Source organism: Sarcophilus harrisii, chromosome 1, assembly GCF_902635505.1.
Source record: "Sarcophilus harrisii chromosome 1, mSarHar1.11, whole genome shotgun sequence".
NCBI classification, from domain to species: Eukaryota; Metazoa; Chordata; class Mammalia; order Dasyuromorphia; family Dasyuridae; genus Sarcophilus; species Sarcophilus harrisii.
In genome coordinates, this window is record NC_045426.1 from 20,538,279 (window position 1) to 20,682,457 (window position 144,179).

A 144,179-nucleotide genomic window follows, 5' to 3' on the forward strand; every position below is an offset into this window, starting at 1 on the left:
GGACAGGTTAGAAGTCCCCTGTTCCCACCCCATCTTAGACCTTTATAAGCTGTGTAAACATGGGTACGACATTTAATCTCTCAGTGTCTCAGTTTCTCCATTTGTCAAATAGATATAGCAGCATTTCCCATATCCACATCTTAGGATTGTTGGGAGGAACGCACTTTGCCAAGTTGAAAGTGCTATAGAAATGTGAGTGATTTGTATTTTCATCAGTCAGTGTCAAGGTGTTGAATGTTTTGGCTGAATTTCTGATTATGATGCAGAAAGAACTTAGTGAGGTCACACTCTTTACCCAGGGAGAGCAGGAACTCTTCCATAACTAAAGATTTGAGAATTATTTTCGAGATTTAGAACTTATGGGATTTCTGGAGTCAAACACCTCATAGATGGTCCTGCTTAAGAAATAGAGTGGTGGATCAGTGCAATAGCTTAGATACACATGACATAATAATCAATGCCTATAGTAATCTAGTATTTGATAAATACCCAAACTTCAACTTCTGGGAAAAGAACTCACTATTTCACAAAAATTGTTGGGAAAACTGGAAAGTAATAAATCAGAGATTCAGCATAGACTTACATCTCATACCCCATACCAAAATAAGGTCCAAAAGGGTACGTGATTTGGGCATAAAAGGTTATATCATAAGAAAATTAGGAGAGCAAGTGATTATTTGTCTATCAGATCTTTGAAGAAGAAAGCAATTTATGACCAAGACAAACTAGAGAACATTATGAAATGCAAAATGGACAACTTTGAGTATATTAAATTAAAAAAGGTTTTGCACAAGCTGGAAAAAGAAGTTTTTTATAGTCAGGGTTTCTAATAAAGGTCTGATTCCTAAAATATATAAAGAACTGTGTGAAATTTATAAAAATACAAGTCATTCCCCAATTGATAAATGATCAAAGGGTGTAAACAGATACTTTTCAAATGATAAAATTAAAGCCATTAATAGTTATATGAAGAAATGCTCTAAATCACTATTGATTAGAGGAATGCAAATTAAAACAGCTCTGAGGTACCAACTCATACCTCTCAGATTGGCTAAGATGACAGGAAATGATAATGATAAATGTTGGAGGGGATGTGATAAAACTGGGATACTAATACATTGTTGGTGGAGTTGTGAAGTGATCCAACCATTCTGGAGAACATTTTGGACCTATGCCTAAAGCGCCTAAAGGGCTATAAAACTCTGCATACTCTTTGAAAATCATAAAGGAGGGAAAAGGATCTACATTTGGAAAAATGTTTTAGCAGCTCTTTTTGTAGTAGCAAATAAATGGAAAATGAGTGGCTGCCCATGAGTTGGGGAATGGCTGAAGAAGTTGTGATATATGAAGGTAATGGAAGATTATTGTTCTATAAAAATGATGAACAAGCTCATTCTAGAGAGGCCTGGAGAGATTTACATGAACTGATGATGAGTGAAACAAGCAGAACCAGGAAAGCATTGTAAACAATAACAGTAAGAATGTGCAATGATCAACTATGAAACACTTGGTTCTTCTCAGTGGTTCGGTGATGAGAAGCAATCCCAATAAACTTTGGATGTTAAATGCCATCTGCACCCAAAGAGAGAACTATGGAGAATGAATGTTAATCAATACTTGCTATATTCACTTCTTTTTTCTATTTTTTTCTCTCCCATTGTTTTTCCCTTTTGTTCTGTTTTTTTTTTTCTTCCCAATATGATTCAGGAAGAAAAGTATATTAAAAATATACAACTAAATAACTACATAATGAAATTTTATACCTAGTATATGTCAAAAGCAAGACTTGGATTCAGGAACATCCTGATATAATAATAATTATTATTATACTTGAAAATAATAATTATAATAACAGCCAGCATTTATATGATGTCTACTATAATCCAGCAGAAATATAGTAAACTAAGCTTTTTTATGCTAAGCACTTTACAAATACAGTCTCATTTGATTTTCACAACTTTGGAAGATGAGTACTATTATTCACATTCAACATATGAGGAAACTGAGGTAAACTAAGGTTAATTGGCTTGCCCAAAGTCATATAGCCAGTCAGTAGCTAAAGCTGGAATTGAACTCGAGTTTTCCTGACTACAAGTCTAGGACTATTTCTAATGTGTCATTTTTCTATATCAAAATCATGGTCAGAAAGTTCAATGCAAACTCAATAAATAATTTTTAAAAATCATCAGACACACACAGCAAGCTAATCACTAAACCTCAGTGGAGTCAAATATTTTAGTGGCCATTATTTGACTAAAATTGATCGACAATTTTCATTCATCCATCAGGTTCTGGACTCAATGATGTCCAAGTTTTCTTTCAAGTCTGAGAGTTCATGATTCTAGTCAAAAGTTCAGAAGCCATCATGGGACAAAAGTCACTTCATTGAGACAAGTAGGGAAAGTGGAAGAAAAGGAAGAGATGGAAATATATTTTAAATTTCTGAGAAGAGTTTGAAACTTTGACCTCCAATAATGATTGTATTATGTTCTGCAAAATTGACCAAAGGCTGCATCATCCTACATTGTTGTTTAATTACAAATACAAGAAAAAGAATGAAAGTAAGAGGTTCTGGACCAAGGGAAGGGGGAGGGAGGAGTTTTGTCTCTCCTATTTCAGTTGAACTAGAAAAAAAATGGAAGGAAAATCATTGTGTTGGCCAAGAGAGACAAGAAGGTTATTCCCAGCTATGGGTATTGGAAAGGAAAAGGTGATCCTGGGTACAGCTTTGCCGCTGGATATGTGTTGGAAGGAGATGGTGTAATCAAGTATAAAATGCCTAGGGATAACCCGGAGGAAGGAAGGTGAGAGTCAGAAGTCATTAGAAAAAAAAGACTCAGAAATGTCCTATGAGGGTTTCCAAACAAGTAGGAGAATTCTTCTGAACACAACCTCACTATAAAAAGGAAGACCTTAGAGTTCTTTGAATGAGAAGATAAATATGAGGAAAACCAGGGAGCATTTCTCTGGAGGCTACTAGAATATGGAAGCTTGGGGAATACACTGCCTATAAAATAAAAATAACCAATATCATCATGTATATTTTATACAGGCATGTATCAAAAAGGTGCAACGTTTAAAGCTAGCAATTTTGTGACTAATCTAACTCCTTTATTATTATCAGTTCTGTGATTCTTTCTTGGAGGAAAATGCACTGCATAAAAATTGGTATTTTCCAATATCCGGTCTCAGATACTTAGTGGCTGTGTGACTCTGGACAAGTCACTTAACCCTATATGCCTCAGTTTTCTTATCTGTCAAATGAGCTAGAGGAGGAAATGGCAAACTATCCCAGTATATTTCCCAGGAAAATCCCAAATGGAGTCACAGAGAGTGGGATATGACTGAAATGACTGAACGACAACAATAAACATGTTGGATAATCGTTTGCCTTATAGATTTATCGAGCAACTTGTAAAAACCAAATAATCATCATCTCTAGCTAATATTTGGTCAGTTATGGATGTGTTGTGTTCTAAATGTTTAAAGAAGATGTATCACTCTCTACATCTTAGAAGAAAAAATCATATCTCTTGGTATTTTTCAGTTAGAGAAACATCATGAGATAATTAAATACCTTGCTATGTTTGTTCCCCAAAGATGAGGCAATAGGTACTTAATGAAGAGCATGAAGTCATTCATATTTTTCTAAAAGGAGTTTGTCTTCAGAGAGAGACCCCCAAGAGAGCATGAGGAAGAAAAGGGGGGTCAGCTCAATTAATGGGGAATCACTGAGGTGCAAAGCAAGCCAGAAATGAATAATGCAGAGGAAGCTGCTGCAGATACATTGGGATAATACCTATTCCTTCTCCTCCAATGATCAAAGGCATGTGCCATGAATCAACAAATGACTGCCCCTTCCTGAGAGCACCTCAGACTGGGACTGTCTGTCATTTTGACAGGACGGGACGGCTCAGGATCTTAGCATGTGACTGATCTCTGAGATTTCTGATTTCAAATAAGGACAAAAAATATTATCTTCTATGACCTTTTTGTACCTTCAGAATTAGAGTCAGTTGCCAATTAGTTTTCCCAATAAGCATATGTGTTTTATATTTTGGCACAAAGTTTTCCAGTTCCCATCATAGACTGTGCTACTTTGGGGTCAGAGCAAAGTTGAGTTTGCCAGGAATGGGCAGGATGGGAGTTCCAACTAAGAAGTAAGGTCCAATGCATAATAGAGGACAGTTATGATTGCATATCAAGTTCAGAAGAATAGCAAAAGCTATAAGTAGAATGTAACATCCCTGAGGACAGGAGTTTCACTTTTGGCTTTTTTGTCAATGCATGAAAGAATACCTTATACAAAATAGTATTGTGAATTATTCCATTATTCAATTCAATTCACAAGTATTGTGAATAATTCAAGTGAAGTGAATTAAATAGAAAGATCAGGAAGATATCTTAAGCCTGTAAGACAAAAGACAAACTCCAAGGCCTTTGATCTAAGACATGGAGAACTAAGTAGTTCTGAAAGGTCTGGACAGAGTCCAGAGAGTTTAGGGGTAGTAGCAGCAGGGAGCAAGAAACAACAAAATCATAACTCTCCCTTTTGATGCTGCTGACTGTCTGTAACCTCGCCAAAACTCAGAAGTGAAGGCCTATTAGCCAGGGGGAAAATCACTACTCAACTTGGGCAGCTTGCTTCTGATTAAGGCAAGGGCAAGAGCAACTCAAATATAAAATGTGGGAGCTTCCATGATACTAAGTAAGGCAGAGCTACATACAACAGCACCTATTTAGTAATAATAATAATAACCAAATTTACACAATGGCTCCAACAATAGAATTGAAAAAATTAAGAAAAAGACACTGTAACTAAAAAAAAAAACAACATGAATTTTGGAAAATGGATAATAAAGCTTTTCCTCTCTTCGTGTCAGAGAATAAAGTGGGAGTCTTCTAGGACAAGGATATGCAATATGAGGCATCTTAGCTCTACAAGAGAGGATTTAATCTGGAGGCTTTGAGAAAAAGAATGTTTTCCTTATAAATGAATAATATAAAAACAAAAGTGAATCCAATTTTAATTTTTTCAAATTAATAAGCATTTATTTCCTCTTCATTCCACTTCATGCCATCCCTAATGAGAAGAAAAAAGAAAGCCAAACCTTTGTAATAAATATGCATAGCCAAGTTTAAAAAAAATTACCACGTTGGCCACGTCCAAAAACGTGTCTGATTCTGCATCTTGAAATAATCATCTTTCTGTCAGGAGGAGAGAAGCATGTCTCATTTTAGTAATATATCTCAGGTCAGTAAGATAAGAAGGAAAGTTCAAGAACCTCAATCGAAGACAAGGAGAACTGAGCAAATCTGAAAGATCTGAATAGAGTTCAGATAGTTAAGAGTAGCAGCATGGAATCATGATTGGTCATTTATGATTCGAGATTTTTCAGTCTTTGAACAGCTTTTATTTTTGCAAGATTTTATTGTATGAATTGCTGTCCTGGTTCCACTCACTTCACTCTGCATCATTTCTATAAGTTTTCCCATGTTTCTCTGATACCTTCCCCTCTGCTGTTTCTTGGGGCACAATAATATTCCATTACAATAGACTGTGAGCTCCTCCAAAAAAAGGAATTGTCTTTTGTTTTTCTTGTATCCCCAGTACTTAGCACAGTGCCTGGTATACAGTAGAGGTTTAATGTTTCTTCACTGACACTCATATGAATAATTTGTTCTGCTGTTCCCATTGAGGGGTTCCCCTTGAATTTCTAGTTCTTTACCACTATGTTGAAAAGCTGCTTTAAGGATTTTGTGCCCATAGGACCTTTTCTGGTTTCTTTTATTGATTTCTCCATTTAAGGAGAAAGTTCAGCTAAACATGTCCTCATCTCTCACATGGGTGCACTACTTTCAGACTTCCCTGACCAACTTCTCCACATAGTCTATGTTGGATACTTTCTCCTGTCCCTGCCTCTTTCAGCTTCCTTCTGTGTTGTAGTCTTCCTCTTTAGCTTACAGGTCCCTGGAGGACAGGGTCTATCTCTCTTTTTAAAAATTTATATCTCCATATTTAGCACATTGCCTGGCATACAGTTGGTGGTTAATAAATGTTTCTTTACTATTGATCTTTTTTGTTATAGGCTTATAAAATTTACTTTAAATAAAAATAATTTTCCAAATTATTCAAAAAATCAGTTATTTGATCCATTTATACACTTAATATAATAGAAACAATCAGGAGAGTGACTTCCCCTAGAATTTTTTTTATTTGAACCCTTTTAAAAAACAGAAGAAAAATAATAATAATAACTATTTACAGCACTTTAAGATTTGTAAGACTTTTTCCAATAAGACTGCCATAATATAAATAGTACAATTATTATCACTTCCATTTTGCTGATGAGTAAACAGGCTTTCAGAGATTGTGACTTGCTTGAGGGCTAAAAACTTATTAAGAATCCAAGGTGCAACTCTAAGACAATATTACTATAGTAATATCATTTGTCACCCAGACTTAGATGTCACAAGAGGCATAATACATGGGGCATTCAGAATGGAAGTCAATGAGAATATCAAGTCTGGAAGGGATTTCCGAAACCATGTGGCCCAACCCATCCAGAAACCAAAATGCCTTCTTTGACAATGGCAGAATTTGGTCATCCAGCTTTTCCATGATCTTCAGGAATAACCCACTACTTGAGTCAGCTCATGCCCAATTACTCAATGGGAATTTTCTCTCCATAGGGATGATTTTGGACTGACTGAAACATCATTGTATAAAGCATTCCCTCAAATGGTTGGGATCAGCATTCTGGGTTAAAACAATTAGTTTATAAACTTTGGGGTGGAAAGATAACTAATTTAGAGCTGCAAAGTCCTGTAACCCAACCGTCTCCTTTTACAGATGGGGATACTGAAGCCCAATGAGGTTAAATGGTTTGCATATATCTTGTATGTCCTTATATATGTGAATGTCATATTCCCACTGCACCCGTATGATGGAAGTTATTTAATGGGAGAGATTCTTTGTTTCATTTTTTATTTTTGTATCCCTGGCTCCCAGGCTCCCAGCACAGTATCCAGCTCCTAACAGATTTAGGAAATGCCTGTTTTTTAATAGCTTGATTGCCCAGCTCACAAAAATAGTAAGTGACTGAACCTTGGTCTTGACTCCAAATTGACAGTTTTTTCCATTGTGCAATATGTCAGATAGACAAGTAATATCACCTCCCAGGTGGCCTTCTTTTCCCAAGAACACACAGCTAGTTAGTCACAGACTGGGTCCAGGACCGCTCTGGAGGCCTGGTCTTTAGAGGAGCAAAAACAGATCTTGTTAAAACCTGCAGAAGAGCTGAGCTAGAGAGAAAAAGAAGATCAGAAGATAACCTTGGGACAAAAGCAGCTGAGGAGCAGATGCCAGTCTGAGAACAGAGCAGAAGCTGCAGCCTTGTGTGGGGCATTTGTGGCAAGGGGAACAAAGGAGGTGGGACCTTGTTACATGTAATAATTCAAGGCTCAGGCTTGGGCTTCCTCTTGTCAATATGATATTCTTGAAAGAGCAGCTTATTATTAACAATTGTGATGGTGAATGGCCATTTTAATATTTTTTTTTCTTTCTGTCTAATCCTTAAAAGAAGCCACCAGTGGTGAAGTCTCTCTCTGTGTCTCTGTCTCTGTCTCTGTCTTTGTTTCTGTCTTTATCTTTTCTCTCTCTCTCTCTCTCTCTCTCTCTTTCTTCCTCTTTCTCATCCCCCCTTCCTCCCTTCTCTCTCCTCCTCTCTCTGCTTTTCTCAGCACATTTTTGATGCTGAATAAATATTAAACAATGAGTTAGTCACAAGAGAGATACAGGTTGCACAGATTTTTAGTTGGAGTAAAAAGAGATCATCTGTGTGAAGTTGAGGGTACTCTTCCTGGTGCCTGTTGATTTCTGATTGTCACTCACAATTTTTCATGTCCTACTCTCCAAGCTTAGCTAGACCTAAAAATGAAATCATTTCTTGTTGAAGGATAGTCATGGAAGTTGTCACATGGTTACTGATGTTTTTGCATTTCTACTGCCCTCTTCAAGGAAGGCTCTCAAGATGTTTTATAAAAGAGTCAGTAAGGCATCAAGGAAAAACCTAAGTCATTTCATGGTAGAAGTGCATGGTGAAATGATTCTTTTCTTCCCTCCCTTCTCTTCCTTATTTCTTATTTCCCTTTTCTTTGTCCTAGCTAGAATCCTTCCTCTTCCTTCCTATCTTTCCTTTTCCCCTTTCTCTTTTCCTTCTTTCCTCCCTCCCTCCCTCTCTCCTTCTTTCTCCCTCCTTTCCCCCTCTTCCTCTCTCTTTCTCTTCCTCTTCCCCCCTCTCTCTCCTTCCCTCTTTCTCTTCCTTTCTCTCCCTCCCTCTTTTTCTTCCTCTCTTTCCCTCCCTCTTTCTCCTCTTTCCCTTCCTCTTTTTCTTCCTCTCTCTCTCCCTCCTTCCTTCCTTCCATCCCCCTTCCTTCCTTCTTTCTCTTCCTCCCCCTTTTCTTTCTCCTTTCTCCTTCCTTCCTTCCTTCCCTCCTTCCCTCTCTATTTCTTTCTTCCTTCCTTCCTTCCTTCCTTTTTTCTCTTCTCTTTTCCTTCCACCCTCCTTTCTTTCAGCAGATTTTGATGGATCCTCTATTGAACAATAAAAAGTATTGAGCAAGTGAAATTATCATTCAAAACTCTGCCCCTCCTCCCCACACCACAAAACCTGCAAAGGTTTTCCACTTCTGTCCTAACTCTGAGGTGAATTTAAGTAGAGAAAATATGTTTTCCTGCGCGTTGAAAATGAGATGCTGAGGTAAACAGGGATGTTCATGCTGTTCACTCTCCAGATGCTTTCTGGCTCACAGATTCTCAGAGTTGGAAGGGAACACAATGGTCATATCATCTAACTCACACAAGAAGGAATCCCCTCTATAACATCCCAAAGAAGTGATGATTGTTTACTTAAAGACATCTGGGATGAGGATGGAATGAGGTAGAAACATTCACCACTGCTCAAGGCAATCCTTTCTATTTTGGGAGAGCTTTAATTGTTAAGAGGATAGCTGAAGGCAGCATGGACTGACTAAATTCAAGAAGACCTAAGTTCAAATTCAGCCTCAAATATTTATTAGCCTCATAACTCTGGGCAAGTCACTTAATTTTATCTGCCTCAGTTTCTTCATCTATAAAATGGAGAAAGCAATGGCAAACTACTTTAGTATTTCTGCCAAGAAAACTCCAAATGTGGTCACAAAGAGCTGGAAGAGATCGAAAACCACTCCACAACAGAAACAAAATTGGTAGAAGTTTTTTTCTTGACACTCCATCTCTTGCATTCTCTCTGGCTGTTCTGTACTCTGTTCTGGCTGTTCTTTAAGTCCCATCTAAAATCCCATCTTATAGGACAACTTCCCTAACCCCCTTTTAATTCTAGTGCCTTTCTTCTGTCAGTTATTGCCTCTGTCTATTTATCTATCTATTCAATATTGCTTTGTGTATATTTCTTTGCATATTGTCTTCCCCATTATATCATAAACTCCTTTGAGGGCAGGGATTACCTTTGTCCTTTTTTGTATCCCCATTGCTTAGCACAGTGAATGGTACACAGAAATCATTTAATACATGTTTACTGGATTGGAGCTTATGCTTTCAGTCTGATTCAAATTTTGGTTTGCACAATAACCTGCACATCAGTAAGAAAACCAATTTCCCTCTGGGTTCCTGGCCCTCTCCTGAATGTGTTTTCCTCTCCCCCCAAAGCCAATTGCCCAGGTGTGTCTCACAGTCCGATGAGGAAAGTTGAATTTCTAGAAAAGGTCTTGGATCCACTGACCCTGATTATTGACCAGAAACCCAAGGGCAATTTAATTCAATTACTTTCAGTGGACTTTAACCTATAATCTCCACCCAAGCATATGGTCACCATGGTCAAAAGAGAAAAGAGCTTTTAAAAAATTGATTATGTTGCCCTAGCAAAAGAGCAAGCGGGATGTGGATGCTTTGTATATGAGGTGCCTTCAGAAGGCCAGAAATCTGTTTCTGTCAGCACCACCGTGCCTGCATACAGCAAGGGGAGAAATGAAAACCAGAGGGAAAGTGAAGTACTTTTTTTTTAGATGACCTGGTATAATGATTAAAATGCTGAATTGCTTTTTTAAAAAGGCTTTCCGTTGGCAAGAGGAATAGCAGATCACCCCTCATAACCCACCCCCCTCAAAAGCACCCATGAGACAACAATGAGAAAAGGAACATTGCTTCCCCTTTTAAGGGCAGATTGGTAAACAATTTGATCTCTTTTATCTGAAAGTCTTGCCAATGTTTTCATCAGTTTTCACCAAGATGCCAGTGATTCCACTTTTCCTTAGAACAGAGAATAAATTGGGTTTCTTTGCAGTGAAAAATGGAAAGCCTAGTAAGAGCCTGAACTTCAATATAGAACCCCCCCTTTCTCTCCCATGTTTAGAGGAAGTTTGTGAAATTGGCAAGACCTTGTGAATTTAAAAAGTGGGGATAGAGCACAGGGTCCTGTATTTTTTGACCTTTAGTAGACCACTGACATCCCCCAGATCAATGTTTGTGAATGCTCCAAGGTGGGCTAAGCTGAAACGGGAAGGAGGGACTAGAAGCTTGCTATATTATTTTGTTTTTCTTGCACTGCAAGTTTATGATTCATTCACTTGTCTCTGCATTAGCCATTCCTTTTTAATTCAGTGTTATATGGAAAAACATATTGCTGGAAAACAAGCCCTTTTTACATGCATACGTCTGACATTTTAAAAAATGAATGCAATGCACTCTGAGCTCAAAATAAACACACTGTCTTCCCCTTTCCTTACAAAGCAATATTTATGAACTGCCGGGATGAGATTACCCCTGTATTTCCCATTGACAGTATGTGAAGTCTCATTATAGAACAGTTTTGCTCCATACTTTGTAGAAGTTATGAAATGTCCTGTGCCCAGTGTCTGGAGGCATTGGTAGAGAGAAGGGCTTGCTAACCTGATCCCCAGTCATGGAAATTCCAATAATACAATACAACACAATCCAAGTTTTCTACCATGTGCCAGCTACCGTGTTAAGAGCCAGAGTAGCAAATAATAAGACAGTCCCTCTTTCAAGGAGCTTACAATCCAATTGGGGAAGATGACATACAAAAGGAAGCTGGAAAGTGTGGGGAAGGGGCACCTTCTTATATAAAAGTGATTGCATAAATTCTGAGTATCTATCATGTGCTAACTCTAATCTCTCTTTAGGGGACATACTTTTGAATAATGGAAGCCACAGTTGAGTCTTCGTTCTTTTAGATTGAACATCCCCAGTCAACTATTTCTCAAATTATATGTTCTCAGTGTCCTTCATCCTCTAGACAGTCTACATCTTAGTAATATCCTTCTTAACATGTAGCCTTCAAAACTGAGCATAGTATTTCTGATGTGGGGGGGCGGAGCCAAGATGGCGGAGAAGACACACGCGTCTTTCTAAGCTCTTCTCTTACCCTCTTTACCAATAATATATCAAGCCTCAAAAATAGTCTTGACTGCTACAATTCGTAAAGATAAGAAGTAGAACAACTCACCAGCCGAAAAAAATCTGCAGTCTCACCAAAAAAGGTCGGTTCCGGGGCCAGGGGGGAGATCGGCGCAGACTGGGAGAGAAATTAGGTTCCGAGGAGAGTCTCAAACCGAGGGTGAAGGCACAGATCTCAGCACAAGCGCGCAGCCCCAACCCGCAGTAAGGGGCTTTTCCTTGGGGCAGTTGTGATCCTGCACGGCAGGAGGACGCAGCCCGGGTTAGCCTCCAATCTGCGCAGGGGGGAGCTCGGCTTGGGGCCATAGAGCTTTTTTTTCCAGGGCCGATTTGCATCAGGCAGAGACGCTGGGCAGAGTTTGTGGCTGTCTGCATTCTGCGATCAGCTGCTAATACTCACAGTCCCACAAGAGGCTCCGGCCTGGGCGGTGACACTTTCACCACTTAGTCTCTAGCCGAGGGCAATCGATAATCCACTCAGCCCTACTAAGCAGTTTGATAGCTTGGCCAGTGCTGAATCCACCTCCTGTTGGGGGAAGGGAAAACTCTCACACAGAGCACTCCCATACCTTGGAGCCAGAAATCGGTTTACATCTCTCCCTATTCTGCAGAGGAAGCTGGTAACCCCCTTGCCTAGGAGACCTACCCTAAAGGCTTTAAAACATGAATAAAAAGATGAAAAGAACAATTGACAGCTTCTATGCAAAAAAAGAGCAGGTCAGCAAACCTGAAGAGACCTCAAACAGCAAAAATGCATCAGACTGTCCTCCTTTACAGAATGCTCCAAGAGAGGCCATTAAAAGTCTCAAAAGAGGTTAGAAGATAAATGGGGAAAGGAAAGAGAAGCCTTACAAGAGAGCAACAACTTCCTGAAATACGAATTGGAAAAAATAAAGAATTCACTCACAAAGTAGGATTTGTGATTTGGAAAAGACAAAGAACTCTGCAAGAAAGTAGGATCCATGAATTGAAAAGACAAAGAACACGAAGAAAGTAGGATCTGTGAATTGAAAAAGAAAATAATTCACTAAAAAAAAATTAGTGAAATGGAAAAAAATTCCACAGACCAAAACAATACATTCAAAAACTCAATTGGACATATACAGAAAGAAGTAAAAAAAGCTATTGAAGAAAATAATTCTTTAAAAATTAGAACTGAACAAATTGAAACTAATGATTCATTGAGACAGCAAGAATCAGTCAAGCAAAACAAAAAAATGACAAACTGGAAAAACCACGAATTATCTACTTGCAAAAACCACAGACTTGGAAAATAGATCTAGGAGAGATAATCTGAGGATTATTGGACTTTCTGAAAACTATGATGAAAAAAAGAGCCTAGATACTATTTTACAAGAAATCATCAAAGAGAACTGCCCAGATGTAATAGAATCAGAAGGTAAAATAGGCATTGAAAGAATTCATCGAACACCTTCTGAAAAGAAACCCTAAAATAAAACCCCAAGGAATATTGTGGCCAAATTTCAGAACTATAAGATTAAGGAAAAATTTTACAAGCAGCCAAAAACCATTTAAATACCTGAGGTGCCACAATAGGATCACTCCAAGATCTGGCTGCCTCTACATTAAAGGAAAGAAGGCCTGGAATATGATATTCGAAAGGCACAAGAACTTGAGATGCAGCCAAGAATAAACTACCCAGCTAAGCTGAGCATTTTCTTCCAGGGAAGAAGATGGACATTTAATGAAACAAATGAATTCCATTTGTTTCTGAAGAAAAAACCAGAACTAAACAAAAAATTTGATCTCCAAGAATAGAACTCAAGAGATGCAGAAAAGGTAAAAAATCTTGAGAATTGTATTTCTGTTGTGGATATACAAAAAGAATACATGTATAATTTGATTGTACTGATATAACATAAAAAAGGGAAGTAGATATGGAAAAGGGATGATGGCAGAATAAGGTGGGAAGGAGGGATAAAAAGAGGGGAACCATCCCACAAAGAGGCTAAGAAACTTATCATATCTGAGGGAATTTAGAGAGGGGAGGAACATTGTGTGAATCTTACCTCATCAGAGTTGAGCTCAAAGAAAAAATAATTGACATTTGTTTTAGAAAATTCTCTCGCCTCATTAAAACGGGGGAGAGGAAAAGGAAAAGAAAAAGAGTAATAAAGGGAAGGAAGGGGAAAGACTCAAAGGGGAGGGAGGGATTATAAAGAGGATAAGTATCGTGATACAAGAGGGGTACATAAGTTTAAAAGGGGGAAAGAGGGTTGGGGAGGCAAGAATAAGTAAAGCACAATCTGGGGTTATTAGGATGGCAGGAAATACAGATTTAGTAATTCTAACCTGTAAATGTAAATGGGATGAACTCCCACAAAGAGGAGGCAGATAGAGACTGGATCAAAAAGTCAGAACCCTACAATATGTTGTTTTACAAGAAACACATTTAAAGCAGGGGATGCATATAGAGTAAAAAGTAAAAAGGCTGGAGCAAAATCTATTATGCTTCAGGTGAAGTCAAAAGTAGGTAGCCATCCCTTATCTCAGATCAAAAAAGTAAAAAATTGATCTAATTAAAAAGAGATAAGGAAGGTAACTACATCCTGCTAAAGGACATAAACAACGAAGCTAATATCAATATTAAACATATATGCACCAAGTGGTATGGCACTCCAACTTCCTAAAGGAGAAGTTAAGAGAGTTGCAAGAAGAAATAGACAACAAAACTGTAATAGTAGGAGATCTCAACCTTGCACCTCAGAATTAGACAAATCAAAACCACAAAACAAATAAGAAAGAAATTAAAGAAGTAAATAGAATATTAGAAAAATTAGGTATGTTGGATCTTTGGAGAAAAATTGAATGGAGATAGAAGGGAATATACTTTCTTCTCAGCAGTTCATGGAACCTATTCAAAAAATTGACCATATATTAGGACATAAAGACCTCAAATTAAATGCAAGAAAGCAGAAATAGTAAATGCTTTCTTTTCAGATCATGATGCAATAAAACTACATTCAACAAAAAGTTAGGGGAAATAGACCAAAAGTAATTGAAACTAAAACAATCTCATCTTAAAGAATGATTGGGTGAAGCAGCAAATTATAGATACAATTAATAATTCTCACTCAAGATAATGACAATGATGAGACATCATACCAAAATTTGTGGGATGCAGCCAAAGCGGTAATAAGAGGAATTTTATATCCTTAGAGGCTTACTTGAATAAAACAGAGAAAGAAAAAGATTAATGAATTGGGCTTGCAACTAAAAAACTAAAAAGACCAAATTAAAACACCCCAATCAAATACTAAATTGGAAATTCTAAAATTGAAAAGGAGAAATTAAAAATATTGAAAGTAAAAAAACTATTGAACTAATTAATAAAACTAAGAGTTGGTTCTATGAAAAAGCCAATAAAATAGATAAGCCTTTGGTAAATCTGATTAGAAAAAGGAGGGAGGAAAATGAAATTAGTAGTCTTAAAATGAAAAGGGAGAACTTTCCACCAATGAAGAGGAAATTAGAGAAATAATAAGGAGTTATTTTGCTCAACTTTATGCCAATAAATTTGATAACCTAAGTGAAATGGATGACTACCTCCAAAAATACAGACTTCCCAGACTAACAGAGGAAGAAGTAAATTGCTTGAATAGTCCCATTTCAGAAAAAGAAATAGAACAGGCAATTAAACAACTCCCTAAGAAAAAATCCCCAGGACCAGATGGATTTACATTGAATTTTACCAAACATTTAAAGAACAATTGGCCCCAATGCTATATAAATTATTTGATAAAATAGGGAATGAAGGAGTCCTACCAAATTCCTTCTATGACACAGACATGGTACTGATACCTAAACCAGGTAGGCTGAAAACAGAAAAAGAAAATTATAGACCAATCTCCCTAATGAATATTGATGCTAAAATCTTAAATAAGATATTAGCAAAAAGACTACAGAAAATCATCTCCAAGATAATACACTATGATCAAGTAGGATTTATACCAGGAATGCAGGGCTGGTTCAATATTAGGAAAACTATCAATATAATTGGCCATGTCAATAACCAAATTAACAAAACCATATGATCATCTCAATAGATGCAGAAAAGCATTTGATAAAATCCAACATCCATTCCTATTAAAAACACTTGAGAGTATAGGAATAAATGGACTTTTCCTTAAAATAATCCAGCATCTATTTAAAACCATCAGTAAGCATCATATGTAATGGAGACAAACTGCAACCATTCCCAATAAGATCTGGAGTGAAACAAGGTTGCCCACTATCACCGTTACTATTTAATATTGTATTAGAAACGCTAGCTATAGCAATAAGAGCTGAGAAAGAGATTAAAGGAATAAGAATAGGCAATGAGGAAGCCAAATTATCACTTTTGCCGATGACATGATGGTATACTTAGAGAACCCCAGAGATTCTGCTAAAAAGTTTTAGAAATAATCCACAACTTTAGCAAAGTTGCTGGTTATAAAATAAACCCACATAAGTCATCACATTCTTATATATCACTAACAAAATCCAACAGTCAGAGTTACAAAGAGAAATTCCATTTAAAGTAACTACTGATAATATAAAATATTTAGGAATCTATCTGCCAAGGGAAAATCAGAAACTTTATGAGCAAAATTACAGACCACTTTTCACACAAATTAAGTCTGATCTAACCAATTGAAAATATTAAATGCTCTTGGATAGGGCGAGAAAATAATAAAGATGACAATATTACCTAAACTAATCTATTTATTTAGCGCTATACCAATCAGACTCCCAAAAACTATTTTAATGACCTAGAAAAAATAACAACAAAGTTCATATGGAAAAACAAAAGGTCAAGAATTTCAAGGGAATTAATGAAAAAAAAATCAAATGAAGGTGGCTTAGCTGTACCAGATCTAAAACTATACTATAGAGCAGCAGTTACCAAAACTATTTGGTATTGGCTAAGGAATAGATTAGTTGATCAGTGGAATAGATTAGGTTCAAGGGATAAAACAGTCAACAAATATAGCAACCTAGTCTTTGACAAACCCAAAGATCCCAGCTTTTGGGATAAGAACTTACTGTTTGATAAAAATTGCTGGGAAAATTGGAAACTAATAGGCAGAAACTAGGCATTGATCCATACTTAACGCCGTATACCAAGATAAGGTCAAAATGGGTTCATGACCTAGGCATAAAGAATGAAATTATTAATAAATTAGAGGAACATAGGATAGTTTACCTCTCAGACCTGTGGAAGGGGAAGGTTTTTATGACCAAAGCAGAACTAGAGATCAGTACTGATCACAAAATAGAAAATTTCGATTATACCAAACTGAAAAGTTTTTGTACAAACAAAACTAATGCAGAAAAGATTAGAAGGGAAGCAATAAACTGGGAAAATATTTTTACAGTCAAAGGTTCTGATAAAGGCCTCATTTCCAAAATATATAGAGAATTAACTCTAATTTATAAAAAATCAAGCCATTCTCCAATTGAAAAATGGTCAAAGGATATGAACAGACAATTCTCAGATGAAGAAATTGAAACTATTTCTAGTCATATGAAAAGATGCTCCAAGTCATTATTAATCAGAGAAATGCAAATTAAGACAACTCTAAGATACCACTACACACCTGTCAGATTGGCTAAGATGACAGGAAAAAATAATGATGATTGTTGGAGGGAGATGGGAAAACTGGGACATTGATTCATTGTTGGTGGAGTTGTGGAACGAATCCAACCATTTTGAGAGTAGTTTGGAACTATGCTCAAAAGTTATCAAACTGTGCATACCCTTTGATCCAGCAGTGTTACTACTGGGATTATATCCCAAAGAGATTATAAAAGAAGGGAAAGGGACCTGTATGTGCACGAATGTTTGTGGCAGCCCTTTTGTAGTGGCTAGAAACTGGAAACTGAATGGATGTCCATCAGTTGGAGAATGGCTGAATAAATTGTGGTATATGAAAATTATGGAATATTACTGTTCTGTAAGAAATGACCAACAGGATGATTTCAGAAAGGCCTGGAGAGACTTACAGCGAACTGATGCTGAGTGAAATGAGCAGGACCAGGAGATCATTATATACTTCAACAACAATACTAGATGATGACTAGTCCTGATGGATCAGGCCATCCTCAGCAACAAGATCAACCAAATCATTTCTAATGGAGCAGTAATGAACTGAACTAACTATACCCAGAAAAAGAACTCTGGGAGATGACTAAAAACCATTACATTGAATTCCCAGTCCCTATATTTATGCACACCTGCATCTTTGATTTCCTTCACAAGCTAATTGTACAATAATTCAGAGTCTGATTCTTTTTGTACAGCAAAATAATGTTTTGGTCATGTATACTTATTGTGTATCTAAGTTATATTTTAATATATTTAACATCTACTGATCATCCTGCCATTTAGGGGAGGGGGTGGGGGGGTAAGAGGTGAAAAATTGGAACAAGAGGTTTGGCAATTGTTAATGCTGTAAAGTTACCCATGTATATATCCTGTAAATTAAAGGCTATTAAATAAAAAAAAAAAATTAAAAAAAAAAAAAAAAAAAAAAAATAAATGCATCGTGGTAACCAAAAAAAAAAAAAAAAAAAAAAAAAGTATTTCTGATGTGGCCTGTGAAGATTAGATTACAACAATATCATTTTATTATAGAGTCCATACCTCTTTTAAATGCAAAGACTGCATTAATTTCTTGACTGCCACATTACACTATTGATTCATATTGGATCTGAGATCCTATTAAATCAAAGACCTTTTTCATACTGTTACATCTTCCATATACATGTGAAGATGATTTTTGAACATAAATTATATATATACATATATGTGTATATATAAGTACACACATACATATATGTATGTATACACATAAACATATATATATATATACATTTATATGTACATTTTTCTTGTTAAATTTTATCTCATTAAATTCAGTCCAGTCTTCTAGACTGGTGAGATTTTTGAAACCTAAGTATATACATATACATACATACAAAAATATATGTATATGTATATATATATAATATACATATATATGCACATTTTTCTTGTTAAATTTCATCTTATTAAATTCAGTCTAGGCTGGTGAGATTTTTTAAAATCCTGTCAACTAACATGTTAACTAGCTTTATGTCATCTATAAATATTATTATTAGCATGCCGCCTCACTATTCTGGCAAATTAGCGGCTAAATACAGTTGTTTTTAAGACTCTTGAGTTAGTGATTGAGTGTTATTGACATCATCTTAATTTTAGTGCCTTGCGGTAAAATCCCAGTTTCTCTGTCTTAGTTATGATTTGGATTTCATTCATACATACATACATACATATGTGCATTATGTTCCTATACATATACACATCTATATATCTCTGTATTTTCTGATGATATTATAAAATTTAGAAATAGCTACAACAATTATATAAATATAGCTCACCTATACGAAATATTTAGTTTACATAACACTTAATTTCATTTATAATTATATCTGATTATATAATTAGTATCATTTAAAATCATCTCCAGAGGAGGAAAAAATTTCCTGAAATTATAAAGTGAGTTTACTTTATATATTATTTGATTTATAACAAGATATCTTAATACTAAGTTGTAAAAAAAATCATAGTTTCAGTGAGGTAGGGGAATGAAATCTATATTAAATTATATTTTTGATTGAATACAAATCAAAGGTGCCTATGAAAGTTGGCCAATCTGGATCTCTCTCCCCAAATCAAAACCTTAGGAGGAGCTCACCAATGGGCAAAAAATGCTGATGCATCAGATGGATCATCTAGAATCAGGATGCCCCAGGAACTAAGAGAAATTTCATTTTAGACCTTATCGAAAGGAGAAAAAATCTAGCAGAGCTTTCAAAGAAGTCCATAATTCTTTCTTAAAATGAGAAAGGAGTATATTCCAGGCACAGAACGTAGCAAAAGCAAGATATAGAGACAACTACTGAAATGCTGGCTGTGTATGAAAAATAGAGGAAAAGCTAGTTTGGCTAGACTTTAAAATTTGTGAAATGGACTACTGCACAATGGGGCTAGACAGTAGGTTGGAGCCAGGTTGTAAAGATCTTTTGAAGTAAAAAAAAAAAATACAGGTGGTGAATTTGATCCTAGTGTTGATAGGAAGACTCTGAGATTTATTAAACATGGGAATGATATGGTCAGATGAGCCTAGGAAAATCACATTGGTAGTGATGTGGATGATAGAATGAAGAATAAAGAGATGGAAGGCAGAGACACAAACTGGGAGGTTAAGACAATAAGTACTGAAAGAAGTGTTGAGGCAGTAGCCATGTTAAGTGAAGAGAAGGACATAGGTGAGATAGATGATTTGATAAATCAACAAAACTGGCAATTAAACTAGATTGTAACTAGATGATGACCAGTCCTGATGGATCAGGCCATCCTCAGCAACGAGATCAACCAAATCATTTCTAATGGAGCAGTAATGAACTGAACTAGCTATACCCAGAAAAAGAACTCTGGGAGATGACTGAAAACCACTACATTGAATTCCCAGTCCCTATATTTATGCACACCTGCATCTTTGATTTCCTTCACAAGCTAATTGTACAATAATTCAGAGTCTGATTCTTTTTGTACAGCAAAATAATGTTGTGGTCATGTATACTTATTGTGTATCTAAGTTATATTTTAATATATTTAACATCTACTGGTCATCCTGCCATTTAGGGGAGGGGGTGGGGGGGTGGGGTAAGAGGTGAAAAATTGGAACAAGAGGTTTGGCAATTGTTAATGCTGTAAAGTTACCCATGTATATATATCCTGTAAATTAAAGGCTATTAAAATAAAAAAAAAAAAAAAAAAAAACTAGATTGTACAATGGAGATTGAAAAAGAAAAGCATGAAATCATGGTTGCAAATACTATGTGCCCACAGCAAAAAAAAAGGAAGTAATGAATGGGGGATTTAGGAGGGAAAATAACTTATCTCCTTTTGGACATATTGAGTGTGAAATGCTTGTGGACCTGGTCAGAGATAGGATTAGCTTTCATTTTCAACCAAAAACTCTTTTTTTGGAGTTTGCCCTTACATTTGATTTTGAGGATGCTTTATTAAAATGTTGGCAGCTCTGATTTAGAATTTATTTGTGTCTTTGGTCTTTTATAGTCCTTTAGACTACTGACCCTATGGTCACAAGGACCTGAAGTCAAATGTGAACTCAGATCTTTAAAACCATATTAAAACAAAGCCATTAAAATACCAAATAGGGTCACAAAGAGTCAGACATGACTAACTGACTAAATAACAACAACAACTAAGAATTACATATACAGTTTCTCCCTGATTCACTCTTTGAGTGCTGATACAGACATACTCCAAAGCAACAGATGTTGGCCAGCAGGGAAATTAAGATTCACCTGATAGTCGACGTGAACAATTTGTGTTGTAGAGCCTTGAATTAAGATAATCTAATATTCACCTTATTTTGTATTGCTGCCCAGGTCTCCAAATCAGGAATACACTAGAGTCAGTTCTCCTGATTGTTAGATTCTTATTGTGAACATTTTCACCTTGGAAATCTGCAAATATATAAATAAAAGCTTTGTTTATTGTTTTATTGATTCTAGACTTAAGACAGTGAAGGAAAAATATTAAATTATACAACTTTAACTTTAAAATGTGTCATACACATTTTTTCAGAGAGCTGATTGTTAAACATTTATAAGCACACCCACTCCAATGTGACCACACAAATAAGACATTTCAAGAACTATTTCAGACTTGGAGATTTCCCCAATGGATCAGTCCAAAGGTATTTGACATGGGAGCTTGGGTAATTAGGATGCATTGTGGAAGATATCTCAGGATTCTTTGACCATGTAAGATGCCCTTCTGCCTATATTACTGCATAGCTCAATGTTAATCAATATTAATATAAAACTGAGGAGAACATGATCTGGCTTGATAACTGCTTCTTTCCTTCCCGTTACTTCCTTTCCTAAATTCTTGCTTACATAGGACTTATCATTCTGCCTGGAAAATCAGGCCACCTAATTGTGAGAGAAGTCAGAAGTAATGGAGATAAGCAGATGTGATAAGAATAAAAGCTTAGATGAAGGAAGGCAGAAATCAGGCCAGCTAAGGATACAAAAATTTCCTTCCACTAAGAAAAAAAATTCCAGTCGTCATGTATATATCCCTTCTTTCTCTCTTTTTAGTGGCTTGTTTTGTCGGTCTCTATGAATCCCTCCTTTCATCCTCCTCGCCACCACCATTTTCTCTTCTCATCCAGCACATATCATATCTGCATATACAGGATGCCCTCCAAAAACTTGCACCAAGATTTTGGAGATATCCTTTATGTAAATTCACAAATTATGGTCAGAGTTGTTCACAATTATCCCTGCTGCTAGTACCTTCACCTCTCAGACTGTCTTCCCCCAATCTGTATATAGCTTATATGTACCTAGTTATTGACATGCCCCTTCTCCCTCACTAGAATGTTGGTAGTTCCGCATCAGCACTTAGAGAGGGATCGAATCAGGGAGAAACAGAGGTGAGCAACTGTGTAATAGCTGGTGAAAGACTATAAAAAAACAAAGGCATAAAAATAAATCCTAAACAGGAGCTGCCCACATTATAATAAAGCTCCCCATTTAAAAGCTCCCTGAAGGTAAGACCTGTTTTTGCCTTTCTTTGTATCCCCAGAGCCAAATACATGGTAAGTGCTTAATAAATGCTTGTTAACTGATTATTGATTGTCAATAATGCCCTGCTGTTCCAAATTCCAGAGTTCCCATTTTTTAACTCCAGCATTATTGTGTTACATGGCTATAAAACATTCAAAGGCCTCTGAGGAGAATCCCAGGTGACCTAAAGGAACATGGAGAGACACCTAGTGGGTTATAAGCAGACTCTAGTCTATTATCAGTGGTGACTTGGGTTAGATATCAGAATATTTCCTCAGGGATTATTTCCCTAGCTCCTTGAATGGTGCTTTTATATAGCACATACTTATTGATGTGATTGACATGAGAAATGACATCATCATCATAATTCATAATATGTTATCAAGCACATGTATAACTAGAAAGGATAATGGTAGACTCTATAGCAAATGGAGACATGATGGATAAAGAGTTTAAGTCCATCATTATCTGTGAAATGTAAAAAAAAAATCCAAACAAAATCTCCAGTGGCCCGGTTAGATTTACACCATGGGAGATTTACAGAAAGACTGGGATTAAATGGACTATATGTTACCATTAATAATAGAGAATCGCTTCCCCAACTGATAATATCTCTTCAATAGATCTGTTGATGCACTGATGGGCAGAATTATGGTCCAGCATGATGGAGTGAATATGGGATCTGGGAACAAGAAAACCTAAACTGAGTATGTAACTGAGAGAAGTCCAATGAAATTCTCCAGTTCCCCTCAGTTTATCTCTAACACGAGAAGATGGAAATGTTACTGAACTTCATTTCTTTCCATACCTGGAATTTTCTACATGAACTGAGTCACAGATTCTCTATAGTTGCTATGGTTATAATGCAATCAATTGGGTATTTGATTCTTTCTTCTCTTTGGAAATTAACTTGAGTCACTTTCCCATAGAGCTAACCATTTCTTCTCAAGAGTTTCTGAAGATGGTAGAATTCATTCACTCCACTAGCATGTAAGCTCTGTATGGGTAAATTGGTTTTTACTTTTGTAACTCAAGTTATTAAAATAGAGTTTTCACACATAGGTGTTAGTGAAATGCTTGTTCGATGCAAATGGATTAATGCTTATCATGAATAATAAAAGCCTCCCTTAAAAGGAATTTCTTCTAGTTAGGTAGTATAAAATCACAGGCAGAAACTTTGAAAAATGAAAATTTTCCTAGCAAATCCAATCCCTTCATCTGAGAAAACTGAGGTACAAGTAATTCATGCAAGTTATCATTGTGAGTTAGTGACAAAAAAGGAAGAAGAAGAACAAGAAGAAGAAGGAGGAGGAGGAGGAGAAGGAGGAGGAGGAGGAGGAGAAAGAGGAGGAGGAAAAGAAGGTTGGTGCCAAGAATGGCACCAACAGTGAGCTTCAGGGGCAGGATTTGAATGTTAGCCTTCTTGATTTCATTCCCCAAATAGTTGTGTAATATAATTGTGTTGTTAAAGTATTTCAAGCACACCAATCTCTTCATTTGTATTATTCTTGGTTAAATCTAAAAAGATAATTTTCTTTATTTACTTATGAAAACAAAGACATTATTTCATGTTTATATTAATATCTAGCTTGTCTGACCAGTGACATATTCTCCCCCCAAAAAGGCAAATATTTCTCCCAATCCCCCTCCCTCTCCTTCACCCAAAATGGGGTTGGTCTTTGTTTAGATGTTTTTCCTATTTTGTTTTCCTTAGGACTATACCCCTTTCCTTTTTCTCCCACTATAGCAGAAACTGAATATAAAATCTCAAAGAATAAAAAGAATCCTTGCAGTGAGCTCTTTGGGAATTCAATCCACATTCTCTTCTCATCTTCTTTTCTCACTGTATCTTTTGAACTTAAGTAGTGTGGAGAGAAACACATCCTTGTACTACTTGTTTCCTTTTCTCTCAACTAATAAAGGGAAAAATCCAAAGTGCTGAAATGGAGAGATTTGTAAAATTTGGCAATGATTCCCAGTAGGCTTGCTGTTTGTCACAGGTCCCAAATGGCCCCATTACTGCCTAATAGAAAGAATACTTAAGCCAATACTGAGAAAGATGGCACTGAGCATGTGGGAAATCTAGATGGTTCCAAGTGTGGAGGCCAAAAAACTTGGTCGAATGAGAGGGTAATAATATGAGCTGGAAACCCATTGCTGTGTTTTTCCCTTGGTTAAGATGAAGCCAGAATGGTTTGTGCTTCTAAGAAGCTACATCAACCTCAGTGCAACAGAAATGAAGAGCACAGTTTTCCCTGAGGTGTTTTCCCTGAGGTCCTCACCAAGACATGAAGAACAGAATGCTGGAATGAAGATCAAGCACCAGAATATTAACAACACCATATGTGAATGGCCAAAAGAGCCAGCCTCTGCTACTCCTTGCAGATTCAGGAAACAGATTCTCAAATATGATATTTTTCTTTGTTTCCTGTTAGATTTAATGGAAATTTTTTTATGTTAATGTCACTAGGACAATGTTGGTCTGATCTCTTTGTTTATCATGGAAGGATGTAAAAGAAGGAGAGCTTCTTTAGAGTGAAATCATCACATCTCCCCATTAGATTTCCCAGATGAATGAACATATAAATAGAAGTTTTAATAATATTCATAGTACTTTAAGTTTTGCTAAACACTTTGCATTCATTATCTCATTTGCTCTTTACAGTAACACTGTGAGGTAGGTGTTATTGCTGTTTCAATTCTACGGATGATGAAATTGGAGATCACAGAGGTTAGCAACATGCCCAGAGTCACACAGCTAATTAATGTTCAAGATAGGATCGTCAACAAAGACTCCACAGTTTTAAAACTAGCATTATAGCTCTCCGCAATTTCTTATTGTCTTTCTTGTTTTGTTTTGTTTTTCTCTTTGCAAGTCATCCTTTTCAAAGCTACCAAACTGATAGTCTTCAAAAACAGATATGACCATGTCATTCCACACCTCATGCACACATACACCTTAAAAATCCTCAATGGCTGCTGATAACTGCTAGTATAAAATACAAACTCTTCGGTATGGTAGCTCAAGCCTTTATCATGATAGTTCATGTCTACTCTCCCAGTCTTATTTTATCTTCTTCCATATCATCTTGCAATCTTCGTTCTGGTTGACTTGTCTTGCTCCTCATTACACATCAATCCTCTCCCACCCTTGTGTGCCTGCACGAGTAGTCCTCCAAGGCTAGAATGCTCTCCCTCTGCACTTCTGTCTTTTAGAATCCTTAGCTTGCATTAAAGCACTGCAGAATTAAGTCCTACCTCTAGGAGACCCTTCCTAATTTTTGCAAGTATTAGCTCTCCTTCCCTCTTGAAATTACCTTGCATGCTAACTTATTAATGTGGGTTTGTGATTTTAGTAATAATAGGGCAAATAGCTGCACATCCATGACTCTCCATCCTGGATCATCCTTGCCAGCCAATAAGGATATATTAAAAATGTATATGATGGGCCATCACTGGGCTAAGTTCTGGAGATGCAAAAAAAGAACAAAGAGAATCTCTGTCCTCAGGGAGTTCAAATTCAAATAAGAAAGACAACAGACAATTAAATATGGGCATAAACAAAATTTATAGAATGATAAAGGTAATCTCAGAGAAGAAGGGAAGTGGCCTTTTGAAGAAAATTCTTTTTCAAGTTGAATCATAGAGTTCCACTTAACACGTCCTGATCTTCTTCTCTCTTAACATCATGGCAATACCTGTGGAACATAGGATTATTAGTCAATCAATCACCAAACATGTGTTAAGGGTCTGCTCTATGCAAATCATTGTGTGACATACTAGAAACACAAAAATTTAACTGCTTCTTCCTTCAAGGAAGTTACATTACACTATGGAACCTATTCCCTTTTACTTAAAACATTTTATAGCATCTTTTCTTGTAATTCTTTTTTTATAATATCTCATTTTGTATTTATTACTTGGCACATGTTACCTACAAAGTAAGATGAAGTTCCTTTAATGCTTAATGACCTCAGTTCATAGCTTTAAAGTTCCAGTCTGCAAAATGGTAGTTGTATAGAATATCAACCTCTGCTATCATACATCCACATCATCTGTGCAAGAGGCTCAGCTCTAACTCGGAAACAGTTTTCACATTTTTTTCCCAATGACTTTGAATGACTCCGGTTGACAACTAGACTCTTTGCACAATCCTGCTCCCTCTGAGAAGGACGATTTACTCTTACCAATAGACATTGTTATTTGACCTTGATGGGTTGTCATTTATTCAATATGACCTCTTCCTTCATTCAGCAATTTCTTAGCACGATTGTCAGCTCTCTCATAGGATGAAAGTTAATCTACTTTTTAGCTCCTCTATAGCTCCCTTGTGGGACAGATATCATTTCAATCTGCCCTTAAGATGGGGACCAATTTCCTAGGTGGAGGTGATATTTCACAGAGCTCATTTGAGGATCCTAAACCCTAACCATCCATCGTGTCGAATTTATCCACACGCTGCCTGCATGACATAGTGTTATACTTGCTTTTTTCCTAGCCTAATCATTTCTTAATCTTAAGGAAGAGATGGATTTGAGGATGATCTTAGGCTACACTTTCACTGCCCGAATATATCAAAGTTATACACATCTTGGACAAGAACGTCATTGCCCCTACCTGACCATCAGGCGAGATTGATATCCCTGCTGGGAAGTGGATCATGAGATCACAGGATAGCAAAGCTGGAAAGCAGAGACCTTAGAAATAATTTCTTCCAATTCTCTCATTCCACAGGTGAGGAAACTAGGTCCCAGAGAGATGAAATGACTTGTAGACATCTGAGGTCACATAACTAATATGTGAGAAAGTCAAGATTTGAACCTAGATGTGCCGACTTCCTGACTAGAGCTCTCTGTACTACATCTTGTATCTTTAATCGAAACAGTAGATTAGGGTAAGGATTTTTAAAGAATACAGTTAAAAAAGGCCACTCGTTTTAAAGCTAAAATTAAATGATAAATACAATTAGTAGAGTTTTGTTTTCTTTTGTTGTTGTTTATGCTGAGGCAATTGGGATTAAGTGATTTGCCCAGGGTCACTTAGCCAGGAAATCTTAAGTTCTGAGGTCATATTTGAATTCAGATCCCCCTAACTTCAGGGCTGGTGGTCTACTCATAATACCAACTAACTTCCCCCAACTAGTAGTTTAATGTCAACCATTAAAAGTCTCTGGAAGAGAAATGTTAATCAGAAATTTATCATCATATCATTATAGCTTATGCCTACCTTTCCAATCTTATTTTATATTCATCCATGCCATCATGCATTCTTTCTTCTGGTTGATTTATTTTACTCCCCATATACATCCATCCTCTCCCACCTGCAGTGTACCTGCACAGGTAGTCCTCCAAGGCTGGAACGCTCTCTCTCTTCTGTTTTTTAGATTCCCTAACTTGCATCAAAACACTGCCTCTAGGAGGACCTTCCTTATTTCTCCAGTTATTAGGAGGTAGGTCATCTTCTCATCTTCACCTCCTGACTTCAAAAACACTGCCCTTCATTTCTATCCTTGATCCAGTAAGGAGAAGCCATTCTGTCTACTCCTAGAATTACATTAGGTTCTGTGGGGAGACACAAAGACTTTATAAAATGAAGGCCTGCTCTTTTAGCATTCCCAGGCTCCTTTGGAAGCTAATATTGGCCCACATAAAACTCACTGGTATGGGAGAGTATGCAGTCTTTTCACTTTTCACAAGCAAAATTCTGAGGCTCAGAAACTCAGAAGGAAGATTCCACAGAGGAAGCAGGGCTTGAGATGATCCTCAAAGTCAAGTTAGACTTTACCTGTGAAGAGATGAAGTGAGATTTTTCTAAGCTGAAGAGGTCACACAAATCAACATCTGGAGGCCTGAATTAGGAGGTGATGAAGGGGAAATTGAGGAAACTGATCTCACCAGGAACTAAGAAGTTATTTTAAGAAGTTCTCAGTCCAGTACAACAAATCATGCTATTGTTCTCATCTCAACTGCGTAACTCATAATGATGCATGGGTGTGTCTCACTCATTTATAGCAATTGACACTCATGGTAGTGACTATAAATATTTGGCTAATGATCACTTAGAAATCCTATATTCCAATGTTTTTGCCTCAAGTGATTTGTCATGAGACAAAGTCAAAACTTCTTGGTTTATTGAGGATTTGGGAGGCAAATCGGGGTCATGGAAAAAGTTGAATTTGAAACTGTGAGTCCTAGGTTTAAATTCTGTCTCTACTTTGTTTGTCTGTAGAGACTTGAATAGATTTCTTGATATCAATAAAACGTTATAATTTTGTAAAATGTTAATGACCTAGAAAAAATAACAACAAAGTTCATATGGAAAAACAAAAGGTCAAGAATTTCAAGGGAATTAATGAAAAAAAAATCAAATGATGGTGGCTTAGCTGTACCAGATCTAAAACTATACTATAGAGCAGCAGTTACCAAAACTATTTTGGTATTGGCTAAGGAATAGATTAGTTGATCAGTGGAATAGATTAGGTTCAAGGGATAAAACAGTCAACAAATATAGCAACCTAGTCTTTGACAAACCCAAAGATCCCAGCTTTTGGGATAAGAACTTACTGTTTGATAAAAATTGCTGGGAAAATTGGAAACTAATATGGCAGAAACTAGGCATTGATCCATACTTAACGCCGTACACCAAGATAAGGTCAAAATGGGTTCATGACCTAGGCATAAAGAATGAAATTATTAATAAATTAGAGGAACATAGGATAGTTTACCTCTCAGACCTGTGGAAGGGGAAGGTCTTTATGACCAAAGCAGAACTAGAGATCATTACTGATCACAAAATAGAAAATTTCGATTATACCAAACTGAAAAGTTTTTGTACAAACAAAACTAATGCAGACAAGATTAGAAGGGAAGCAATAAACTGGGAAAATATTTTTACAGTCAAAGGTTCTGATAAAGGCCTCATTTCCAAAATATATAGAGAATTAACTCTAATTTATAAAAAATCAAGCCATTCTCCAATTGAAAAATGGTCAAAGGATATGAACAGACAATTCTCAGATGAAGAAATTGAAACTATTTCTAGTCATATGAAAAGATGCTCCAAGTCATTATTAATCAGAGAAATGCAAATTAAGACAACTCTAAGATACCACTACACACCTGTCAGATTGGCTAAGATGACAGGAAAAAATAATGATGATTGTTGGAGGGGATGTGGGAAAACTGGGACATTGATGCATTGTTGGTGGAGTTGTGAACGAATCCAACCATTTTGGAGAGTAGTTTGGAACTATGCTCAAAAAGTTATCAAACTGTGCATACCCTTTGATCCAGCAGTGTTACTACTGGGATTATATCCCAAAGAGATTATAAAGAAGGGAAAGGGACCTGTATGTGCACGAATGTTTGTGGCAGCCCTTTTTGTAGTGGCTAGAAACTGGAAACTGAATGGATGTCCATCAGTTGGAGAATGGCTGAATAAATTGTGGTATATGAAAATTATGGAATATTACTGTTCTGTAAGAAATGACCAACAGGATGATTTCAGAAAGGCCTGGAGAGACTTACACGAACTGATGCTGAGTGAAATGAGCAGGACCAGGAGATCATTATATACTTCAACAACAATACTATATGATGACCAGTTCTGATGGACCTGGCCATCCTCAGCAACGAGATCAACCAAATCATTTCTAATGGAGCAGTAATGAACTGAACTAGCTATACCCAGAAAAAGAACTCTGGGAGATGACTAAAAACCATTACATTGAATTCCCAATCCCTATATTTATGCACACCTGCATCTTTGATTTCCTTCACAAGCTAATTGTACAATAATTCAGAGTCTGATTCTTTTTGTACAGCAAAATAATGTTTTGGTCATGTATACTTATTGTGTATCTAAGTTATATTTTAATATATTTAACATCTACTGGTCATCCTGCCATTTAGGGGAGGGGGTGGGGGGGGGTAAGAGGTGAAAAATTGGAACAAGAGGTTTGGCAATTGTTAATGCTGTAAAGTTACCCATGTATATATCCTGTAAATTAAAGGCTATTAAATAAAAAAAAAAAAAAAAATTTTGTAAAATGTATGGCTCATACTCTTGTTGTTGTCTAGTCATTTTTTCATTTGTCTTCAACTCTTAATGACCTAATTTGTGGTTTCCTTGGTGAAGACATTAGAATGGTTTTCCTTTTTTCCCTCTAACTCATTTTACAAATAAGGAAACTGAGGCAAACACAGTTAAATGACTTGTCCAGAGTCATATATCTAGTAAGTGAATAAGGTGCAATTTAAATTCAAATCTTCCTGACTCTGTTCCCAGCACTCTGTCTACTGGATTACCTACTTGTCCTAAGGGATCAGAATAAATGACCTCCAAGATCCCTTTCAATTCTCATGCTGATTCCAGGGGTCAGTCTCTCTCTCTCTCTCTTTCTCTCTCTCTCTCCTTTCTCTCTCAGGACTCCTTAGCTTGTGTCTCTCTTACTAACAAAACAAATCTCATGATGCAATACATCAAAATCAGGGAAACAGTTCAAATTCTGGTTCTATCATTCATTGCCTATGAGGTCTTGGGAAAACTCCTTTATAAGCCTCAATTTCCTCATTGTTAAATGATAAATTTGAGATAAATTATATATTTCACATTCACAGAGCATTAGAATGTGTTATAGATATTTTCCAATAGAATCCTTACAACATCCTCTGAATTAGATACCATCATCTCTCAATTTTATGTACAGGAAAATGGAGGCTAAGAGAGGTGAAGGGCCTTGTCATTATCATTTAAAATGATTTTATCATATGTCTGGCATATAATAGGTGGTACATAAATGTTTATTCCTCTTCTCTTGCCTATGTGGGATTCAAACTCAGACCTTTTTGCCTCCAAGTGCAGGGCTCTCCCTGCTATGTCACAGTGAGTTGCTAATGTTCTTAACACTTATGATCCAAAATTTGTACAAAAGAGAGTAATACCAATAGTGCTTTAATTAAATTACAAAAATCATCATTTTATCCACCTGAGCAAGAGTTCATCAAATTCTAAATACAAAAGAATGGTTAAAAAATAGTAATGGACCATCCCAAGAGTATTTCTATCTGAATTTCATTAAATATAAAGATAAAAATAATGTTTAACAAGAACTACTACTATATGTACTTAAATGTTCTCTAAATACAAAAGCAGACCTCCCAAATTAAAGCCATGTGGGAGCAGGATGATGTATACATCATCCCCATCATCCTGTTTGCATCTGAACTTGTCTCCAAGATCTTTGCAGTGAGCTTACCAAAAATCTATCATTTTGTCAATCCATGTCTGCCAAGCAATCAACGCAAAAGAATGATAGTAGGATAGAGACTTAGTCCAAGATTGTTTCTATCTGAATTCCATCAACCACAAAGACGTGAGGAACAAAACTATCAAAACAATAGCAATGGCTGCAATTTAAAGAGATGTTTTTGGAATAGATACCACTTCACTAACCAGATCACTCTTCTATCTTATTGAATAGATCAGATATTGATTTGCCTCCAAGTGAAACTGATAAAAATGGTTGATACTCAAGACTGAAAATAAAAAGCCCTCCTTGGATGACATCTATACCATTGGAAGAAATGTCTCCATAAATCAGATTATGGTTGCATTAAAGTATTAATGCATTTCTCTCTCAGATGCCCAGCTCAGTCCATTGCTTCCCCAAAAGACACAACAAAGATTCATTCAATTGTTGTTGTTTTGATATGAAAGCTCTCAGATATTCCCTAGGGAACTAACTCCATATCATCCCAAACCTAGCTCCTAGCCACCATATGGACATTTGTCTACAATTTGAAAATTCATTTGTCTTCTTGTAATCACTTTTCAAATGAGTTCTTCATGCAGATTGAAGTTTAAGTCCCAGCAGTTCAAGCTGTGATTTATCTAAGTTTTCTCTTCCTGTTGCACTGAGAGGTTGAAGAGTATAAATTTGGGGAAGATTTTTAAATAAATAAATGAACAGGCTTTGTTCTTTGCAAGTCCACCATAACTCCTGTTTTCATAGGCTATCTCTTTCTCTTAAGATAACAAATTTGGGAGCCCTTAATATAACAGAAAAAAAGAAATAATAAATTTTGGAGAAGATGTGGGAATATTGGGATGCCAATTCATTGTTGGTGAAGTTGTGAACTGACCCAATCATTCTAAAGAAAAATTTAGAACTATGTCCAAAAGGTAATCAAATCATGCATATCCTTTGGTCCAGAAATACCACTGCTAGATCTGTATCCCAAGGAGATCATAAAAAGGGGGAAAGACCTGCATGCACAAAAGTATTAATAGCAGCTCTTTTTTGTGGTGGCAAAAAATTGGAAACTGAGGGTATACCCATCAGTTGGGGAATGGCTGAACAAGTTGTGATATATGAATATAATGGAATGCTATTGTTCTATAAAAATGATGAGCAGGTGGATTTAAGAAAAACCTGGAAAGAAGTGAACAGACTCAGGACATTGTACACAATGATCAATTATTATAGATTTAGTTCTTCTCAGCAATGAAATGATCTAAGACATTTCCAAAAGACTCATGGAAAAATACCATCCACATTCAGAGAAAGAACATTTTCACTTTTTTGTGGCTTTTTACTTTTGTTCTGTTTCTTTTTTCACAACATGACTGATGTGAAAATATGTTTATATGATTACATATATATGACCTATACTAGATTGCTGGCTGTCTTGGGGAGGAGGGATGAGATGGCAGGAAAGAGAAAAAAAATGAAATTCAAAATCTTATAAAAATAAATGATGAAAACTATCTTTATATGTATTTGAAAAAGTATGGTTTACCAAATAAACAAACAAACAAAAAATAAAAACAGATAAACAAAACAAGAAAACAAGTCTTGCAGGACTCCCAGAGAGTCCTAGGAGAGTTGGTAATAGAGACTAGGGGAATGTACCAGCCCTGACTCCCCTGATGAATGCTAGGCTTGAGATCCAAGAAGTAGTCAAATATCAAATGTAACCATAGGGGACTAGATGGTATATGCATTTTAAGGATGCATTAAAGAGAAACTTTAGAGGAAAATATTCTTCCTTGGTTTGTAAGAAATGAAAACTCAGAGCAAAAAACAAGGGAAAGCCGAGACCTCTGTTCTTCCAGTTGTTTTCATGGTGAGTGAGCCTTTGGGTTCTTATTTTAAATACCTTATAACTCAGTGCAAAAAGAGCCCCAACTGTGAACACTGACAAACATTCCAGGCAGGGCAAGCAAAGTTCTTTTGTCTGGCCTCCCCATGACAGGCTTTACAAGTAGGAATGTGAATATGAAATTACAAGGGTATGAGTGAACTGTGGATACTAACAAATGATCCCTTTCTTCTTGTAATGAAACCTGGGGTTCAAACATATCTCCTCTCTCTCTCCCTCTAGGCTTACCTGTGATGTGACGCACACTTGTGTGTGACTGACATTGGCAAGAGGCTATATCCAACCATGGTGAGGATTGAAATGCCACTTCTGCTGTTTCTTGGGCTCCCTTTGGAGCACTTCAGTAGACTCTAAGGAGATGGTACCTTTTGAATTGGCTCTCTCTTGGTAAGATTCCATTAAAATTATTTTGACCCAGAGGGCATGATACTGAATATGATGTTTCTGAAATATAGCTTTGTAATTGTTGTTCAGTTGTTTCAGTCATGTCTTACTCTCCATCACCCCATTTAGGATTTTCTTGTAAAGATATTGAGTGATTTGCCATTTCTTTCTCCTGGACATTTGACAAATGAGGAAACTGAGGAAACTAGGGTTAAGTAACTTGTCCAGGGTTGTCACAATTGGTGTCGGAGCTTGTTGAACTCACAAAGATGAGTCTTCCTAACTTCAGGCCTATTACTCTATGTACGGTGCCACCTAGCTTCCCTAAGATATAGCTTTTAGTGATAAAGTGTTAAGATGATCTAGATTTTCCTTGATATGTTCTTATTTTCCATCAAAAATCATTAAACAAAGATGCCAGAGAGAAAAAGAGAAATCATAAGATCTTAGAGATAGATCAATAATTAGTCTGATATTTATGTGTATTTATTTTATGTGTAATTGATTGTATGACATGTGAGACGTTGGCGTGGTCCAGCGTGGTATGCCCTCGTCAGAGAAAGTACAGTTCTATGTGAGTAAAGCAGAATTAAATTATTCCAGAAGAAAGGTGAAATGTACTTAAAGAATCACACCAAATGTTCATAGGGACTATTTGTGTGCCACCTGTGACAGAGCATGCTGAACTCGTGTTGGTCTGAGCAGCCATAGTTAGACACACTAACTTGACTGTAACATAGAGATGTCATTTTGGGACTCTTTGAGAATAAAGGACAACAATCAACATGCACAATTACATACATACATATATGTATACATATATACCTAAACACAGAGAGAGGCACACACACACACACACACACACACACACACACAGAGATACATACAAGTTTTTTTAAGGTAAGGATTATTTCTCTCTAAACCCTAAAATGGAACCTAGCAGGCTCTTAATAAACACTTGAATAATTGATTTCTCTCAAACAAATTTTGTAGATGAGGAAAATGGAGGTCCCTTTTTTCCTCCAATGTTGTGTATAGCAGCAGAGATTGCATGCTTCTCCCATCTAAGGATGACATCAAACTAAGACAGGTAACCAACATTTTGGATTACTTTAGAATCTAAATAGGTTTTGGCAAGCTGGAACATTACACAAAATTTTTAAAAATGGATTTTATATAGGTTAATTAAAAAATTTAAAGTTGGTTTTAAAAAGTTACCTTTACAAGTATAGAAGGGACAAGATGAGGCAGCCATTTGTCTACAAATAATATGGGAGTTTTCATGAACATCAGTTACAATATGGGTCAGCAGTATGATGTGATAATAATGCTAAGCTTGCATTCATTAAGAGATTTGAGACTTACAGAGTATTTTATGAATGTTACCTATCTCATTTTATCCTTACAACTATGAGGAAACTGAGGCTGAGAGAGATTAAAGTTCCATCCGTTTCCTAATCTGAAAATAGTGATGATAATATCAATCTTATGAGACTGTTTCAATGATCAAATGGGTTAATATATTTAATGCGTTTTAAAAATCATAAGTGCTCTATAAATGGCAACTCTTATAGAATAGATTCCCTGTAGGCATGGATTAGATGAAACAATTTCTGAGCTCTCTTCCTATTCAGATTTTGGAATTCTCTAAGATGAAATGTTTTGTCCAAGATCACACAATTAGTTCTCTCCAAGGTGGGAACTATACCACAAGCCTTCTTTCTCTATATGATATTTCTCTTAAAGATGAAAAATCTGAATCAACCCAATGAATTATTTAAAAAAGTTTTGATTTCCTTGGAGTCACCAAAGAAAATGGATGCACTTGCTTGTAAATAAAATTGGCTCATTGCCATTCAGACCTATCCTTTGACTCAGCTGGTTAAGCCCCAGTGCTAGTGAGCACAAAGTTATGAATTTTCATTTTTCTCTGCATTTTCAGTACCTGACATATAGCAGATGCTATATAACTGCTTGTTAAACTGAATTGAAATAGAATTCTCCTAGGTACCACTTAACCTCTCATAAGAATTTTTCTCATGACCAAAGATGCTAGCTTCAATTTTAACCAAAAGTCTTGTAAATGCACATCAAAGTCACAAAGAGAATATGGAAGGGGAGTATGTTTTTTTTTTTTTTTGCAACTCATCCTTTGTACTAGAAAATGAACTCAAAGTACCTTGTTGAAATGTCAGTGATGCAAGCCTCACATACAAATGGGAGTAACGATGATATCCTGGACTTTCACTCATGTACCACTCTGCTGACTTTGTTTTAGAAGAGAAATGATCTTTTGTTCTTCAAGTCTATGTCTGAAGAGTCCAAGATCTAGCATGTCTTACAAGGTTTTTTTTTTAAGGTTTTAGGGGTGGAGCCAATATAGTAGAAAGTAGACAGGTCTTTGAGCTCTTTTTCCCCTCAGATCAACATGACATCAAGACACTAAATGAGCTTTGGAGTGACATAACCCACAAATAATTGAAATGTAACAAATTTCAAGCAGAAGTTATTTTGGAGGAACTTCAGGAAAAATCTATCCCAATTGGGCAGTGGGGGGTGGGGTTGCAGGGTATTGTAGGTATGTCACTTATAGAGGAAGCTTGGGACAATCTCTTCTTTGCCCTAAGAGCAGACCTCAACCTTTAAAAATGTGTTTAAAAAAAAATCTCTGACCATAGATAGCTTTTGTGGAAACAGAGAACAGACCTCAAACTCTGAGGATACTAAAGGCAAAACATCTCCAGATGAAGCCCTCTCACAAGGCTCTCTTGGAAGAATTCAAAAGGATCTTAAAAGAGAGTTAGAAGAAGAATGGGCAAAGGCAATGAGAGCACTGGAGAAGGAAACACAGAAATTATCTGAAGAAAATCACTCCTTAAAGAATAGTTTTGGTGAAATGGAAAATGAAATCAATTCCTTGAAAAACAAAATTTCTGAAATGGAAAAAAAAATTCAATGAACAAAATAATTCATTTTAAGATTTCAATTGGTCAAATGCAAAAGGAGATTAAAAAGCTAATTGAAGAAAATATTTACTAAAAATTAGAATTGAACAATTGGAAGCATGAGACATCAAGAATCAATCAATCAAAACCAAAATAAATGAAAAATAGAAGAAAATGTAAACTACCTTATCAGAAAAACAACTGACCTAGAAACTAGATCCAGGAGAGATAATCTAAGAAGTATTGGACACCCTGAAAACCATGGTGGGAAAAGAGCCTACACAACATATTTCAAGAACTCATCAAGGAAAACTGCCCTGATGTTATAGAAACAGAGGGTAAAATATCTGTTGGAAGAATCCGCTGGTCACCTTCTGAAAGAAACCTAAAAATAAAAACTCCAAGGAATATTGTAGCTAAATTCCAAAATTATAAGATCAAGGAGAAAATACTGCAAGCAACCAGAAAGAAACAATGCAAATATCTAGGAGCCACAATCAGGATGACCCAGAATCTAGCAGCTTCCACTTAAAAGGTTTGAAGGACCTGGACTGTGATATTTTGGAAGGCAAATGAACTTGTCCTACAGTGAAGAATCAACTCTCCTTCAAAATTAAGCATTATCTTTGAAGAGAAAAGATGGATATTCAATGAAATAGGGCACTTGCATTTATTTTGATGAAAGACTAGAGCTGAATAGAAAATTTTGTCTTCAAATACATAGCTCAAGAGAAGCATAAAAAGGTAAAAAGGGAAGAAAAAAAACCTATGTTTTTAAAAAGTTAAAATGTTTCCATCCCTTATGAAAAGATGATATGTTTAACTCTTGAGAATTGTATCTTTCTTAGGGGTTCACTTAGAGGATATAGATATAATTTGACTATTGTGATGAAATAAAAACTGAAGCTATGGATAGAAAAGGAATCGTATTAGAATAAGAGGGAAGGGGAAGTAAAATCGGGGTAAATTATGTCAATTTGCCACAAAAAAGACCTATTACAGTTGAAGGAAAGAAGGGAAGTACATAAGTATTGTGTGAATCTTAACCTCATCCAATTTGGCTCAAAGAGAGAATATCATACATATTTGGTTTAATATAGAAACTTGTCTCATCCCATAGGAAAGTGGGAGAAAGGGGAAAGGAAAAAGGGAGATAATGGGAGAAAAAATAGAAAGAGAAGGGAAAGGGTTAAGAAAGGGGGTAGGAACTATAAAAGGGGGGCAAATTGAGAGACAGTGGTCTGAAGCAGAACATTTGTGAGGGGGGAAAGGTAAAAAAGAAAAATATAATGGGGAAAATAAGATGGTGGGAAATAGTTATTTTTTCTGTGAATGTGAATGGGATAAACTCTCCCATAAAATAGATAGCAGACTGGATTAAAAGCTAGACCCCTACAATATATTGTTTACAAGAAACATATGTGAAGCACACTGTAAAAGTAAAAGTAAAAGACTGGAACAGAATCTCCAATGCTTCAGCTGAAGTTAAAAAAAAAAAAAAAGCAGGGATAGCAATCCTGATCTCAGGTAAAACAAAAGCGAAAAAATAGGTCTAATTGATAGATAAGGAATGAAACTACATTTTGCTAAAAGGTATCATAGATAATGAAGTAATATCTTTTTTATTTTTTTGTTTAACACACATTATTTTATGCATCATGTTGGGAGAGAAAAATCAGAGCAAAAGGGAAAAACCATGGGAGAGATTAAAAAAAAAAAAAAAAGTGAACATAGCATGTGTTGATTTACATTCAGTCTCCTTAGTTCTTTTTTCTGGGTGCAGATGGCATTTTCTATCCAAAGTCTATTGAGATTGTTTTGAATCACTGAATCCTTGAGAAGAACCAGGTCTCTAATAGTTGATCATCACACATTCTTGCTGCTATTGTGTATGATGTCTTCCTGGTTCTACTTCTTTTACTTAGCATCAGTTCATGTAAATCTTTCTAAGCCTTTCTATAATCAGCTTGTTCATCATTTTTATAGAACAATAATATTCAATGGAATATTGAATACTTTCATATACCACAACTTGTTCATCCCTTCCCCAATTGATGGGTAGCCATTCATTTTCCAATTTTTTGCTACCACAAAAAGAGCGGCTACAAATATTTTTGCACATGTGGGTCTTTTTCCCTCCTTTATGATTTTCTTGGGATACAGACCCAATAGAAATACTGCTGCATTAAAGAGTTTGCAAATTTTGATAGCCCTTTGGGCATAGTTCCAGATTGTTCTTCAGAATAGTTGGATGATTTCACAATTGTACCAACAATCCATAATTTTCTCAGTTTTCCCATATCCCCTCCAACATTTATCATTATCATTTCCTGTCATCTGACCTAATCTGAGAGGTGTGAGATGGTTCCTCAGAGTTGTTTTAATTTGCATTTCTCTAATCAATAGTGATTTAGAGCATGAATGAATTTAATGAATGTAATTTCATCATCTGAAAATTGTCTGTTAATATCATTTGACCATTTATCAATTAGAGAATGACTTGTGTTCTTATAAATCTGACACAGTTTTTCATATATTTTAGAAATGAGAAGTTTATCAGAAATACTAGATGTAAATGTTTTCCCCCCAGCTTTGTACATGCCTTTTAATCTTGTTTCTGTTGGTTTTGTCTGTGCAAAAACTTTTAAAATTTAATGTAATCAAAGTTGTCCATTTTACCTTTCATAATATTCTCTAGTTCTTTCTTCATAAATTCCTACTTTCTCCAAAAATCTGATAGGTAAATTATCCCTTTTTTAATTATGCTATCATCCTTTATGCCCAAATCATGTATCTATTTTAGCCTTATTTTGGTATGGGTTGTGAGAAAGAGATCATTGCTGAATTTCTGACATATTTTCCAGTTTCCCCAGGAATTTTTGTCAAATAATGAGTTTTTATTCCAGAAGCTGAAATTTGGGGGTTTATCAAATACTAGATTGCTATAGGCATTGTTTACCGTATCATGTGTATCTAATTTATCTCACTGATCCACCATTCTATTTTTTAGCCAGTAACTAAAGGTTTTGATGGCTGCTGCTTTATAATATAGTTTTAGGTTTCTTACTGCTAAGCCACCATCATTTGTATTTTTTTCATCAATTCCCTGACATTCTTGACCTTTTATTCTTCCAGATGAATTTTGTTATCATTTTTTCTAGTTCTATACAATAATGTTTTGACAGTTTGATTGGTATGGTGCTAAACAAGTAGACCATTTTAAGTAAAATTGTCATTTTTATTATATTAGCTTGACCTACTCATGAGCAATTGATATTTTTCCAATTGTTTAGTTCTGACTTTATTTGTGTGAGAAGTTTTTTGTAATTATGTTCACATAGTTCTTGGGTTTCTCTTGGAAAATAGATTCCCAAATATTTTATTTTGTCTACTGTAATTGTAAATGGAATTTCTATTTCTTGCTAATGGGCTTTATCAGTAATATATAGAAATGCTGGTGATGTATGTGGGCTTATTTTATATTCTGCAACTTTGTTAAAGCTGTGAGTTGTTTCCAATAGGTTTTTGGATGATTTTCTAGGATTCTCTAAGTATATCATCATGTCATCTGCAAAGAGTGATGGTTTTATTTCCTCACTGACTATTCTAATTCTTTCTTCTTTTCTTATTGCTAAAGCCAGCATTTCTAGTACAATGTTGAATAATAGTAGTGATAATGGGCATCCTTGTTTCATCCCTGATCTTATTGGGCATGCATCCAACTTCTCTCTATAATGCTTGCTATAGGTTTTAGGTAGATATTGCTTATTATTTTAAAGAAAGTTCCCTTTATCCCTATGCTGTATAGTGTTTCTAATAGAAATGGATGCTGTAGAGATTGAAATAATATCAATACTAAATATAAATGCACTGAGTGGCATAGCATCAAAGTTCCTAGAGGAGAAGTTAAGAGAATTGCAAGAAGAAATAGACAGCAAAACTATACAAGTGGGAGATCTCAATCTTTCTCTATCAGAACTAGATAAATCAAACCACAAAATAAATAAGAAAGAAATTAATGAAGTAAATAGAATCTAAGAAGAGTTAGATACGGTAGACCTTTGGAAAAATTGAATGGAAACAGAAAGAAATATACTTTTCTCTTGGTGACATGTGGAATCCACATAAAAACTGACAATTTATTAAGGCATAAAAACCTCAAAATCAAATGCAGAAAGGTAGAAATGATAAATGCATCTTTTTCAGATAGTGATGCAATAAAAATTTCCTGTACTAAAAAGACAGGGAAAATAGACTAAATATTAATTGGAAACCAAATAATCTAATCCTAAAAAATATGAGTAGATAAAATAAAAAATCATAGAAACAATCAGTAATTTCATATAAGAGAATGATAATGAGACAATAGACCAAAATTTATGGGAGGCAGCAAAAGCAGTTTTTAGAAGAAGTTTTATATCTCTAGATGCTTACTTGCATAAAATAAAAAAAGGAGAAGATCAATGTATTGGGCATGCAACTAAACAAGTTAGAAAAAAACAAAATTTAAAAAACCTAATTAAATATGAAATTTGAAGTTCTGCAAATAAAAGGATAGGTTAATAAAATTAAAAGTAAGAAAATTATTGAATTAATAAAACTAAAAGTTGGTTTTATGAAAAAACCAACAAAATAGATAATCCTTTAGTTAATTTGATTAGAAAAAGGAAAGAAGAAGATCAAATTGTTAGTATCAAAAATGAAAAGGATGAACTTTTCACCAATGAAAAGGAAATAAGTGGAACAATTAGGAGGCATTTTGCCCAACTGTATGCCAATAAATTTGATAATCTAAGTGAAATAGATGAATATTTTCAAATATATAAATTGCCCAGATTAACAGAGGAGGAAATAAATTACTTAAATTGTACCATTTAAGGAGGGGAGAATTGAACAAGCTATTAATAAACTAAGAAACCTAACTAAGAAAAACAACTAATGAAAAAAATACTCCAGGGCCAGATAGATTTACATGTGAATTTTACCAAACATTTAAGGAACAATTAATTCCAATACTATACAAACTATTTGGAAAAACAGGGAAAGAAGGACCTACCAAATTCCTTTTATGACACAGATAGGGCACCAATATCTAAACTAGGTAGGATCAAAATTGAGAAAGGAAAATATAAACCAATTTTTTTAAAAAAATATTGATGCAAAAATATTAAATAAAATATTACCAAAGAGATTAAAGCAAGTTATAACCAGGATAATACATGATGATAAGTAGGACTTATACCAGTAATACCAGATTGGTTGAATATTAGGAAAAGTATTAGCATAATTCACTATATCAATTACGAAGCTAACAGAAATCATATGATTATCTCAATTGAAACAGAAAAAGCATTTGGCAAAATCCAACACCCATTCCTATTAAAACACTAGAGAGGAATAAATGGAGTTTTCCTTAAATTTATCAGCAACATCTATTTAAAACCATCAGCAAGCATCACATGTAATGGGGATCCATACCCAATAACATCAAGGGTGAATTAAGGTTGCCCACTATCACCATTATGATTCAGTATTGTATTAGAAATATTAGCTTTAGCAATTACAAAAAAAGAAAGTAAATTAATTAGAGCAGGTAGTGAAGAAATCCAATTATCACCCTTTGTAGATGACATAATGGTATACTTTGAGAATCCTAGAGAATGAGAATCAACTAAAAACTATTAGAAAAAAATTCAAAATTTTAACAAAGTTGCAGGATTTAAAATAAATCCATATAAATCATCAGCATTTGTATATGTGACCAACAAAGTTCAGCAGCAAGAGGTACAAAAAGAAATTCCTTAAAATAATGGGATAGTATAAAATATTTGGGAGTGCCTGCCAAGCAAAGTCAGGGACTATATGAACACAATTACAAAACACTTTCAGAATAAATAAAGTCAGATCTAATCAATTGGAAGAGTATCAAGTATTCAGGAGTAGGTGAAGCTAATATAATAAAAATGACAATTCTACCTAAATTAATCTACTTATTCAGTACCATACCAATCAACCGCCCAAGAAATTATTTTATAGAGCTAGAAGCAATAATAACACATTTCAAATAGAAGGAAAAAAAGGTCAAGAACTTCTTGGGAAGTAATGAAAAAATGCAAATGAAGATAGCCTAGTTGTACCAGACCTAAAATTATATCATAAAGCTGTAGTCATCTGTATGCATTTTGTTTTCTCTTTTTTCTTTTTGATCTAATTTTTCTTGTGCAGCTTGATAATTGTGGAAATATTTATAGAAGAATTAGTCATGTTGGGGTGGAGGCAAGATGAGAGGAGGCAAGTATTTATCTGAGCTCTCCCTGATGTTCCTCAGACCAAAACCAAACAAGCCTCTGAACTGGTTTTAGAGTGACAGAACTCACAAATATTTGGAGTGTAACAAACTTCCAGCAGAAGACATTTTGGAGGAACTTAGAAAAGATCTGTTTCAATAGGGCACAGAGGAAAGCAAGTGAACACAGGCACAGTGCAGAGACGTAGGGCAATGTAAACCCTGCACACCAGGGAATCTACTGAGAGCAATCTACAGTAGTGTTGCTACTCTGTCCTAGTTGCAAACCACTAGATCAGCAGATTACCTGTAAGACATCCAACACAAATACAAAAAGCAAATAGTGAGCCCTAGAATCCTAGAATAACATGGGAGCAGGCCACACCTACCCAGCACCAAAAGTTAGCACCGGTCCAGCATAGCCACTGTCACCTGTAGAGGAAGCTTGGACAATCTCCCCTTTCCCCTAAAAGCAAACTCCAACCTTTTAAAAATGAGCAAAAAGCAAAAAGAATTCTGATCATAGATAGTTTTTTTATGGAGAAAGAAAAGAACAGATTTCAAACCCTGAGGACATTAAAAGCAGATAATCTCCAGATGAAGCCACAAAGGGTGATGTTAATTGGTTCGCATCTCACAAGGCTCTCTTGGAAGAATTCAAAAAGGATTTTAAAAGAGTTAGAAGAAAGGAAATGAGAACTGTGCAAAAGGGCTTAGAAAAGGAAACACAGAAATTATCTGACAAAAACTCCTTAAAAATTAGATTTAGTGAAATGGAAAAAGCAAATAACTCCTTACAAAATATAGATTTGCAAAAAATGGAAAAAGAAAACAAACTGAAAAAACAGAATTTATGAAATGGAAAAAAATCTATTGAACAAAATAACTCATTTAAAAATTTGATTGACCAAATACAAAAGTAACTAAAGAAGATAACTGAAGAAACTAATTCACTAAAAATTAGAACTGAACAAATGGAAATGAATGAATCAATCAAGAATCATTCAAAGAAAGCCAAAAAAAAGAAAAGAAAAAATAGAAGAAAATTTAAAATACCCTATTTCAAAAATGACTAAATCAATGTATGAGAGACAATATGAGAATTATTGGACTTCTTGAAAACCATGATGAAAAAAGAGCCTAGATATAATTTTTTCAGGAAGCCATCAAAGAAAACTGCCTGAGTGTCCTAGAACCAGAGGGCAAAATAGCCATTGAAAGAATTCACTCCTGAAAGGGATCTCAAAATGAAAACTCCATGGAATATCATAGCTAAATTTCAGCATTACAGGATCAAGGAAAAAAAAATATTGCAAGAAACCAGAAAGAAACAATTCAAATATCAAGAAGCCACAATTGGGATTATATAGGACTTGGCAGGTTCCACCTTAAAGGATCAAAGGGCCTGAAATCTGATTTTTATAAAGGCAAATTCTTGGATTGCAGCCTATCCAGCAAAACTGAGCATTATTTTTCAGAAAAGAAAATTAACACTCAATGATATAGGTGAATTTCAGTTATTTATGATGAAAAGACCAGAACTGAACAAAAAAGTTGATCTTCAAATACAGAATTCAAGAGAATCATAAAAAGTAAAAGGGAAAGAACTCTTGAGAATTATATCTCTGTTATGGGTATACTTTGAGATTGCAGATATAATTTGATTTTTTGTGATAATATAAAAAAGAAACGAGGTAGAAAGGGGATTGTACTGGAAAAAGAGGGACATGGAGAGAAAATAGGGGAAGTTACAACTTATGAAGAGTCAAAGAAGATCTCTTATAATTGAGGGCAAGAAGGGAGGGAGATTACTGTGTGAATCTTACTCTCATCAGATTTGGCTCAAAGAGAAAATATCGAACATATTTGGCTTTACAGAGAAATTTGCCTCACCCTATAGGGAAGTTGAGGAGGAAAGGGGAAAGAAAAGGGTGAGACTAATAGAAGGGAAAACAGAAGTAGTAAAGGAAAGGTATAAGAAAGGGAGAGGGGGTATAAAGGAGGAGAGTTGTTTGAGGGAGATGGTGGTCAGAAACATAATACTGGGGAGGAGGGAAAGGAGGAAAAGAAAGAGAAAAGCATAACTTAGACTAAATAAGATGGCATGAAATACAGAAGTAGTCATTTTAGCTGTGAATGTGAATAGGATGAACTCTCCCATAAAATGGAAATAGATAGCAGACTGGATTAAAATCCAGAATCCTATAATATGTTGTTTACAAGAAACACAGTTAAAGCAGAGTGATACATACAGAGCAAAGGTAAAAGGCTGGAGCAGAATCTATAATGCTTCAGGTGAAGTAAAAAAGCAGGGGTAGCAATCCTGCTCTCAGATCAAGCAAAAGTAAAAATGGATCTAATTAAAAGAGACAAGGAAGGAGACTACATCCTACCTAAAGGTACCATAGATAATGAAGTGATATTAATACTAAATATAAATACACCAAGTGGTATAGCATCCAAATTCTTAGAGAAGTTAACAGAGCTGCAAGAAGAATTAGAGAGTAAAATTATACTATTGGGATATCACAAACTTGCTCTCTCAGAACTAGATAAATCAAATTACAAAATAAATAAGAAAGAAGTTAAAGAGATAAATAGAATTTTAGAAAAGTTAGGTATGATAGATATTTGGAGAAAACTGGACAGAGGCATAAAGGAGTATACTTTTCCTCAGCAGTTGATGGAACCTATACAAAAAATATTTTTAAAAATTTGTGCCATGTAATAGGGCATAAAAACTTCAAAATCAAATGCAGAAAAGTAGAAAAGGTAAATACATATTTCTTTCAGATCATGATGCAATAAGAATCACATATAATAAAGAGCCAGGGAAAAATAGATTAAAAATTAATTGGAAACTAAATAATCTGATCCCAGAGAATGAGTGGATGAAACAATAAATCATAGACACAATCAATAATTTCTTCCAAGAGAATGACAATAATGAGACAACATACCCAAATTTATGGGATGCAGCCAAAGAAGTTCTTGGAGGAAGTTTTATATCTCTAGATACTTGCTCGAATAAAATGGAAAAAGAGAAGATTGATGAATTGGACATTCAACTAAAAAAACTAGAAAAGAACAACTAAAAAAATCCCCAAGTACATATAAATTTGAAATTTTGCAAATAAAAGGGGAGATTAATAAAAGTGAAAGTAAAAAAAAAAACTACTGAACTAATAAACAAAACTGAGTTGATTTTATGAAAAACAACAAAATAGATAAATCAAATTGTTAGTATTTGACTAAATACTAAATAAAAATAATGAACTTTCCACCAATGAAGAGGAAGTTGAAGCAATAATTAGATACTATTTTGCACAATTGTATGCCAATAAATATAATAATCTAAGTGCAATGGATTAATACTTTCAAAAATATAGATTACCCAGATTAAGAGGAAGAAATTAAGAGGAAGAAACAAATTACTTAAATACTCCAATTTTAGAAAAATAAATTGAGCAAACTATTAATCAACTCCCTCAAGAAAAAATCTCCAGGGCCAGATAGATTTACATGTGAATTTTACCAAACATTTAAAAAACAATTCATTCCAATATTATGGAAACTTTTTGGAAAAATAGGGAAAGAAGGAATTCTACTAAATTCTTTTTATGACATAGACATGGTGCTGATACTTAAACCAAGTACAATCAAAACAGGGAAAGAAAATTATAGAACAATTTCCCTAATGAATAATGATACAAAAAAATATTAAATAAAATATAGCAAAGAGATTACAGCAAGTTATCCCCAGGATAATATACCATGACCAAGTAAGATTTATATCAGTGATGCAGGGCTAGTTCAGCATTAGGAAAACCATTAGCATAATTGACATATCAATAACCAAACTAACAAAAATCATGTGATTATTTCAATAGATGCAGAAAAAGCATTTGACAAAATCCAACATTCATTCCTATTAAAAATAGTACAAAGTACAGGAATAAATGGAGTTTTCCTTAAAATGATCAATAGCATCTATTTAAAACCATCAACAAGCATCATATGTAATTGGGATAAACTAGAACAATCCCCAATAAGATCAGGGGTAAAACAAGGTTGCCCAATATCACCATTACTATTCAATACTGTATTGAAAATGCTAGTTTTGGCAATTAGAGGAGAAAAAGAGATTACAGGAATTAGAATAGGTAAGGAGGAAACCAAATTATCACTCTTTTCAGATGATATGAGAGTATATTTAGAGAATCCTAGAGAAGCAACTAAAAATTACTAGAAGCAATTCACAATTTTAGAAAAGTTGTAGGATGCAAAATAAATCCACATTTTTTTATATTTTACTAATAAAATCCAGCAGCAAGAGATACAAAGAGAAATTCCATTTAAAATAATGAGATAGTATAAAATATTTGGGAGTCTACCTGCCAAGACAAAGTCAGAAACTATATGAACTCAATCACAAAATACTTCAAATACAAATAAAGTCAGATCTAATCTCTTGGGAAAGTATCAAATGCTCATGGTTAGTCAGAACTGATATGATGAAAATGACAATACTAACTAAATTAATCAACTTAATTCAGTGCCAAACCAATCAAAGTCCCAAGAAATTACCTCACAGAGCTAGGAAAAATAATAAGAAAATTCATCTGGAGGAACAAAAGATCAAGACTTTCAAGGAAATTGATGAAACAAAATGCAAATGAAGATGGCCTAGCTGTAACACCAGATCTAAAACCATATTATAAAATGCAGTCACTAAAACCATTTGGTATTGGCTGAGAAATAGAGTAGTTAATCAGTGGAATAGATTAGGTTCACAGGACAAAAGTTAATGACTATAGTTATCTAGTCTTTGACAAACCCAAAGACCCCATCTTTTGGGATAAGAACTCTGTATTTGACAAAAACAGCTGAGATAATTGGAAATCAATTTGGCCGAAACTAGGCATCAACCCACACCTAATACTCTACACCAAACTAAGATTGAAGTGGGTTCATTATTTAAATATAAAGAGTGAGATTATAAGCAAATTAGAAGAACAAAGGATAGTTTAATTCTCTGATCTGTGGAGAAGGAAAGACCTTGTGGCCAAAGAAGAACTCAAATACATTATTGAATGCAAAATGGATAATTTTGATTATATTGAGGTAAAAAGTTTTTGCACAAATAAAACCAATGCAGACAAAACTAGAAGGGAAGCAATAATTTTTACATTCAAGGATTCTGATAAAAGTCTAATTTCTAAAATATATAGAGAAATGACTCAAATTATAATATATATATTTATTCATTTATAAGAATTCAAGCCATTCTCCAATTGATAAATGGTCAAAGAATATGAACACGCAATTTTCAGATTAAGACATTTAAAAAATTTCCAGTCATATGAAAAGATGCTCTAAATCATTATTGATCAGAGAAATGCAAATTAAGACAACTGTGAGGTATCACTACACACATCTCAGATTGCCTAAAATGACAAGAAAAGATAATGACAAATGTTGGAGGGAATGTGAGAAACCTGGGACACTAATACATTGTTGGTGGAGTTGTGAACCGATTCAACCTTTCTAGAGAGCAATTTGCAACTGTGCCCAAAGAGCTATCAAACTGTGCATACCCCTTTGATCCAGCAATGTTTCTGCTGGGCTTGTATCCTAAAGAGGACACATATAAAAGTATCATAAAGGAGAGAAAGGGAGCCACATGTGCAAAAATGTTTGTGGCAGCCCTTTTTGTAGTGACAACAAACTGGAAACTGGGTGAATACACATAAATATTATTGATATATTATTGTTCTATAAGAAATGATCAGCAGGATGATTTCAGAGAGGCCTGAAATGACATGAACTGATGCTAAGTGAAATGAGCAGAACAAGGGGATCATTATACATGGCAACAGCAAAAGTATACATCAATTCTGATGGACATGGCTCTCATCAACAATGAAGTAATGCAGAATAGTTCCAATGGTCTTGTGATGAAGAAAGCCATTTGAACCCAGGGAGAGGACAGTGGGAACTGAATGTAGATCACAACATAGTATTTTCACTCTTTTTTGTTGTTGTTTGCTTTCTCATTTTTTCCCTTTTGATTCAGATTTTTCTTGTACAGCATGACATTTGCGGAAATACGTATAGAGAATTGCACATGTTTAACACATATTGGATCACTTGCCAGCTGGGGGAGAGGGTGTGGGAAAAGAAGGAAAAAAATTAGAACATAGAGTTTTGTAGGGATGAAAGCTGAAAATTATCTATGTATATATCTTGAAAATAAAAAGCTTTAATTAAAAAAAGAATTGCACCTGTTTAACATATTTTGGATTATTTGCCTTCTAGGGAAAAGGATGGGAGAAGGAAGGAAGAAAAAAAAATTGGAGCACAAAGTTTTACAAAGGTGAATGTTGAAAACTATATGCATATGTTTTGAAAATAAAAAAAAATTAAAAATAAACTAAAATTTTATAAAATGTTTCAAGAAATTTGGTGGATTGCTGTTTATCTGCTTTTTGAGATCCAATCTAGCTAATTCAGAGTGCATCTGCCCCAGAATACTGATCATTAGATAATCCATTTTTCAGCCACAGCATCTCATGAAAACCATCTATTAAGGTAAAGTGAGATTACTATCTATATTGGGCAAAGATTACACACTGTCATTATCATAGGCCCTAGACTTATAAAGTTCCAGTAGACAAGTTATAACACAGAAATTTGTATTTCTATTTGAGCATCTCATCTAATCCATCATCCATTTAGCTGCCAATGCATTTTCCCTAAAGCATAGGTCTACTTCATTCCCCATTCAATAAATCCAATGATTCTGTATTACCTCTTAAATCAAATAAGAACCCCTTTGTTTGTCATTAAATTCTTTTCACAAGCTCACCTTTTTATATCTTTAAAGTATTTAAGGTTTTCTGAATCATTACTTCCTTTTATAAGTTCTATGGTCTAGCCATAGTGGTCTACTTCTTCCTTATGCACAAAATTCCACCTACCAGTTCCATGCCTTAGCACTAGCTATTCCTCATATCTAAAATTCTATCCCTCTTAGCCATTTATCCTTAGAATCTTTGGTTTCCTTCAAGATTCAGTTTAACCACTTCTTTTTATAGGATACTTTTCTGTCACTATCACCCTCTAAAAGTGGTCTCCCCTATAAAACTACTTATACTACTTCATCTACCCTGAACATAGATATTACCTCTATGCTGCCTCTTTCATTAAAGCAAAATTTCTTTGAAAGCAGGGACTGTGTTTTGCTTTGTCTTTGTATCACCAGCACTTAGCATAATGTTGGACAAATAGTAAGATTGAAAAAATGCTTGTCAATTTACTGATTGATTGTGATAATCCAGATATGTATAATAAAAGATTACTGATGTTAAAGTGTGTCTTTGTTTAAGGCAGAAGCTTGGGTTCATGAAACATGTTTGCAATTTCCCCAAATCAATTCAGCCTATTCTCCTTTGGCTGGTCAATTCAGTGTCCATCTGAAGTGTTTTCCAAGATAAATGTACCCATGGACTAGGTCCACGGGTTTCCCATCTAACTGAATAATAGGCATCCTTCCATCTTTTCCCTTGTGTGGATAATTAGGGCTGCAATTTTGCATGATTCTGTGTCCCATTCAGGACGTCTGCAATATTGTGGTGCTTGATGCAATTAGCACAATATCATCCATAAAGAGAAGTATTTGGCAGATCTCATCATCGTTAGAGAATTGGACTCTTTGCTTGAGTTCTCCATGAGAGTGGTAAATTTTTTTACAAGTAAATATCTATCTTTAGAAGATCAATATTCATCCAGGGACACTATATGCTTGAAAGTCAGGAATACCACAGCTTCCCAAGAACAAAAAGGAGTGCCCAGTAATAGTTTTCAGTGGGGTGGGTGCAATGCTACCAACAAGCAGTAATGGCATGAGACATTTCATTAGGAACATATGTGGGTCAGATATTTAGACTAGAGAATAATGGACCAGTGAGATCTATGGGCATCCATGTAATGGCTAGAGTTTTGCAGGATGAACCAGGTGCATTGAGAGGACATCCTATAAAGGATTTGGGGAAGGACATTCAGAAGAGGTACACAAAATATGAGGGGAAGAAAAAGCTACAATCTGCCATGCCAAAGGGCATATTCATGTGAATAAGACTTCACACTTGTGAAAGCACTGAAATGTAGCTCAAGGAAAATTATTAAGTTTTGCTTATGGAAACTTTCCCCAAGATTTAATTAAAAACTTGCTAGAGAATGTATTTTTTTCAGCTTAAAATGTTTCCCCAATAAGTGAGGCTACCTGAAGCAATGTTCTTCACAGAGTTTGTAAAGATTGAAAATATTCCACAAACAATATTTGTTGCTCTTGGAAACCTTACTCTGGAGCTCATAATGTGAGGCTCAGGGGACACACAAGATGCAGAACAGACAGCTGTGTGGGAAAGGTGGCATGAATCTGCAGCTGTCAGTTATATCTGCCAATTCGCCAGCTAGGAAGGCACTATCAACACAAACCCTTACGGGGGAGTAGTGTTTGATAATGATGGTGGGAGATCTGGCTGTCCAGTGAGAAACCTGTTGAGGGCAGAGACCTTGAAAAATGAAAAGCAAATAAAGAGTTTGTGTTGCCTTTAAATGGGGTTGGGAGGATGCAGAGATCAGTGCTATGATTCTGGAGGAGAGGGATTAAAAACACATCTATTTAGACATAAAAGGGACTATAAAGGTCAGTTAATGAAACCCACTTATTTTCAAGATGAGGAAACCAAAGCTCAGATAGGTTTAAAAAGGAACCCAAGATAGCATAGAGATGAAGTAGCAGAGCCAAGATATGTACTTGAGAGAAAGCACTAAGAGCTATGGTGAGAGTTTGGGTTAGTGCAAGTGATCCAAGGTGTGGAGACTGTGGAGACCACTAGAATGAGTTGGAGATGGAGAATATGATGGGGCAGGGAGCGAAAAGGTTCCAGGTGTGGAGAACCAACAGTTCTGATTTGTGAGCCCATTTGAGAAGTGAACAGAGGGAAAACCCAATATAATTGAAAAAGTGCTGGGTTTGGAGTCAGTGGACCCAGAATCAAAACTAAGCTCTGCCATTTATGACAACGATCTTGGAAAAGTCATTTGGAGTTTGAGGTAGAAGGCTAACAACAATAACAACATACAATAATAATAACTAGTATTGATATAGCATTTTAAGATTACAAAGCACTTTATAAACATCGCATATAAATATCTCTGGTGATTGTTTTCATTACCCTTATTTTTCAGAGGGGGAAACTGAGACAGACAGAAGTTAAGTGACTCACTCAGGATCAGACAACTATTAAGCTAAGGCAAGTTTTGCATTGAGCTTTTCTTGATTCCAAATCAGGCACTCCATTCATTATCCTTCTGGCTCTAGATGCAGGATCCTGTGTATCATTAGGTTCCAAGTGTTCTCCATATAAGAATAGGAAAAAAACATGTCCATAAATTTAAGGAGTAGCAATCCCATATATAAAAGATCCTGAAGCTTGATGAGTGACCAGGATCAGTGCGAGTTTTAAAAGTAGATTTATCACACATCTGCATGCCTGCCTGTTGGGATTCTTCATTGTTAAATGTCAATGGGGGATCATTACTGGAATAAGTGCTTGGCGGCAGGGAAGCCCACCATCTGGCCAGTGGAGACAGAACCAGAACAGGGACTGGCTAGAGGATCCCTAATGAATTTCCTCAGGCAGCCATCAAACAAACATCACTTCTGTTTACTGGTATTCAGTTTTTAAACAGGCATTGAACAAGAGAGTAAATAGTCCATTGTTTCTTTGTGAGCTAAATGTGTTTGTGTGTGTTTCTTTTAATCCCAGGGAGAATTTTCCTGTTCTTTTTTATGACTGAAACCATTAAAAAAAAGAATGTTCTTGATGGTCAAGTTCTTGGTCAAATGACATATCTCAATATCAAAAATAGAGATGATTTTATTGACTCACATTCTCAGCACTGAGCACCATGCCTAGCACATAGTGGGTGCTTTTTCATGTTTACTGATTAATTGATTTCTTTATCACCACATTCAAGGATCAGGGGGCTCTTTCATTTTACTTCAAGCTGAAACATGTTGCTAATTTCTCCCTATGAGAAAGGGAGTTCCTTGAAAGAGGAAATAAGGGATAAGGGTTATTTAGAGACTCTTATTGCCAGGTAATGTTTTAATTTAATTCAATTTGATCTCTTCTTGAGAGCATGAGCTAGCTTGCTTCTCTGTTTGCACTGAGCTTTGTATATAGTAGACACTTAATGAATGTTTTTAAATTCATTCATTTAATTGGACCATACTCTAATGACCACTATAGACAAGTGTATCTTTTCTTACTAGCCTCCTTCAATAATAATAATAAAAAAACATCGCTATGGCCACCATGCATCTTTCCTTCTTAGATAAATTCTATTTTAGATTCAGTGTTGTAGATGACCCTTTAAGGAAATCTGATCTCACAAGGGTAACAAGTCTATTCCTGTTCTTTTATCCTGTTTCAGGTAGGAGCGTCTCAGAATAGGAGGGGAAGGAGAAAGGCCTTATAATATCTAAGTCTGGCTTTTTAGAGGGCTGGAGTGATACATAGGAAATGTTTGAGTTCAAATCATGCCTTGGCTGCTAATTAGTTGTTAATTATTCTGATCCTCAGATTTTGCATCTGTAAAATGGGGATGATCTCACTTGTATCAATGTCACAGTCTAAGAGGAGCTAATAATATAATGTATACAAAGTATTCAAAGGACTCAGCAAAGAGAAAAATTCTGTATGTCAATTGATGATGATGATGATGACTATGATGATGTTGATGATGATGATGATGATATTGCAACTTCTGCTTCATATTAAAGGACTATATTGATGGGGGAGGATTAAGTGATAGACCAAAAAAGAATTAGGATCCTAGTTACAAGTGTAGGATGCCATGGTCTCATGGAAAAAATCTAAAACAGAAAATGAGCTATTCATGAGGTGGAAATCCCATGTTCACCATCCTTATGGTATGAGGAAATAACAATAACAATAATGATAATAACTAGCATTTATATAGCACTTACTATATGCCATCTACTTTACAAATATTATCTCATTTGATTTTCAAAATTGCCCTGGGAGGTAGATACTATTTTTATCCCCATTTTCTAGAGGAGGAATCTGAGGCAGATGGAAGTAAGGTGACTTGCTTAGGGTCCCAGAGCATAGTGTCTCAGGTTGCATTTGAACCTGGATACCCCTGATTCTAAGGCCAGTGCTTTAGCTACTATGCCCCTCTAAATTATTAAAGTAAACAACCCAAAATAATAGTCATAGAATACTATTAATTATGATATTAATAATAACAATATATATAGTACTTTAAACTTTGTATATCATTCATAAAATCATTTTTCAGTCACTTCAATCTTGTCTAACTCTCTGTGACCCCACTAGGACTTTTTTTGGCAAAGATACTACTGTGATTTGCCATTTTCTTCTTCAGCTCTTTTTACAGATGAGAAACTAAAGAAAGCAGGGTTAAGTGAGTTGGCCAGAGTCACAAGAGTCTATAAGTGTCTAAGGTCAGATTTGAACTCAGGAAGATGAGTTTTCCTGACTCCAAGTCTGGAACTCCATTCACTATGGTACCAGCTGGCTGCCCTTACTTTAAAATATCTTATTTTAATCTCATAATAACTCTGGGAACTAGGGACTATCACCCCCATTTTAAAGATGGGGAAACTGAAGTTAGGGGGCTTACTCAAGGTCGTACATCTAGTTAAGTGTTTGAGCCTGGAAGTCTTTCTGACTCCAAGTCTAGAACAACAGGGGCCATTAAGGTCATCTAGTCCAATTCCCTGCCTCCCACATTCTAGAACCCTTTAAGTATTAAAGGAGACCTTGGAAGCTAATTCCAACTAATTCAACCTAGATTTGAATAAGAAGTTCTACCACATCTTGAGTATGAACTCAGGAAGCAGCCTTTCAGCCTGACCTGAAGATTTCCCATGAGTTTGGACCTCATATCAAGTCTAACTGTACCTTCTTATAACTTCCATTCATTTCTCTTACTTCTACCTTTTGTGACTAAGCAGAAAAATCCTCCTCCCCCTGACATCCCTTCACATCCTAGGAAATTATTTTCTTCTTTGAACAAAATATCCCCAGAGCCTACCACTGACCATATGGTTTGAGCTTGAAGACCTTACCTCCTTTCACAGTCTGGAAGAAGTCACTTGTCTAAAGTTTCATAGTTAGTCAATGGCAGAGATGTGAGTAGAATCCAGGATTCTTGGCTCCCAAATTTAAGTTATTTCTTCTGTACTACAATGCTGTGAATGTTTCTTCATCAGATCTTTTCCCCAAATGATATAGTTTACATAGTAGGTGCTTAATAAATATAATTTATAGGAAATACAAATAAATACAAGTAAATAACTGTTGAAATACACCCAAGAAATATGAAAGAACTCTCCTAAAACCAAGGAAACATCATATAATTATGTCCAAGCTTGGTTCCTCAACAGTCAGTCAATAAACATTTATTAAGTACCTTCTATACGCTAAACACTCTATTAAGCCGTGGAAATACAAAGCAAGGCAAAAGATAGTCCCCATTCCCAAGGGGCTCACTGTCTAATGACACAAGACGAGATACTAGATACAGGGAAGTTGTTTACAAGTAGAATTGTTGATAAGCAACACTAGCTTGAAAGAGACACTAGCTTGAAAGATGATGAGGAAAGACTTCTTTGCAGAAGACATGATTTTATCTGAGTTTTGGAGGAAGTCAAGAAGAGAGAAACAGAAATGGGTGGAAGATCTAGGTAATGGAAGATGTCCAGTGAAAAGTGAAATGGCAAGGTGGAAAGTCTAATTTGAGGAACAATGAGAAACAATGTCGCTGAGTGTATGGAAGCAGAGGATGAAGGACAAAAAATGATAATATGGGGATAGATGTAAGGAGTAAGGAGACTGGAAAATGAGAAAGGGACTGGATGATGCAAGGCTTTAAAAAAGCCAAATGGAGGATTTTGTATTTAATCTGGAAGTTATGGGGACCACTGGAGTAGGGGAGTGATGTGGCCAAATGTATCCAGCTGTTCCTCACTTAAATCCAATTTACAACAAGCCAAAATGTCATTGATCTTATTTCATAACAAAGGAGGATCAACAGCAATAACAACTCCAGCAAGATCATTTTGACAGTATGGACAAAAGTGCAAAGACTTGAGGCAGAGTTACACATTTGCTGTCCATTTTGACAGGCCAGACATGAGGTGATGAGGCTATAAATGTCAGTGGAAAGAAGGGGCATGTACAAGAGATACTGTGAAAGTAGAAATGGTAAGGTTTAACAACAGATTAAGTGGGAGGAGATAGTTATTTAGACGAAAGACAAGAAAAAACATTATTGTATTTACTGTCAGATTTCATTATGTATTGGTTAGTTTTGCTGAAGTTATTATTATTATTATTTGCTATAAAAATTAGCTCTTTGAGTAAGGGGAGATGAACATATACTTGAAAATAATAATTATAGAAAAAATTATCAATTAAATAATTTCTAGAATAAATATTTAGTGAAATGAGCCAAATTTAGTACTTTCCACAATACACATAGATATGTAGACTTTTAAAAGGCATATTAAGAGCTGAAAGAAAAGATCTAAATGAATGTACTAACATAGTTAGGAGAAGGGCATTTAAACAAACCAACCAACAAGTATGTCTTCTGGATCTGCCACATACACCAAGGGTATGCTAAAATTCTGGGGCTAGAAAGACAGTGACCAAAAAGATCCTTGCTCACAAGGAGCACACAGTGAAATGGGGCAGATAAATTGAAGCTCAAACAAGTCATTAATAATTTAAGGATCACAAAATCTCCATGTGGGAGGAGACCATGAGACCCACTTAATTTATACTTCCCTTAATAAGAATTTCTTCTATAAAAGATGGTCACTTAACATTTCTTTGAGCCTATCGCAGTGAAGAGGAACCCACGGCTTCCTGAGGAGATCCGTTACTATTCTGCAGAATATTACCTGTTACAACTATTACTTGTGTACCTGAAAAAGTCGCTAACATCTTGGGTGCCCGTTTTCTCATCTCTCAAATAAGATGGGCTAAAACACCTCTATTATCCTTTTTAGCATTATGTCTAATGGCCTAATGCCACACATGGCCATTAAGTTTTAAGGTCCTGGGACTCCAAAACTTCACTTTATTGAACATCCATAAAAGAGCACCCAACTCTGAATATCAGAAATGATGCTTTGCTGAAGCCAGCATATGTATCTTGGCTAAAAAAAAATCCCTGTTGATTTCCAAGCTGATGTGCCTTTGTTTGTGTTATACAAACACCTGAAAATCAGCGTTCTGCATTCAGCATTGAGCCAGAATTGACTGCTGTCACTTTATGATAAACTGCATGTTTAGCTTTGGTTTTCTAATTGGAAGACTGAAAGACCTGGCAGACAGAAAACTGTGTTTATTGATCAAGCTTCAGCCCAGAAAGTGGACGGCACCACAGGGAGTAAGGGAGGATGAAGAACCAACTTCAAATTCCTTGCAAATAATCCCTGGCTCTTTAAATGAAGAAGTGTTGTAGGGTCTGTTAATGTGTTGTACAATACATTTATGAGGGAATTGAGGATTGTTTGGTGATCACCTGGAAATTCATAATAGTTGAAAAAAGAAGAAAGACACTTATTTCCTAAATGGACTTCCACACCTGCGACTAAGTTGAAAAATTTGATTCTTCATATTCTAATATAACTTTTAAGTCATCCCTGTAGATACACTCTCCATTTCAAAATACAATCATTCAATCAACCATTTATTAATGTTTATTTTTGCTCTAGATTAAACTTGGGGATTCAAAGTCAAAAGTGAAACAGTCTCTGCCCTGACAGAGCTGACATTCTACTGGGTCACTATAGTATCTGTGTCTCCCTCTGCCACACAACATTTATACATGTTCTTCTTTAAATCCACTTAAGAAATCCATCAAGAAGTGTTCTTTTATTGTTGCTATTGCTATTGTTGGTGAAAAAATCTATTTGTACATAAAAGTTGGGCCATGAGTCACTGCGGTATAACCAAAATGGTTCTATTTCTGAAAGATACAGAGATTCTGGGTTCAAATCCCATCTCAGATACCGCCTAGGGCAAATAACCAAGCATGCCTATGGCATCGATTCCCTCATTTGTAAAATGAGAGTTTTGAACAACATAGACTCAAAAATACCTTCAGTTTGAGATCTCTAATTTATAATGCAAACCTTCCCACTTCCTTCACCTAATAGAGATTAGTCAGCTGCCATAGCCTTTAAGAGCCCATAATCATCTCTATGCCACAAGAGGGCATCAGAGGAAAACTTGAGTGGAAGATGGATAGTTTTCAATATATTAGAGATAAGGAAACGCATAGATTTAAGGAAATGATCCCTTAAATTTCAACAGTGACTTTCTTGCTCAAGAAATGTCAGCAGCCTCTTATTACCACCAGAAGAAAATAATAATCCTCTGTTTAACATTCGATACCCTTCAAAATCTAGAACCAGCTCATCTTATCAAAATTATGTCATTACTCTCACTTATCAATCCTTGTTCCAACCCAACTGACTCAATGATGATGTATCCTGAAAAGGAGCTTTTGCCCCTCATCTTCATGCCTTTGAACAGGCTGCACCAATCTGAGAATGTTCATCCTGCTTACTTCTCCTTCCTAAAATGCCTAGGTCCCTTCAAGGTTCAAACTATACACAAAAGTTCTTTCCCACTCTGTGCATCATTTTCAGTGCAATCACCACTATATAACATTATGTTTATTTGTTAATATTCACTTATTTCACATGTGTGAAGTATTTACCTTCAAAAAGTAGCATCTTTCTGTGTTCCTGAGTTCAAATCTGACCCCAGACATTCACTAGCTAAAACTCTAGGCAAGTCATTTAACCTTGTTAAGCCTCCTTTGTAAAATGAGCTGGAGAAGGAAGTGGTCAGCCACTCCAGTTTTTTTGCCAATAAAACCCCAAGTGGGATCACAAAAACTTGAACTTGACTGAACAATGATCTCTTTGAAGGCATCCACTACATGCTAATGCAATGTCCAGCGCACAGAGAGTGCTTAATAAATGCTCAATAACTTTAAGGGGATTGAATCAATGCTTAATTCAAAACTTCAATAGATTCATAATCTTATTTTCATGGACATTCCTTCTAGCAATACATAAAGAAACTATTCTGGAATATACTAAGCCATCTTCATAAATTCCCCCAGTCAAAACAATTCACATCAAACTGGCTAAACTTCTGATGATGTCTCCCTGAACTTAGAGGACTGAACCTTGGACAGCAACTTGGATAAATTGTGCCACAAGTACAAAACAAAGAAGAGTAATGGGGGATGGCATTCACCTTAAATAACATGAAGTCCATCTACATGAGACTCAGTTCTTCTTGGAGAAAACAGAAATAGTTGAGTTCAGGAATATCTGATGCTCCCAGTTCTCCTCTGCCAACAGGAAGCTTTTAGCTACTCATCGGAGTGTGGTTTGCCACCTCCACTAATGGCGACTGTGGAGAGACAGGGATATTTTCTTTCCCCGCACTAAACCACAAGTGGATGGATGTCAGGAAGATATACCATTCCTACTTGATGCTACTGAAGAGAATTATGAGCCTTTCCCTCACCAAACAACCCTCAATATTCCCATTGTCTCCTCAGTAGGCAAAAGGTTCCCACTGACTGTTAGAAATTGACCTTTCCATTCCCACCTCAACTGAAAGTATAACTGAGTCTCATTCCATTCTAACCCTTGAACCCAGTGTGATTTTGGCCACATCACTTAACTGCTCAGAGGACTCAGTTTTCTAATTTTTTAAAATGAGGGAGCTGGGTTACATGACCTAAAGGTCCTTTTTATCACTAAAGTCTCTGATCCAGAATTCAAATCTTTTCATTTTCATAGAATCTGCTAGAATTTAGTCAACTGGCATAGCCTTCAAGAGCCCAAACTCATTTCTGTGTAACAAGGGGGGCATCAAAAGTGAACTTTAGTGAAGGATGAATAATTTTTGATATATTAAATATTGGTTGGGGACCATCTCCCCTAGTTTCACACCCTAGACCTCTAAGCCTTTCCATTTGTCCTGCTACTTTTCCTGCCTAAATTCTAGCTGACTTTTCTATCATAAGGAGAAAATAATAACATAATCTCTTAAATGTAGAATCCTTTAATGTTTACAAAACACAACATTTAAATAGCAGTGATGCAGTTGACACAAGTGATGTAGCACCAGATGATGTGCTTTAGGAGAAGCCCCAAATGTTGGAATTCAGTCACATAAGGAATTCACAATTGCCATTCTCTTTGGCAAAAGGTAGGAGAAGAGATTATAGACAATATGATGGGTTACAATAGACATCAGGACGGCTAAATATGAAATAGAAGAACATATAGTTAGCAAGAAAGGGGTTTTAACAATCCTGCCCTGATGGAAAGGGCAGATCGCCTAGTGGAATTCAAATTACCCATAAGAAAGGGATCATCCCATGATGTTAGGGCATGCCCTTACATGTCCAGCTAAATCCTAAAAGGTACTTAGCATCCTAAAAGAGTTAATTAGCTAAAAGAAGGAGAAAGTAGAGGTTGAGAGGAGAGCATAGTGGGGATATGAGGGCAAAGACACCATTAAGCAAGGTGTTGGGAGTTAAGAGACAACATGTGGGATGAGGGAGGGTGAAGGGAAAGACACCAGGAGGCAGAGTGCCATGATGGACGGAGCCAAGGAATTGAGCAAAGATGGCATGAGACATGAGCAGATTTTATAAGGAATATTGAATCTCCCATCAGTGCCCTTCACTGTTTGCCTCAGAGTAATAGTTCAGTCTTTCCCTGCTAACTGCACCCAGCCATCCAGGACCTCATCAATAGAAACACTCTGTATCTGCATCCAAGGCCATCTCCAGTTGTCCTGCCAGTGGATCCAGATGGCTCTGGAGGAGAAAATTAAGCTGGTGACTGCCCTCCACCTGAAGTCATGGTTCCCATTAAGAATGAATACCCTGGCATGGATTCTGTCAATAAAAAGTTACTATAATAAAATTTAAAAAATTAAAAAATTAATAAAAAAAAAAAAAAGAATGAAGGAGAAACAACTATCTCTGTGACTACTTGCCCCACTGGAGATCCATTGGAACTGTCTAGCTGGGAAACAATATTTTCTTTTCTTCTTTCATTTTTTGCTTTCTTTCTTTGCATTTTTCATTCCTTTTTTTCTTACTTTTCTTCTTGTCTTTCTTTCTCTCTCCCTTCCTCCCTTTCTTCCTGTCTTCCTTCCTTCCTCCCTTTTTTCCTTCTTTCCTTTCTTCCTCCCTCCTTCTTTCCCTCCTTCCCTCTCTCCCTTCCTTCCTTCCTTTGTTCTTTCCTTCCTTTTTTATTTTTCCTTTCTTTTTTCCTTCCTTCCTTTCATTTCATTTGTTTTTTCTTTCTCTTCCTTCCTCCTTTCCCTCTCTCCTTTCTTCATGTCTTTTTTCCTCCTTTCTTTATCTTCCTTCCTTCCTCCCTTGCTTTCTTACTTACTTTCCTTCTCTCTTTCTTAGCACCTTTCTGTCTATCACACTTTCCTTTCTTTTCCTTTCCCTTTGTTCACACAGAGTATCATATCCTTATCTGTGGGTTCCCTGCCCAAAGGAATGCAAATTTTGATCACCAAATCCTCCCAAGATATCTAGTGGTTTATGGGCTATGGTTTATGGGACCATGCATTGAATCCAAATCACTCTGGTTCTCATTGAATGTCCAACAATAGGCCCCAGGCCAAGCCCTATTTGGTCATTTTTGGGGACCTGGTTGTCTCAGAGTGACTATAAATAGTATTGGTTTCTGTTTTGGACAGAAACCCTGATGGTCCTCCCCTCAATTCCTGATAGGCTTTTTTTTCTTTTTGACCAGCTAAAAGAGGCCATTCTTTGCCTCAATTCTTACCTAAGCATAATAACTGAATGGGCATTGCCTCAGTCAAAATGAAACCTACTAAAGACCTTAGCATAAAATGGCCAAGGTTTCGCACTGCATCCAGGGCCACCTCCAGTTGTCCTGATTTATGTGGTCACTGGACCCAGAAGGCTCTGGAGAAGAAAGAGAGACTGGTGCTATTGTACAGCCCTCCCTCGCATAAATCCAATTCTCTTGAATGTCATGGCATCACCTCCCTGAGGTCATGGTCCCCTTCAAGAACAAAGGACAAACAACTATGATATTTGTGTCCATTGTTAATCCCATTGACTTATGTTCATCATCTTTGATTCTCTCTGAGTCAAGATTCAAGCTCTACTCTTCCTGAGTCCCAGTTCCACTCTTTCTCCACTATCTAGAACTCACTCAGCTTGGTCCCACAGTAAGTATAATGGGTGTTGTAGCCAAAGGAGCCTCATCTTCCCAGTCAGTAAGCTCATTAGGTTGGAGCTCCATTGGCCACATACCTCCTCACAAAGTGCTTAATAAATGCATTTCCATCCTATTCGGCAAGCCAGAGCTTCATGGATAGGGCTCAAACTCAGCTGCCTAATCCCGCCAGCACTCATAAAGAGCATACAGTTGTGGCCAGATGTGCCGTGAAATTGTCAGCTGGAGCCCAGTGCTCTCTAGGAGTGGGCCAACTCTGCTGCTGTTCCAGCCCCAGGAAAATGATACAAACACCTGCAGCTTGCTTGGATCAAAGCCTTGAGTGCCTGCCCACTCCTCATGTCATTTACAGATGCCTTTTTATCTTCCCTCTCAGGTCTCCATCCTCACAGATAAAAACTCCTTGGGTACTTTTGCAACCTACAGAAAAACTGGAACAGCTTCATTTTCTTCCTTGAACCTAGTTAATTGTGGATGAGTTTTTCCAACAGCAGACGACTTTGTGGACAACTGGAATGAGTCAATCAAAGATTGGATTTGCCCTATGGAGAGAAAGTTGAAACTCAAGCTGGTACAGTGGAAAGGGCATTGGGGAAGAACTCAGAGCAAGTGGGTTCAGATTTCACTTCTTTTTACTCCCTATGTAACCAATGATGCCCTCAGTTTTCTCATCAGTAAAAAGAAAGCTATACTAAAAGGCCTCTGAGTTGAATTTAAGCTCTGAGTTATAATACAACAGCTTCCAAAACAGGAGGCAATTAAAATAATCAGTCCTTCTAAGAGAAACTTTTCAGGAAATTGAGGTCAAATTAAAATCTCTCATTTATCATTTATGATAGAAATTTTTTTTTCTCCTTTGTGTCCCTACTGCTGCTTCTGCTGTTTCTAACAACAGCAGCAACAACAACAATAGCAAGGATTTATATAGTACTTGAAGGGTGCAAAGCACTTTTTGTATGTTAGCTTATTTGAGTTTCACAACAATTCTGGGAAATAATTGCAATTATTATCCTCATCTGCAGATGAGAAAACTGAGGGTTTAGGTAGTAAAATGACTTGTCCAGAGTAACAAATCTAGTGAATTTCTGAAATAAGATCCCAACTTAAGTCTTCCAGACTCCAAGATCAAAATTCTCTTCATTATGGCATCTGGTACTCAGAAAAATGCCTGGTAAACAGTAGGCACATAATAAATGCTTGTTAGACTGAATTGAATAAAAAAAAACTTAACCAAAAAGGAAGGAAGATACATATAATTGGGTCGTGTAGAGAATACAATTTACAGTATGGAAAACCTGAACTTAAATCCAGCCTCAGATGCTTTCTAGCTGTGTGACTTTGGCAGCTTATTTCAGTCTCATCCATGTTCTCATCAGTAAAATGGGAATAATAATGATAGCTACCTCACAAGATTGTAAGAAGCAAATGAAATAATAGATGTGAAATGTTTTTACAGCCTTAAAGTCCTATGTAAATGCTAGGTATCACAGATGATAGAATGCTGGAGCTGGAGATCAATCTGTCCTGAGTTCAAATCTGTCCTTAGACATTTATTAGCTGTGTGGTGCTGGGCAAGTTACTGAACTCTGTTTAACTCAGTTTCCTCATCTGTAAAAAGAGCTGGAGAAGGAAATGGCAAACTTTTCCAGTATGCTTGCCAAGAAAATCCCAAATGGGTTTATGAAGAGTCAGACTGAACAACAACTTGTGAGATATAAATGCTAAATATCATTATTATTTAAGAGTGTTATGGGAATAAAAGAGGGAAATAAAAGGAGCAAGGTTTAATTAGTTCTCTCTCAAACATTTATGGTTTCTAAGTCCTGATCTTAACTATAGGGAATCATCATTGTGCAGTATCACTCAAAGACACACAGCAGTCTATCAATACATTGATTAACTCAAAGGCAAAGCAGGGATTGATGTTGGGGGGGGGGGACAGCAAGCAATTTATCTGGCACAATGATAATCAAGGTCATCTTGAAGGGTCTCCCAATAGCCCCTGTTAGTGTTTCATAGAATCACAGAATCTCAGACTTAGAAGTGAGCTCTGAGATCATCAAGTCCAATCAAGCCTTAATAGGAACACTCTTTTTTTTATTATAGCTTTTTATTTACAAGCTATATGCATGGGTAATTTTTCAGCACGGGCAATTGCAAAATCTTTTGTTCCAATTTTTCCTCTCCTTCCACACACCCCCTTCCCCAGATGGCAGATTGACCAATACATGTTAAACATGTTAAAGCATAAGTTAAATACAATATATGTATACATGTCCAGTTATTTTGCTGTACAAAAAGAATCAGACTTTGAAATGGTGTGCAATTAACCTGTGAAGGAAATCAAAAATGCAGCCAGACAAAAATAGAGGGATTGGGAATTCTATGTAGTGTTCATAGTCATCTCCCAGAGTTCTTTTGCTGGGTGTAACTTGGTCAATTCATTACTGCTCTATTAGAGCTGATTTTTTTCATCTCATTGTTGAAGATGGCCACGTCCATCAGAATTGATCATCATATAGTATTGTTGTTGAAGTATACAATTATCTCCTGGTAATAGGAACACTTTTTACAACAATCCCAATCGTGATCATTCAGCATTTGCTCAAAGACCTTCAAGTAGAGAAAAATCCCCACTTCCTATAGCAGTTCATTCCATTTAGAGAAAATGCGCATTGTTAGGATGTCTTTCTTTTCTTCAACTTCCAACCTCTCTTCCTAGTTTTATCCTTTGGTACCAAGCAGAATAAGGCCAATTCTTCTTCCATATGAAAACCCTTCTAATACCTGAAGGCTTTTCACTGTTTCCCTTAGGTCTTCTCTTCTCCAGGAAAAACACCTCCCATTCCTTTAATCAATCTTCATATGGCATAATCTCTCATTGCTTCACATCCTAGCCTCCCTCCTTTGAACACTCTCCAGTGTAGTAATGTCCTTGCCAAAATATGGGGTCCAGAACTGCATATGGCTTCTCCACATGTGATTGGACCAGGATACAGTCCACCTATATTCTTCTCTCCTTTGCCCTGAACGTTGTACTCCTCTACATGTGGCCAGGGTACTGGGAACATCAATGTTCAGCATTGCTTAGGGTTTTACAGGTTTCTTCTGCAATCACACATTATGTTCACACTCAAACAAAATTGCTGTTTCAATAAACAGCATCTTCCACAAAAAATCCATTCGTTCAGATGTCTTTATTCTTTTGTTAGCAGAGTCTCATGACTCTTCCGCCAGGTACTAGACATGATACTAGAAATCACAAGGGAAAGTATTATGTGGTAATATAAGACACTGGTCTTAGGGTCACAAAAGGATCTGAGTTCACATCCCCTTCTTCGACACTTATTAGACGTGCAATTCTGGACAATCTATGTAACCTCTGTTTCTCATAAAAAGAGAGGGCTGAATACAGTGACTCCTAAGATCCTTCAGTTTCTAAACCTATACTTATAATTTAATAAGATGAATATGTAATAAACAGAATTGAAATGACAAAGGGATATGAGGAAATATGTCTGCAAACAAAAGGATATTTTTGATTAAATATTTCAACAGGTTGTGTAGATAGATAGATCCAAAGATAGATAGATAGATGGATGGATACATAAAATAGATATGTAAATAGATAAATAATAGATAAAAAGATAAATATGTAGATATTTATATCTATAAGATATCTATATATCAACAAGAAAAAAGATAAATATAAAAAGATAGCTATGTAAATATGTAGATTGATAGGTTGATAGTTATAGATATATATATAAAGAGATACACACATATCTATATATTTATTTATGCATGAATATTTTACATATTTATTTATTTATTTTAGACATGTATATGCATATGCACATATCTATGATGCATATTGATAACCACATATGCACATGAGGATATTTTGAGATTTAGGAGATGGATTATAGAAACCACTTACAAAAATCAGCTTTATTGTTTTCTAGGCCTGCACTGAATATTCCCTTGTATGATGCATGCCATTTCCCAAAATGGGTGGGAAGCTTTTTTCCCTCTAGAATTAGAATTAGTTTCAAACAGTAATTCTTCATTGCATTTACTTTTCAGCAGGGATCGAGTTTCAATAACCCATTTACATTAAAAATCAGCTTTTGGCAAGACTGCTAACAGGCTTTGGAGTCAGAAACTTGAATTCAGATTCTTCCTCTGTCCTTTATGATCTAGGTGACCTTGAGCAAGTCCCAATTCCCCTGAAATTCAATTTTAATATCTGTAAAATGAGGGAGTAGAACTTGATGGCCTATAAGGTCCCTTCTCACTTTAGGTCCAATATCATAAAATGTTTAGATTCAGCCTAGAACTCAACATTCTGCAAACCTCTAAAATTGATTAGAGTGTACCCTTCTGTGATTCAGAAATGCAAAGAGGAATAAGCAGAAGTGACTTAAATTAGTTAACATCCAATCTGATAGTGCCACGTGACTCTAAGACTCTCACTAAGCAATGATGGGGAAAAGGCACGTACTTTAAAGAAGACAAAGTTTTCCAAAGATTTGGGTTAACTAAAAAAAAAAAAAAAAAAAAAAAAAAAAAAAGCTCTTGGGACTTGGGAAAGTATAGTGAATATTTGGAGTATTATAAAAGGAGACTGAGGAGGTTTCTAGCCAAGTTATTCACTTATTTGAGGTTCACTTTTCTTATCTGAAATGATAAGAAGAGGGTTCCACCAGCTTTAAATCCATGAAACTATTTTCCTATTATATATTAATACCTCAGCTTTCCTTCTGCCCTTCCTTCTTGGCAGAGAGAAACCTTGGGTTGAATTCAACAAGAAACACACTAACTTTAAGGGACATTATTCAGCTATAGTACAGAGCTAGAATGAATGGACTGAAGGCTTTCTTTCAGAGAAATTTGAAAATTATGAAAGCTAACCCAAAGTCAAATGGATCATACTGAAGACATAATATTTCTCAATCATTAGAAGAGTCCACTTGGGCCCTGGATGATCACTTGTTAGGGCGATTGTGGAGGGGATTCTTGTTTAGCTGTAGATAGTATTGGATGACTCTGGTTGTTGCTCAGCCATTCAGTTGGATCGAGCTTGTCATGATCTTTTGGCCTATAGCACTGCATCCTGCCATATTTTGTATGATATTGGATAAGTTGACTTCTCTTTGCCTGGCTTCTCATCTTTAGAATGAGGAAGGTTGGGCTTGATGAAATCTAAGATCCCTTCCAAGTGTAAATCTATGATCTTGCATGATGCTTCCTAGCTGCCTCTATGGATTTCAGTCTTCTCATCCAGAAAATGAAGCAGTAGCACTAAAAGATCTCAAGATTCCTTTTTGTATATCAGTCCTCTGAAAATAGGACCCTTCAATGTTTCCTAGACTAGGTCAGTGGAACAAGTGAACAATCTCAAGGTGGAAAATTTTGTGCATGATGCCATTCCCTGTTGGACGCTTCTCAGAGCCTCTGATAGAGGAGGCATCCTGTTCTTATCTTAAGGAATATCTGTGGGGGAAAGGGAGATTTATTTTTCCTGGTTCAGAGTTGGATGCTTGTTCACACAGGCTATTCCCAGAGCAAAAGAGGTAGCTTTGAATTCAGAGGAACTATAGATAATTCCCATATCTGACATTATAAGTGTCCCTGGACATATTTCATTTCTCAGGATCTCCATTTCCTCATCTAAAAATGAAAGGATTGGATTAGAGGAGCTCTTTGCTCCTTTCCAGAGCTAAATCTATGATCTTACAGAAGAAAGCAGAGGAAGAAAAAAAAATCTTCTTATATTCCAGGTCTGAAGAATTCAGAACTGAAATTTCAAGATCAACAATAGAAATTGAATCAGAACAGAAGAGCAGGTGGGGTTATAAATTGGAACTGATTCACCTTAAACTAAAAAATATAGGAGATATATTCCTGTGTAGAAAGGCTCAGCTCAGGCATCTGGAAGGACTGTGATTGAAGGAAATTCCTGCCACAAAGACTGAGAGACCAGCTGCTGCCCACTTTTATTTAAAAGAACAGAAAATAAAAAGTAGACTAAATCTTTCCTCCCCAACCTTCCAACAACACATAGCTAGTGATATGCCGGTATAAGAAAGAGATTGTTCAAGGTAGAGGAGGTGGTGGGATGATACAGCATCGTTGGCCCTCAGCCTTCTGGCTGATTGGAGGGCAGTGCCTTTGTTTGTGGAAGGGCTTTGCCAGGACTTGCCTGTAGAACATGGTCTGACTACTGGCTGACATAGCAACATGGCAGCATATAAGCGTGACATTTTTTAAAACCTTCTTTCCCCTGCCAGATGCTGCTGAATGGAATTCTCACACCTCACATAAAGAACCAAGAATTATCCAGTCCCTTTTATCCAAAGCCAGGTGAGCCAAAAAAAAATCACTTCTGTTCCTTATGGCAAACCCTAAATAGAGAATAAGGATCTTGTATCAATACACAGTTGACCAATTGACTTATTGTTGTTGTTGTTGTTGTTGTATTTGTGTACTTTATTGTAATATTGTTGTAAACATTTATTATATACTTACTATGTGACAGGTTATGTGCTAAACATTGGTATTGAAAGAAGTGAGGATTAGAGGAGACAGAAGGATACATGGCATAAATGTATATGGTTTTTTTTTAAAGAAAGTACAAATATATTTTAAATCAATATCATTATTGGTCCCCCATTGGTCTCCCCATGGAGGGGAAACAATAAAGATAATGTTAAAAATATATGTTTTTTAATTTGCTTCCCCCCTCTCAATCCTTCCATGCAAAGAGTGAAGGAAAGATCAATGATGGATGTGAACAGGATGTAACACATTACCCACAATGAATTGGACAGTCACATGGAAAGGCATTAGACGAGTGCTTGACTCCAGATGCGGCCCAAGACAACACATAAAATTTGTAGGAAGTCCAATCCAGGTTTAGTCTAACAGAAAGAATCATAAGAGATAGAACCATCCAAAATTGGAATGAGGAAATGCAAGGCTGTAAAATCATTTTGAGAAAATGTTACCCAGGGGATTGGTGGTCTGGTATAAATTGAATTAGATGGCCTTCAAAGCCCTTCAAATCTTGAGATTCTTGCATCTGATGAAAAGTGATGAAAAGAGTGTCATTAAAAAGAGGGGTGACTAAAAATAGAGGTAGCATCATGTAGCAGGAGCAAGAAATATTTGAGAGACAACTCAGCAGCTCAGTAGATAAAACATTGAACTTGGAGTTAGGGATGACCTGAGTTTAAATACTGTCTCAGATATTTATTACCTGGAGATATCAATTAGCTTTTCTCAGACTCAGTTTCTTTATCTGTAAGATGAATATAATAATGCCTACTTCACAGGGTTCTTTTAAGGATAAAATGAATTAACATAGATAAAATACTTTGCAATGGTTAAAGCTCTATATGAATGCTTATTGTTGTTATTATTACTGTCAAACTATTGTCTCTCTTGGTAGTCATGAGACATCAAGAAATGTTGAGGATCTTTTGGGTTCCCACTCTTCCTCATGATAACTGATGGGAAGATCTAGACTAGAGCCAAAGAGTATGAGAGAGAATGAAAATGCTGAAATCTGCATCCATGAAGAAGATCTTTATATAGAGATCTTGGATTGGTCAATACATCCATCCAGCATCTTTTGACAGAAACCTCTGCCTATAAGAAAGGCTCAGTAACAATGAATAAACAAAATGTTTCTATGATTTCTCTTGAGTCATTGAACAGACCCTTGGTTCTTGAAAGTTATACCAGCAAACTATAAACTCTGAAAGGTGTTGCTGAGTAAATAAAGCTTTTCAGCATGGGGCTAGAAATATAGGTATGGCTCTCCTATATTAGCCATACTAAACTTTGAGATGCTCATAATGGCAGATGTTAAGTCCTTCACTCTACCCACATGATCTCTTTCTGTCTTTCAAAGGATCATATCTTTTGCTACTGCTATTTTTCAGAGTTCTTCATTAGTTACGTGTTCTCAGAAATCTAGATCTATAGAGATAATACAAAGATAATAAAGATCAATGTAACTGATTTCATTTGAAAATAAACTACCCACAGTTAATGGTTATTTTCTTAGGGTCATAGATCTAGCCCTACAAAGGATCACATACATCACCTGATCCAACTATCTCATTTTACAAATAGAAGCACAGAAGGTGATGTGACTTTCCCATGAACACATAGAATTGGGATTGTAGGCATTGAGAGAATTTAATCAAATCAATAAAAATATGGATATTTAACAGACAAATCTCAGTTGTGCAGAGGACACAAAGTTTTGTGCCAGGTGTTGAATATAGAAATATGTTTAGAAGAACTGCACAAGTTTAACCTATATCAGTTTGCTTATTGTCTTGGGGAAGGGAAAGATGGAGAGAGAGGGAGAAAAAATTGGAACATAAGATTTTGCAAAGGTGAATGTCGAAAGCTATCTTTGCATGTGTTTGGAAAAATAATATTCATAGTATTCTATTGAGAAGTAAAAAAAAGTTGTATATCAGGTATTTATCACTGATGCCACATCTCCGTTTCAGTTTTAGCTATTTTATAAAAAGAATAACCTGAGTTGCCCAAATGCTTCCAGTTTGATAACATAGCCTGAAATTTAAGATAGTCATGCCTTCTTCACAAAACTACTAGTGTATTTGTGCTGGATTTTTGTCAACAAGTCAATAAGTCAACAAACAGTTATTAAGTGCCTACTATGTGTTAGTCACTGTGCTAAAAAAAAAAATGAGGATATGAATAAAGGAAAAAGACAATACTTATTCTCAAGGAGCTCCTACTCCAATGGGAGAGGTAGCATATAAATGATTATGCAGAAACAAGATATATAAGTGCTAAATTGCAGATAAGCCATAGGGAAGATACTACCATTAAGGGATAAGGAGAAAGGTGAAATGCTAACTCCTGTAACTTGAAGACCAGGAAATCCAAAAGATAGAGATGAGGAAGAAGAAGGTTATAGGCATTGGCGAACAGGCAGTAAAAAATCCTTGGAGTAAAGAGATGGCATGTATTGTTCAAGAAGCAACAAGTAAGACAATGTTCCTTGATTCCAGAGCATGTGAAAGAGACATATTTGAAAAACCTGAGGGTTCATCTCCTGGTCTGTCCTAGGATCTTGTGTTTTATACCATTCATATTAGTTCATGTTTATAAACATTGTAGAAATACTCTGAACATCTTCAGTAATGCACATGCTTCTGCATTCTAGAAACAACATTGCATGCAGTTCCAATTTAGCATTATCACAAATAATTGGACTATATTCAACATGGCAGAAACTGCATATATTATGTGTCTCCTTTTTAATGATGAATTAAGTGAGTACATGTAAAGTCCATTGTCAATGTATTCAGCTAGAATACATGTTGTTTAAAAAAAACTGGATTACCATGAAAATAAATAGTTTTGCCAGCATAGACCAGCTCTCCATCCTCCTGCCAACAGAATATCTGTCCACTGATAGGGTAGCCAAGTCTATCTGCTAGATATATCAGCCTCCTACAACATCTCATTTACCCATTTTCTCAATCTCAGCAACACAAAACCTCTTCTGCCAGGATGGCAGCCAACCCTTCATTTATTTGTGAATGGAGTCTGAATGCAGAGATGTCACACTTAAACCCCCTAATTGCATAAGAGAGGCACCTGAACAAGGAGAGTTTCCAGGAAGAGTAATGTTAGCTAATGGAGCATTTCTTCTGTATTGTTCCATGGTTGGTTTTGCACGGTAAGCAAATTTCTTGATTAATTGTCAGTGAATAATGTTTTTGCCATAGATGTTAACACTCTAGCTTGGTAAGGCCTTTGCAGGGGTAAATAACTCAAGCCAGTCCTTCCTAATCTGTATTTTTTGTCATGGATACTCACATACACTTTTATTGCCATTATCTCATTGCTTATGCTTTCCAAGAGAGTGATGCAAAAATCCTATTATTTTTGATGACTTCAGTATAATAATCATTTCAAGCATTAATGTTACTTAGTCAATATAATGTTTGCACAATTGTGCTTTCAGAGTCATTAGGCTTCTGAGACCTAGTTTTGGAAGCACATCGTGCTTCCATTATCCTTGCAAAGCCCCACTAGGAGCTGATATGATATCATTACAAATCCTATATTTTAGGGAAGAAAAATGCCATTAATTCCAATGGGAGTTTACATGCTACATCTACAAGAGTGGGCCGGGGAAATCGATGCAAATGAGAAAAAAAATTTCTTCTCAGATAGGGCTGTGCAAGTTATTTTTCAAATATTCCGTCCTCAAGGGTCCCTGTGAAAATGCACCATCGAAATTCAAAACAATTGAGGAAGCAAGAATGATATAATAATCTCCCTCTGGAGCCATGAGAAAGTGTACTGATCTGTTTAGTATCTTCTCAAGCAAGCAGGTGGTGTTGGCCCAACAAAGACAAAACTATTTGCATTTTTAATAAGCATTTTAATAAATCATTTAGAGAAATCTGTGCTTCTTTCCCCTCTTTTAAAAAATGAATTTAAGTAATCAGCACCATTCTGGATGATTTTAGAGTTTTATCTGTGATCTCAGATGTCATCTAGTCCACCCTTTCTTCATTTTACAGATAAATAAATCTGAGAACCAGAGAAAGCAAATGATTTTCTCAAAGTCATACAGATAAGAAGTAGCAGAATCATAATCTAAACTCAAGTTTTTGAACTCTAAAGCTATTTCCCCTGATTATATCCCACTTTCTCCAGATTTCTGGAGAAATGGCCCAGTCGGGAAGACAAAACACATACAAACAGATCTTATCCAGGTCGTACATGTGAGGTATGAATTGTAGAATTTTTCTGATGCTCTTTCTTCCACTTAGAATAGCATCCCTACGTCCTTTGCCAATGGAATTAAAAAACCTCACTCATGATTAAATGGTAAACTTTAGCTTCATGAGAAAAATGATTTCTTAACCATTTGAACTTTCCACAAGTGAGTGGAATGGGTTGTCTTTAGAAGTAATGAGTTTCCCTTAAATAAATGCAAGTCTCCAAGCAAAGGTCACTTTTTCAGTATTGTAGGAAGGGTGTTCTTTTTACAGAGGAATCAGACTCAATGCCTTTTGAGGTTCCTTTTACCTTTGAAGCCCTGTAAAATTCTAAGTTTTCCACAAAGATTTTGCAGATTCCCTCAACTGGTAATAACCTCTCTCTTCAGAATCCAGATACCACCACTTTAATTCAGTTTTCTATGATTGGGTTTTAGATCTATACTAGACTATAAGTTCTATGGAGTAATTTCCTTATTTTCTAAATCTTATGCCTTCTCATATCACTTAGTGCTGGATTTTCCTCAGATAATCAATATATGTTTGTTCAATGATCATGATGCAGAAATCTCAATCACTCATCAAAAATGTACATTTTTTGCATGATAGTATCATACTATTCCCGATACCAATAGTACTGAAAATACTAAGCTTATGATCTTTATTAGAGGTTCCCAAAACAAAGAGAATACATCCCTTTAATTTATAGTGAGGAAAATTGGAGAAATGGACAAATAGATAAGTCAAGAGAAAGAACAACTTAATGAAATAGAGTTTATGGTGAAAGAAAATTTATAATCAACTCCAGAGGCAAAATAGATTGGAAATAGAATACATAAAAGGTAAGGTGGTGAGAAAAAACTGCTACAAACTTAGCACATCTGCTGAATCGGGAGCCTTACAACTCGGTACAAGTACTGACTTGGCCATATTCTAACAATGGGATCATGAGTTAATGATTTCCTTACCTAGAATAGCTTGATCTAGATGACTTTAAGTTACTGCATAGCACCAATATTCCTAACTCTGGAAAAGCAACTTTAAGAAAATTTAAAATGTTTATAGCAGCTTTCTTTGTTGTGGCAAAGAACTGAAAATTGGAGGGATGCCCCTCAACTGGGGAATGTTTGAACTAGTTGTGGTATATGATTGTGATGGATTCTATTGTGCTATAATAAAAAATAAGCTCAATGGTTTTAGAAAAGACCCTACCTTCCCTCCCCCAAAAAACTTACTTGCACAGAGTAATGAAGAGTGAAATGAAGAACCAAGAGAACATTGTATAGAGTAACAGCAATATTGTATTAAGAATTACTTTGGGTGAATAGATTATTTTGACAATTAGAAATATTCAAATTAACTATAAAAGATAAATGAATAGAGACTCTATATCCAGAGAAAGAACTGATAAATAGAAGTATGCATAGAATAATTTCACATATACCTATTTGTGTCTAATGGTAGCCATCTCTAAGATAGGGGGAAAGAAGGGGGAAAAAAGAAAAAGAAAGACACTTATATGATAATTTTGTTGTGTAGTTAAAAGAAATAGCAACTTGTGCATAATAGATTTGCAGTTAAATGCGCAATCATCTTTTTTACTGTATCATGTTATGGAAAAGCTTGTTTTATTCCATAAATTAAAAAGAAAAGAAATTTTAAAAAAATAAAAGAAACTCAAGACAGATAGTATAACAATGCTTCTACATTCATACAGAAAAACCAACTGAATTTATTACTCATAGGTCAGACTTCTTTTAGATGTTCCCAGTTTCTAAAATCTCCTTTCCCTACTTCTAAGACCTTGTTATACGTATGTGGAAGTGACAGATCACATCAGTGTTCATGAATCCTGCTGAGGTGACTATGTCACTTTCCTGCTCAATAATCTCCAGTGGCTCCCTATTATCTCCAGGATCAAATACAAATTTTTGATTGGTACTTTTGCTTATCCACAACATTGTCAATTTTCTTATACCTTAACCCCCAACACATCTAAGCAGCACCACTGGCCACCCATTCCACGTACAAGATCCTCCATTCCTCAATCCAGACATCTTTTCTAGTTGCCTTCCAAATCTGGTACACTCTCTCTCCTCATCTTTAGTAGCCAGTAGGCTTCCTTGACTTCCTTCAAACCCCAATTACAATCCCATTATCTATAGGAAGACTTTCCTTTCTGTTCTTGTTTACTTGTTTCTAGTCATGTCTGACTCTTTGTATCCCCTTTTGTGATTTTCTTGTCAAAGATAGTGCAAGGCTTTGTCATTTCCTTCTCCAGCTCATTTTACACCTGAAAAAAAAAAAAAATGAGGCAAGGTGATAAAGTGTCTGAAACTAGATTCAAACTCAGGTAGTCCTGATTTTCTATTTCCTGTGCTGCCCAGCTGCTCCAGAAAAGCCTTTCCTTATCCTTCTTAATTCTAGTCCTTTCCCTCCATTATTTCCCTTTTATCTTGTTAGCTTGTTTGTAAATACTTGTTTCCTTATTTCTCAAAGGCAGGCACTGTCTTTTACCACTTTTTGCATCCTCAAGTCTTATGACAGTGCTTGGAACTTAAATGGCAAGTGATAAATGCTTTAGATTTAAAAAGATTACATTCTCAGGTCCCCCAGCTTCAGACAGATCTTCCAGCTGGAAACGTTAAACTAAGGGACGTCTGACCCATGATCAAAGGAGGTGCACAAAGAAATACTAATGATGTCTGTGACAATCACTGAAGTGGTAGAAATAACAGAAATGATGACATTAATAAAAATGGCTAACCTTTACAAAGCGTTTTAAGGTTTGTAAACTGCTTTACAAATATCATTTCATTTTATCCTTAGGATTCTGGGAGATAGATGCTTTTATTATCTCCATTTTAACAATCATGAAATTGAAGCACAGAAAAGTTGTGACTTACCCAGTTTCAGACAGATTTGTTGTGGAACTTTGATAGAACCCATATATATTTCCTACTTAAGAGGATCAATTTAAAATATACACATATATATAGGCAATATGGTTTGTAACTGCAAAGCGCTATGTAAATATAAGCTATCCTCATTAGTACCACGCTCTGTGTGAGACCTGCTTGGAGGCAGAGTTCATCCTCTCTCATTAGAAGATGTGTCTTGGAGTTCACATCTTTACTTAAATTAAGTGTAGCCACAGTGCATACATTACTGCCACATTTCCGAAGCTTTGTTCTGTAGACCCCTGGTGTTCCTTGGGATGTCTAGCAGTTGTGTAAGAAAAATGTAATGCTATGGAAATTTTCTCCTCAAAAAAGATTAAATGTGAAATTATGTAAAGATCAAGAAAGTTACTGTATTCAGCAATTTTAAGTATGGAAATAGGCATGATTTTCCTTATTTTGTTTATAAAGTTTTCTTGATATTGCTGTTCTTTTTCCTAGTACTTTCTATAATCTTTAGCTTCATGTCAATACATTTTGAATTTTTTACTGTTTGAATTAAGTGGGTTTATTTTTAATTAACAAGCACTTAGTTTTATCTTTATTCAGTCCTTAGAGCCTGCTTAGAAGGGGAAAAGGATAAACAGAACCTTGTAACAAAAAGCAAACCAGAACAGCTCTTTTTGTGGCAGCAAAAAATTGGAAAATGAGTATATGGTCATCAGTTGGGGAACAGCTGGACAAGTTGTGTATATGGAGATAATGGAATATTATTGTTCTATAAAAATTATGAGCAAGCTAATTACGAAAAGCCTGGAAAGGTTTACATGAACTGGTGATAAGAGAAACAAGCAGAATGAGGAAAACATTGTGCACAATAACAGCAAGATTATGAGAGGATCAACTATGGAAGCCTTGGTTCTTCTCAGTGGTTCAATGATTCAAAGCAATCCCAATAGACTTTGGACAGAAAATGCTATCTACATCCAGGAAAAAAAATTAAGAAGACTGAATGTAAATCAACACATGCTATGTTTACTTCTTTTTTCCATTTTTTTGTCTCTCCCATGGTTTTTTTCATACTGTTCTGATTTTTCTCTCCCAATATGATTCATAAAGCAATTTGTATTAAAAATAAATATACTAGAAAAAAAGCAAACTAAATTTTAACATTTCCCACTTTCAAAAATACATCTCATTCTGCAGATATAGTCCTTCATCTTTTTGTCAAGTGAGGTAGGCAGCATCCTTCATCCTCAGCCCTTTTCAATCCTAATTGACCATTGTAATGAAAGTTCTTAAATCTTTCATTTTTCTAAACAATGTTGTTATAGTATAAATTGTTTTCCTAGTTTTTCTCACATTACTCTATAATGGTTTATATGAGACTTCTCGAGTTTCACTGAAACCATCATCTTAATAGTTTCATATAGCTGTTCAGTCAAGAAGTAGCAGTTATTAATTATATGTTAATCATTATAGCACAATAGTATTTCATTAATTAATATAATTTATTCTGCAAATCCTGTAAAAGTTGATAGGATATCTCCTTAATTTTTAGTTCTTTGAGACTACAAAAGAGTCTCTTATAAACACTACCTAAAGGAATTTTTCCCTACTTTCTTTGATCTCTTTGCATACATATTGTGCTTAGTGGAGTAACTATAACGAAAGACAGAGACTGTATGGTAACTTTGGGGGCACAGTTCCAAATTCCTTTTCAGAATGGTTGCCCCAGTTCACAGCTCCAACAACAGTGAATCAATGTGCCTATTTCCCCACAGTGCCTCCAACATTTATTATTTTCCTTTTTGGGGGGTCAACTTTGCCAATTTGTTGAGTGTGAAGGAAGGAAGAGGGGTGCTTTAATTTGTATTTTGCTAGTTTTTGCTGATTTGCAGTATTTTTTTCCTGCTTGGCTATGAATCTGGTTTCTTCTCTTGGTAACCATCTTTTAATATTCTTTGATCATTTATTAGATTTTAAACTGTTTGAAAGGAGGGACTTTCTGTTGTCCTTTTTTTATATCTCCAGCTTAGCAGAGTACCTGACAATAATAGGCACTTAAATGTTTACCGCTTGCTTCAGTAATTGATTGACTCTTATTCTTGTAAATTTGAATAAACTTAAGTTATGAAACTGCATAAATATGTATTATATTACAGATATAATATATAGGTATCTATTTGAAATGTACCTGCAAAGATTGATCCATTCGGTTAATTTGTTTTCTTCTGGTAATTTGATTAGTATGGAACTAAGTATATTAATTTAGGAAGTTTTTGATTTTCTATATTGTCTTAGATTATCAATGAAATTACTACTTCTATTATTATTTAGCTCTTTTTATTTCCTTAAACAGCATTTTCTAGTTGTATTGACATAGTAGTCATAAAAAAATTGAAATTCTAAAATCAAAGAAGAGATAGTCAATAAGTTAGGCACTAGACAAACATAGTTCCTCACTCCATGTATAAATATTCTATAGTTATTTTATAGTTATACATTCTATAGTTATTTTAAAAGAGATTTTTTTCTTCCTCTTCCTGCTGGGTTTTATTGATAATATGTAAAAATGCTGATGGTTTATATGTATTTTTTTTTTATTTCCTGAATGTACTAAATGTTTAAATTAATTTTAGTTTACTCTTTAGGGTCTCTTAAATATGTCATCATTTAATCTACAAAAGGAAGTAATTCTATTTCCTCTTTGCCTATGCTTATATGGAGGCCAAAAAATCTAGAATTTCAAGGAAATAATGCAGGGGAAAGGGGACAGAAGAGGAGTCAGTAATATTAAATATCATGCCATATTACAAAGTGGTAATTTTCTATAATTAAAATGACAATTTTATTTAAACCAATTTACATATTCAACCTATCCCAATTAAGTCACCTAGAAAATTGCTGATAAAACAATAGCAAAATTAATTTGAAGAAGAAAAAGTCAAGAATATCCAAGGAACTAATGGAAAAAATGTAAAGGAAGGAGTTTGGATAGTATTAGAAGGCTGTAATTATCAAAACTATCTGATATTGGCTAAGAAATAGAAAAGTATATCAGTTGAACACAGTAGACTACAAAAAATGTAGTAATATTATTTGACAAGGGTAAAGACAGGTTTTGGGGATAATAATTTATTATTTGGTAAGAAATTATTGGGAAAATTGGAAAACATCTGGCAGAAACTGGGCTTAGACCAATATCTTCTATCATTTCCAAGATAAGGTCAAAAATGAGCCCCGGCTTAGGTATAAAGAAAGATAATACAAGAAAATTTGAAAAACAGGGAACATATTACCCATCAGTCCTATGGATAGGTGAACATTTTATAGATAAACAATAGATAGAAAACAGTGTGAGGTATAAAATGGATAATTCTGTTTGTCTTATTTTTTTTAATTGTACAAACAAAAGAAATGTAGCAAGATCAGAAGGAAAGCAGAAATAATATATATTATGTCCAATGAAAAATGCTATTAATAAGAATTAATATCAGATAATTCCATTATATTTTATTCAACTAATATTACTTAGTGCTTATTATATGAATTCCAGTGTGCTAGGTTCTAATGATAAAAAAAAAAAACAATGGAATATATTTTATCCTCACACAGGACACACAGTATGTACAGAAGCAAGTCAGTACAGTGGGGGATTTCAGATTATCAATTAAAGGTCTCATATCATAAATCTAAAAGAAACTTAGGCAAATATATAAGAATATTAGTCATTTCCCAATTGATAAGTAGTCAAAGGATATGAACAGGTAATTTTTCAGTGAAGAAATCAAAATAATTTATAATTATATGAAAAAAAAACTCCAAGTCATTACTAATTAGAATGTCAATTAAAGCAGTTCTGAGATTCTATCTTATGCCCAACAGATTGAAAAAGATGATATAAGAAGGAAATAAATAAAAACTGTGAGAAGAAAAATGTTGATGAACTGTTCATGGACCTGTGAATGTCGTGAACCTACCAATCTGGGAAATAATTTGGAATTTGATATAAAATGTTATTAAACAGTGTAGTTTCTCTGACTCAGTTTTGTAATGGGCTGAGGTTTGAGCTGATGCACTGAGGTCCCAAGTACATGAGGCTAGATAGTAATTGGGCTATACTCTATTACATGATTGGAAAAAGAATGGTCCCTGCCCACTCTCCGTGCAAGTCCTGATGTGTTGTATAGGAAATGATGATTTTGGTGGGTGGAGGCAGAGAGAGAGAGAGGAAGAGAAGCTGGGAGAGATTGGGCTGGGTTCGAGACTCCGAGCTGCTGGTTGTGTGGCTGCTGGTCGAGCGAGCTTCTTGACTCAGCTGCACACATTGCTATCGCCGATTCTCTTCCACCTCTGATCCTTCTTCACTGAGAATAAAGACTGACGATTTTCCCCTAACCTGAATTCCTGTCTCGTGCTGATCTTAAAATACACGATCTTCACAGTTTTATCAACTACTAGGTCCATACCCAAATGATGTTAAAGTAATAGGAGAAGGCCTTATATGTACAAATGCACTTATGCACATACACACACACACATAAAACATCTCTTTAAACAACTGGAAAATATGGGAGTGCTCCACAATTGGGGACTGTTTGAATAAATTGTAATGTCTAAATATGGTGGGAAACTATTGTGCTTTAAGAAATGAGGTTATTAATTATTTCAAAGAGATATGGAAAGACATGAAATGATATGAAATGGTTTGTAGCAGAATAATTTCTATGATAAAATTCATATTATAAAAATGAGCAATTTTAAAGACATAAACTGATAAAAATATAACGAGCAAAATCAAGAGAATAACTCATACAGAATAACAATACCATAACACCATCACTTTGAAAGATGTATGAATAGATTGATATGATGACCATGTGTATTCCGATCCAACCAATGAGGGAGTTCATTTTGCTTGACTATACAGTACAAAGAATTTCTTTTTCTTTTCCTCTTTCTTCTCCCCACCCCAGTAAGGAGGTTGTAGTTCATTTCAAAATACTTTAAAATAGAGTGGTGTGCGATGCTGTAGAAATGAAGTGTTGCTGCAACATTCAGATGAGGTCACAGTGTTATTAGTTTTTCTTAATTGTTTTACTTTGTTACAAGAAAACCCTCATGGGGTGAGGGTTATCTGGAAATGTTTGTAATGTAAAAACAAATCATGTCAATAAGTTGGTTTTTTTTAAAGGAAACTTGTGACTCCAGTAGAACAAATCAATACCCTGACTACATCTGAGAATTGAGTGCTTCTAAGAGGATGGGGTCGAGATGTGGGGGAAAAGCTGAGCAATAGTAATAGATATGCAAGTTTTAAAAGAGCATCAATAAAACATGTTTTTACTGCATGGAAGAGCACAAAAAATTCAGGGACACAAAGCACTTTTGTTAGTACCTGGTGAATTATATATGTGGGCATGCACACACATATACATACATATGGATATATATGTATTCTATATGTATATATGTAGTATGTATATATTATTAATAAAATTAGTATATTATTACTATATTAAGAATGTGTCTTATATTAATATAAATCTTCATACATAATCCCTGATGTATTATTAAGAAAAATCTGTAGCCTACAGAAGTTTGCAGTTTCTTCTCAAAGCCTCTTCAATTTTTTTATACTGGAATGGTTATTTTGTTGACTACTAAGCTCTCAATAAAAAGAATTTCTTTGTTAAAAATATTTATCTGTTATACTTGCGAATCACTGCATTGCTATTGAACCTGCTTTAGAGAGGTATAAAATACTCTGTATTAGGTCCGATGGAAAAGGCTATTAATAAGAGTTAATATCATATAATTCCATTATATTCCATTCAACTGATATTATTTAGGGCTAACTATATGAACTCCAGTGTGCTAGGTTCTGAGGATACAACGAAAACAGTGGAATAGACTCTGTCCTCGGGGATCTTGGGTACACAATATGTAGAGGAGTAAGTCAGTACAGACAGATTTCAAAAGGGAGAGAATGCTATACCTAGGGGAATCAGAAAAGGACTTTTATAAGGGGTGGTACCTGATCTTCATTTATCTTGAAGGAATCAAGAAGAAAAGCTATACTACAGAGATGAAGAGAAAATGGATTTAAACAATTGTGGATGACTTGGTTAAAGCCGCATAGACCGAAGCTCCCAAGTCCTATGATTTGAGAGAAATAGATGGTTGTGAGATGTAGTTAGAAGATCAATAAAGACTTGGAAACTGATTGGCTAGGGAGGGGAAGGGAGTGAGGAAGAAGGAAGAATTGAGAAAGACTTCAAGGTTGCAATTTGGATGACTGGGATAGTTGTTCTGTCACCAGAAATAAAAGAGGAGTTTTCTTTTTAATTCTTAGGTTTAAGTCTGGGAGGAAAAAGAGAAGGAATACAGGAGGAAATCTAGATGATGTAAAAACAAAAGTTATGAGCAACCAAAACTATCTTAAAATCAACAAATTGTTTTCTTTAAAAAAATTCAGTTTATTTTTAAATTATGAGTCTTGAAAGAGGAAATAAAGGGAGAAATTTATGTGAGGTAATTTTTAAAAAGCATTACAAACAAGGAGGATAGTCTTGAAAGTTACATGTTAAATAAATTTTTTTGCAAATATTAATAGAATCAAAAAGAATTGTTTTAAAATGAAAGCCACCCATATACAATATATTTTTTGCTGAGGCAGTGAGGGTTAAGTGACTTGCCCAGGGCCACACAGCTAGGAAATGTTAAACATCTGAGGCTAGATTTGAACTCAGGTCCTCCTGACTTTAGGGCTGGTGCTCTATCCACTGAGCCACCTAACTGCCCTCATGTATAATATTTTGAATTTCATGTATAATCTTTTTCTGTTTTACTGTGTATAGAGAAATGTTCTTTTCATCTATTTTTTGTCAAATTCAGAATTAGAAATCAAAAAGATATTATATCTGAAGCACTGTTTAAATTAAGCTGTTGTAATTCTTAATGGGCAGTTAATAAATGCTTATTGAATTCAATTGATCAAAGATTCTCAAATAAGACTGGTAGAATTAACAGTTACAGAACAAGAATGGAGTGAAATAATAAGTGTTGACATTGATATATCCCTTTAAAGTATGTTATATTCATTATCTCATGTGTTTCTCAGACCAATTCTGAATGTTGTTATTATTGTCCTCATTTTACAGGCTAGGAAATTGAGAACGAGTTTAAATGACTCGTTATGACATAGCTAATACATGCCAACAACGAGATTCAAACCCAGATCCGAGTTTATCTAGTGTCATTCTTCCATACACCATTTAACCTTTTGAAAAAGTGAATGTCAAGCTTAGAAAAAAGGAGTAAATAAGAGATGTTACAAAGAACAAAGTTTCTGGAGCAGTTTGTTCTCATTGGACATATCCTCCCCTGGAAGCGTGATCATCCAATGAGAAAGAGATTTATTGTGAAAGGAGTATGGTATGGTGATAGAAGTTTTAACAGAAATCTTGCAGTCAGTCAAGTTCATAAACTTATCATTATTTTTAACTCCTCACTCTCTCTCACTACTCCTTCCTCGCTCCAATCTCATCCAAACAGTTTCCATATTATGGGAAAGTATCTAGTCATCTCCTAAGGCTTGTACAGCCTTGGAGTCACTAATGTTTCACTGAATCTGTGACCCTTTCCAGCACTTTAACTGGAGTGCTAATTTATTTAGTGAGTTTATATTCATCCTAAAGGAAATATCTACTAACTGATCACTCATTCCAGGCCTTCATGACTACATCTTCTTGGGAAGTGTTTCTATCAGATTCTATCAAGACTGTGAGTAGATCTTTATTTAGAAGTCCAAATGTAAAAGTCAATTCAAATGAAGAAGGCCAATGGGGCTGACAGGCCTTTAATTATATTGCTACTATGTTGGGGTTTTTTTCTTGATATTGAACTCATGTGATTTAACTTTTATTTCTGTCCCCTCTGGGTCATTATCTTACTGTTAGTTGGTTAACTTCTCATTTGTGCTCATTTATTACTGCAGATTGAATAGAGCGGCTAGGATGTCTGTGCTAAGTGAGAATATAAGGAGGGTGAATTTTCATTCTTATAAGAAGTGCAAGCCAAGCTTATTAAAATCCTCTAGGACTTTCATATAGTGAAATTAGAACTGACACCCTCATCCAGAGAGTTAAATCTGAAAGAAATATTAGCGCTCCTCTAAGTTGATCCCTTCATCTTACAGAAGAGGAAACTGAGGACTCAGAGGTTGTCACATAACTAGAGAAAGGCAGAGGCAGTATATTCAAACCCAAGTTTATTTATTTTGTATTATTCCATGCTTTATTATTTCATTCTATTATTTTATTATTAATTATATATTTACATATCATTCATTTTATTATTTACAGATTATTCATGTATGTTATTTTTATTATATATTTATATTAGATGTTCTATTTATTATGAATATATTATTATATTCCATTGTTATAATACATAACATTTACATTTTCTTTATTACACTATGAAGATTTTTTTGAAGCAACTTTTGCAAAGTATTCTTTTCGCTGTTAACAGAAGATTAAAACCATGTTAAATATAAAATGTTTAAATAAGATATGAGAAGCCACTGGAGTCATCATAATTTCATCTGATCCATTGCATACAGACCGTTGCATATGCCTGTAGTTGCAAAATTACAACATAGCAACAATGTCTAAATGGACTACAAAGTGTCGATGTTTCCCTCTTTGGGGAGTAATTGAGTTTCATGTTGAAGACATAATACATGTAACCAAATTTTTTCTTTGGGCATTTGGCAATAGTTGCTGCTGCCATATTTCTGTTTCTGCTGTTTGAAGAAGTCACCATCTTCCTCAAGAAACAGTAGCTACTGCATAATTCCTCTTTGCTTTAATTTTCTTACCCCAAACTTGCATCTGAAGAATCAATAGGTGATAACGTGTTTTTAGCCTTACACATATAATAAGCATATATTCAGCATTCCCAGATTTCTATTCACCATTGCAGTACCTAGGACGCAGAAACTTGGATTTTGCTCCAGAATATCAAATTTTAGAATGCACCAAAATCCCTTATTGTCCTCCTTCAGCAGGTGGAGATAAAGCTTTGTACCTAGTTACAAGGATGATTAGTTAATTGATCAGATGGGAGAATAGCTGTTGTCATCATAAACTCCATAATCTCAAGAGCAGAAAAACAAAATTGTTCCAAATTAATAGTAATTAAGTCAGAATCCATAAGAGGATAAGATCAAAGCCTTTCCATAGTGTATAAAGACTTCTGAAATAACATCATGAAAAATGAGATACCTGCTGGTCCCATCATTCCTATTCCCCCTGACTCTTGCTGGATGACAGTGATATTTAACTTCATAAACAAAATACATCCCCAAAAATCAAACAGATTTGGATTTTGAATTCTCCTATGCCCTGTCCCTTCATAGTAATGACTCAGTCTGAACCCATATGCCTCACAAAAAAGAGGAAGTATTTATCCTTTCTGCCCTATAAAGGAAATTGAACACACTCAAGATGGCACAGTGAAAGTCAGCTGAAGGGAAATGGAACTTTGAATCCAAGAGGAGGGAGACTAGGAATATATTGGCTTTCATAGCACTCCCTTGGGAGTTGACCTATTTCAGGGGCCAAGTAGGGTATCCACACACCTCTTCCCCAAACCTGAGTACATTTAGCTTGGGACTTGGAGGTCTACACAAGAAGAAAATATATGCCATAGAAGTAATGGGCAAATGGACAAAACAATAAGAAAAAAGCATGAGGAAAAACTGCCCATATTAGGAGAAAAATAAACTTAAAAATACCTAAGAAATAAAGATTGAATATAAGCTTCCAAACAGATAAACTAAAAGAGAAAAAAAATGTTAAAAGAACAGCATTCTGACACATCATTAAATTGCTATTGTGATGAAAACAGTAAGATGATATTTTAATAGAGGAGATAAAGATCAAATAAAAAAGACTAAGTATCATGAAAAAATGAATTTATTTTGGAAAAGGCTAATAAAATGTATACTTTTAGTTACCCTCATATATAGACAAAAGAGATAATTAGTAAAATAAAAATTAAACAAGCTAAATTCACAATGAATAGAAAGGAAATTAAAAAGAATTACCAGAACTTCCTAAATGTATGCTAGAAAAACTGAGAATTTAAAGGAATGTGTTTACCTACAAATATAAAATTATCACATTACAAAGTAAGGAATAAACATGAAAAATGTCTCCAATTTATCCTGTATTTAATTATACATAATTATTTGCATCTTGCCAACTCCCCTCTCCCAGTACACTATAAACTCCTTGAAAGCAAGAACTTTTTTTTTTATCTCTTGGCATTTCCTCTGTTAGGGACATAATTAAGTGTTTTATAAAAGGCTGTTGACTTGGATGGACCTGAAAAATAAAATTCTTTAGAGTACAATGAGTCAGTCACAAATGAGTTACTAAAGTATATAAAGTAGAAAGGGATAAAACAAACAAAAAAGATAACTATAGACCAATATTGATAATAGCTAGTACAAAGTACATGAAATCCTAACAAAAGATGACAACAATGGATTCAAATAATGTTTATCACAACTCAGTCAGACTTATACCAGGGATATAAGTGTGCTTCAACAGTTGGGAAAAAAAGGCACAACGAATCACATTGAAAAGAAAACCTTAAGATTATAAGAATAGATGCAGACAGAGCTTTTGTCAAAACATAGCATTCAATTATGTTTAAAAAAAATCCTTTAAAAAGCACACATCAATGGAATATTTATTAATTTGAAAATATAGCTAAATCTAAAGTAACTATTATTTGTAAAGGAGAAATCCGAGAGTTTTCCCAATAAATGCAGGGTACACTTCTTTTATCACAGGTATTTGATATAGTTCTACAATTTCTAGCCATCACAATATGACAAAAAAAGGCACAAGTACTAGAAAGATAAGACAATATCATTCCTATTTGCTGATCACATAATACGTCCAAGAATCATAAAAGGAACTAATTGAAAGGATAATTTCAGTAAAGACAAAAGGATAAAAAATACCCTCAAATCAACAATTCTTCTCCATAGTAATAACAAAAAAGGAGGAAATAATAGAAAGAAATTTCCCCACAAAATGCCTCTAAATACATAAATACCTAGGAGCCATTCCAGACTAGTACTGATAAAATTTTAAATACTTTTAACAGAGATAAAAGATTAATAAAGAAAATACAAAATCATAGTAGAATCCCAATATAATGAAGACACCACATCTTACTATTAAAACAGACAAAGCAGGCAAAATAATAATTTGGAGACAAAATTCATTTGGATGAACAAAAGGTTCAATATACCAAGGTAAATAATGGAAATAGGAATCATAGGGAATAGTACTACCAAATCTTAAAATACATTATGAAATAATAATAGTGAATTTATGTCATTTAAAAATTGGAAAGTAAATTACCATGGAGATTATATATGCTAGAATTAGAAACAACCAAACTTAGTTGTCCCAGTATTTAGTAAACCCAAGAAATTATCTGACTTTTGAAAGGATTCCTTATTTGACAAGACTGACAGGAAAATGAAATCATTTTGACAGAAAATAAGGTTATATTAGCAATTTATACCACATACTACAGAATGAGTATATAACTAAATATAAATTGATACTTTATTTTTAAAAAATAAGGGAATATAAAAATTGATAATTTTCTCTGCTTTGGGTAGGCTGAGGATTCTTATCCAAACAAGAAATAACTGTAATAATCAAAGAAATAGTAGACAATTTTGCCCAAATAAAATTTAAAACATTGACCTAAACAAAATTAATGTAGCTAGGAAATCTGCAAGTTGAGCAAAAAAAAAACTGCTTAAATATAATAGACGTCTCCAACTCCCTGAAAGTTTTTAAGCAGAGGCTAAAGAATCACTTGTTAGTAATATAGTATATATGCTTTCCTATGCAAACCTGTTTGGATTAGATAGCTTCTAAATTTCCTTCCAACACTGTCCTTATATGTTTCTTCAATATATCATGGAGAAACAGAGAGACAGAGACATCATAATCACATACCACAATTTATTGAGTCATTTCCCAATTAATGGGCTTCCCCTCAATTTCCAGTTTTTTGCCCTGAGAAGAGTGATGCTATAAATATTTTGTATATACGGGTCCTTTTGCTCTTTATAAATCTCTTTTGATATTCATACCAAGTAGTTGTATTGTTAGGTTAAAGGATATGCATGAATTTATAATCCTTTGGGAATAGATTATATCTTCTGATCATTTATCAATTGAGGCATGGCTCTTATTTTTTATAAATTTGACTCAATTCCCCCTGTGTTTGAGAAATAAGGCCTTATAGAAAGTTGTTCCAAAATTCTCTTTACAATTACAATTGCTAACTGTACTTCCCCACCATTTATTTTATTCTGTCTCTCCTTTCATCCTGTCCCTCCTTAAAAGTGTTTTGTTACTGACCATTTCCTCCCTCAATATTTCCCTTCTTTTATCATCCTTCCTTTTCATATCCTCTTCCTCTCCTGCTTTCCTGCAATGTAAGATGGATTTCCAAACTCATATTCAATGTATGTTATTTTTTCTTAGAGCTAATTCCAATGAGAATAAGGTTCACTCACTCACTCTCTCCTTCTTCCCTTTCACTATAAAAGATTTTTCTTGCCTCTTTTTATAACAGATAATCTACACCATTCTACTTTTCCCTTTCTCTTTCTTCCAATATATTCCTCTCTCACCACTTAATTTTATTTTTAAATAGATATGATTCCTTCATAGTCAACTCACACTTGTGCCTTCTGTCTATATATACTCCTAAACTGCTATTATAATGAGAAAGTTCTAATGAATTACAAGCATCATCCTCCCTTATAGGAATACAAAGAGATGACACTTATTAATTCTCATATAATATCATTTACCTGGTTACCTCTTTATGCTTTTCTTGAGTCCCTATGTTTGAAAATCAAATTTTCTATACAGCTCTGGTCTTTCCATCATGAATGCTTGAAAGTCCTCTATTTTATTTAATTCTCACCTTTTCCTCTGAAGGATTATACTCAGTTTTGCTGGGGAGATGAATCTTGGTTGTAATCCTAGCTCCATTGCTTTCTGAATATTATATTCCAAGCCTTTTAGTCCTTTCATATAGAAATTGCTAAATATCATATTATCCTCCTCTAGTTCCACTATACTTGAATTGTTTTTTTTTTTTTGGGTGCTTGAAATATTTTCTCCTTTACCTAGGAGTTCAAGAATTCAATTGTAATACTCCTGGGAGTTTTCATTTTGGAATCTCTTTCAGGAGGTGATCAATGGATTCTCTTGATATATATTTTATCCTCTAACTCTAGAATATCAGGAAAGTTTTCTTTGATAATTTCTTGAAAGATGATGTCCAGGCTCTTTTTTTATCATGACTTTCAAGCAGAGCAACAATTTTTAATTATCTCTTCTGGATCTGTTTTCCAGGTCAGTTGTTTTTTCCAATGAGATATTTCACTTTTTTGGTTTTATTTTATTGCCTCTTGAGTTCTTATAAAGTCATTAGCCTCCATTTGCTTGATTTTAATGTTTAAGGAATTATTTTCCTCACTGAGCTTTTCTATCTTTTTTCTCATTTGGTGAATTTTGTTTTCTAAATCGTTCTTCTCACTAGCTTTTTATATTTCCTTTTGCAACACTCTCAACTCTCTTCCTAAATTTTCTTCTCTCTTTCTTACTTGATTTTCAAAAATCCCTTTGGAGCTCTTGCATAACCTGAGCCCAATTCTTATTTTTCTTGGAGGGTTTAAATGCAGGAGCTTTGACTTTGTTGTCTCATTCTGAGTGTGTGCTTTGATTTTTCTTGTCACCATTGTAACTTTCCATGGTCAGAAACTTTTTCTGTTGTCTGCTCATTTTCCTAGCCTATTACTTGGCTTTAAACTCTTTGTTTCTAGGGTGCAAGGTGCACTGATTCGAGCTTAAATAGTTTAATGCAGTCATTTTCAGAGATCCTTCAAGGAATCTTACCACAAGCACTCTCTTCTGCCCTAGAATTGTTAGGAGTGTCCCCGTCCCCATATAGCCATAGATCTAGTGTGGTAAAGCAATGGACTCCTTCCTCAATGATAATAAAGTGACCTCTGGGGAGCTGCTTGGGCCACTTCCATAGTCCAAGGCCCTCTTACCATACTGACAAATTTTATCAACCTTCTAAGTCATCTTTGATGTCTCTGGGCTGAGAGATCTAGAAACCACCTGCTGCCTCTGATTCAGAAATCCTGTTTTCCTGGCACTGGGATTGAGACTGTACTGGCACTTCCTGTACTGGAACCGCATTCTTAACTTCCCCCTGTTACCATAGACCTTTTCTGTTGACCTTCCAAGTGCTCTTTGGTGTCTCTGGCCTGAGAGGTCTGAAAACCACCAGTACTGCCACTGATTCAAAGGACCTTAGATCAATTCCTGCTTTGCTGGCATGGAGTCTGGGCTGCACTGGCATTGCCTGAATCAGGACTTCATATTGGACTACCACCCTGGTGTCACAGACCTTTTCTGCTAACCTTCTAAATTGTCCTTGCCTGGAAAATGTTCTACTCCATCTTTTTGGGTGTTCAGATGCTATAAAAACTTTCTTAGAATCATTATTTAAAGAAATTTGGAACAGTTTGGGGGAGAGGTCGGGTGAGTTCTCATCTTTACTCCACCATCTTGACTCTGCCTCATAAAATAAATTTTTCAAAAAAATTATAGTTCTGTAAAAGAAAATTCACATATTGTAACTTTCTCTAGATATATTTAGATAACTGTATTTATAAGCCAGAGAGATATAGATATAATAGGAGAAAGGAAGGCAAAGTTTATCTTACCAGGGGATACTAATACAACTTCTTCTAAAGGACATTATAATATAGTATTGCAAGTAACATTCAGTTATTGTGGAACACACATAAATAACAAGCTCAGGTTTGCACATTAACAATAGAATAAGAGAGCCATGAAAACAAGAACAAAGGGGCCCAGAAAAAGCCCTGGCTGATCATATCTTGTATGTAGGTGGTACAAAGCCTTGAACCAATGTCCTTACACTCCTAGTAATGTGCAGCCACTCTTTCTCAAGGTAGAAATGAGAAATTTCAAGGACTATTGAACACTCTGGGAATTTTCACAGTGGATCAGCGCAAAGTTATTTAGCCCAGGTGTTTTCAGTAATCGTGATGCATTGGAAAAATTCACAGTGCTCAATGGGCCTCAAACTCCACCTGCTTGGTATGGTGGTTAAGTATTAGCTCATTGGATTGTAAAATCCAATATTCAGGACCACTGGCTGCTGTCTCCAGATTTTTTCTCTCCCTGTCACTGGCTATATGTGAATGTATATATATTCTTACAATCCATACATAGTGAGATGGATGGTGTAAGTTGCTGCCAGGTCTTCATTCCTCTAATATATTTTAATTATTTTAATTTTTATGCTTAATAGTGAAAATACATGTGAAGTTAGTTTTTAACATTCACTTTTATAAGATTTTTGAGTTCCAAATTTTTCTCCCTCCTTTCTTCCCCTCCTGTCTCCCCAAGACAGCAAGAAATCTGATACAGGGTATGTTTGTACAATCATAATAAACATATTTCCACATTAGTCATGTTGGGAAAGAAGAATCAGAAGAAAAGGGAAAAGCCACAAGAAAGAAAAAAAATAACAACAACAAAAGTGAAAATAGTATGTTTCAATCTGCATTCAGACTCCATCGTTCTTTCTCTGAATGTGGTGGATAGCATTTTCCATCATTGTATCTGTATTGTCCTGGACCCTCATATTTCTGAGAACTAAGTCTATTATAATTGATTATTTCACAATGTTGCTATTACTGTGTGCAATGTTCTCCTGCTTCTGCTTACTTCATTTAGCATCAACTCATTGAAAAACTTTCCAGGTTTTTCTGAAATCTACTTGCTCATCATTTCTTACAGCACAATATTATTCCATTACATTCATATACCACAACTTATTCAGCTATTTTCTCCAGTTGATGGGTATATCCCCAATTTTTGATCTGACACCACAAAAAGAGTTGCTGTAAATATTTTTGTACAAGTGGGTCCTTTTCTCTTTTTTATGATCTCTTTAGCATCTGGATCAAAGAGTATGCACAGTTTTATATCCTTTTGGCAGAGTTCCAAACTGTTTTCTAGAATCACTTCACAACTCAACCAACAAATCAAAATTTTACTTTCCCTTTCCGTCTCATTAACCAATCTGATAGATGTAAGATTCTACTCAGGGTTGTTTTAATTTTTATTTTTCTAATCAAAAATGATTTTAAGCATGTTTTCATATAACTATAGATAGCTTTAATTTCTTTACTTGAAAAATGCTTGTTTATATTCTTTCACCATTTATTAACTGGGGAATGACTTGCATTTTTATAAATTTGCCTTAGTTCTCTATATATTTGAGAAATTAGACCTTTACCAGAAACACTGACTATAAAAATTGTTTCCAAGCTTTCTTCTTTCATTCTAATTTTGCTTGTATTCATTTTGTTTGTTCAAAATCTTTTTAATTTAATATAATCAAAATTATCCTTTTTGCATTTTGTAATATTACATATCTCTTATTTTGTTATAAATTCTATTGTTGTCCATAGATCTGACAGGTATCCTGGTGATAAATTTCTATAATCTCTAATATTTTATTTAAAATATTTCCATTAATATTCATTGGAGAAATTGATCTATAATTTTCTTTCTCTGTTCCTAGATTAGGTATCAGTAGCATATTTGTGACATTAAAAATTTTTGTTGGGGCTTCTTCTTTGCTTACTTTTCCAAATAATATAGTATTGGAATTAATTCTTCTTTAAATGTTTGCTAGAATTCTTTATAAATCCATTTGACCTTCGAGATTCTTTTTCGGAGGGCATTCATTGACGATGATAAATTTCTTTTTTTCTAAAATGTTGTAATTTAAAGGTTTTATTTTCTTTTTTGTTAATCTGATTAAATTATATTTTATAAGTATATAGAGTAATATATATGTATATATATGTATATTCCATATATTCCAAAAATCTCATACTCAACTTTTATAAAATTCTATTCTTTCTTATTTATTTAGTTATTAGATATAACTAGTTCCAAGAGGGAGAGGTTGATATTTTCCATTAGTATAGTTTTGCTTTCTATTTCTTCATGTAAACTCATTTAATTTCTCTTTTAAGAATTTGGATGTTATTATCACTTGGTGCATACATGTTTAGTATTGACATTATTTCATTGTCTTTGGTAGCTTTTAGCAAGTTGTAGTTTCCTCTTATCTATTTTAATTAGATCTATTTTTGCTTTTGCTTTTTCTGGAATGAGGATCACTACTCTTGCTTTTTTTTTTAAACAGCAGCTGAAGCACAATTGATTCTGCTTCAGTGTTTTACCTTTATTCTATGTGTGTCTTTTTGCTTCAAATGTTTTTTATTTAAAAACAAATTAAAACAACACATAATAGGATTCTGGTTTTTAATCCATTCTGTTTTTTGCTTGTATTTTAAGGGAGAGTTCATCCCGTTTACATTCATAACTGTATATTTCTCTATGTCATATGTTCCCCCATTCATGCTTTTCTTTCTCTTTTCACCTTAGCCCTTATCACCAGTGTTTTTCTTTTGACAACTATCTCTTTCATCCTCTTTTCTAACAGTCACTTCCTTCTTCAGTGGACTTTTTCTCCATATTCTCAATATAATTTTAAAGGAATTGTTTTCTTCAATTTTTGCCCTTCATTTTTCAAGCTGTTGACTCTATTTTGCATACTTTTCATTTCTTTCCCCAATTTTTCTTCTATCTCTTTTGTTTGATTTTTAAAATCATTTTTGTACTCTTCTAAGAAGACTTTGTGGACTTACAACCAATAATTCATATTCCCTTTTGAAGTTTTGCGTGTAAGCATTTAGACATTGTAGTCCTCTTCTGAATTTGTGTTTTGATCTTGTCATGGTAGCTTTTTTTGGTCAGGGCTCTTTTCTGGTTTTTTGTTCATTTTGTGGCTTTTAAAGTTGAGTTCTGTGCCTGAGTCATGGAGAACACTATCCTAAGCTTTTTGTGCTTGGAGACAGAGGCCTGGTCCCTGCCTCTGAGTAGCACTGGAACAGGAATCCCCACAGCTGGCTTGATATATCACTGGCCTCCTAAACTAGGAAAATGGACATGGCCTTGGCCACTGATCTGTGTTATGGCTAAAATCTCTCACTGGCTTACCTGGACTTCTATACTGGGCTATGTTCCCCTTTTACCCAAAAAGACCCAAAAGACAGAGCTTTCCTGAAATCCTTGTAAATTAATTTAAGCTGGAATAATGTTTCACTTCATATTTTTTGTAGATTCTGTCATTAAAGAATCTTTTTAGAGGCTTGATTTAATGTAAATTCTGAGGAAATTGGGGAGAACCCAGGCAACTTCCTGGCTTTTCTCCACCATCTTGGCTCCACCTTCTATTATTTTTAATAGACAGCACATAAGTGAGAGGGACTTGGTTTAAGCACTCTATTTCAATTATTTTATTTTTATTTTCCCCCCTTATTTCTGTTTCCATTGCATAAACTATTTTTCTTTTTGTATCAGTTTGCCCAGACCTCTCCATATTTCTCTTTATTTGTCATATTCATCATTTCTTACATTGCAGTAATATTTCATTATATGTGTGTACAACATTTTGGGACCCATTTATCATTCAGTGAGAATCTACCTTATAAATACAAATATTTTTAGTATATATAGGCCTTTTTTTCATTGGCCTCAGAAGAATTTCTAATACAAAGAACAGGAATATTTTAAATACTTTGCTTTCAGAAATCTAAATTGCTTCCCAAAATGATTGAACCACTTAGCAACTAAAACAACAATAAAGTGGTTTTTCATCTTTCCACAATTCCTGTCACGTTCACTATTCTCGTCTTTTGTCATCTTTGACAATTTTAATTTGCATTTCTCATATTACTACTGATTTGGAACACTTTCATAAAGTTGTTAACATACAATTCTTCTGAGAACTGTTTTTGACCTTTTGGATGTTTTGATTGCTTATATAATGGGGAATGGCTTTTGATCTTATCCATTTCTGTCAGTCATCTATATATCTCGGTTATCAAATCCTCAGCAGAGAAATGTAATATAATCTTTAATTTCTCTTTCTCCTCTTGGTACTTACTTAGTTTCCTTGTGTTTCTGTCACTTGGTACTTAAACAAAGAGTCTGCCTCCAATCACTTTTCCTTTATTTTTGTTAAGAATAGCCTCCAAAAGCCTTTATATTGAAAATCCATCTTTTTTAGGAAAGATTAAGTTCACATTTTCAGGACACATAATTTTCAGGTCACAGTACATATTGTTTCACTATATTACACACACACACACACACACACACACACACATTTCAGTATTATTTCATTCCATTCTATGGTTTCTAATTGGTATGGTCTACTCTCATATTAGTTGAGATTCCTTTCCTTTTTATTTGAAAGTTTTTCTCCTAGACACTTTCAGGATATGTTTGCTTGTCTGGAATTTTAAAATTTAACCACCATGTGTAGTTGAGTTTGAATCAGATAGATTGTTACTGTCGTTAATTGTTGATTTTATTTTGCTTATCTTGAGGGTAGCTTTTACATATATTTCCTTTGTTGTGATGTTCAGATTGTTTTTTTCTACTTCTTCATGGAGAATTATAATTTTTAAGCTATTTTCTGCACATCATGTCTTTATGGTCAAAGATTTTTGGCTTGCATAGAGATCATGTGTGTGCTTTTAACATTTCTGCCATTTCCTTCTCATTTTAGCAGATTCCCTTCCTGCAATCCCAGCAGATTCGTATTCCAAATATGTTAAATCTTTCATTTTCTTTTGGAGAAATTTTCAATCAATGATAGATTGATTTATTTTTGCTAATCTGATAATTATGCTTTAAAATTTATTATTTATTTTTAAAACATTCTTTTATTTTAAACAGAATTCCCAGTGCTCTTCCTTCTTCCTACTCATTGAGAAAGCAAGAAAAATACTATCAATGATAAATACAAAATCATGTAAAACATATTTCAATATTAACTATGCTATAAAAAAGAAAAAAATATAAGGAAAATGATAAAATGATACTTCATTCTCTCATACAAGAATACAAGCAATTTAACTTTATTGAGTTTCTTATGATTACTCTTTCATGTTTACCTTTTTAATGTTTCTTCTGAGCCTTGTGTTTGAATGTCAGCTTTTCTATTTGGTTCTGGGCCTTTAATCAGGTATACTTGGAAATCCTTTAATTTATTAAATATCCATTTTTCTTCAGAGGAATATACCATCTACTTCTTTAACATGGAAGTTGCTAAATCTTTTGTGTCCCCAACTGTGACTCCATAATATTTAAATTGTCTCTTTCTAGCTGCTTAAAGCATTTTCTCTTAAATTATCTGTCCTTGATCAATTTTCTGACTCAGTTGTCTTTCCATGTCCTTGATTTTTTTCATTCTTTTTGACTGTTTCTTTTATTTCTTGATGTATCATGGTGTCATTAGCTTCCAGTTTTCCAATTCTAATTTTTAGGGAATTATTTTCTTCAGCATGTTTTGTACCTCTTCTTCATTTGGTCAGTTCTTTTTAAGGAGTTCTTTTCTTTAGTGAATTTTTGCATCTCCATTTGACTGATTATTAAAAGGAATTATCTTTATTGAATTATTGTGTCACTTTGATCATTGTCAGTTCAGTTTTTTAAAAGATGTTTTCTTTAGTATTTTTGTACCTCTTGTACTATTAATTCTCATTTCATATTTTTTCACACTTTCCCCAATTTATCCACTACCACTAATCTCTTTCTTTGACTTAGCAATTTTGGGGGGAGTGAGAGGTGGAAGCTTGTAACCTATTAGCATTTTTCTTTGAGGCTCTGGTTATAGCTCTTTTCACAATGTTGTCTTCATCTGAATTTATATTTTGATCTTCCCTACCACCACAGTAACTTTTTTTAGCCAAGTTCTTTTTTTGTCATTAACTCATTTTCCCAGCCTATTTTTTTCTTCTTTTAATTTGATGTGAAAATTGTGATCTGCTTACTTTGTGGTGAAAAGGTACTGTTCCATACTTTAGACTTTTTCATGCTACTGTTTACAGAAATAGTTCTGGGCATCTACTAATTTTTGATGCTTCCAAGGGGTTGTGATCTGGGAAGAGATATGATCACTGTTTTTCTGGTCTGTACTTTGATGTTTACCCAGGAAGATCCTTTACTCCCCTGCAGTCACAATTGCTAGTTCTTCTCTTAACCCATGTCTCCTGTTCCCCTGTATCAGAAAGCACTTGTGTTCCTCTTTGATTTGGAATTGTGACTGACTGTAACATCTCCTCTTTGCCCTGGAATTGTGACCCATAACTCTGTATGGACAATAGAATTGTAAATCAGTGCCACCTACACCCAGAGCCAACAAAGGATCCCTTGTTATTTCTTTCTGACCAATGGTCTGACTCCTTTCGTGGCTGAGAGCTCCCAAAGACATTGCTACTGTCACTATTATGGCTGTCTCTAAAGCCTACCACATGTGCTGTTGCTGTGCCCTGGGCTGGATTCCATAAGTATCACAAACCTCTCCTGCCAATCTCCTCAATTCTCTTAGACCAGAAAAATATCTCACTTTCACCTATTGTTGACTCTGACACTCCAGAAGTTGATTTGAAGAGTTATTTTTAAATTATTTGGAGAGGGATGTTGGGAAAGTTCATCTGGGTTGCTGCCTATACTCCTCCATCATGGTTTTATTTCTAAATTGAAAGCTTTACTTCAGTATTGGATAAGTAATTTGCATCTACTTGCTTCATGGTAGTCTATTACATGGGGCAGTGATATCACAAGATAGTGACTAAATTAAGAAAGCCCCAAGAAGTGAGTCAATGGTCTCGAGAATAAACTGAATAAGGGCATAAGCCAAAAAATTGTGTTTAATGATTTCAAGATTGAACCCAGTAAATCTATTAGCACACCATTCAAAGCAAAAACAGGGTTCAGTTAGTGTCATGTTTCTAATAATAATGCTTTTAATATTGTTAATAATAATAAATTCTTTAGGTGTCATAGATTAATTGTAAAGATATTGAATAGAAGATATACTTCTCTTCTATATTATCTCCAAAGCATACTTTCTTCTGACTTTTCTAAGATCATTCTTACCTATATGTCATTATGTTGTCTATATCTAATCAAAGCAACAGTTATCCAAAAAGTTTATATTTCTGCTGGTTTTAATTTGGATCATCCTGACTAAATGTCCATTTTTGAAGTTTCAATTTTTAGCACATTTGGCAGTCTTCATCATCAAACTTCCATGTTTGAAGGCATCAAAGATAACTAGGGGATAGAACACTGAAATTGGAATTAGTAAAATGAGTTCTGACTCAACCTGAGACTTACTAGCTCTTTGACCCTAGGCAAGTTACTTGATCTCTATTTTCTTCAGTTTCCTCAATTGGGAAATGGGAATGATAACAAGTAATAGCACCATCCTCCTAGAATTGTTTTAAGGATCAAATGAGATAATACTTGTAAAAAACAAAACAAAACAAAATAAAAACTGTTTGGCACAGGGCCTAGCAAATGGTAGTGCTTAATGAATGCTTATTTCTTCCTCGCCCATGCTAATTTTGTGGGACATCAAGGATCTCCAGGTACCAATTGGCTTGTTTTGACACTCTCAAAAATTCCACCAATGCTACATTAAATTAACTTGAAATTTAAAACAAAATCAATCTTTCAAAAGACCTATAATTTCTTCAGGAAGAACACTTCTTCCATTGATGAAAATAGAAATATGCTTTTGAGTAGACATTTTTCATGATAAGCTGTCACCAAAAGAATTCACCACCTGGGGACCAAAGTCCTGCACTAAGTAAGATTGATCCTTGGGCACCAACATCCACTGTGCTGCTGATCTTACCCTGCTGCTTGTTAGGATGAGCCAAACCTAGGTTCATTCTCTTAACACTTAAGGCACTGGAGGAAGGGGGAACAAGGAAGAGAACAAAGATTCTAAATTTGGTGATTCCATTTCTCAGGGCTCACTCCTGAGCTTCTCTGATGCTCGCCAAGTTTGTCTAGAAGCATTGTCCTGGATGGCAGACTCTCTGAGACCCTGAAGTCCTTATTCAGATTGGCTCTGAAAAAGCAGAATCCTTCCTGAGTCTAAAGGCCCTGCCTTGCCTACCATGATGTTCAGAAGCAACAGTATAATAAGTGTTGTAATCTGAGCACAGTCCTAAAAATAAAACAGATGTTGGAAGGGGGGAACTACAATGTTAACTTCTGAGAAGTTGAAAGCCCTGGAGTAGAGCTTCCAATTATCACTTTCCAAGGCCTCTTCCTATTGTATCTGCTTAGATAGGCACTTCAGGGAAAGAAATTCTCTTCTGTCTATTCATGCCCAAATGGACCGATTGAGAAACTTAGTAAAATATACTGTGTGGATACAGACAAAGATGAGTATGGGGAGGAGGGGAAGTCTTCCTTTTTTGCTAACATTCCCCTTGACAATGCAGCAGTGCTATGAGAGCCCTTGCTGAGCTAATGACAGCAAGCCTAATTAAAGAATAATTAAAATATGGAAAATCATTTTTTCCACCTCTGCCTCCCATTTTTCTTAAGCAGAGCCAGGGGACTTGTCCTGCCATAGTAGTGGTTGATCCTCCTCTGGAAGAGGTCACCAAAGGAAAAAGAAAAGCCCAGAGAGGCTATGAGAGGGAGCAGAGCTTGTCCAGCCAGCTGGAGGACAAACTGAATTGCTGAAAGTCTCAAATGACTAGTGCTGGCTCTTAACTAGAGAGCAAAAGCATGGGATTCTATTGCTCTCAACTCATCCTTTCCTAAATAAATGTATATTCCTCTATGTATTTAAAATAAATCCATCTACTGCAAGAGGACTTGTAGTAAGTACATTTAAAAAAATGTGTTGTTTCATATATATAAAAGTTCGTTAAGTTGTGCTTTAATATGCCTCTCTTTGTTAGATTTTAGTCAGAGTACCAGCGGGTGTTTTGTGTGTGTGTGTGTGTGTGTGTGAGAGAGAGAGAGAGAGAGAGAGAGAGAGAGAGAGAGAGAGAGAGAGATTTGGACAGTTCCATGTTCATACCACTATGATGTAGTGGAAAGAAGAGGGCTGAATTTTAATTCAGAAAGTTAAGGTTGGAATTCCCCCTTACCATACACTACCTGTGTGATGTTGGCAAGTCTCAGCCTCTCAGTAATCTGGCCAACTCTCTGTAACTGATACTTTCAGAGAAGGTACTGATATATAGGAATTTCTTATAGCAATGAAATCATAGGTATATTTCTGATTCTACAATGATAGCTCTAAAAATGGAGGAAACTCAAAGTCTATGCTGTTCAAAGCCATTATTTTACAAATGAGGAACCTGACAATCAGGAAAATGGGAGCTATTTACCCAAAGTGGTAGGGAACTGGACTGTCACTGTCAAAGGGCATTGAGCTGAACTAGACTACAGGAAAGGGAGAAAAAGAATTTGATTCACTTCTGCAATGGAGTATTTGTAGCATGACCGAAAGCTAGAGCTCTTCTCCCTCCCGAATTGTTAAGGAAGTGAAACGCCACTGATTAGACTTAGCTAATAGCAAATTCTGTGGAATCTTCCCTCTGGAACCATTGGTGCAACTCAATTGCGACCACTATTTCCACAAGCTAATAGAATTGTCCTTCGAATTCAGAGTACCCAATGAAATTGCCAGCAGAGATTTGGATATCTCCCAAGAGAAGGTCTGGATCCTTGGAAAGGTGACTCTCAGTGATCTCTGACCCAGAGCTTTCCTGGCCCTGCCTATCAGGCAACATCTATCACCACTAAAGACAGGGGTCTATAGTGCAACATTTAGGGCAACATTTCCCAAGAGGTAAAATCCAGACAATAGCCAGGCACCAGCTAATTTCCCAACTGAAAGTTGGTTCTTGGTTCTGTTTAAGGGTCTTTTAAGTGACCAATGCTTATCCTTTGAAATCAAATTTCTATGGATCCATTTCATTTAGACCTGACCAAGCCCAGTAGAGCAATTTCAACCAGGGAAAAATAAAACAAAACAACAGTCACAAAATCTGTAAATAAATCACTTTGTAGTTTCCAAGCTCTCTGTGGAGAGAGCTCCACAGCTCTCTGTGGCCCTGCTTTCATGGTGTCAATGTATATAGATCCAGTCTCAAAGCCAAAGGGTCCCAAGACTACTCTTTAAGACTATAAGTTGCTGTTTGTGGCAGCCCTGTTTGTAGTGGCTAGAAGCTGGAAACTGAGCGGATGCCCATCAATTGGAGAATGGTTGGGTAAATTGTGGCATATGAATGTTATGGAATATTATTGTTCTGTAAGAAACGACCAGCAAGATGAATATAGAGAAGCTTGGAGAGAATTACATGAACTGATGCTAAGTGAAATGAGCAGAACCAAGAGATCATTATATACTTCAACAACGATACTGTATGAAGATGTAATCTGATGGAAGTGGATTTCTTTGACAAAGAGACCTAATTCAGTTTCATTTGATCAATGATGGACAGAAGCAGCTACACCCAAAGAAAAAAAACACTGGGAAATGAATGTAAACTGTTTGCATTTTTGTTTTTCTTCCCGGGTTATTTCTACCTTCTGAATCCAATTCTCCCTGTGCAACAAGAAAACTGGTTTGGATCTGCACACATACATTGTATCTAGGATATACTAGGACATATTCAACATATATAGGACTGCTTGCCATCTAGGGGAGGGGGTGGAGGGTGGGAGGGAAAAATCGGAACAGAAGTGAGTGCAAGGGATAATGTTGTAAAAAAAATTACCCTGGCATGGATTCTGTCAATAAAAAGTTACTATAATAAAAAAAAAAAAGACTATAAATTGCCGAGAAGGTGGCAACCTGCATTGGTAAAGAGAGTTTGCATACCTGTGAGTTTCCTATACCAATAAATTCACAGCCCTCGTCTCTATTCCTATCTAATCTCTTGTGAGACCTTAAATGCAGACTAGAGGTTTTCCTACATGGTTCAGTGGTATTATGGGACAGAGAGAAAGAAGTTGGGGGAGAGAGGACAGATGGGAATAAAGAGCAATCAGAACACATTAGGCCTTGCTCAGGATCCCCTCAGCACTTAGGGACCCCATCTGCTCTCCTAATTGTCACTTGTTTATGCTGCTTTATAGGCATTTTTCCGGTTTAGCCACGCTTGTGTGGGTAGCATAAGGAACAACAAAGGATGATGGGGATGGCACTGACAGCAGTCAGAAAGACCTAGGGTTAAGCCCTGCCTCTGACCCATATTAGATGCCGGATGTCGTATACTGTTCAGTGCCTCCAGTACCTCTCTAAGAAATTATTTTGAGAGAGATCAGTATAATGAGCAGAGTGCCAGATTTGGACTCTAGATATCTTGGGTTCAAATCTCACCTAAGACATTTACTAGCTCCATGAACTTGGGTAACTAACTTAACCTTTGTCTGCCTCAGTTGCCTTAACTGTAAAATGAGGAGACCAGATGAGACTTAAGCTAATTCTTTATATCTGACATTCTAAGGACTTTGAATCATAAGGAATTAGTCAACACATATAGATGGTTGATTCTGAGTTTGCCTACTGCCTAAAAACTGCCATGATATCACTTAAGGAGAAAGACTGTGACATTTCTTGTGTCCTTCATGTGCAGTCTTGTTTATGTAGCTACTTCAGAAATGTTTGCTATATCAAATTGCATCAGTAGCACTTAGAATAGGGTAAAGGATACTGTTGGCCAGTGAAATGGGCTGATATAGGAACCACAACTCCCAGAATCCTCCCTGGATCTGCCCTCTGCACCACTTGGGCTGTCCCAGGTTGTAAAAATCCACTTCCCCAAGGCTGAAGAGCTAGCTTTCTTTGGAATGTGGACCCCCTCCCCAAACTCCAAACCTATAGTTGATAAGTGTTTTGTTTTATTTTGTTAAAAGGAAGATAATTGAAGGAGGATAGAAATCTTTCTTTCTTGTACCTCTTTGCTTTTGAGCCAAGGTAAGATTCCAATTATGTGCTTCCTTTCTCCTATAGTGGACCACATCACCCCCATCACTTCCACCTTAAATCCCTCCATTGTTTCTCCCTCTCTTCTCTCCCTCTCTTCTCCCAAAGTACCAAATTAAACTAAGCTATTTCTAGAAAGAAAGATCGTTAGCTCCTCTCAGAACAGATACATGCTGGAAAAGGAAGGCATTCTTAATTCTTTCTACATTGATAATAATGATAAGAAATAGTTCACAGTTCAATATTTTGAGCTTTGTAGGGCATATCACTTAAAACAAACTTATAAGGTAGGGAGAATACCATTATATCATTTGACAGATGAGAAAACTGAGCTTCAAAAAATATAAGTGAGCTTTCCACTATTTGAGAAAAGATTTAATTTGTATCTTCAGGGTTCAAATATCTAGTGCCTAGAATGGTGGCTCACACATACTAGGCGCTTAGCTGGGTTGATTCATGTTGAAGTGAATTGAATTGGTTAACACATGGGGCCCCATAAATAGAATGGAGACCCAGATGGACCCCCAGGGTCAGGATGGAGGGATAGGATTCATCATATAGTCACCTTGTACACCCATTAAATTGGGAGAGAGGGCCAGGGTCACTGTAGGGAGATAAAGGTTTCAAAATTCAACCTCATCCACTTTTTCATTTTGCCTAGGGCCCACCCCAGCATCTGTCTCCATTTGTTCCCATCCAAAATGTCATTATGCTCTCTGTTTGTCTTACCTTCTGCTGGGGAAAAAAGTAATGGAGAGAACAGGTGCCTACTTTCCTTTGACTTTGCTCTAGAATGCTGTCAATATTAATTTAATTAGCTTTTGCATAATCATAGGTTTACCATTTCCAAGTCTAATTTATTTTAATGCTGTTTGTACTGATTTGATGATTAAAGGGCTTGCTGGAGCCTTTGTTTCCATTCAAACATATTTATCATCATTTTAAAAAGTTCGTTGTTGTTTTCTCTTTAGGGTACAAATAAGACATGTCAGATGAGGATGGGTAATTTCATTTGGAGCTTCCCTGCTGGGGGTTTTTTCCCTCCCTCCAAAATTTTTTATTTGTCGATCTTATATCAAAATGGCAGGGGCAATCTGCCATGAAATCAGTGGTTTTTTTATGTTAACAGTTTGGAAGTAATCCCAGAATTTGTTGTATGTCCTCATGTTCAGGGCCTACCACATCCAACTGCCAGCCTCATAGAGATGACTAGAAATTTCACGTCAGCTACTGGTTGGGAAAGTGATTGGGACAGCATATGAAGAATCATTTTATTTTCATTATGCTCAATGTCTTTTTAAAACTCTTTCTCTCTTCTTTCAGCTCTCTTCTACCTTTTCATCCAGGGCCATCTTCAGTCATCCTGATCTATATCTTGCCATTGAACACAGATGGCTCTGGAGGGGAAAGTGAGGTGGGTGACTTTGCCCAGCCCTCCCTCACTGCAATCCAATTCACTTGCATGTCACGGCATCACTTCCCTGATGTCGGTCTTCTTCGAGAATAAGAAACAAACAACAACAATAACAATCTTTAATAATAATTTAGGATATTTTTTAAACTGTGAGTTTTGACCCCACGTAGAGTTGCATAATTAAATGTAGGGCTTGAAAATTATGATTTATTAACAGTAAATGTTTGGTTTGTATACCTATTTTATATAACTATATACCCAGAGTCATGTAAAAATTTCTTGAGCAGAAAGGGTCTTGAGTAGAAAAAGTTTAAGAAGCTCTGATTTAGAAAGCATGCTTTTTAATTTTCATCAAACAGAATTCAATGTCAATGAGAAAAGAAGAATTGGAATATATTAAACTCTGGGAATCCAAATGGAAATGGGCTTTGTTGATGAGGTTAAGAGAACTCACAGCTGATGGTAATTGTGATTGACTGACCCTACTCAGGTCATGAGAGAAGGTCAAGATGGTCTCCTAATACTAGTATTCAGTAGAGCAGGCTCTCAAGTGCCGTATCCAGGGATGTTCCATAGAATTCCATTTTTTTTTTTTTTGGAATATAGAAAATATACGGAAGAAAGAAACTCAGTAATTTAATTAATATGAATATGTACAAATAATAGAATATGATTTAATCTATTTTGTTGGAATTAGTTTATGTTTCCTTAGTTAAGAATTATCATACCAGGGGTAGCTACATGAGTCAGTAGATAGAGAACTGGTCTTGGAGTAAGGAAGACTCATCTTCCTGAGTTTAAATCTATCTTCAGACACTTACTAGCTGCGTGACTCTGGATATATTACTTAACCTTGTTTGCCTCAGTTTCCATATGTATAAAATGAGCTATAGAAGGAAATGCCAAATCTCTCCAGCATCTTTGCCAAGAAAATCCCATGTGATATCACAAAGACACAACTGAAATGACTCAACAACGCTTTGGCTTTCCATCCTATTTCTATGACTTGCTGTGTCTGGTCATCCTCTTGAAGCATAAGTTTCTTTATTTAGAAAAGGACAAGTTGGAGAATGGTTGAATAAATTGTGGTATATGAAAATTATGGAATATTACTGTTCTGTAAGAAATGACCAACAGGATAATTTCAGAAAGGCCTGGAGAGACTTACATGAACTGATGCTGAGTGAAATGAGCAGGACCAGGAGATCATTATATACTTCAACAACAATACTATATGATGACCAGCTCTGATGGACCAGGCCATCCTCAGCAATGAGATCAACCAAATCATTTCTAATGGAGCAGTAATGAACTGAACTAGCTATGCCCAGAAAAAGAACTCTGGGAGATGACTAAAAATCATTACATTGAATTCCCAATCCCTATATTTATGCACACCTGCATTTTTGATTTCCTTCACAAGCTAATTGTACAATATTTCAGAGTCTGATTCTTTTTCTACAGCAAAATAACTTTTTGGTCGGGTATACTTATTGTGTATCTAATTTATATTTTAATATATTTAACATCTACTGGTCATCCTGCCATCTAGGGGAGGGGGGGGGGTAAGAGGTGAAAAATTGGAACAAGAGGTTTGGCAATTGTTAATGCTGTAAAATTACCCATGTATATATCATGTAAATAAAAGGCTATTAAATTAAAAAAAAAAAAGGACAAAAAATACTTACACTGGCTCCCAGGGCTGTCGTTAGTTAACCACTGAGTGAATTATAAAGAGCTCTACAAATGCTGTCTATTCAGAATGATAACAATAACCATCATAGCAAATGTCGTCCCCAGATGCATCTCAAGTGAATGCATGGGCAAGGAGCAGGCAGACTCTCTCAAACAGTTTTTTAGTGCTGAACCTCATCACACCATCTATTGAAAATTATAGACAATAGAAGCTTCTATTATATTTATGACTGATGTACTAGGAAAGCAGCATGTGATGAGGTAGGAAAAGAAGCATTCTTGAAGTTTCCCTCAGGCAAAATGTGTCTAACATGGACAGTCCAATTGTACAATTTTCAGGTAGATCTTACTAGGGAGACAATCATACAGGGGAAAAGTCTGCTGAAAATTGACATTAAGGAAATTATTAAGTGGCGAGGTAGATGTGGATTTTCATAGATTTCCAATGTAAAATTCAAACCAAAGATGAATTCCCTCTTGGCAATGAAGATATACCTGTTCAGAGATGTTCCTAGTCATAGGCATTAAATGGCTGACCATAAATATCTTCTCAGTGAAATACAGAACAATGAAAAAGATTGAAACTACCCACACTGAAGAAACAAAGTAGATGAAAGGTACTTATTGCGCAGAGTGTAGCATATGCAGTTAGGTAGACAACCCATTGAAAAATTCATCACTGGGGGCAGCTAGGTGGTGCAGTGGATAGAGCACCAGCCCTGAAGTCAGGAGGGCCTGAGTTCAAATCTGATCTCAAATCACACTTAATACTTCCTATCTGTGTGACCTTGGGCAAGTCACTTAACCCTAATTGTGAAAAGAAGGAAGGAAGGAAGTGAGGGAGGGAGGGAGGAAGGAAATGAGGGAGAAAGGAAGGGAGGGAGGGAGGGAGGAAGGAAGGAAGGAAGGAAGGAAGGAAGGAAGGAAGGAAGGAAGGAAGGAAGGAAGGAAAGGAGGAAGAGAGGAAGGGAGGGAGGGAGGAAAGGAGGGAAGAAGGAAGGGAGGGAGGAAGGAAAATTCATCACTGAGTATAGGAAGGAAGGAAAAATCCATCACTGAGTATATCTGGGATAGCTACATAGCAGGTAGACAATGGGCTGAGTCTAGAGTTTAGTAATACAAGAACAGGACAGATTATTTTGGGGAAGTTGTTTTGTATGATATAAAGAAAACTGATGCTGACAGACTTTAGAACTCTATTATTAATCAATCATGACTTCAGAGGAGTGATAGCAAAACAACCCTTTTCCTTTTATCACAGAGGTGATAGAACATATATGTGGAATGAGACATATTATGAGACATGGATAATTGTTTGTGTCACTTTGTTTGGCATATTTGGCATAGGAGATAATGAACTAGAGTAGAAGTCAAGAAAATCTGGGTTCAAACCCCATTTCTGACATGTACTGTATGACTCTGGACAAGTATCAACATCCTAGTGCTTTCGGCAAGACTCTAAATTGCAAAGGAAGGTGTTAAGTTGTAAAGAGCAATGGGAAAATTCATAGACCACATAAACAATGTACAACTTGTATTGTTTGTGATGATAATGACATGTCTGATCAGATAGATCGGCTGAATGATGGGAAAAAGGGATGGGCCAATGTTGTGTGGAGAATAAGATAAGAGATACTCAAGTAGTAACTTGGAGCAGCAAAGACAGAGAACAGGAAGATGAAGTCTTCTGATAGAGGGGTTAGATCTCTATTAAGGATTTATGGGAAAGCATGCAAAAACTCACATGCTGTGAGAGGTATGGAGAAGTGGAGACATGAATGAGCAGAGAGAGGAAGAATAATGTCTTACTTTGAAATAGTAGGGTAAATAAATAACAAAGTTCTACATATATTCTCTTATTTGATACTCTGGATAAACTTTCTCAGCAAGCTCTAGTTATCCCCACTTTACAGATAAGGAAAATAAGGCTGGATTATTAAGGGATTTTTTTTTCCAGGATTGTTAAGTGACTTGCAGGTGACATATGTATGTATGGTAGCATCTATGGTGGGCCTTTAGTAGATGCTTTTCTGAATCTTAAATTTAGGGCTTTTCCATTATTCCATCTAGACATCTCACTAAAGGAAATCATGGATCTGGGGAGGTATTAAGAGCCAAGTCTCGTCTTTGAGCAATTGTAAAAGAGAATGCTAAATCACTTTAATGATTTTTGCAACTGGATCATAAGCAAGAAGGTCAAAATAGTCTGTGGCCCAACTGCTTCTCACTGCCCCTCACCATACTACCTCTTTGACCCTGGTCAATTTAAAAAATAGAGCTGAAACTTATTCTCCAGCTTCGAGACTACTAGACTACATCATCCACCAGTTTTCTGATAGAATCAAAATCTCATCCATTTGGCCACTGATATTGAAAAGAGGACATCATTTTTGTTTTCCTGTGGCTCTGTTACTATTCTTCTTCCTCCCTAGGCTAAAATTTTGCTCCCTAACCACCACTACCCCATATATGCTTTCTCCCTCTATGAGAATATGAGAACCTTGATGTCAAAGACTGCTTTGCTTTTGTATTTGTATACCCAGCACTGAGCACAGCATCAGGGACATGGTATCCTTTCCCCTTTATTTTCCAGAGAGCTATCCATTATAAAGCAGAATTTGTAAGGAGAAAGAAAAGAGAAGAAAAACCAGCAAAGCAATTAACACACTAATTATATATGTATTTGTGTATTTATATATATAATATATATATATGAACATATACATAGATGTTTTACGCCATGCTCCATGTCCATTGGCCTCCCAGTTATGCAAAAGGGCAGAAGGGTAAGGAAATAGTTTCTCATATATCTTCTGTAGACCCAAATTTGCCTTCATAATTTCACAATTTTTTATTATCAATTGTCTTGCAGTTTCTGTTCCTTCCATTTCTATTGTTATAGCTATTGTGTATGTTATTCCCTGGTTCCTCTTGCTTCAGTTTGTATCAGTTTATTTAAATCTTCCCATGCTTCTCTGCCGTTATTATGTTTGCTATTTCTTACAGCACGGTAATATTTCATTACAATCACGAACCTCAATTTGTTTATCCATTTGTTTAATCACTCCCCTTTACTAACACAGATAATTGAAAGTTATTTATAATGGCGCTTTCTGGAAATAGCTTTTGAGGCCGAGATCTAAAGACAACAACGATCATAAGACAAAGTCGAAGAAGCAGAACAGAGGTCTGGGGTCCGATCACCGATGACCTGCATTAATGGCTTATAGTAAGCGAAGTTATTGAATTTGTCTTCCATTCATTTTAATTGTTTACAGCATCCTATAACAGCATGTATTCAACTCAATGGATTCCAATAATTCTTACCTTTACTGATTTCCAATCCTTTCAGGGAACAAGAATACTCACAGATACTCATGGAGACCCATGGGGGGAACCAATAGAGACAAGTGTGGCATGGCTTTCTTAGTGGTCCAGAATTTAACAATATAGGGGTGTTTCACATATCTGTGACTTGGCTGTAGTTGGTTAGGGGGTCATGGTAGCCCATTTAAGTTGTCATAGATACATTAGAATGTAAGAGCCCATGAGTAGAGATTAGAATTCTTTACCCCCACAATGGCTGGCCCCTAGTAGAGCTAAGTAAAGACTTGCTGTTTGAGTCTCGGACAGATAGTACAGCAGCATATCATAGACAGGGCACGTTTGCCCTTGACAGACACAAGTCTTGTTCATTTCCTGGGACTTCATTTCCTCATCTGCAAAATTAGGGAGTGAGCTGCCAGAGTTTCTTTTAGTTACAAATTGATGGCCCTATGATTGATAATTCTAGTATTTGCTGTTTGATCTTTATAAAGGCCCTTTCCTTTCCAGAATCTCCATTTTCTCATGTATATAGGGAAGATTTGGGAGATCAAGAAGGGGAAGGAGTATTGGTCAGCATTAGTAGAATGATAACTGAAAACAGAGGAGACAATGTTACTTAATTCCTGTGTTCTTAGGGTTTTTAGTTCTCCCCTAAGGAAAATGACCCAGGAGCTGCAAAGGGCAGAATAAAATGATAAAATACTTAATGGGGACTTGAAGCCTAATATTAAGAAAGTGACAATCTGAGAATACCCAGCTGCCTTGATTTGAAGTCACGTGAGGTGAGAGAGAGGGAACAAGCACTTAGAAGATGCCTATTGTGTGGAGGGCAGTGCAAAGCAGTAGTTAATACCTCCTTAAGAAATAAAAAAGGAATATATCTTAAGATCCTGGGAAATACACACACATATATAACACACAGAGAAACACACATGTACAAACACATAGACATAAATGCACAGAGAAACACATTTGCACACACACACACACACACACACACCTGGTGAGTGATTGCTGATGTCCTATCAGTGATGTTTGGGGAGCTCAAGGAAATGGAGGAAGCATTCCCGGACTGGAGAAGACTACATGTGGTCCTGATTTGCAACAGAAGGGAAGAGCCTGAAAATCATGGGACATTAAGCTTAACCTGAATCCACAGAACCTAATAGAAATGGGGCTCCTTGTTTTCTCCTTTTGCTTTCTTCCTTTGTCCCCTACCTTCCATCTCCATCTCTTCCATTCTATTTTCTTTTTTCTTTATCTAGTCAATCCCTTAGGGCTTTGGGGGCTCTGCAGGTTGCCAGATTGGGTATTATTATTATCAGTATTTACTATTAAAACCACCATTTCCCACAAATTGCTGGAGCCATAGCTTTTGGGGACTGGGTTTCTGATTTCATCAATATGGGGAATTCCCAGTGAGGTAATTCTATCCACAGAAATAGATTGGCACCTCCCCTATAATTTAGAGAGGTGTCTAGGGTACTAAAAAATGAAATAACTCACCCAGAGTCACACATCCCCTCTGTTTCAAAAGTAGAACTTAAACTCTACTCTTTCTTGAGGCAGCTGGGTAGTGTCATGGATTGAGCATTGGACCTGGATAACCCAAATTAAATCCAGCTATAGGAACTTAATAGCTATGGGACTTTGGACAAATCACTTAACCTTTGTTTACCTCAGTTTCCTCCACTGTAAAAAGGAGAATAATAACATCGTTACCTTTCAGGGTTGCTGTGAGCATCAAATTAAAGTAGGTACTATCTAAATGCTTACTCCCACCACCATCTAACTCTAAGGGCAGCTTTCTATCCACTGTTGTCAACTGACTCAAACAAAAGATTCAAATTCTGAAACAGACCTAGAGAAAGACCTGCCCATGGATAAATGCTAGGATGGGACCCTGTGAGAGAGCTCAGCCAGTGGCCAGGTGCCAATCACCTTGGCACTGAGATTTGTGGGATTGAAGAGAATTTTTCTTAGTCCCAGGGAACTCAGCCGACCTGCCAGGCCCTTGAGAATTTGCCTTGCCTGTTTGGGGAAGATAGTTGGTGGTTGATGGCTATCTGCAGTCCAAGACTCCTTTGATAATTCAAATGCTATTTCAAATGCACCTAATTTACCATTTGCTATATGACTTCCTGTCTCTTGCCTTTGGAGTAAGAGCTTGTCCTGCAACAGCAGTTAAGGAAGTCGGTGCTTTTTTGGAATAACAGCTGCCTGCGCTTAGATTTGTAATATCTTCAAAATGCAGGTGGACTGAGAAAAAGCTCATGAAGGTCAGAAGCCCGCAGCGCCACTCATCTCAGAAATACAGTTTATGGCCTGGGGCTGTATGTAATCTTTTCTCCACATGATCCATTGAACTGGCATAACTTGGAATCACAGGAATCGAAATCAGAAGGAGACTGATGTGAGCAGTCTGATACTGCCCTTGATTTAACATATTCCCTCTCTGCTCCATTCACAGAGGAGGTATGTCCGTAAAATCTTTGCTGCAAATAATAGATGAGGCAACTGGGCTTCTGGGGAAAAGGCGCTGATTGGGAGTGAGAAGAACTGAGTTCCAATTTCGGCTCGGCCTCTTATCCCTGCTGGGACTTTGGGACAGGTCTCTGTCCCCTTTGGGTCTGTTTTTTCATCTACAAAGTGAGTGTATCTGGCTCTTCAGAACCCCATTTGCTATTTTCCTGGCAAGCTTGTTGGAATGGTTGGCCTTCTCCTTCTCTGGGTCATTTGACAGATGAGCAAATTGAGGCAGACAGGATTAAATGACTTGCTAGGGGTCACACAGCTAGTAAGTGTCTGAAGTCAGATTTGAACTCGGGAAGAATCTTCCCGACTCCAGACTCACTGTTCTAGCCACTGTTCTGCTTAGCTTCCAAAACGCTCTTCAGGCTCTACATTTATGATCTTGGGATTTAGACTTACTCTATCATCTCAGAGTTCCTCCTAGAGTACTCAGAGAGTACTCTATCATCAGTAATCAGGAACAGTGATGAAGTGATAGAAACAAAGGTAAGGTTGTTTATTTTTTTTACTCAAGGAAAAAAATCCTAACAATTTAGGGCTATTCATAAGTAAAATAAGCTGCCTCAGCACATTTCTCAGCACTAGAGATCTTCGAGGAGAGGCTGGATAACACTGGGAGGTGCTTTATACTAGTATATATATATATTACACACAAACACACACACACTAATATATACAAAATATAATATATTTTATACATTTTCCCAGCCTGGGTTGAACTTAATGGTTGCTAAGGCCCCTTCAGCCTCTGAAATTTTATGATTCTGTGATTCTCAGGGACCATCTCTTACTGCCTGTTATTTGACAAAGTTGGAAAGGGACTCACTTAAAGTCACACAGTTAAATAAGTGGGAAAGTCAGTGCCAGAATAAGATCTCCTGATTCTTGACTTGATGAAATGTTTAGTTATGCATCTGGATGTTAAAAACTTGGCTCTGGGACTGAAGGAGCACCAGGGAGCTTTGGGGATGAGAAACCTAGGTCTAAGTCTTGGTTCTGCTCCATGTAACTTGAAATCATCAAGGCAGTTAATGGTGCATTGGCTGCTGAGTTTGGAGTCAGGAAGACCTGAGCTCAAATTCAGCCTCAGACATTCACTAAGTAAGTCAAAATAACTCACTTAATATGTCTGTCTCAGTTTCTTCAACTGTAAAATGGGAGAATAATACTAGCACCTACCTCCCTGGGTTGTTTTAAGGATCAAAGGAGATTAAAGCATTTAGCATACTTCTTAGAACATAATAGGTGCTAAATGAAGTTTTGTTTCCTTCCCTCCTGCCCCATATCAAGTGGCCTTCTTTGGTCCTAGGATGGAACTGACAAAACTTATACCTTTCTCAAAAGGGTGTTTTATGGATATCGCAGGAATTCCTTAAAGAGGCTAGTTTAAGAGGTCTTCCAGGAGAGGCATCCCGATCAAGGGACAGCACCAGTGTAGAGTGCAAGCTCATTTACACACATAATAAAGGTGGGGAGACAGAAGAATATAAGCAGAATTCCCTCATAAAAGAGCCAAAAGTGGTGTAGGGGACAAAAGCTTGCAGAAAGACCCAAATTATCCAAAGGATATTTACAGATGAAATTCAGGACCTAGATAACAAACATATGTAAAATAAAATGATCTGAGTTTTTGTGTGGTATGGTGTGGTGTATGTGTGTGTGTATATGTCTGTATATGTGTGTGTATGTGTGTGTATATGTGTGTGTGTGTTAATGGGCTACAAGTTCCATGAGTCAGAGATGTCATATTGCATTCCCTTCCCCGCCCCTCAAAAAAGCTAATGATATTTCTGGTACATTAAGTGAGGCAATATGTTCAAGAATAGGCGGTTGACTATCCCGATGAATATTTCCTCAGTCAGAACACATCTGAAATATTTTGCTCACTTCTGGGTGCTAGAGTTTAGCAAAGGCATTTATAATCTCAAGAGAGACAAGAGAAATGTTTTAAGATCATGACATATAAAAATCACTTAAAGAGATGTTTAAGAATTTGAAGATCTGTGCATGGAAAAACAATCAGACTCTTCTTTTCGTCCCTGGATACCCGAACTAAGGGCAGCTCTTGGAAGATGCAAAGAGGTATAAGAGAAAGCTTCTTAACAGTGAGAGACATCCCAAAGCAGAGGAACTGCCTTAGAGAATAGTGGCACTCTTTTCTACCATCTGCTGCCACTCTTTAACCAATACCTAAGTGAATGCTTATCAAGTCATGTGATTTACAATCGAAGGATTCCAGTTCACATTCTGGCCCTTGATCCATGAACCTATCACTCTATTTGTAAAAGAGAATCTCATGCAGCCATCAGTTGTAGAAGATGTTTTGAGGTCCTTTATATATTTGATCAATTATCAATGATGTTGATAATGGCATTTATACAGCTCCTTAAGGTTTTTCTGTATGTTATATCCTTTAATTTTTTCCAAGTAAGTTATATCCTTTTTTTCTGTATGTTTTCTGTATGTTATATCTTTTAATTTTTTTCCCTGTATGCTATATCCTTTTTTCTGTATGTCTTCTGTATGTTATATCCTCTAATTTTCCCCTGCATGTTATATCTCTTTTCTTTTGTTAAATTTATTAAAACTTTTTATTTTTTAAAACATAGACATGGATAATTCTTTAAAATTAATACTTGCAAATTCTTTTGTTCCAATTTTTCTCCTTTTCCCCCACCCCCTCCTCTACATGGCAAGTAGTTCAATATTTGTTAAACATGGTATAAGTATATGTTAAATTCAATATATGCAAACATATTTATAAAATTATCTTGTTGCACAAGAAAAATCAAATCAAACCAGAAAAAATGAGAAAGAAAACAAGATGCAAGCAAACAATAAGAAGAGTGAAAATGCTATATTGCTAACCATACTCAGTTCCCACAGTCCTCTCTCTGGGTGTAGATGGCTCTCTTCAACATAAGACCATTGGAAGTGGTCTGAATCGTCTCACTGTGGAAGAGAGCCACGTCCATCAGATATATCCTTTTTTCTATATGTTATATCCTTTAATTTTTCCCTATGTGTTATATCATTTTTTTCTGTAGCTTTTTGGTATATCCTTTAAATTTTTTCCTTGTATGTTATATCCTTTTTTTTCTGTATATTTTCTGTATATTCTGGCTTAATGTGATATATTTCATAGCAACCCTGAGAGATAAGTGCTATTATTATCTCCACTTTACAAATGAGGAAATTAAGACTCAGAAGAAAATTTGACTAGCCCTGGTTACCCAATTAGTAAATATCTGAGGCAGGATTTGAATTCAGGTCTTTCTACTTGAATCTGCCAGATCTTTCTGCTCATTAGATCACCCAGTGAGCCTGAAAGGTCATGGCATCATAGGACCAGAAGATTCTAGATAGAGACGGCATGCTGGCCTGCCTGAAACAGGTAACAATTGTAATTGGGAAATGTTTAACAAAATAAATAAAAACAGGGGCAGCTAGGTGGTGCAGTGGATAGAGCACCAGCCCTGAAGTCAGGAGGACCTGAGTTCAAATTTGACCTCAGACACTTAACACTTCTTTGCTATGTGACCCTGGGAAAGTCACTTAACCCCAATTGCCTCAGCAAATAAATGAATGAATGAAAAAGTAAGTAAATGAATGGATGGATAGGTAGATGGATGGATGGATGGATGAATGAATGAATAGATAGATAGATAGATACATAAATGAATGAATGAAGACACCGTAAGTCAGAGATAACATTACATCTTAAAACTAAGTTAACATACTCCCCACAGGGACTCTTATTTATGGATTTCTAGCCTGGCTTCTATTTGAGTTTGCCACTACTGAGCTTGATTACAGCATAGAATTTGATCTTCAAAGAGGTCCTCTAATCTAGTATCTTTATTTTACAAATAAGGAAACTGAGGACCAGGGAGCTAATTGATTTGCCAAGGGTCACACAAATAACAATCAGAGATGGATGCTGAGCCCAGATCCTTTGAATAGAGAGATAACAATTTTCATGGAGCAGGAGAGGGGAAGGGAAGATAAAGAATGAGCAAGAGTTTGAAAGTCCTAAGTATTCCTGTACACCACAAAGCTAAAATTTAACCCTAATGTGCATTCTGGAGATGAGCCATTTGTCATTGTAACTGCTATGGCATATTAATGAAACAACACATCTCCTGATGGATGGCCAGCTCTCTGATGGGAAAACAAATGCCACTAGAGAGAACCAGAAGCTGGGCAATGTGACCAGGACTTGGACATCTGAGTCTTCTGAGTGCTGGTAGGAACACTCACTCATAATCTAACCTCAGGAAAATGTTCTCCTTGCCTTAATCAGTATGAGTCCCTGCCTCCCTCATTGGAGTGGGGAGAAAATCCACACAAACACAATGATTACAATTCCCATTACTAATTGGAAGGGCTGTACGTCCTCATAGCCTCACCTTGCCACCATGGGAGATAGAAGAGAATGGTGAGTCCCCCTTCTGCTTCCAGGGAGCACCATGCCCTGACAGAAGCAGCAGGACATCAACCGGGCAGCTTTGGAAGGAAGGGAAGTCGGGTTCTTAATTCTGAGAAACAGTGCCACTGAATCACTTGAAGCTCCTACAACACTTTACTCCCTATTTTTTCGAGCAAGATTGGAAGGGAATTAATAAGCAAACCAAAGAAATTTCCAGTCTGCCTTTTAATTATACGAGAGTGATTGCTATGCTAATCATAATCAGCATCAAGGTCAAAAGTTTCAACCACTCCGGAATGGAACATTTAGAAAATAAATTAACCAGAATACCAAATGCTATTTCTGAACTCCAGGCTTGTGACTGTTCTGGGTAGAACACTTTCCACAGGAGACAGGACTGTGTCTTTTAGCGGGGATGATGGAAAGTCTCCCCAGCAAATACCATTTTGGAATAAAACTCCTAATGTGGAATGACCAAAGCCCACCTTGATAGCAGGATTCCCAGTAGAAAAACTTGAGTAATCAAGCAGTTCAAACATCGCTCCTGGAATCAACTGCCTCTGGAAATGCTCTTTTTCCCAATCTTATGTTCAGGTATCAACAGTAAGTATGGTATGCCCACATTATCCATTGGGTGGTACCATAATGCATAGAGTGCTGGACCTGGAGTGAGGAAGACTCTTGAGTTCAAATCTTGCCTAAGATACTTAGCAATCATGTGATCTTGGACAAATCACTTATCCCTCTTTACCTCAGTTTCCTCGTCTGTAAAATGAACTAGAGAAGGAAATGGCGATAGTTTTTCCAAGAATACCCCAAGAAGGGATCATTAAGAGTCAGACGTGATTAAAATAACTCAACAACTGCAACAAACGTCTACGTAATAATAACCATAGATTAAACGTATGACACAATTACAGACTGAAGACAAGCTAATGTTCACAATGGACAGCTTCATGAATCAGACTATTACTTGGTCATCAATTATAGTGGCTGTGATCTCTGCTACTGAGGAATTCGATTTAAGTCTATTGGTGTCTAAACTTAGTCTGGTTGTGATACATGAGTTCCTGGAAGTGGGAGGTTACCAGGTGGTTTAAGGAATGGTAAAGCATTATAGAAGAAAAAAGGAGCAGTTCAAAGCTTTTAGACTGATCAGAGATGGGATTGCTTCTGAAGTGGTTGCTATACTTCCTACCTCAGTTATAGAGGGAAACCGAGGTTCAAAAAACTAAGACAAAAGCATGAGATCCTAGATTTCAGGGTTTGAAGGGGCCCCAGAAGTCTTCTATTCCAAGATTCTCAAATTATGATTCTGGAACCACTGGGGCTCCCTCCCTGAGACCCTTTCATCTAAGATCAAAGCAATTTTCACCAGAGTACTAGGATAGTTGATTATATTAGAAATTAAAGCTATATAAACATAAGCTCTTTGAAGATTCTCAATATTTTTAAGAGTATAAAGGAGTCCTGAGTCTAAAAATGAGGATTTCTTTTTACTCCAAGCTCTTTATTTTCAGATGAGAAAACTGAATCCCAGAGTGAGAAAATTACTGACCCAAGGTCACACTACCAGTTTTTGTTTTGTTTTGTTTTGTTTTGTTTTTTTCAGGAAGAATATGCATCGGGTTTCTTAGACCTCAGGCAGCTACATAAATCTGAACAAGGAACCTGCAAAACCTGATTTGGGGTCTTGCCACAGATACTTACTGGTTGTGTGACTTTAGACAAGTTAGTTTAGCTTTTCAGCAGGCAGTCAATAAGCATTTCTTAAATACTTCCTAAGTGCCTGGCACTGAACTCTCTTCTAGTGTTTCAAAGAAAAGAAAACAAACAAACAAAAAATAGTCTCTTGTTCAAAAGGGGCTCAGTTTTTCCTTATCTGTAAAATGGGAATAAAGATAGTATCTACTCACAGAATTGTTATGAGGGTCAAATGAGATTAAATGTACAAAGTATTGTGTTCTATCCATACTAGAATGGATGCTTTAATTGTCCATGTTAGTATCAGGAGATATGGATTTCACTCTGTCCCAAAGTAAAAGCTGAGATGTGTCAGCATATGGGAAATTCTAATCCATTGGCATTTGTACATACAAATGACTATAATATCTCAATTTGTTTATTGACTGACAGATAAAATCTCATTAAATTAAACTCTTTAAATGTGTGATTTTCCTTAATAGTGAATAAATATTACTATAATTTATAGCTTTACATTAAATAACATTAAAACTGGAACAGAAATGAGCTAGTAAAATATGTTCTTTTTTCAAATGGAGAAACTAAGGCATAAATAATTTTAATATGTAGAAATAAGATGTGAACCATGGACCTAGAGGAGCACAAAGGGCATTAGCAATGGGAATTGTATAAAACAAAGGCCATAAATTAGTAGTACCACCAAGTGGCTGAAAATTATATTTTTCCCCCAGAGAAATTTAACCTTTTATATACCTAAGAACAACTTATGCATAAATCCTAGCATTCTGAAAACCCAATTAAGCAAATTAATTTGAATTGAAAGCTACTACTGTAAGAATATTGGTCTAGCTAATGCAACAAAAGAAACAAAGTTGGGGAAAGAATTAAGTTATACCTTTGAATCGTATAATGCTATTATATGTCCCTCCAAGGATCTGGAACTAGAATGTAGGCCAACAAATTTCTTCAGTGAACTATATCAGGATCAGTAAACAGAGATGAGAAGAAGTCCAAGTCAGGAGGACCTAGGTTCAAATTCTGAGGCACCTTGGTAGAGGAGAAAAAGATCTGACAGATTTCAAAGATCTGGATTGAAATTTTCAGTCTTCCACTTACTACCTTACTTACCTGAATTTTAATCAGTTCAACTACTGTAACCTTTTGGGCCTCAGTTTCCACATTTAAAATGAGAGGGTTGGACTATATCTTCTAAGGGTCTCTCTAGACATAAACTTATGATCCCTCTCCCAACATTTAAGTTGCTAGGGACAATATTTTTAAGTTGCTACATGGGAAAAATCATAATTTCTCTGAACCTTGAGCTCCTTGATTTGATAACACTTGGAGTACTGACCACACTACGCTTCTTTAAGACTCAATTGAGTTAAGATATATAAAGCACTACAAAAGTGATGAAAATTAATTAAAAGTCCTTTATCATAGAATCTCCAACTTACTATGAATCCCTATTTATATAACTACTAGAAGAAAGCAAACTCTTGAAGATCAGGTCAGTTTTGTATTTTGTTATTGTACCCCTAAAACTAACCACAATGTCTTGAACTTAAATGCTTAATTAAGTATTGTTGAATGAATGAATAAATGAATGAATAAAGGTGAATGAATAAACAGATGACTACAATTCACTGTCATTCACTACCAAAGTGAATTGTCTAAAGTCATTTAACCAGTTGAGATGGAGCAAAGACTTGAATTCAGACCCGACTTTCCATCCAATATTCCTCCCATTCTGATATCCAATTGCCTTTGTATAGGGCAAACATTAATTGACATTAATCTAGTCATGGCCACATAGCAATTTTCTTCTAATGGATTTATATTTGTTCATGAATTTCCTCATCCTCCCAATATTGTATGAGGCAGAGTGGAGCTACTGAGGCACTTAGTTTACCCAATATCTGAATTTCTTGGCATCTATTTTAGTTAGATTCTTTGCCATGGATTCTAACCCAATAGCAGAGACACAAGCCAAGAGATATTATTTGAATCTCATCTGGTGTGCAACATAGAGCTATCACATGCTTTTATGAGGTTGATGTATTCTTTCCAATTCGGCAACAGCCATCTTAGCCTGATGTACCACAATTTGTAAGAAGCAAGCTACTAGGATGTCATAGTCAATGTGGTTGATGTACATGGTATCTTTATGCTGAAGATAATAAAATAATTCCATGCACAGAAATCCCCAAGTGGAATAGTTGGTTAACTGTGAAATCATAAATAATTTGGATGCAGAGAAATAGCCTTCAGTATGGGTAATCCAATCTTTCCCATTGATTCTAACTGAAGCTTCTGGTTTCTGTATGTTCACAAATTCTATGTTCCAAATTGTAGCTGTTGGTGAAGGTCTGAATTGATCTAGACATTCTGGAAAAAACATTAGGCATTATGGAAGAAAGTGAATAAACTCTTCTTCTATTCTGCCTTAGAGATTCCACTCCTGGGCACTTATTAAGTCAAAGACAAAAATAAAAATCCTATGTACACCCCTACCAAAACAAAAAAAGACAGCAGTTTTGTGGAAGCAAAGAATTAAAAACAAATTAATCAGTTAGTGGAAAGGAAAGAGAATAGAAGAGAAAGAAAGGAAAAGAAAAATAAGGGAAGGGAAGGGAAGGAAAAATAGAAAGGAAGGGGAAGGGAGAAGGGAGGAGAAAGGGAAGGGAGGAGAAGGAGAGGGGAGAAGAAAGGAGGGGAAAGGGAGGGAAGGGGAAGGAAGAACAAAAAAGGAACGAAGACTCTGCCTTCATTAGTTTGCTTTCTTTTTGAAATTTTTTGAAATTTATTTATTTTTTATTTACTTACACATTGTCTTATGAATCACGTAAGGAAAGAAAAATCAGAGCAAAAGGGAAAACCCATGGGAGAGATTTTTTTAAAAAACAGAAAAAGAAGTGAACATAACATGTGTTGATTTATATTGTCTCCTTAGTTCTTTTCCTAGATACAGATGACATTTTCTGTCCAAAGTCTATTGGGAGTGTTTTGGGTCACTGAACCACTGAGAAGAATCAAGTCTTTCACAGCTGATCATCACACATTCTTCTTGTTATTATAAAATGTATTCCTCATTCTGCTTGTTTCACTCAGCATCAGTTCATGTAAATCTTTCCTGGCCTTTCTAGAATCAACTTGTTCATCATTTTTTATAGAACAATAATATTCCATTACGTTCATATACCACAACTTGTTCAGCTACACCCCAATTGATGGGCATCTACTCATTTTCCAATTCTTTGCTACCACAAAAAAAGATGCTACAAACACATGTGGGTCCTTTTCCTTCCTTTATGATTTCCCTGGGATACAGATCCTGTAATGGCATTGCTAGATCAGGGGCATTAATGTCCCAGTTTTCCTATATCCCTTCCAACAATTATCATTATCTTTTCCTGTCATTTTAGCTAATCTGAGAAATGTGAAGTGGTATCTCAAAGTTGTTTTAATTTTCATTTCTCTAATCAATAGTAATTTAGAGCATTTTTTCATATGATTATAGATATTTTTAGTTTCATCATCTAAAAATTGTCTGTTTGTGTTTTTTGACCATTTATCAATTGGGGAATGACTTATGTTCTTATAAATTTGCCGCAGTTCTTTGTTTTAGAAACGAAACTTATAGCAGAAACACTGACTATAAAGATTTTTTTCCCAGCTTTGTACATCCCCTTTAATCTTGGTTCTATTACTTTTGTTTGCATAAAACCTTTTTCATTTAATGTAATCAAAGTTGTCCATTTTGCCTTTCATAATGTTCTCCAGGTCTTCTTTGGTCATAAATTCCTCCCTTCTCCAAAGATCTCATAGATAAATTATCCTTTGCTATCCTAATGTGTTTATTGAATCATCCTTTATGCTCAAATCACGTACCCATTTTGACCTTGTTTTGGTATGGATGTGAGATGTAGGTCTATGCCAAGTTTCTGACATATTATTGTCCAGTTTTCCCAGAAATTTTTGTCAAATACTGAGTTCTTATTCCAGAAGCTGGAGTTTGGGAGTTTATCAATGACTAGATTGCTATAGGCCTTGATTATTGTGTCATGTGTTTCTAATCTATTCCACTGATCTACTACTCTATTTCTTAGACAGTACCAAATGGTTTTGAAGACTGCAGCTTTATAATACACTTTTAATTTTGGTACTGCTAAGCTACCATCTTTTGTATTGTTTTTCATTAATTCCCTTGATATTCTTGACATTTTGTTATTCCAGATTAATTTTATTATGATTTTTTCTAATTCTAAAAAATAATTTTTGGCAGTTTGATTGGTATGGCACTGAACAAGTAGGCCAATTTAGGCAATTATATTTTCTCAACCTAACATTGAGCAATTAATATTTTTGTTTAGATCTGACTCTATTTGTATGAGAACTATTTTGTTATTGTGTTCACATAGTACTTAGGTGTGTCTTGGTAGGTAGACACCCAAGTATTTTATTTCATCTATAGTAATTTCAAATGAAATTTCTCTTTCTATCTCTTGTTGATGGCTTTAAGAGTAATATATAAAAATGCTGATGATTTGTGTGGATTTATTTTATATCCTCCAACTTTGCAAAGCTTTGAATTGTTTCCAGTAGATTTTTGGATGATTTTCTAGGATTCTTTAAGTATGTCATCATATCATCTACAAGGAGTAATGGTTTTATTTCCTCATTACCTATTCTAATTCCTTTAATTTCCTTTTCTTTTCTTATTGCTAAAGACATGTCTAGTACAATGTTGAATAATGGACATCTTTGTTTAATCCCTGATCTTATTGGGAATGCATTCTCTCCATTACAAATAATGCTTACTGTTGGCCTTAAGTAAATACAGCTTATTATTTTAAGAAAAGATCCCTTTATCCTTATGCTCTCTAGTATTTTTAATAGGAACGGGTGCTGTATTTTGTCAAAAGCCTTTTCTACATCTATTGAGATTATCATATGATTTCTGTTGGTTTTGTAATTGACATGGTCAATAATGGAAATAGTTTTCTGGATACTGAACCAGCCCTGCATTCTGGTCTCACTTGGTCATAGTTGCTGATAAGTTGCTGTAACCTCTTTGTTAAATTTTATTGGCATCAATATTCATTTGGGAGATTGATCTGTAATTTTCTTTCTCCGTTTTGGGTCTTCCTTGTTTAGGTATCAGTGCTATGTTTGTGTCATAGAAGGAATTTGGCAGGACTCCTTCTTTACCTATTTTTCCAAATAGTTTACATAATATTGAAATTAATTCTCTTTAAATATTTGGTGGAATTCACCTGTGAATCCATCTGACCCTGAAGATTTTTTTCTTAGAGAGTTCATTAATGGTTTGTTCAATTTCTTTTTTTTTTCTAAAATGGGACTATTTAAGTAATTTATTTCCTCTTCTGTTAATCTTGGGAATTTACGTTCTTGCAAATAGTTACCCATTTCAGTTAAATTGTCAGACTTACTGCCATACATTTGGGCAAAACAGCTCCTAACAATTACTTTAATTACTTTTTCATTGGTGGTAAGTTTACCCTTTTCATTTTGATGTTTGTGATTTAGTTTCTATTCTTTCCTTTTTCTAATCAAATTAACCAAAGGTTTATCTATTTTGTTGGGGTTTTTTTCATAAAATGCACTCAGTTTAATTTCAGTTAAATGTTTTTTTTAGTTTCAATTTTATTAATCTGTCCTTTGAGTTTCAGAATTTTTAATCTGATATTTTATTGAGGGGTTTTAATTTGTTCTTTTTCTAGCTTTGTTAGTTGCATGCCTAATTCATTGGACTCCTCTTTCTTTTATTCATGCAACTATTGAGAGATATAAAATTTCCCTTAAGAACCACTTTCAAAAAGTTATAATAATAATAATAATAAAGAACCACTTTGGCTGCATCCCATTAGTTTTGTATGTTGTCTCATTATTGTCATTCTCTTGGATCAAATTATGGATTGTTTTGTTGTTTGACCCACTCATTTTTTAGAATTAGATTATATAATTTCCAATTGGTTTTTAATCTATCTTTCCCTGTCCCTTTATTGAATATAATTTGTTGCATTGTGGTCTGAAAAGGAAGCATTTATTATTTCTGCCTTTCTGAATTTGATTGTAAAGTCCTAACACATTGGCAATGTTTGTGTAGGTGCCATTTACTGTCGTGAAAAAGATATATTCCTTTCTGTCCCTATTCATTTTTCTCCAGAGGTCTATCATATCTAGATTTTCTAGGATTCTATTAACTTCCCTTGTTTAGATTTGTATGATTCTGAGAGGGGAATATTAAGTTCCCCCACTAGAATAGTTTTGCTGTCTATTTGTTCCTGTAAGTGGCTTAAAATCTTTTTTAGGAATTTGTATGCTCTACTCCTTGTTGGATACACATTTAGTAATGTAATTACTTCATTGTATCCTTTATCAATGGTATCCTTTATCAAAATGTACTTTCCTTTGTTATCTTTTTAATAGGATCTATTTTTACTTTTGCTTTATCTGAGGTCAGAATTGAGACTCCTGCTTTTTTTTATTTCAGCTGAAGCATAATAAATTCTATTACAGCATTTTACCTTTCCTTAGTATGTGTCTCTCTGTGTCAAATGCGTTTCTTATAAATAACATATTGTAGGGCTTTTTCCGTTGTTGTTCATTTGATTTTTCATTAAAGCTTTTTATTATCCAAACAGATGCATAGTTAATTTTCAACATTCAACCTTGACATACCTTGTGTTTTTTGTCCTTTCCCCTAACCTCTTTTCCTAGATGATAAATAATCCAATATATGTTAAACATGTGCAATTATTTTATATGTATTTCTACAATTATAATGCTGCACAAGAAAAATCATATCAAAAAAGAAAAAATAAGAAAAGAAAAGAAAATGCAAGCAAACAACAAAAAGAGTGAAAATACTATGTTGTGACCATACTTAGTTCCCACAGTCCTCTCTCTGGGTGCAGATATCTCTCTTCGTCACAAAACCATTAGAACTGGACTGAATCATTTCTTCATTGAAAGGAGACAAGTCCATCAGAATTGATCATTATATAATTTTGCTGTTGCCATGTACAATGATCTCCTGGTTTGCTCATTTCACTCAGCTTTGGTTCATGTAAGTCTCTCCAGGCCTCTCTGAAATATCCTGCTTGTCATTTTTTACGGAGCAATAATATTCCATAACATTCATGTGCCATAACTTATTCAGCCATTCTCCAACTGATGGGCATCCATTCAATTTCCAATTTCTTGCCACTACAAAAAAGGCTGCCACAAACATTTTGGCACATGTGGGTCCCTTTCCCTCCTTTATGATCTCTTTAAGATGCAAGCCCAGTAGTAACACTGCTGGATCAAAAGGTATGTACATTTTGATAGCCCTTTGGGTATAGTTCCAAATCGCTCTCTAGAATGGTTGAATCACTTCATAATTCCACCAACAATGTATCATTGTCCCAGTTTTCCTGCATCCCCTCCAACATTCATCATTATTTTTTCCTGTTATTTTAGCCAATCTGAGAGGTGTGTAGTGATACCTCAGAATTGTCTTAATTTGCATTTCTCTATTCAGTAGTGATTTAGAGCACCTTTTCATATGACTAGAAATGGTTTTAATTTCTTCATCTGAAAATTGTTTTTTCATGTCCTTTGACCATTTATCAATTGGAGAATGGCTTGAGGATTCTGTTTTTTAATCCATTCTGTTACTTGCTTTCATTTTATGGGATAGTTCATCTGATACACATTCTCTATTATGATTACCAGCTTTGTATTTCCTTCCATTCTATTTTCTCCCCTGTATATACTTTTGTTTTCTTTCCACCCTGTCCTTAGTAGTTTTTTTTTACCCATACCACCCATTAACTTATCTTCTATCACTCTGTCCCCCCTTCACTTACCTTTTCCCCTAGTATTTCTGTCCAATTTCTATCCTGTCCCTTTTCTTGCCTCTTTCTCCTACTTCTTTATAAGGTTTGATAAATTTCTATACCCAAGTTGTAATGTTCTCTTCTTTAAATTATAATGTTCTCTGGGAGCAGATTACTTGAGGGACTTCTGGAGACAGCCTTCCTTTCAGTTCTGTGTAATAATCACCTCAAATGTAGCCAGCTGTTAAAATTTCAAATCCTTTACTCTCTCTGGCTTCTGAATCTTCTTCCTGGGGCCCGGTTAGCTTTCTTAGAGGCCTAGCTCTCTCCTTGGTTCCAAGAGCTCTTGCCGCTAATTTTTCGCCTCTTCCAGCTTCAACCTCTCTTCTTCTGAATGTCTCCAACAAGCACCAAGGTGAAAGTTGGAATGAATCTGTCTTGCCTCCAAGAGTGGTCTTCTGGGTGTCTGTGGGCTTGTGGGAGCGCCTTGCTTATATGCTGGACACTGAGTATACTCCAAACATTACATCACTAGGAAACCATTATTTGTTATAGGATTAAATCAATGCTAAATTAGATTTAACCATTGTCTCCTCAATTCCATTTAGTATCTTGTTTCAAGCTCTGGCCTATAACATCTCCTTGTAGGATCAGATCAATTCTACTGTCTTAGTACCTTGTAAGAATCATAACACAACTGAACAATTTAGTAATCTTAGAGTCAAAACTGAAGACAAAATATCAGACAGTGCTCATCCTCCTCCCTTCTTTCCCTTAATTGTAATTGTTTTGTCCTTCTTCATGTGTTCTAATTGTCCCATTATATCTCCCCATTCCTTTTTTTCCAGTAGAAACCTTTCCCCACATCTTAATGTCTTTTATCAGAGTCTATTTACAACCACAACATCTATCCATGTTTTATACCTCTCTCTGTTTACCCTAATAATAAATACAGTTCTCAAAAGTTAAAGATATTATTTTCACATCTAGGGATGTAAACAGTTTAACCTTTATATAATGATTTTATGCTTCGCTTGAGTTCTGTGTTTGTAGATTAAATTTTCTGTTTAGTTCTTTTTTTCCAACAGAAATGATTGAAAGTCTCTTACTTCTTTGAAGATCCATCACTTTCCCTGAAAGATGGTGCTGAATCTCAATTAATTTTTGGTTATAACCCTATGTCCTTTGTCTGGGAGTATGGTATTGCAGGCCCTCTGATCCTTTATTGTACTAAGTATCAGATCCTAGGTAATCCTGATTGTTGCTTTTTGATATTTGAATTGTTTTTGGCAGCTTACAGTATTTTTTCCTTGAGGTTGTAGTTCTGGAGTTTTACAACAATGTTCCTTAAGGTTTTTCATGTGGGATTTCTTTCCAAAGGTGATTGATGGATTCTTTCAGGGAGAATTTCTCCCTCTGTTTCTAGAATATTGGAGATATTTTTCTTAATGAGCTCTTGAAGAATGCTGTCCAGGTCCTTTTTTTGGTCATGGCATTCAGGTAGGCCAATAATTTTAAAATTGTCTCTTCTGTATCTATTTTCCAGGTTGGCTGTTTTTCCAGTGAGGTATTTCATATTTTCTTCCATTTTTTCATTCCATTCACTCTTACAGAAAGGTTTCTATTTGAAAAAGAGTAAAGGGGAGGTATAATGGTACAATTAGAACACATGAAGAGGGACAAATCATCTTTGTTTGAATCTTGCTGTCTTACAGAGTCATTAACTTCTATTTGCCTCATTCTAGTTTTGAATATGTGATTTTTCTTCAGTTAGTTTTTGTGTCTCCTTTTCCATTTGTTTAATTCTACTTTTTAAGGCAGTGTTTTCTTCAGAAAAATTTTTTCTTTCCTTCTCAAAGCTCCTGACTCTTTCGTGCTACATCTCATTTCTTTTCTCATTTTTTTCTTCTGCCTCTCTTATTTGCCTTTTAAAGTCTTTTTATGAGCATTTCCAAGAAGCCTCTTTGGGCTTGAGACCAATATATGTCCCTCTTTAAGATTTCTTCTGTGAACATTTGTCCTCATCTGAATTATTTTCATCTTCCCTGTCACCATAGTAGCATTCTATGGTCAAGATTCTTTTCTGTTTCTTGCTCATTTTCTTTCCTTTTTTTGATATTTCCTCTTTTTTACTTTTATGGTTGAGCTGTTCTCCTGGGGTAAAGGGAGGTGGCTCTCTCAAGCTTCCTGCACAACTCTGACCTTGGCTTTAAGCACAGGGGCCCCTTGCATTTGCAGGGGTAGCTTTGTCTGCTCTTTTTAGGACATAGCCTGGTTTCTCAGAATTTGCCTTCTCAGCTGGGACTGGAGGCTGCCCCACTGATCTGCTTCTCTACTGAGCAAGGACTGAGGGTCTTAGTTACTAATTTGCTGTGATTAAGACCTCATCACTGGCTTTCCCACAATCTGTTTGACCTGGGCTGAACACCCTTTTCACCTCAAGGAGATTGATCTTTCTTGAAAATTTTCTAGTCTCTCTTGAGATGGAGAATGGTTTCATCTGTCACATTGTGTTCAGAGCCTTAGTTTCAGATGGTTTTCCAAGGAAACTGAGAGAGCTCAAGAAGTTTTCTGGCTTTACTCTGCCTTCTTGGCTCCATCCCTGGAAGTCTGGCTTACTTTTTTTCAAAGGAGATAAATTGTACATATAGAAATCCATTAATATAGGCAAAAATAAATGCAAGTTAATTGAGCTCAAAGATAGTATTAGGTGTTAAGTAACTGGAAAAGTCTGTTCCATTTTAAGTACCAATTCAGCTCCTTCTTTCTCTGTTCTGTTCTGTGCTTCTAAGAACCAGTTTCTCCCAGGTTCACAATCCCCTTTGTTCCCAACTTCCTCTGTCTGCCTGTCTCTTTCTCTGCCTGTCTCTCCTGTCTGTGATTCTGGCTGATTGGAATGTGGGACTGTTATTTTGCTGTGGAAAATATGGGAAGTCTTGTACAAAATGATACAGGGTGAATTAAGCAGAAGCAAGAAAACTATTGTTATTATAGTAGTAAAGGGTAGAAGAATAAAAATGAAGATGAATGAAATTATGCTTTGACTAATGACTAATACAGTTCTGGAGAAGAGATATGTACATATTTACATACACATACATATACACTTTCTCCTTTCATTGAGGTCGGAGGAATGGCAGATATGGGTGTGAAATGTACTATCTAGCATCAGGCATGACTTTTATGCTGATTCCTTTTGCTTAATTGTCTTTTTCATGAGACAAGGGTCAATGAGGAGGAAGGCAAAGAAATATAGCTGAAAATATCTGTCATACAAAATCAAGTCATCAATAAAAAGAGAAAATGTTTGTGTTGGTATAGATTTCATTATAGGAAGATGGATGGGGCAAATAGGAATTAGACATTTGCACTTAACAAGCTACCTTGTGTGAATAATATTACTTCCCAGGAATGGAGAATCCTCAAAGTTAATTCTGTCCTCTTTTTCTACTATTATATTCTTTCTCTACTACTATCTTTACTATTTTGTCCAACTTTCATGCAAGCTTGAGAATATTGTTTTTAGTTGTCTGAATCTTGATGACTTCTTTTTGAGGTTTTCTTCGCAAAGATATTAGAGTGGTTTCCCATTTCTTTGTCCAACTTATTTTACAGATGAGGAACTGAGGCAAACAGGATTAAGTGACTTACTCAAGGTCAAACAGCTAGTAAGGGAATGAGACAAGATCTCAGGTCCTCCTGACTCCTAGCCAATACAATATTCACTTCCCCATCTATCTGTCCAAAACTACAGAACTGGAGATGGCAGGAGGCTGTTGTCTTCAGGAAGTTTTCATGAATAAAGGAGGCTGCTATCATGAATTCCTATGATTTTATGGAAGACTGACATTTTCTCAACTATTCACTATCTTGAATTCAGCAGAGATAACATCTCTATCGCCTTTGAACCTGTATACTCAATACAAATGGACTGTGGTCTAATGATATGCATCTGAAATCTTGGAGAACATGGAGTCACAATATTATACCAAAGTGGAAGTGACCTTAGATGACTGTTAACAGACCCATTTATATCAGAAGATCTCCCATGTAAAGAAGCGATTCAAATAAGTCCCAGAAGGCGAAACTAGGAGCGATGGGAGGAAGTCACAAAGAGGAAAACTTAGATTTGATAACCAGAAAAATTCTTAATAAGAGCTTTCAATCAAATGAATGGGCTGCTTCAGTAAGTAACATGTCTCCCCCAAGTAGACATCTTTAAGTAATGACTATTTGATCATTTTCCTAGTTACACATGGACATCTTTTTTCAGGTACATGATGGACTAGACACTGAAATCCTTCCATATTCTGAATCTTTGAAGATCATGGATTCAAATAAATTAGAAAAAGTCTGGATGGTTTTTGTACAAAAGGAGATCTATATAATAGTCAAAGAGCTTGTTTCAAGTCCATCACTGAAGAACTCTGGGATCTATATTACTAATATGACTATATTACTAGTTGAATGGGTTTTCCCCTGTACCACAACAGGAAGAATTTCCTTTGATCTCAACTTCATCACTCTTAATTGTTAATTACCTTACCAGAAGAATGTCACCCACTACCGACATGGGTTGTTCTCAGTTGTTCTCTATCCTAATACAACCTCTCCTTAGCCTTGCCATCTCCTCAAACCAAAACACCATTATCTCTCCTCCTTCCTAAAAGGCTGGTCTACATTCTCAAAGATTGCACTTTGCTTTACATTTGCATTACTAATTCTTAGCACAGTGCCATTCAGATAGGAGATGCTTCAGAAATATTGCTTGAGTGAATATTATTTTTAAATTAAATTTATTTGACTTTTATTTTATTGTATGAAATAAAAATAAAGTAAACATTTCCAAAACAGCAGTTTTTAAAAAGATGATTGCACATGGAACTGCAAATCTATTATGTACAACTTGCTATTCTTCTTAAGTATATAATAAAGTTTCATGTAAATTTGTCTTTCTTCTCTTCCTCTACCCTACAGATGATTTCCTTTAGACACAAATATGTATATATGTGTAAAATTATTCTATACATGCTTCTATTTGTAAGTTATTTTTCTGGATGCAGCTATCATCTCACTTTAAAAGTCATTTGTAATTAATTTTGGGTATTTATAGTACCCAATTACTTAGTCACTCCAAGTTGTTCTTTAAAAAATGTGCTCTTGCTTCTGCTCGTTTCATTCTTCATTATTTTGTGTCTTTTCATGTTGTTCTAAGATCATCAAACTCATCATTTCTTATAGCACAATAGAATTTCGTCACAATTATATACTATAATTTGTTCACCCATGAATGAGTGATATTTTGAAATACCCAATAAAATTCCATTTTAATATTTTGGAAGAAACTAGATGTCACAGGTCTGAATCTGAGTTCAAATCTATTTTCAGGTACTTCTTGACTAAATGATTCTGGCAAGTCACTTAAGCTTGTCTGCTTCAGTTCCTCACATTCAAGATAATAGCGGCTTTCTCCTAGGGTTGTTGTAAAGATAATATGGAGATAATCATTGTAAATCATTTTGCATAAAACAGTTAAATAAATATCAAATATTTTATTAACCTTTTTTGGATGTGGGTCATGAACCTTTTGGGTTTTTGGCACAGTCTAGGAAATCTTTCTCAGAATTATGTTTTTAAGTAACTGTAAGAAATGCTAAATTTCATTTAGATGTCAGTGAAAATAAAACTGCTTTCCCCCCAATCAAAACTTCATGGAGTTTCTTTAAATCTATCCTTGAACATATATGTAGAGGAAGGAGAAAGTGCTGGTTTGCAAAGCCTAAGTTAAGAGCCCATGATTTAGAAAGAGAGTAATCCAAGGAGTGAAAGATACAAAATTATATGAAGAAAAGTAGGCAGATGAAGATGCTTATCCTAAAAATACAGACTTGGGATAACTTCAGGGGATCTTCAAATGCATAAAGAAGGATTAAGCTTGAATCCTAAAGTTCCATTTTGGAAGTTGAATGAAAATAGATTTTGGATTAATATGAGAGAGGGGTAAAAACTAATTAGTTACAAATTTTCAAAAACTGGAATGGGTTGTTTGAAAAGACTGAGATTTCCATTAGTGGTACTGCTCAAACAGAACATAGATGGTCATGTGACCAGGATATCTTTTCTGGGTGAGACTGGGTGAACTCTAAATTCCATTCCAGCCATAAGATTCTAGGGTTCTATAAGACAGTGTCTGCCTATCTTTCTCTCACACTCTTTCGCTTCTTTTTTCTCTTCCCTTCATCATTATTTTTTCTCTCCTGCCTTCCTAGTCACTTTCCTTCCTTCCTTCCTTAATCCTCTCTCCTTTTCTTCCTTCCTTCCTTCTTTCCTTCCTTCTTTCTTTCCTTCTTTCCGTCCTTCCTTCCTTCCTTCCTCAGTGGTACTCCCTGACTTTAGAGCAAAGAGTCTATCTTTCCATGTTTAACAGGACCAAGAGCTCACAGTTTCTGGTAGTCTCCCTCTCTCTTCTGTCCCTGGGCAGCTCAGCTTTTTGATCACCTTCATAGAAAGTGCTCGGCATTGTTTCTTGGCAACACAAACCAGCTGCTAAAAAGGGAGCTTACAGTCTCTGGGGAGATCAGCCAGGTCTGTCATATTGACAGCTTAGCAGTCACATCTCTGAAAGGACAGGCCAGCATGAAACTGAGGAAGAGGCTCAGAGAATCCCAAGCATAAAACTCCTGATAGCTCTGGTATTACAGGGCAAAACCTACCATCTGTGTAATAGCCTAATTATCAGAAGCAGGTCAGATATCACTTATATTGTTTTGTATCCAATCACAACATGCCATGTTATGATAATTGTGTTATATTATATTACATTTTATTATGGGAATGGGAAAATTAGAGTTATTTTTAAGGTTACTTATAAGTTTTGTGACCTTGGCCAAGTCAGCTTAATCATGGAGAGGCCCAGTTTCTTCATCTATAACGTAGAGATAATAATACTTTCATTTTCAATCTTATGAGGTTGAGGTAAGCAAAATATTCTAGCAAAGATTAAAGTCCTCATGTATACATATATTGTATTTAATTTATACTTTAACATATTTAACATATACTGGTCAACCTGCCATCTGGGGGAAGGGGTTGGGGGGGAAGGAGGGAAAAAGTTGGAACAAAAGGATTTGCAACTGTCAATGCTGAAAAATTACCCATGCATATAACTTGTAAATAAAAAGCTATAAAAATAAAAAAAATACTTATAAAAAAAAAGAAAATGTACCACTACTACCAAAAAAAAAGAGATTAAAAGTCCTCACCTAATTTTTGATTGTAATAGCCTCCTAATTAGTCTCCCTGACTCCAGTCTCTCCCCTAGTACATTTCCCATATAGCTACCAAAGTAATATTCTTGAAGTCCATGTCATCCCCATGTTTAAGAAGTGTCTCCCACCCTGTTTCCAAGATAAAGTACTAATCTTCTGTCCATCATTTAAAGCCCTTTACACGCTATCTCCAGCCTCCCTTTTCAGGCTTATTGGATACTAGTATCTTACATGTTCTATGTTCCAGTCAAATGGGTATTCATTTCATTCCATCTCCACTCTGGATATTTATTCAGGTGATTCTATGTCTAGAATGCCTTTTCTTCTTCCCTCTGTCTTTTAAAATCCCTAGATTCTTTCTAAGCTTGCCTTAAGTGCCATTTCCTATACAAAATCTTTCCTGGTTCTGATTCCCCTGCTAATTGCTACTAATATCCCACAAGTGTTTTGTATTCCTTCTATTTTTTATTTCACATTTACTTATATGAATGCATATTGTCTGCCAGGCAACAAAATAGGGGTTTGTTGAGGCTGGTTATTATTTCTATTTTTTTGGTCTCTATATCGTCAATACCTAGCACAGGGCATGATATATAACTGGGGCTTAATAAATGCTTGTTGAATGGGTCATTGAATTCCCTGAATGATCATTTAGCCTATGACAGAACAAAACTCATTTGATGCACTGGGTCAACCGAGACTTCCTCTGGGTCTCACTAGGAGATTTCTGGTCCCAGCCTTTGCAAGCTTTGCTATCAGGGGAGTTCTTTTCCCTGTTATTAAACCTTTGCACAGCATGAAAAAGACCTTTTATGAAAAAAAATGTTGTCCACTCTTCCATGAGAGGCAAAGAAGAAAAACAATGAAGTGAACCCTCACCTTGCACCTGGTTTGGGATCTGCTGTGTGCTTGTCATGTGATATTAGTTAAATCATCTAATTCTGAATTTCAATCCCTTTATTTAATTCTGAAACCCCCGAAGTACAAGGTATTGTGTTAAGGGTCGGGGATACAGACATAAAAATTAAAAACATCAATAACATTGAAGAGATGAGACACACTTTATTTCTAAGGTCTTGAGACTGCAAGTATCTTGTGGATTCAGGTTTAAATCAAAAATATACCCTGTAGATGTGGCAAAGCCACATGACCTCAGTGGCAGCTTTCTGTCCTGGAAGACTTAAGACTTAGGTAAGGACACTGGGAGGTAAACATCCTGTGCTTCTCCTTCAGCTAAAGATTCACTTTCCACCTGCTCTGACCTTATCCATCATCTGTATTCCATTTTGAAAATGACCCTCACCTTAAAGATATACTATATCCAAGTACAACTATATGATAAAACAATATGGACCAAATAATTGGTCGTTATAGCTGCCTTTAAATAGAATGGGCACCCTTGAAAAAGAATGACATCCTTGGAAGCATGTCCTACTGGATGAGTTCTTCACTGTGATGTTAATCCCAAATGGTAAATGCTAAAATGGGATGGTTGACATCTTTGGATTTGTGGATAGAGTGGATTAAATGAGGCAGAGTTGTACAAAATCATTAGTCTCACTTTCTCTTCCAGAATCATCACTGTCCAGTGGCAGGACAGAGTCAAGATGATCGGTGATGGCTTAGAAGACAGTGGATAATCTTGGTGTGGTTGGAAGCTAACCAAGCTCTCAACAGTTACTTTACCTGCCTTCGGGGCCATTGGAACAAACTGATCTCATCCATCCATGTCACCAGGGGAAGTCTTCACATGCTTGGGGTAGACACCCTCTAATTCACCTTAGAATTTGAGAGCCCTCAGTTACCCTCAACCTGGTTTAGCCTATCGGCGGAAATGGTTTTCCGGGGTGTGGCTACTGTGTATGCTACAGCTTTTTGGAGTCACAGGTGAGAAATAGGTAGATCATCTGTATTAACGACAATAATAACCAACCTTTATGGAGTATGTAATTTGTGCCAGACCCTGTACTAAGTGTTTTACAATTGTGATCTCATTTGCTCCTCACAATAATCCAGAGAGATAGGTTCTATTAGTATTCCCATTTGACAAGTGAGGAAAATGAGGTAAACAGGGGCTAAATGGTTTGTCCAGGTTTACACAGTTAGTAAGTGTCTAAGACTAGTTTTGAGCTCAGGACTTCCTGACTCCAGGCTTGGTGTTCTATCCACTATACCAGCTAGCTTCCCCAAGTATATTAAGGCTAAAGAATCACAAAATTTCAGAGATGGAATGGTATACAATATGGAGTTTTTGTTTACAGTTTCTACCATATGGAATATAAGAGAATACCTAGTAATCCCTCTTCTCAGGTGGGAAAACTGGGGCTCATGAATGTTGAAGTGACTTATCCACAACTAATTAATGGCAGAGCTAGAACTTGACCTCAAGTGTCCTGTCCCTAAATAATACTTCATTGGAAAGACAAACAAGTTTTAAGCAGGACATTCATTTACAGTTTCCTCCAGATTGTCCTTTAGAGAAGAGCAGTAATAGAAGCAGATTATCCTGAGTTTGTGAGGAAATAAATGGAAAAATTGGGCAATGATTGAGAATATCACCCGGAAGCCTGATGTCTGGGGAACTTGGAGCAAAGCTGTTCAGAGCTCCCTATTTCTAGGGTCTTTTTCCTCTTATTGAATGATGGAGAAAGCACAGATTTTGGAATCACAAGAACTAAGTTGAAATTGTCACTCTACCTCTTATTTTCTTTTTTTTTTAATTATAGCTTTTTATATACAAAACATATGCATGGGTAATTTTTCAACATTGACCCTTGCAAAACCTTCTGTTCCAACTTTTCCCCTCCTTCCCTCTACTCCCTCCCCTAGAATAGTCCCATACATGTTAAAACTGTTAAAGTATATGTTAAATCCAATATATACATACATATTTATACAGTTATCTTGCTGCACAAGAAAGATCAGATTTAGAAAGAAGGTAAAAATAACCTGGGAAGAAAAAACAAAAATGTAAGCAAACAATAACAGAAAGAGTATAAATGCTCTGTTGTGGTTCATACTCATTTGCCAGTGTTCTTTCTCTGGGGGTAGCTGGTTCTGTTCATTACAGATCAATTAGAACTGATTTGGTTCATCCCATTGCTGAGGATGGCCACTTCCATCAGAATTGATCATCATATAGTATTGCTGTTGAAGTGCATAATGATCTCCTGGTTCTGCTCATTTCACTCAGCATTAGTTCATGTAAGTCTTTCCAGGCCTCTCTGTATTCATCCTGCTAGTCATTTTTAATAGAACAATAATATTCCATGACATTCATATACCACAGTTTGTTCAGCCATTCTCCAATTGATGGGCATCCATTCAATTTCCAGTTTCTAGCCACTACCAAAAAAAACATTTTTGCACATATAGGTCCCTTTCCCTTCTTCAGTATCTCTTTGGGATATAAGCCCAGTAGTAACACTGCTGGATCAAAGTTTGAGTATAGTTCCAAATTGCTCTCCAGAATGGTTGGATCCATTCATACCTCCACCAACAATGCATCAGTGTCCCAGTTTTCCCACATTCCCTCCAATATCCATCATTATCTTTTCCTGTTGTCAGCCAATCTGACAGCCAATCTTATTTTCAATGTAACTTTAGGTAAGTCACTTCCCTTCTGGGATTTTAACTTCCCTATCTGTAAAATGATGGAATGGGATGAACAGATTTAAAAGGTCCCTTCAAACTCTAGATTCATTATTTCAGGATATGATGATCCAATGGGAGAATTTAAATTTTGACAGTTGGTCTACTTCCTTGGGATAGGAACTGTTGCTTTAAAAAAAAAAAACTTGTAAGAATGGATAAGGTGATGGAATATAAGATTAGAAATGGCAAGAAACCACAGACCTCCATCTCATCCAACCTCTTATTTACTAAGAGAAGAAATTGAGGCTCAAGGATCTTAAGAGATTTTTCCAAAATTACCAGGCAGTAGACATCAAAAATGGGATTAGAACATAGTTCTTTGAACCTTTCTCTCAAACATATAGCTGTGAAGTCTTTCTTCATATTAGTGAATATTTTATGAGTGGTTAACTATATTCCTCATGGCAGGTTAGACATTAACATACAGAGACAAAAATAAAGCAGCCCTTACCTTTAAGTAGTTTCTTTTCTATTTTGTGGGAGAGAAGGAAGACATGTGTACATAGAGATGTATGGAGGGTAAGCAAAGTCAATACAATTTAATTTCATGGGAGGACATGAACATATGTTGTTAATATCATGTCTGTCTCTCCATGTCCCCCTTTGGAGTTTTCTCAGCAAAAAGCCTGGAGTGATTTCTCATTTTCTTCTTCAGCTCATTTTACAGATGAGTGAACTGAGACAAATAGTTAAGTGACTTGCCCAAGATCACACAGGTAGTAGTAAGTGTCTGAGGTCAAATTTGAACTCAGATCTTCTTGACTCCAGACCTGGCACTCTATCCACCTAGCTGCTCCTAACTGCATTAACATATGAAGGATGTTTAAGATGGCCCTGAAAAGAAGTCTTGTAGGTACCATGGGATGTCAAGAGATAGAGATAAGGAGGGAAACCATTACAGGCTTAGGAAACAGAGCTGCAAAGAAATGGAGGCATTAAATGGAACGTCATGTATGGTGAAAAGGAAGAGGACCAATTTGGCTGCAATATAAAGTGTGTGAAGAGGAAAAACATAGAATAAGTCTGGAGCCAAATTTTGATTGATTTTTTTTCACACTAACCATATGATTTTTTGTTTTATTCTAGAGGTATAGGGAGTCACTCAGACTCCTTCATCAGAGGAGTGATATCTTTTTTCTTTCATTAAATTGCTGTTTAAGAATAATAAAGAAAAATGTATTATTAGTGCATTAACAATAAGTGTGTGAGAGATGGATGAAAATTAAAACATGAATAATGCACATTTTATAAAGTTTCAAGGTTGCCAAAGTTTTTTGCCCCAACAAATCCAAATCAAAGTTCTCAAATGTTCAAAGAACACAAGTAACAGAACAACTAGCAGAAAAAAAAAGAGGAGAGAGATAATTAAGAGATTTAAGAGAGAGACCTCCCCATGGAAAGCTGGGAAAGTGATATGCCATTGAGATAGAAAGAGATGTTATAAAAATCTCCCCCTCTCTTTCCTTATCTCTTCCTCCTTTCCCCTACTTCACTCTTCTCCCCCATCCGCACTTCCTGCTAAAGAAGGCAATTAATGATAGCTATTAGAGACTAAGGAAAAGATAATTACTGTTTGGTCGATGCCTGATAATTTGGGGTCGCTTCCTTAGTCACATATGGACCCAAATACACATTTGTTTCATTTGAGTAGCATGGGATCCCAGCTGGATATGATCTTAACTCATGGTGAAGAAACTGCCAGCAAAGCAAGCAGTTGTTTAACAAAAGGCAAAGGCAAAGGCAAAGGGAAAATGTAATGTGGTATAATTCATGAAGCATAAACTAAATTTGGAAGTCAAGAAACCCGGAGTTCAAATCTTACCACAGATTCCTACCAGGGGTGTGATGCTGGGGAAGTGCCTTAATTTCTCTGTGCCTCAATTTCCTCATATGCAAAAATAGGTGGTGAAAATCAGTAGCCTCTGAGGGTCCCTTCTAGCTTCAAATGTATGATCATATGATTTAAATCAAGAGTTATAGCTTCTCCCTCTTCAAAAGCTACACCAAAGTCCACTCACCTTTGGAGTCATCCATAATGCTGACACCTCATATCCTGCTTATGGTTACAACTAGAGAGGTCATGTATCATGGAGAAACTAGTGGAATTACTTTAAGCCAGTATTTCCCAAGTTTGGACTTCATTTTATTTTGATTTCTCCCAAGAAAGCAATTGAAGTCTCAGACAAGTTTTCTATAAATACTATCTCAGTCATCTGAATAGGGAGCCGTAGCTAACATCAGATGGGCACCACAGTTGAAAAATGAAATGACTGACAAGAGAAGGGTGACCAGCATGGTGGAGGGTCCAAGGACTGGTTGAAGGAAATCAGAAAGCTTAACCTGGTGAAGAGAAACCTGGTGTGGGGAAGAGGGAATGATGGCTGTCTTCAAACATTTGAAGGAGAGTTGACTCTTCTGTCAGGACAAGGGATTAGATTGTTTTCTTTGGCCCCAGAAGGCAGAACCAGGAGCAAAAAATTAAATTTGCATAGGAAAATTCAGGCTTAATGTCAAAAAAAAAGTGTCCTTTACCTAGTCCCAACATCCCCAAATACAATAGTAGAGTACCCTCATTGGACAATAGTAAAGTTCTTCAAGCAAAGGCAAAGCTATTACAAGATAAGTTGTTATTGTTATTCACTATTTTAGGCATAGATTGGACTGAGTGACTTGAGCCTGATCATTCAGAGATTTTACAATTCCTCAATTCTAAGAGTTTTAATTTCACTGTACCCAATGTGACACTTGGGGTCATTGTTTACATACTTATCACAGGCAGCTCCACTGCTTTCTGGGAGAAGAACCTGATTGGTTTTAATCCATGTGATTAGACCTCTCCCTAAAAATATAGATGATTGATTATTCTATTATTCCACTGACCAAAGCTGTAACAAGAATGACAAATATATGTCTTTACCATCTACAGTCAATTGAAATATATAATTAAACTAAACAGCAAAATTTTCACAAGTGAATGTCTTCAAATTGATTTAGAATGTATTTCTCTACATTTTATATGTCACTCAGACATGTTGACAGATCACTTCAAACATTAAATAAATAAAGCTGGACACCTGCCATAGAACCCTCGATGAGAGCTGACTCACAATGCATATTGAGAGTATACTTCATGTTAGGTTAAATATTCTCCTACCTGTGTGTTGCAAAGGTGCTCCACCCAAACTTAATGATAATGATAATAAATAATAATAATAAACAACTGATATTTATATAATGCTTATTGTGTTCTAAGCACAGTACTAAGATCCTTACTTTTATTATCTCATTTGATCTTCACATCATTCCTGAGAGGGAGCTATTGTCATAATCCCTATTTTACAGATGAGGAAACTGAGGCACACAGAGATCAAATGACTTGCTCAGGCTCACTCAGCCAGGAAGTGCCTGAGGCTGAATTTCCATTCAACTCTTCCTGACTCCAGATTCAATGTTCTATTCTTTGTGCCATATGTCTTGTTAAATACTACACACAAATATGGTATAATCACATAAGATAGATATAAAGTAATAGGTATGTGCTTCATGAATACCTTATAGAAAGAATATATCTCAGTTGTTACCTTCTCTTGTTAATACCCTCATCCTGTCAAAAGTACTTAAAAAAATTTTTACTTATATGTTACTTATATTTTCACATGTCTATGTATATATTGTTTCCCACTCCAATAGAATGTTAGTTCCCTGATCTCAGAAACAATTTTGTTTTTATATCACTAAAGCTTAGCATGGTGCGAGGTACACAGTAGGAACTTAATAAATGTTTGTTGAATTGCACTGAACTGAGGGCATATTAAAAAAAAACAAATAAATCACCAAGCATTCATTAACTGCCAACTATGTGCTAGCTACTATGCTAGGTGTTTGAGATACAAAGAAATGAAAGTATTTCTGACCTCAAATAGCTTACATTCTATTAGAGGATTCAACATGAACATATATGTAAAATATATATATATATAATCAATCAACAAAGATTTATTAGGAGCTTACTATGTGCCAGATACTATGCTAAGCATTAGAGATACAAATATAAAGAAAGAAATCATCTCTACTCTCAAGTTTACATGACTCCCAGGTGATACAAACAAAATATAAATACTAAAAAATATTAATATTTATATAGTAGGTTAAGATTTGCATAGTACTCTACAAACATCTCATTTGATCTCACAGCACTGGCAGCTAGGTGATCTTATTATTCCTAATCTTGTCTCTTGGTCAATAAATGTCTGAGCCTGGACTTGAAATCGCAACTTTCTAACTCCAGACTCAGCGTACCATTCACTGGGCAACTTATCTGTTAGAAACACTGTTAATACCAACATACACAAAAACAATCCTAATATACATTTATATGTGTAGTTAATTCAATAGATACAAGTTAATACACCATATGCATGTGCATGTACATGTATATATATGTATGTATTTCATAAATAAATAGAAATAATAGATTGAAAGATAATTGATCAACTGATAGCTATTTGGAAGAAAGGCTTGAGCAGCTGGGAAAGGGGAATAGGAAAGGTTCCATACTAATGCAGTTCTTGACTATTTTATGCCTGATCCTGAAATATTTTTAATATCAAATGGAAATATCCTCCTCACTCCTCCTCCTTCCCCTCTCCCATTCCCACTAAGCTAAATAGCTATTTCATTTGCTTTTTACATAGTACAGTCTGGAGGACCAGCACAGGGGACTATTTCACAAAACCAGATTGAATTTTTTCTGGAAAAATACTCAGACGAGCACGTCTTTTTAAAACGTAACAAATGATGCATCCATCCTTCCTTTTTATTTAATAGTAGCTTAGTCTGTTCCTATTTGGCTCCAACTTTAATGACATGTGATTAGCTCAGATTAGTGCCTTCTGCATTCCACAATCCATTACAATTAAAATGCTACTGAAAATTTTAAGCAAATGTGAAATTCCATCCACTTGCACAGGGCGTTGTCTCATTTGGTTTTAATGAAATTTGGGAATAAGTAACATCATGGATATTCTTGCTCTCTTTAATTTTGCCAGTTTTAAGTGGTTAATGGAAGCAAGAGGATTTTTAACACAAAGCACATTTAACTTGGTTGTTTTCATGGTGTTTTTCATCAGCGTGGAGAGGCTTTTGAGGCTGTGAAAAAAACAAGTCTCTGAAGAGCAGCACCTAGGGAAACAGAAAAGTTGACCTTTTGGAGAGTCCACATCTCAGCATCTGATTTACTGATAAATAATACTAAAGAGCCTACTGCTCACCTGTGGTCTGCCCCACACATCAGCAAGGGTATTTCTGCCCTTCCTTCATTCTTCAAGAAGGGGGCAAATCTTGAGGGCCGAGAAAAAAAATGAAAACAAAACAAAACAAAACAAAACCAAAAAAACCCTCCATTCTCTGAAGACAGAAGGTAGGAAATTGCGGCTGTTAAATATCCCACCCATGAGAAATGGTGGCTTTTTCTGTTGGCTTTGCTTAATTATTGTACTAGTTACAAGGGAAAATACAATACAAAAAAAGAGATGAATACCTTGAGAAATCCCTTTGGTATACAACACAAAAACAAAACAAAACAAAACAAAAGGGGTGGGGTATAGGAACTATCTTGAAAATCAGTATAGAGAAGAAATAGAAAAGACCAATCACTGCTATATCATGTAAGTCATATTTAAACGATGCCAGTTCAAAATGTAGGGTTTAGATCACAATGAAATTTACCATTATTAAAATCCACAAGACAGCAACTTCAGTTAATCTATAGTTTGTTTCTCTCACCTAACTGAACTCTGAATATTAACAGTTCTCTACTCGTATTTCAGGGGTTCTTTTTATGTTAATTTTTTATTTATTTTATATTTAATTTATGGAATAAAACAAGCATTTCCATAGCATAGTATAATTTTTAAAAGATGATTGCAGATGAAACTACAAATCTGCTATGTACAACCCGCTATTCCTTTTAAATATATAATAACATTATCATACAAATTTCTTTTCTTTTTTCCTTTTCACCCCCTCCCTCCTGCCCTAGAGATCCTATCATTAGATACAAATGTAAAATAGTTCTAAATAATTCTAAAATCAGAGGTTCTTAACTTGGAATCTATGAATTTTTAAAAAGTAATTCAATAACAATATTTTTGATATAAATGGTTTCCTTTACAGTTTCATGCATTTAATTTTATGCATCTAAAGACATTGTTTTGAGAAGACATGTATAAACTTCACCAGGCTTTCAAGGATAGAAAACATAAGGGTGAAGATGGTACAGAGAGAGCACTCGGCTTGGGGTCAGAAAAACTAAAGTTCAAATCTTACCTTAAACCTTACTAGCTTTTGACCCTGGTCATTTAATCCAACACTGCATAAAACTACAGTAAAAAAAAATTGGCAAAATTCTCAAGTATCTTTGCAAAGAAAACTCCATGGATTATTGGAGTCAGATGTTACTCAACAGCGATAAAAACAACAATAAATAAGATAAAAATGGTTAAGGAGCTAGAGGAATGGAAAGGGTCAGTGTGGGTCTTAGAAGTTGGACACAAAGGGCATTTTAAATAGTGTCTACTAGGTGCCAGACACTGGACTAAACATTTTACAAATCTGATCTCAAGTATTCATATTATCTCATTAAAGGCTGATTCATTTCTCTTTGACCCCTGGGGAGCAAAGTAAGACAACTCTGTTTTGTTCCTCAGGTGGCAGATTAGGTAAATTGAGAAAATTGGGAGGAAAATGGAAACCCATAAAGACTTGGGAGTAGAGATTATTGCTCATTTTGTGCTGAAATAGAAACTAGTTTAAAGATGGAATCACTCAGACCTAGAGATCAAACGTATAGGACATCTTTTTCCTTTAATGTACTGGCTCTGCATCATTTATGTGGGTGATCTTAGAAGAGTCATTATCACTCTGGTCTCGGTTTACTGCTCTGTATATTTAGCAAATTAGATTAGATGATCTCTATCTAAGGTTCCTTCCAGATCTTAATCTATGATCCTCTATTAAAAACTGTTCTCTATCCCAAGCTCTCCCAAATATTATGGCTCTTACCTCCCAGGATGGACGGCTATTTTCTTGAAGACTTATTGAAAAATTGATGTGAAGTTTTTAATATGAAATAGAGGTGCAGCTACAATATTCATGATTCAATTATGTATAAGTTAAATACTTGAGTTCAATCTGATCAGCTATGCCCTTGTGTTGGTCCTGTTATGGAGATAAGAAGCTAGTGTACACACA

General features: G+C 35.7%; 1 long non-coding RNA gene across 3 annotated transcripts; it reads right to left on the reverse strand.

Annotated features, from left to right (window-relative positions):
* Positions 1-25,678: 25,678 nt before the first annotated feature.
* Positions 25,679-109,677, reverse strand: LOC116421651. 3 transcript variants are annotated; one of them, XR_004232127.1, is made up of 4 exons: positions 109,495-109,677; positions 27,787-27,913; positions 27,461-27,690; positions 25,679-25,827 (listed from the first exon to the last, which is right to left on the reverse strand). It is a non-coding gene; the product is annotated as an uncharacterized LOC116421651 (long non-coding RNA). The 3 variants fall into 3 exon arrangements; XR_004232129.1 differs by having other exon boundaries at positions 27,356-27,690; XR_004232128.1 differs by lacking the exon at positions 109,495-109,677 and adding an exon at positions 28,693-28,733.
* Positions 109,678-144,179: the final 34,502 nt, after the last annotated feature.